The sequence below is a fragment of the Pteropus medius genome, unplaced genomic scaffold, assembly GCF_902729225.1.
Source record: "Pteropus medius unplaced genomic scaffold, Ma_sr-lr_union100, whole genome shotgun sequence".
Lineage (NCBI taxonomy): Eukaryota > Metazoa > Chordata > Mammalia > Chiroptera > Pteropodidae > Pteropus > Pteropus medius.
The window spans coordinates 10,148,269-10,289,441 of NW_024342471.1; the positions used below are offsets into that span (position 1 = coordinate 10,148,269).

Genomic DNA, 141,173 nt, shown 5'->3' on the forward strand with positions numbered 1-141,173 from the left:
GATGATCAAGTGAGTGAATGCAGGTCAAGTATCCATCACAGGGCCCTGTGCACAGTGAGAGCTCAGCCATTTCTCTCAGCTTCCTTCACTGTCATGTACTGCCCAGAAATTCTGATGGGGGAGCTGAAAAATCTTCAAAGAAGAGGTAATTTGATCTGGGCCCTGAAGCAGGAGTAAGATTCCGGCTCTCCAACTATAAAATGAAAATGATGACACCCAGTTTCTGTCTCTCTCTAGGGAGATGGTCCAGCTTAAAATCCCTCAAGAGGAAGATACCGCACAATTAAAAGACACCATTATTATTCAACTGGAAAAGTGCCTTCACAAGTGAACTAATCCTTGCCAAATATGATTCTGCTTGTGCTGTGTGTAATTGAATATTTAGTGAGGATTTAACCCAGAAGCCAACTGTGCTGTCGGTTAGTGTCAAGTTTAATGGGGCACTTAATAAACGTGGAGGTAATTAATACCATCCAGATGCTGGATGCGTGTAAAGTTTGTGCTGCTTCCATGACTGAAGGATTTCAGAGAGATGTAGTTCTGGACTCTCTCCTCAGGGGAAGTGGATGTGCGAGCCCTGGTTTGGGTCTTTGCTTTTGCTATAATCTCCTCCTGGAGTTCGAATGTCATCTACCCTGGGAAGCCTTGCATGATTGCCGAAGGCAGAGTCTGGTGCTTCTCTGGGTTCTTATGTTACTCTGCACATACTTCTTCCGTAGAATTCAAAATATCTTATTGTTTTAGTTTGTTTCTATGCCTGTCTCTACCACCAGAGCCCGAGGTCTTGTCCCCAGTGTTTACCTGACATTCAGTCGGCGCTCAGTGAATGTCTGCTGAATCAAGCTTTTCAGGTTTCAGAACTGTGGGAGATCTTGTATCTCAAGAACAGGTTAAGGTGTTTGAATTTTCCTGGGAAGGGCAGACCCTCTGTGGTGTTGACATGTAAGCTAATTTCTGATGGAGATTCTGTTTGATGACCTGTCTAATGAGCGCAGCGTTGAAATGTGAACCTCTCCTCCTTTGTAGCAGACCTGCTCCTGAAAGATCCTAGAGCACGGGAATAGGACCTGGGCACCGTGTGTCTATAGACCCGAGAGTGGAATCCAGCCCTGAGTACACAGCTTGTAGAAAGCAAGAGAACAGGTCTGGAACAATCAAAGTTAGTTATCTTCTATGAGGCTCCTGGAGGCCCAGAGAAAGAGACCTGAATGTGACGAATCTCCACTGCTATTTGGGCCCTGCTGTTTCCAGGAGGAATGTGTCCCTGGCCTTCCAGGTACATAGAAAATGTCCCCATCACCTAGAGGAAAGTGGCCCCTTGTTTTGGTCCTGCATCCTGGATTCAGCAGGATTTGCCATACTCAGCGTTCTTGGTTTCACACTGGAGCTGATGGTACACTGCAGCACTGGGCTCAGGCAGGAGCTACCCAAGGCCAGGTGTGGCCAAGGTCTTGTCGCAAGAATCACCTGTTCTGAACAAGGCCCCAGTCTCTGGACTCACCACAATCTCTGACTGCTCCTTGTAGCTGGCATTTCTGCCTCTGGATTCAGAGTCTGGAGTGGGGACTTATGATTGGTCATGGTTAGGTCCAGCATCCACGCTCCAGCAGGGACTGAGGAGATGGTGTGTCCACCTATCCACCTACCATGGAGGAAGAGGGGGCTGCTTTTTCCTGCTCCTGAGGATTCCCACAAATAGGGGCTCAGATGCTAGGTAGCCTGAGTGACAAATAACCAGCGTTTTCCCTACTCTGTGAACTCCATAGTCTCTTCCTTTACTCTTCAGAAGGGCTCCATCTCCTGGTCCCAGACACTCAACAAAGTCATTCATGCCTGCAAGTCCTAGGCAGTGTGCTAGGTGCTCGAAGACAGGAGTGAACAAAGAAAGTGGAGATTACACTCTAGTGGGAGAGACACAGATAATCGGTAAGCGAATAAGGTAATTACATATATGGTAATGCTATAAAAGAAATGTGCAGGGAGCTGTGAGAGAAGATGAGGGAGGTCTACTTAGAGAGTTTCTATAATCTATACCCCCACACTTGGTGGTTTACAATACTCATTTTTTCAGCTCATGATTTTTATGGGTCAGGGATTTGAGAAAGGCTGGGCTGGGAGTTTCATGTCTGCTCCATGTGGTGTCAGCTGAGGTGTCTGGGGCTGGAGAATCCAATTCCAAGATGGTTTCTTTTTTGCCCGAAGTTTTATAGTGAAAAATTTCGAATATACAAAAAAGAAAAAAAGTCAACAGAATTGTACAGCAAACACTAAACCTACCACCTAGATTCTACACTTAAACATCCTACCTTCTTTCCCTTATCACACATCTGTGCATCTCTCCATCTCTCCAAGATGGCTTCTTCACTCCTGGTTCTGGTGTCTGATACTTCTTGGATTCTCTTCCTCCCGTGTGGCTTGGGCTTCTCACAGCTCTGTGGTCTCAGGCTACTCGTACTTACATGCTGGCTGACTTCTACAGAGGCTAGTTAAGTGCCATGGCTGAAGGTGACACAGTGTCTCTTCCACAGTATGCTATTAGTTAAAGTAGACATGGGGCAGAAGAGCATGTCTGATGGGCAACACTTCTGGAACCATCTTTAGAAAAAACAATCAGCTAGACATGGTGATCAGGGAAGCCCTTTCTGAAAAGGTAGTATCTGGGCTGAGTGCATAGGGATGAGGACAAGTCTGTCTTGTGAAGAGCCAGGAGAGAAGAGCAAAAAGACCAATAGAGGCGAAGGCTCAGAGATTGAGCCTCTACTTTCCTTTCCTCATATCCAAATCTAACCCATCATCAGGAAGCCACATCGAGCCATATCCTTCATGAAGCCTTCCTAGATACCTCAGTTCTTGTTGATCTTTCCTTCTTCCTAGAGAGCGCTCATGCCTGGAACGCTCGTCTGGCTAGCACGGGTTGGCTGGGTGGTGCAGTGGTTACACATGCAGTCTCCGTGAGGCCTTGGGGGAAGTTGCTTAACTTCTCCAGCCCTAGGTTTCTTTACCTGTAAGTGGGAGTAATAATACCTACCATATAGGATGGCTCGGGGGGAGACTATTGACATATGTAAAGTGCTTGGCACCTAGTGAATATGCAATAGATGGCAGCTATAATTAATAATTGCAAATCAGTTCACTCTGTCACATGTTATTCCAGTTTAGGATTTTTTTCAGAGCAGAGACCACACCTTTTCAACTTCTTATCTTTCATAGTGTAAGCAGTGTGCCTTGCATAGATATGATGGATAGTAACAAGCATGCCACAGAGCTCTCTACTGTGCAGTAGTGCTAATGGAGCCAAGCCTGGCACAGAGATGAGCAAGACTCAGCTGGAGCCCTTCAGAAGCTTCCAGAGAATGAGAAAGTAGCTGTGCCTGAGCAGCCATACTGAGGATACAGAGAGCAACAGATTTCGAAGCACCTGCACATCTGTATTACTTTGCTAGGGCTGCAGTAACAAAGTACTACAAACTAGATGGCTCACAGAGTAGATATTTATTTTCTCAGTTTTGAAGGCTAGGAGTCTGAAATCAAGGTGTCTGTCAACACCTTCTGAGGCCGTGTGGAAGAATCTGTTCCATGGCTCTCCTCTAGCTTCTGGTAGTTTACTGACAATTTTTGGTGTTCTTTGGTTTGTAGAATCATCACCCTGATCTCTGCCTTGTATCTGTGTCTAAATTTCCTTCTTTGTTAAGAACACCAGTCATATTGAATTAGGGCCTGTCCTTATGACCTTATTTTAACAAGATTACTTCTGTAAAGACTCTATCTCCATATGTGATCACATTCTAAGGTACTGGGGGTTGGAACTCCAACGTATCCTTTTTGGGGACACAATTCAATACATAAAACATCTGTATCTCCTATGACTCTCCTCATCCACACCCCACTGTGAGCCCCTTCAGGGCAAATACCTAAATATCTATACTCGCTTCTCTCTGCTTCTTATGCTCCAAGCCTTTCCCACAGTCTTTCCTCCTCCCATCATGCTCTTTCTTCTCTTTTCCTGGCAAATTCCTACTAATTCTTCATTTCTTAGCTTAAATGTTACCTCCATAGAGAGGCCTTCCTGATCACCCCGTCTTGATTGTATCTCCCATGTTATTTATTCTCTCATGTTTTCTCCTTCTTTCTTCCCATCTCATGGTTCGTTAGTATACATTTCTCTGTGTGATTGATAAATCAAGCTGTCACACATTAGCCCCTAGTCTATAAGCTCAGTAAGGGAAGGGACCTACTTACTCACCATTGTCTTCCTAGTTCCATAGCACATTATTCAGAGTAGAAATTCTATAAATATTTGTTGAATGAATTTCCTCATAATTGGTCAAGAGAGAGCAAAAAGAAAGTGCAAGTCTTTTATGTCTTAATCTTAGAACTCTGCTCCACTTTCCCACAATATCTTATTGGTTATACTGTTTAGCTCTATTCATTGTGGAAGGGTACTACGCAAGGGCATGGACAGCAGGGGTCACGAATCCTCTGGGTTCAAGGTGGAGGCTGGCTACCACACTCGATCCAAACTAGATCTCCTGTCTACTTGCTCACCTATTCTCATTGGACATTGTTCTTTGTTTGCCAAATACTTATCACATTATATGATTATAATTGTTTTAGTCTGTCTCTACCAGTCTGTCAGTTCCATGAGGGCAGAGACTGCATCTGTCTGGTTCAGCACTGTAGGCCCAGTAACCAGCACAAGGCATAAAGTAGGTGCTTGGTTTCTTTTTTGCTTCTGTCTGAATTATAAGTGCTTGTTTGTCTACCCTCTGAATTGCAGGTGTCTAGCTCAGGGCCTGGCATAACATTAAGGCTTCTTCCACAAACGTCTATAAACGTTTGACGAAATGGGCTTCTCCATTGGAGAAGCAAGGTGGTCTGGATATCGCTTTCCCAGGCCTCTCCCTTTGGCTCAAACTCACAAAGTATGGACAGCCAGCAAACCAAAACCCTAGCAACACGGGCGGAGCTGAGTCTGCTGGTTGCTCCGGCACGTCACTTCCTGGATCCGGGGTTCCCGAAGAAGCACTTCCGGGAGAGCGGCGCGCGGCGGCGCGGGAGGTGAGTACGGCGGCGTCGGCCCCGGGCCGGGGCTTCGGGGCGGGGCTGCGTCGCAGAGGCGCTGGAAACCGAGAGGGGCTTGGGTTGGGGCTCCGCGGCCCTGCTGTTCCCGGCGGCGCAGTTCCGCTGGCCCCAACCTCTCTCTGCGCGCGTCCTGAATAACTTCCCAGGGGCTCGTTAGGAATAACTTAAAGAGGGCCTCGCCTGGTGCCGCCCGGCGCTTTATTTCAGAACCAGGATCGGAACTCAGCGCTTATCACGGCCACGTCCTGGCCTTTTCTCCAGCGGGTGGAGCGTTAGGAGGAGTCAGAGCTCCGTAGTTAGTCCGGTCGGGGTTCGGCGCCTGAGTGTGCTGTAGTGCTGTATATCTGTGGGCAATCTGTGGTTGCCTCTCTGGCTCTGTTTTCTCTAAAATGGGCACATAGACTTGACTTGAGGATTAAATGAAATGAATGCAAAGCACCTAGTAAGTGCACAGTGCATATTTGTTGGATGAATTCTTTTCAAGAAAAGTGGGAAATGAGTATATGAAACCTCACACTTTTAAGTGGTGGCAACAAATTCTGATTTAATAGTTATATTTTGCAGGATATCTGAGCACACTGGCTGCCAGATGTGACTCTACTCTGAGAAATGGTTTAGTTTTCCAGAGGACAAAATTTTAATCCAATTTTTGAGCAGTTTGGGGGGATTTGTTGTAATGGGACGGATCTGGGTATACACAGCCCATTGCTATAAGACAGTAACTGCTGACACTGATTCAGTTCCCTAGTCTGTTTCAGTTGAATTCTCAACAGAATTTTTAAATTGCTTCATTAGACACCAAGAATCCACTACCAACATACCTGGGATCTGGAGTTTTCAGTATTAGAGAAGACTTTGCTTCTATTTATTAAGTCTAGAGAGCTATACATGTCTCGGGTTGAAGAGGAATTTTCACTCAAAAGGCTAATCAGCTCTTTGTTCTGCTTCTGTAGATATGCTTGCTTCATAGGTTGTATTCTAAATTAAATAGACTCATCTTCCCTTTTGTTTGTTCTGTCTGAGCAACAAATGTAACTGCCTGCCATTGAACAATTCCTGACAAATTAACCAAGCAGCCCATGCCAAGTAAACACTATACAAACAAAGCTGCAGCTGAGCTCAGGGCCCAGATCTTCAGAGCACTGGCTTCCCTGGGATTGTTGCATAATAAACCTGAGTTCTCCACCTCTCTGAGTGCTGCTTTGTTTCTTGCCAGTCTGATTTTTTGTAACATTTCTGTAACAGGGTTATTTACTTACTGTCAAATGTCAACTTTTTAATCCATAAAATTTTTAGAATAATTTTAGGTTTACGAAATTATTGCAAAGATGCAGTGAGTTCCAGTATGCCCCACACCCAATTTCCCCTGTTAACATCTTACATTAATATAGTACATTGGTCACAATTAATGAATCAATATTGTTAAGTTAAACTAAAGTCTGCGCTTTATTAAGATTTGTTCAGTTTTTCCCTAATGCCCTTTTTTTCTGTTCCAGGATCCCATCCAGGATACCACAGTGCATTTAGTGGTCATGTCACTTTAGGCTCCCCTTGACGCTGATAGTTTCTCAGACTTTCCTTGTTTTAGATAAACTTGACAGTTTTGAGTATTACTGGTTAGATATTTTGCAAAATGACCCTCAATTGGGATTTGTCTGGTGGTTTTTATCGTGATTAGATTGGCATTATCAGTTCTGGGAAGGAAGACCACAGAGGTAGAGTGCCATTCTCACCACATCACAGCAAGGGCACGTACTACCAATACAAGTTATCATTATTGGTGTTTACCTGGATTACTAATTTTTGGGGTAGTCGAGTTTTTTTACTGTAAATTTACTCCCTTTCAATTGGATCCTATATCCCTTTCACATACCCAGATCAATGTGTTGTTCTGTTTTTCTGTTTTGTTTTTTTAACAGTTTCTTACTTTCTGCTCCAGGCTCATCTTGTATATTTCCTTCTTCAGTCCTAGAATTAACCATTTTTCCAAGAAGTTCTGGTTCCTTTTATTGGAAAATGGTATTAGACACCAAGATCTGGGTGCTCATTGCTACCAAGATGTCCATGTTTTTAGGCCCTTTCAGTGGACAGAGCAAGAGATATATGTGTGTATACTAACCTGTCTATATGCACGTATCTGTAAATATTTCTATATCTAGACCTCTGTATCTGTATTAAGGCAAACATGAGTTCATACTGATGTCTGCAACTCTCATCCGTTCCACATGGATTATTTGAGCCTCCTTTTTAGGCTTATCTGTAACCTCCCATCAGTAACAAACCTAGCTCCCAGCATTGCCCATTCATTTACTTAATCGTTCAATTCCGTATACATATATAATGGTTTCAGAATTGTTAACCTGTTTCCCCTATGTGAACAACTTTATCAACTAGAGGACAGTCTTACAGACTCATTTCTACAGTTACTGAAGTCAGCACCTAATTCTCCCTATCCTTCAGTGAAATTGTTTAATACATTTGTAATGCATTTAGATTCAGAATGTCACATTCTGCATCCCATCCTGGGATACCTTGACCTTCTAAATGATTTTTAAAAAACATTTGCGTACATTGTGCTATAAAGTTATATGTGCTTGACAAATGCTTAATGTCTTGAATTCACCATTACAGTATCATGCAGTGTAGTTTCACTCAGAGATTATTTTCAACTTCTGTCTTTCAGATTTCACTTCAGCAATCTTATTGGCTCTCTCTTCAAAATGTATCCATAACCTGAGAATTTACCATCTCCACTGCTACCACTCTGGTGCAAGTGTGACTTTTTTATTGTAGTAACCAACTAACTGATTTCCCTGTCCCCTGCAGCCTGTTCTCAACACGACAACTAGAGTCCATTTAAAAATGAGTCAGACCAGCCTAGAGCCATGCCACCTTGAACACACCAGATCTTGTCTGATCTCGGAAGCTAAGCAGGGTTGGGCCTGGTTAGTACTTGGATGGGAAACCTAGGAATACCAGGTGCTATAGGCGTTAAAAAAATAATAATTAATGAATTAATAAAAATGAGTCAGACCATGTCTCTCTCTCTTTTTTTCACTAAGAACCTTCCTTTTTGTTTAGAGGAAAAGCCAAAGTCCTAATATGGCCTCGTGGCCCTGCGTAGTTTGCTCACTCTACCGTTCTTGATCCTAAAATGTATTCCTGCCTCAGGACCTTACCCCTTGCTGTTCCTTCATCATGGGTACTCTACCAGATATTTTAATGACTTGTTCTTCACTTTCTTCTTGCCTCTGCTGAAGTGTCACCTTCTCGGAGAGTCCCTTCCCTGACCACCTTGTATAAAATAGCTCCCTTTTACTCCCTCTTTAAATTTTGTCATAATACTCATGCCTGACAGTATTATATGTAAATATGTGTTTGAGTGCCACTAATTGGACGAAAACTTCATGTCAGGAACTGAATAATGCCCAGTGCAAAGTAGGTGCTCAATAAGTAACGTGTCCAGTGACTGAATGTCTCAGACCACTGTTGTTTGGCATTCAGGGACGAGCCTTAAAGACTCTAGTAACTTTATGAAATTATTTGTCAAGTTTGGTAATAAATGGGTGTATACTTTTAATTTAATTCTTGTAGGGGTTTGAGATGTCCCCAATGTGTAAAAATCTTTTAAGCAAGTCTGAGCATCACAGGACTAGAGACATTGCAGGGTATTCAGCTCTGCCCTGACTCACCGGGAGAGCCTAAGCAAGCCCCATGCATCTCAGCTCCTCACTGTTAAATGTGGCAGTTGATTGAGGCATCTGCTCTTGCTTTAAAGGTGGAAAACACGCATAGGCTTCATCATTTATTAGATATTTGTCAGGCCCTGGAGCAAACTCAAGATGAACCCAGAGCCCCTGTCTTCCAGGAGCTTATAGTGGAGCAAGTAAAAAACATTAGACTCAGTGTAGTATTTCTCAAACAATAAGAAATACATTTTGAATTTTGACCCAGAACATCCATACTTGGATATAGATGGATATAACTAAAAGAAGGCTTCAGGACACAGTACTCACCTTTGCTAATGTGATATTTTCTATTGTCATTTATTTAATTAAAGTGCTGGCTAATAAAATTAAAAAGAAAAAGGGTCGGTTAAAGCCTAGGAACCGGATTCCACAGCTCACTAATGGACCACAACATGCAGTTTGAAAACCATTGACCTAGTGGGTAAGAGCTCAGGCTCTGGAGGAGCCAGCCAGTTTGAATCCTGACTTTGCCACTTCTCAGCTAAGTAATCCCTGGGTGAGCCAAGCCCGGGTTTCTTCATCCTCATTAGTAATACCTGCCTCCCAGAGTGGTTGTGAAGTGAATGAGATGCTGACCCGTAAAGTGTGTGCAGTCTGGCAAATGATTTGTTCACTGCTACTACTGTTAGCAGTGACAGGAGAAGCTAAGCCTGTCACAGGGAGCCTGAGGGATAAGCACCACCTAGTTGAGAGCTGAAGCTGTGGCTTCTGCAGTCAGGAAAGGAAAACGCAGAAATATTGGAGGCAGGCTGGGAAGTAAAGCACAGGGGTGCAGGGAAAATTAGAGAGGAGTTCTAAAGCATACATAATGTGTGTGGAGCATTTTATGTTTTCCAGAACATTTTACAACTACCTTCCTGTTATACCTGCGCTGTCCAATATGGGAGTCCTCTAGCCACATGAGACTCTTTATATTTAAATTAATTAAAGTTAAATAAAATTAAGATTCAGTTCCTCTAGCTGAATTGAAGCGCTCAAAAGACACATGTTTGTTGGTGGCTACCATATCGGAGAACATAAATATAGAATATTTCCATTGCAGAAAGTTCTATTGGACATCACTTCATTAAACTCTGTAAAAGTCTTGTGAAGGAACCTCACAAGATAGGGCATAGATTTTTCTTTTAAATTGTACCCAGTTTCAATAATACTCCAAAAAATTAAAACTTATGACCCCTTCACTTTAATAGTAACTATTTACATTTTCCTATGGCCTCTTTTGATCTTTAGCTAATTAAATTACAATTTATACATGGTTGCAGTCATAGCGATTATATAATTGTTTTTTTCTTTTCAATTAATGTTATTTTGGAAAGCCTTTCCGCTGACCTGATACACAGCATTTATATTTGCATTTATATTTGCCACTAAAAAGTGAAGTAGGAATATGCCATGATGTATCATAATTGAGTTAACTGCTCTGTTGTTGGACACTTTAGTTGCTTCCTGTTTTTCAGGATTATGAATAGCACTGCCATGAACTTTTTTATACCTGAAGCCTTTTTCTTGTTTTGAATTGTTTCCTTACTATAAATTCTAGGAAGTGAGTTATTCAGTCAAAGGGTATTATCACTTTTATGGCTCTTGTTATATATTGCCTAATTGCCATAAAAAAAAAAAAAAGCCTAAATGCATTATAGCTTTGAATGGAAATTGTTATTTGGCTCTGAGAACATCCAGTCTCCAGGAGGTCAAGAGATTGGCCCAAAGCGTAGCTAATTGCTGATGGAGTGAAGGTTTTGTGCCCAGGATTCCTGAACCCTAGCCCCATGTTTTTATTGTATCACCAATATTCGTAATAGTGTTGCTGTTTGTAACACTAATATATCTAAGTATGGACAAGCCCAGTAGGCTTGTTACAGTCTTAAGCAGAAAGCTTGAGACCAAGAGTGTTTTTTTTTTTTAAATGTATATTTATGAGGGGGCAGCTATGAAGAAATGAAGACGCTTTCTCACACCTTGATATTCACATGGCATAGGATATAGAGCCCTGTCAGGACTGTATGTTTCTTTTAGTGAAGCTGTTCCCACAGCGGCCTTGGAATTCACTTCGGGGCCAGTTTATGAGCCACCCTAAACAGTCTGCCTGGTGTCTGAGCGTTGTTACACCTTGTATTTGACCAAAAATGGTATTCCTGGGCTTTGTAGCCCCACCTGATTCACCACACTTGGATCCAGATGATGTTGGGTTCTTTCCAGACACCAGAGGATGAAGATCTGCCAGCTCTGAGGATTTTTTGGGCGGGGGTTGGGGGATGAGGGAAGGAAGGAAGGGCCTCAGGCTTTGAAGGCCATACCCAGAGGAGACAGAAATCGTGTGAAAAAGTGGCCACCTTGTTGGCACAGGCGTGCGTCCTTCCTACGTGACCAGATTAAAAGAAACAATACTAAGTTGCCTAAGTCCCAATCTATTTGCTTAGAAGGTCATTTTTGTTATCCTTCAGTCACTCCTTCATGTTAGAAAAATGTTGCAAAGCAGCGAAGCAGCAGAACCGAAGTGGAAGAAGGTCTTAGGGTAGTCGCTTTAGCCCAGGGCTATACCATAGGAGTTTAATTCAGGCCACGGGTGTACTTTAAAACTTTTCTAGTAGCCACAGTTTAAAAAGCAAAAAGAAGCGGGTAAAACGTTTCTATTTATTGTGGTAAAATATACATAACATTTACCATTTTAACCATTTTTTAGTGTGCAGTTCAGTGGCATTCAATGTTATAACCATCACCACCATCTATTTCCAGAACTTTTTCATCATGCTAAACTGAAACTCTGTATCCCTTGAACAATAACTCCTTATTCCACCCTCCCCCAGGTCCTGGAAGCCTATATTCTACTTTTCGTTTCTATGAATTTGCCTATTCTCCATACTTCATATAAGTGGAATCATATTTGTCCTTTTGTATCTGGCTTATTTCACTTGGCATGTTTCAAGGTTCATCAATGTTGTAGCATGTGTCATAATTTCATTCTTTTTAATAGCTGAATACTATTCCTTTGACTGTACTTACCACATTTAGTTTATCCATTTATCTGTTGATAGACTCCTGGTTGTTTCCATTATGTGGATATTGCAAATTATGGAGCTGTGAATGTTGGTGTACAAGTGTCTGTTTGAGTTCCTCCCCTCCCTGTTTTCTGTTCTTTTGGGTGCATAGTAGGAGTGGAATTGCTGGATCATATGGTGTTTAACTTTTTGAAACACCATCAAACTTCCAGTTTGTCCTTTTACTCTCTTGATAGTGTCCTTTGATGCACAAAAGTTTTTAATCCTGATAAAGTCCATCTTATTTTTTTCTGTGCTTTCGGTGTCCAAGAAATCATTACAAAATCCTGTGTCATGAAGTTTCTCCTATGTTTTCTTCCATAAGTTTTATAATTTTAGCTCTTAAGTTTAGATCTTTGATCCATTTTGAGTTAATATTCGTATATGGTATAAGATAAGGGTCCAGCTCCATTCTTTTGCATGTGGATATCCAGTTTTTCCAGCACTATGTGTTGAAAAGACTATCCTTTCGCCTTGAATGGTCTTGTAACCTTTGTTTGGAAATCAGTTGACTGTATATGTGAGGATTTATTTCTGAACTCTCTATGCTATTCCATTGGCCTAGATTCCTTATGCCAGTGCCACACTGATTATTATAGCTTTGTAGTATGTTTTGAAATAAGAAAGTGAACCTTCTAACTTTGTTCTCTTTTCAAGATCAGGTGAAATTAATAAGGTAATTTAATTAACCCAGTATGTCATTTCAACATGTAATCAATGTAAAATATTATTGAGATATTTTACATTCTGATGTCCATACTATCTTCTAAATTGAGTGTGTATTTAACTTAACAGCCATTTTCAGTTTGAACTTGGTATATTTCAACTCTCAATAGCTACATGTGGCTCATGGCCACCATATTGGACAGCTCAGATTTAGCAGAAAATTGCATTGTGGCATAGATCTCTGAAAATACAAAGATCTTTGGAGTCAGGTGGGCTTGTTTGCACAGTAAGTTTGCCCCTTTTTTGTTGAGGTGGGCAGAAGGAAGCCGTTTGTGGGTGCTGTGGTAGAGGTGAAGAAGTTCAGTCATACCAGGGTAGGAGAGGGCAATATGGAAAGCATGCTGGGAAGGTGACACTTGAGCTCAGCCTTTGAGGTAGACTGGGGAGTTTGCCAAGCTGTCAAAGTTGGAAAGGGCATTCTTGGCAGAGTGTGCAGCTTTGGTAGAGGCTCAGGATTGTGAAAGAGCTCAGTGCTCTTGGAGCTTCAGCAGCTCAATCAGGGTATTAGGACCCTGGTGAAAGCAGATGTGGGCTGAGCCTGGGCCTTCCACCTCTGGTCACCACTGCCGCTGTCATCCATGTCCCCAGAATCTCTTATTTGAGTTACTGGCAATAGCCTCCTCACTGGTCTCCCTGTGTCCACTCTGTACTCCTCTTCCACCCATTTAATGTTAGTCAGATAATATCACTTCTCTGCTCAGAACCTTTCTGTGGCTTTATATCTTAGTCATATTGGAGCCATCAGCATCATACAAGGTCAGCCCCCCGTTCCTCTATGACCTTACCTCCTTCCACTGTCCCTCATGAGCCTCGCCTCTCTGGCCATTTTGGATTTATATCCCTGCCCCAGGGCTTCTACTTGCTTTTTTCTCTGCCTGGGATATGTTTCCAATGGCTCAACTCTTACATGTCATATCTCTGCCACTTTATTCCCATCTCTTCTTCAGAGAGCACTTCCTGTCACCCTATACAAAATAAAATGATTCCTCTAAGTTTTTTTCAAAACAGTTATAACTAACTGGCATATCGCATCTGGATGTGTTCTTTGTCCGCCTCTACCCTGAGATGTAGGCCCCAGGAGAACAGGGATATGTCTGTTTTGCTCACTCTTCATTGCTTGGTGTTCGATAAGTATTTGTTGAATGAATGGCTGGATGACCAAATGAACAAATAAGCAAAACCTGAAGCATAGCAGGCCTTCAGTAAATGTATGTTGATTTGAGATTTTTTTATTGAAGTGTTTGTACATACTTATTTATTTTCCTGAACTTTATATTTGGAAATATTTCAAACATACAAAAAGTTGAAAAAATGGTCCAGTGACTATCCATATATCCTCCACTTAGATTCAAGAATTGTTAACATTTTACACAATTGCTTTATATATTTGTAAATGTCATTAGTATTGTGTGTATTGTATGTGTGTGTGTGTGACCAATGTGTGGCTGTGTGTGTGTGTGTGTTTGTATGTAGGACCATTTAAAAATCAGTTGTAGAAACATGACACTTACCTTTTGCATTTAGAAGTTGATACTGAAGAGCGGTGAGTCAGAGGAGACCTCAGACAACAGGCAGCTGAGGTCATGGCCTCTGACCTTGACTTCTCACCTCCCGAGGTGCCTGAGCCCACCTTCCTAGAGAACTTGCTACGGTATGGACTCTTCCTGGGGGCCATCTTCCAGCTCATCTGTGTGCTAGCCATCATTGTGCCTGTTTCCAAGTCCCACGAGACGGTGAGTCCTTCCCTGTGAGCCTCAGCAGCTCAGGCTGGGTTCTGGGTACTCTAAAAGTAGATATCACAGCAGTGAAGACCAGTAGGGCCTATGCTGGACTTTACTGATGTCGTGTGTCCCCAAGTTCCCACCTGGTGGCATTGAGCCACAGAATTAATACTTTATATTTTACATATGCATTATCAGATTATATTTAGTGTCTATTACATGTCTATTACATGTCAGACTCTGCCGAAAGATGTGGCGTCTGCCCTCAAGGAGCTTCTAGTTTTGGGGGAAAGGACAGATATCACACATGTTTCCTGAGAATTATAGGGTACTGTGAGTTGTATGACAAGGGGAAGGACCAGATCTTACCCTGGGGCAGGGGATGGGCTATTTCCCCTTACCCCAGGAAGAGGGAACTGCATGTGCAAGGACCCGAGCGATAAAGGAATGGGCTAGTTCATGGAACTGAATGAAGGTGACTGTGGCCAGAGCATAGAGAGGACATGATGAGAGGTGCAGCCAGGGGAGTGGGCAGGGCCCAGAGGGTTTTAAGTAAGAGAGTGACATGATCAGATTGGCTTTGTTGTTGTTTTGACTTTTATTTTATAGCTATACACTCTTCTGCCATCACCACTCCCATTTTTCTGGTGACATTGATTTGTTGGAAAAAGCAGGTCATTGTCATCTACGATATCCACATCCAGAATTTGGCTGATTGCTTTTCTGTTGTGTCATTTACCATATTTCCCTATTCCCCATATTTCCTGTCAGCAGAAAATTCAATCTAGAGGCTTGATTCAATTCAGATCAGGTTATTTGGTGAGAATACCTCATAGCCAGTGCCGTGTACTTTCTGTTGTATGTCATCAACAGGCACATGGTGTCTGGTTGCACACATTTAGAGATTATAGGATTGATCAGTGGGTTTAGGTGGTGTTAGCTGATCCATCTGTTATAAAATCCCCATCAGTCTTTCACCTAAATGGTTTTAGCATCCACATTGATGATCATTGTTTAGATCCATTGTTTCTGTCTACATTTATTAACTGGAATTCTTCAATGAAGAAGATCTTTTCTCATTGCCTGTATGATTACTCTGAAATGCTCTTTATAAAGGCAGGATAAATGCTTGGTTCTTTCCCTTTACTTATTTTCAGAGTAGAGAGTTTAGACTCTAGTCACCTCTAGTCTGAATCAATGAAGCTTTATATTTCATATCATTTTGAACATATATTTTTATATATTTGATGTATTTTAATTTTAGGGTTTTTTTTTTTTTAATGCTTAAATGGTCTCAGTGGGAGCCCCATCACATTATATGAAATATTGTCTACATGGGAAGCCTAGGGTTTTATTGGAGACAGGTCATATAAGCATCCTCTGCCTAGCATGGACCAAAATTTCAGACTTCCAGAAGGAAAGCAGGTGTTCCGCATAAACTTTATTGTTTGCACAAGCAGTTCAGGCACAGTGAGCCACTCTTATCAGTTATGGGAATGTGGGAACTACCCAGAATCCAGTTTCCCAGATGCCAGTCATGGGCCAACCTTGTAAGCTGGCTTTTCTAAGGATAGTTTTTTTAAATGTTAACTCTGTTCTGCACACTTATAATATAATTACCATAGTTTTAAAATAACTATATGTTTTTTCACTACTGAGAGTAAGAGAATTTAAGATTTCTTTGTGGTTCATTTTGGCCCACAAATATGTCCCAGTAGGGGTGTCTGGTCAGAGTATTGTGTTTAATAATTCTTTTCTTCTTATAGGGATATTTCTATCATGACATACTGTTAGGTTAACTTGCTTTAATTTGTTTTTAATTTTTAGGGATCTTTTTCTTTTTGATATAATTAAAAAACTATATAAAACATTCATATACAACATTTTCCAAAGTCAAAACTGTATAACAAGATACAGTCACAGAAGTTTCCTTTAATCTCAGTATCCTCCACCCACTTTTCTTCTTCTCTCCATATTGGTAAACATTTTTAAATTTTGATTTATCTTTTCTTTATTTCTTTTTGAAACATACACAGATTCCCCCTTTGATATACAAAAGATAGCATACTATAAAATACAGTTTCACCTCTTTCTTTTTTTCACTTAACAATATACAATGTATTTTGGAAATCCTTGTATCTTGGAGATGACTGTGTCCCAGAGGTCCTCCTGGTGTAGCTGGGAGGATGACGGGGCTTTGCTAATGCACTGGGAGCCATCCTGAAGAAGCAGGCTCGGCGTAGGGATGCAGAAGGAGCATGATGAGCTCAGCTTTAAACAGGTGCCTTTAAGATGTCCAGGTGGTTCTGTCAAGTAAGCTGTCGAATCTGCAGATCTGTATTAGAAGAAAGGTCCAGGCTGAGTGTTGATCAACTTTTGGGAGTTGATGAAATGTAATTGAAGCCGTGGGAGAGGATGAGGTCTCCAAAGGAGAGAATATGGAGTGAGATGAATGGAGATGAGAAGAGGATCTAGGTCGGATCCCTGAGGAGCTCCAGCACTTAGGGAACATGCAGGGAGGAGGAGCAGCCACCTAGGGTGGGGAACACCTTGGTGAACATAGGTTTGTGGCTCTGGGTGTTCTGTTCATCTTCATTTCTCATTCGGGTATTTTGAGAAGGAGGTCATGATTGGAGTTTTTCCACCCACAATTGTATCATACTCTAAAAATGAAATCTCTGTGCTCTGGGGCTCTGTCCTCACAGACAGGACATGCTATTGGGCATTATAAATAACAAACTTTTTTTTGTCATTGGCCACTGATGAATCCTGCTAACAGTCCCGAGGGAGGGAGGTGATGAGTGTTCTTGTTTTATAGGCAGAGATACAGTCAGAGGTGTGTGGCCTTTCGGAGAGCTGCTGCTCACCTCTTGTGTTCGTAACCCTTCCAGGCTAGCCACAGAGGCGGGGCCCGTTTAGCGAACTTTCAAAAAAAGGGGTGCCCTTTACTGTTTCTATGAGGTTTATACTGGCATGGTGGGTTGAGATCCTTTAAGGCAGGGAGTTGACAAAGGGTCCACAGTACGCCTTTGTTTCCCCTCCCCCCACCTCCTCTGTCATTTAGAGGTTAATTTGGGACAAGAACCTCATCTTTTAAAATATAAATATAGTACATAAGCTCTCTTTTTAATTTATCTTAAAGTTTAGAGGAATACGACTCACACAAGTGAATTGTCTTTATAACTGAGGCTTACTGTTTTAGGTTTTAGTTTTTGTTTAGTTTTTCAATGGCTCAATAGCAAAAAATACAGTACCATGATTTAACTTTTTATTGGTGTATCACACCAGCAAATGGACCCCAATTATACAGGGATGCTACCGCCAGCTTTCCTCTGTGTGCCCCCATAAGGCAGCCTTCTCTCACTCCCCAAACTCTAAAGAAATAGAGAGGAAACACTATTCTGTGTATAAATAATCTTGCAAAGAGAGGGTGAGTGCCAAGGCTTTGCTCAGAGGCTGTGCCTAGTAACTCGCTGGGATTTGGAATTTGGATGGGGAGGGGAAAAGAAGGGTGTTTTAACTTGGGGATAGGGAGCTCTTTGGAAGGAAAGGAGCCTGTGGGAATGGGGACAGTTTGTGGGACTCCAGTCAGCCCAAGGGCAGGAGGGAGGTACCTGGAAGTGGAGGGTGGCAGGAGGTGGGAGAAGGTGGAAATGGCAGTGGGAGGACCGGAGAACAATCTTGCTCTTTTTGCTTTGTTTAGGGCAAAATTATCCCTCTTGCGTGGCCTATAGAAACAAGGTTTATTAGTGGCTTTTTGGGTCAGAAGATAATATTTTTGGCTCTAGATGATGGGAAAGCCTTTTGAAAAGCAAAAGAATGTCTTTCCTGTTGTTCCAGTAAGCTGATTTTTTGCAACTAGTGTATGACTTCAGTACTTTCAATACTTAGCAGATTATTTGAAAGCTCTTTTGGGGGTAATCAGGGAAGAAAAAAGGAACATATACAAATGCTTCCCACCCCACCCCCTTTCTTTTCAGAGTAGGAGAACCAGTTGGTAAAATCAAAACCAAAGTTCCTAGAATTCTAAGCCAAATGAGAATGTTTTCTCATTGACACCGCTAAACTAAGACCCTAGAAAACAAACATTTGTTTGAGGCTGATTGAAGAAGCCTGGGCCATACTTAATCCAAGCATTTTCTTGTAGGCTGGATTCTAAAATATAAAGTAGGTCCTTATACTATTTTGTCCAGTCCAGGGTGCAGATATGTTTCATCTTTCATGCTGAGTCTGATTGTTTGGTGGCCATGGCGAGAAGAATTCTGGGGCTGCTTCTAGGCTCTAGAGTAATGAAATTGATCGGTGACGTGAGCAAGGCCCTAGGGCATGGTAGTATGAATTGCTCATCCCTGGGCTGGTCCATGATTCTCCATATGGTTGCACCGTCTGGGGAATTTTCAAAGGCCTGGGCTGCACCTACAGAGATTCTGATTCAATTGTTCTCTGAAGCCTTGGATTAGTATTTTCTTAAGGTGCCCAGGTGATTCTGTTATGCAGCCAATAGTCTAAATCTCTGGACCATTTCCTTGAAGCACAGACCAATTTTGGGAAGTATACAGTTCTACATGTGTTAAGTGTGAAATAATAGCAAGACAACTCAGTGGTAAAGGGAGAGCCAGTGAGATGTTGGGAATAGAGATCTGGGAATTATTTTATTAATATAGCGTTACTTCTTGAAACCCTAAGAATGAATTGCTAAGCTTTTCAAGGGAAATTAAAATTCAAGAGAGGCCTGAACTTAAGGCATTCCTTGAATTACTTGAAGTAGCTTCCGTGCAGTTTAAATATACTGAAAAGATGGGGGTGCTATCCCAGGGCAGGGATGCAGTGGGGTCTCTGGAAGGGGTGGGAACCAGGGAACCCATCATTCACCATCTGCATCCACTCTGCCTCTCCTCCCTGTCTGTCTCCTGTCTTTCACATCTCTTACTGGGGCCCTGCTTCCTCTGCTTGCTGTCCCTGGTGGTAAAATGAAACATGGCCACTAACAGCTCCCGAAGTTGATGTCTTTCAGCTGCAGCATCTGGAGGCTGCCTTCCTGTTTGGTCCCAGTTCCCAGTTCTAAAATCCCCAGGGAAGGAACTGTAGCTGACCCAGTTTGGGACAGCTCTGGCCAGTGTTAGGGGGAGGCAAGGGTCCTGTGGAGTGACCTCTAGGGGCAGAGGGGAAGGTCAGTTCCCAAAGGAGGAGTGCCGTGCAGACAAAGCTGGGGTCTCCATTCCTCTCTCTCTTTCAGGAGATGGGGCAGAGCAGTGGGCAGAGGACCAGGAGGCGGCAGTCTCCCTGAAAACTGCTGAGTGGTTCAAGGAGAGCACATGGAAAACGCAGTCCCCACAGAGGCTGGGCAATGAGAACAATCGAGTGGTTGTGGAAAACTCGCTCAGTGTGATGACGATTCCGCGTTCAGGCTGCTGTCCTTCAGAGTTTGGTTTCCGTAGAACTAAGTTCTTAATAGGGAGTTCCTGAGTCCCTGGGGGGTCCCTGGCTAGGCTTCAGAAGTCTGTAAGCTCCCCGAAATCATTTACAAAAATGTGATATTTTCATGCTCAGGCACATTTTCGGGGAAGGTAGTCTATAGCTTTTCTCAAAGTGGAGCGCAGTTGGTTAATGAGGGAGAGCCCAGTTCCAGGAGCTTAAGGGGTAGGTAATAAGGCAGTGAAGGTAAGGAGCCCATCTCCCCTGCCTTATCAAAAGCCTGCCTGATCTGACTCCCAAGCCTGTGTTGGACCAGTTTCTACACAGAATGTTGAGTCACTCAACCCTGAGCAAGTGGGTGTTGACTTTTAGTTCAGCAACTTATACAGCCGATAGTAATAGCTCATCTGGCAATTAATCATAAACTCTCCTAGTAGTTTAAATGCTGCCTGTTCTAATCTCTTCATATGTGTAGGTCACATCTCCCCAGCCTGCTGCCATCCCGTAGGCAGGGAAGTCTTTGTATATTGCCACAGTCTCTTCTCATATTAACGGGGACTCTTTCTGTTGAAAATTCGGGAACTTTAGCAGTTTCCCCAGAAGGAAACTATTGGCTCTTAGAATTGGGAGTTTCAAGGCACAGCTGGGTTCAGAAGCTCAGATGGTCTTCAGGGTTCTGTTTGTCTCTCCGTCTCCTGGAGATTTTCCCACGAATGTTGACTTCATCCTTAGGCCTCTGCCATGTGTCAGGAAGATGGCCGTAGCAGCTCCAGGCTACATCTTTATTGCTCATGATTTAAAAGCAAGAGAAGCCATTTCTCTGCCTTCACTTGCTTTCGAGATTCATGGAAGGCTTCTGCTTGGCCACATGCTCAAACCCTGCCCCATAGGTGAGAAAGGGACATGGGTACCATTTCTGCCAGACCACATATAACTGGCCACTCTTGTGGCCACAGGATTGAGACTCACATGGCTAGGGAAGGGGCAGGGCCCCAATGAAAGGGAGTGGTGGGCAGATGGAGACAACTGATGCCCACCATTGTGATCCAGTGGAGAACTCAACCAGAATTGATAGCAAGAGTAATGGCTTTCAATGTGATGCTCACATAGATTTCGCTGTCAGCCAAAAATCTTTTCAGTGTTTGGAGCCCCGACAAGGATGGAGCCTTCCTGGGGACAGAGGGGCAGTAGCCTAGACTTTCAGGACCCTGCTAGAAAATTCTGCATGGGGGTCTCGATTTTAAACTAGGCCCCCCGAATGCCAGGGAAGGCTGCCCTAGTAAATAATTTACTCAAGCAAGTGTATACCTATTCTCAACACCTCAGGAGACAGGTTCACAGAACCAACTTTGCAATTCTGCCCTGTATTTTTTTAACCTTGGGAGGAGCCTGCAGTTAAGTTGGGTGGCAGGGTGTTTTTTACTTAACGACCTGTTCTGAGAGATTGCTGTGTGGTGGGTAGGGTGAAGGTATAAACATGGTCTCGAGATGTGAGCTGGCTCGTGAGTGAGACGACTGGACACACAAGGAGCCACAGACTAGCCAGTGGGAAGGGCCTGTGTCGTGCTGCATTGTGTCTGGAATGAGCTCCCAAGGCTGTTCTCTCTAATCACAGTTCTCCTCGCCTGCCAAGCGCGTCCTGGACTCTGTGTTTCTGTTCGCCTTGTTGAGCCCACATGGCCGGCCTCCCCCGCTCCCTGTCTCAGCTCGTCCTATCTTCCTCTCAAGGCCAGCGCTAGTTCCGTCTCCGCCAGATCTCCTCAGCCCCCACCCTGCCCAGGGCCTTAGGCAAGAGTACACAGCGGGGCAGCAGGAGCTTCAGCACTGGGCACACTTGGTCTGGGTGCTGGCCCACCCTCACTCATCTCCCTGAGCCTGTGTCCTGAGCTATAAAAGGAGGGCATTCATGCCTGACCCACAGAGTTCTTGAGGATCAAGTGAGATAAGGTGTGTGGGGCTACCTGAGCCAAGCACAGTGCTTTTCTTTCCCTGGACCATTTAAGAGGAAAGAATGGCTTCGGTCTGTTGAAGAATGACGTTTTGTCCTGATGTATAGGACTGAATCCACATTCAACTGTATAGTGGTGATCATAAAATTCTGTGTGCTTTCCCTGATGGAAGAGATTTGATGCATTGTGGCACAGATTCGATTATTTGTATCTGATGAATAGTAGCAATTTTCTGGTCTGTAAGCGGTTGTGGAGCTGCTTCATTATTGATGAGGCCTCTGTCCACAGACGACGTCTCTGCAGACTCAGGAACCTCCTTGCAGGCGAAGTCTTCTTTTACTCCTGACAGTGTGATTGCTGAGGAAACTTAAAACGTGCTTCAGAGGAGGCGAGGTGTTCCCAGATTTAAGAGTGGGGCTGTAGCGTTCGGAGCCTGCCATCTGCCTGGCTTGGACAAGCAATGTGCATTTGAGAGAAATTAAAAGTCAGCTGTTCATTCAGAGTCATTCTTGCTATCCAAGAATTTGGAGCTCCAGCTCTGTGTGGTTAGGACCCCAGGATCCAGATCCTTTATGACAGCTGCCTCTGCTTCCCCGCAGGTTGTGGGAAGATGACTGTGCCCTATCAAGCTAGTCACTGAGTCTTGGTGAACCTTAGTTTCCTTGCCTATAAAATGGGGCTCACCGTGACTGGCTTGCCAGGGTGATGAGAGGCTCAGTGAGCTGATGTTTGTGAAGCACCTACATGGTGTACATCACTAAGTGTACATTCTCTTCGTCATTACCCATTTGTGCCTGACACAGAACCTGCATACACTGGGCACAGATAGATAGGTGATGAATGCTGAGCACCTATACATGAAAGGGAGCAGAGTACCCAGGAAATGCTGACTTGACCAGTAGCCCAGAGTGACAGAGTAGGCTGCATGAGGGAGCGTGCCCAGAGACAGGGCCAAGGCTGGAGCGGAATGGCCCTGGAGGCCGTGCTGAGGCTTTTGGAATTTGTCCTATATGAAGAGGGAACCAGCAACAGTTTCAAAGCAGAAAACAGAGCTGGTCTCCTAAAACGGTTGTTTTAGGAAAACAGACTCTGAAAGCAGCATGGCAGGTGGTGAGGAAAAATTATAGGAGACCGATACAGTGAAAGAGGCAGGCAGGAGACCGCGGGGTCTGAGCTGGTGCAGTGTGTGTCCAGAGGGGACTGGGTGGAGTCAAGAGCCCATTAGAAAAGTAGAGTGGACAGGACCTGGGGACAGATTGGATGTGGGGCACGAGGGAATGGCAGGAACTCGTAAATGACTCGGAGCTTTCTAGCTTGGGTAGCTGGGTAGGTGATGATGTCAAAAACTGAGATGGGGAAGAGAGGAGGAGGTCTGGGTGAGGAGGAGACATAATACATTCAGATGACTCGGTGACCGTAATGTGAACACACACCCACAGAGAGCTGCTTTCCACTGTGAAAAATAAAGCATGACTTGAGGAGCACTGAACCACTGTCCTGATCTGGTAGGAGCTTTACTCTCAAACAAGAGGCTTCTGAATGACTTATTGACAGAATTTAGAACGATCTAGAAGATCATTCCATGGTTACCTGTGGTTCTAAGGGTGGCTGCACAGAGAGGAAGTACATGCCACTGTTTACTCAGATTCTCCATCACCATTAACCTTCAGGTCCCTTGGAGACCTGGGAGAGGCCGTACTGTATAACCATTAAAAGCTTGGTTTCAAATCCTGGCTCTGCCACTCACCAGCTGAGACTTTAGGCAAGTCACATAACTTCTCTGAGAGTCTCTTCTTCCATCTATAAAATGGAACATTAGGGCACTTCATGAGGTTAAAATAAGGTATGTCCAGACCACATGACACAGGGCCTGGCATATAGTAAATGTTAGCAGCTACTGTGGCTGCCGTGGTTGTCATTATTATTGGTTGCTATGTCTAGCCATTTTTAGGGTATATATATTGGGTTTAAAATCTGCTTGTGTCCTCTGTGCTCATGGAAAAAGTGAGATTTAGTCTTAAGTTATATTTTCATGAAAATGAACAAGAGTGAAGTTCCCGTAATTATGGAAGATCTTGCTTGTTCTTTCATTTCATTCATTCATTCGTTCGTTCATTCATTTACTCAGCAACAATTGAAGCTGTCCCAAGGAGCTCACAGGCTAGTAGGGGAGACCAACATGAGAACATGTAACTATGGTAGAATAATAGTGTTATAAGGTTCCTGGGGACCCGACTGGGTAGGGGTGGAGGAGGGGATGTACCCTGTTGGAGGTAGGGGAGCAGAGAAAGAAGGCTGGATAGTGACTGGAGTGTGTTTTGGGGCTGGGCATAACCATGGGGAGGGGTTGACTGGAAGGCCAAGGAAAGGAGGGTGCTCCTCTCGTTAGGTGTGACCAGTGGAAGCCCTGTGGCCAGTGTGGGGGTGGAGAAGAGCACAGATGAGGCTGGAGAGGCGGCCTCTTTAGATGCCATCCCAGGTGTGGGACAAGAGGCTGTGGGTGATGGAAAGCCACTGGAAGATTAAGGTGGGGGGATCTGCACTTTAGAAAAATCTCTTTGGCAGGTACACAGGAATGGCATAGAGCAGGAAGATCAGTCAGCCCTGGGGGAACTGAAGCAGGGACTTTGATGCTAAAGAGAGTGGCTCAGTCCAGAGGTAGAAGAGTTCGAATCAACAGAACTTGGTGACTGGAAAGTGGGGAGGACAGAGAAGGTGGGGTCACTGGGACTCTGGTTGCTCCGCCTACGGATGGGAAGGAGGGCTCGGCCTGCTAGCGAAGGGACCATGCTTGGTCTGGGACAGCTGAGTTGGAGGTGGCTGGGAGACTCGAGTCTCAGTTGTCTGACAGACAGCCGGATCCGCGGAGAGGTCCGGGAGGTGCCAGAAAGGATGAGGCACTTGAGAGAGGATCTGTGGAGTGAGGGCAGCAAAGGGGATGGCAGCTGGGTCACCATCTCTGTGGATTCTGAACCGGGCCCCATGGAAACTGGAGGAGGCACCCAGCGTTGAGCTCAGAGTGGAACTCCATCCCTGGGGATCCTGGCAGGCCTGCACAAGCTCCCTGTGCATAAACCATTCATATAATCGGGGCCAGTTTGCCCAGGGTGCTCAGGGACCCACTGGTTTCCAGTCCAGTTCCCAAGGTCTCCAAGGGCATTGTGCCCTGCAGGGTTTGCCTTTAACAGTAGCCTTCCCACTGAGCTCTGCAGCCTGCAGCCTGTGCACTTGACACACTGGTTCCTCTGAGGTTTTGTTTTGTTTGCTTTTCTAATGGGCTAACTTTTTTTTTTTCCTTTCTTTTTTGCCAAGTTACATAAACAGTGTCAGCACGAGGGACAGGCTGGGAGAGTCCAGAGCTGCAGTCAGAGACCTGGCCGGAGGAGGGGCTGACTCCCTCATTATCTTGGGAAGATCACCCATGGTGCCTGGGACTGGGCTGGGCCTTTACATCTGGTGTCTCAGGGTGGAGAGGAGACAATGCTGGCCAATAAGAGGTTGCTGAAAGACCTCTGGACTGGGCTTTCGGGTGGGGACCACCCCTCCCCAGCTGAGGTCCTGCCTCTTCTGTAGGGTGGAGGCTTGGACCAGGGGCTGATGGGTGAGCCGGGAAAAATAGAGCTTAAACTTAAAGCAAGCTGGAAGCGAGGAGTTGGCCAGTTAAACAGGAAGAAATATTTTTCTCTTCCAGCAAAAGTGTGTTTTCTCCTAATATTCTTCATCTGCTTTTTGTTGTCTCATTTTTAATAAAAGAACACAGGTTCTAAGAAACATTTTCTTACCATAGTGTCCAGGGCACCAGGGCTATGAGGGGTGTGGGCACTTGACTAAAGAGGAGCTGCTGCTCACCCCATTTCCTTCATGAGGGGATTCAGGGCTAGTGTCACTGAATGTTTAAAGTTTTCAGGAAAGCTAGGAATCCAGATTGAATGGGAAATCTCCCAATTGGCTCAAATTCTTAAAAATAAACTCTGCAGCCCAAGTGAAGTTCTCCTGTGGCCTGGACAAGGCCAGAGAGCTGTAGTTAGCGTTCTCTGAGTTAGATGGCCCACACTGACATCCTGCCTGGCTGTGGCACACTGTAATTTATCACCCAGGGGGAGGAGGGGACTTCAACAGGGCTGAGTCTTCTCTAGATTCTTCTGGCATGAGCCTGAGTGGCTGGGTGGGCCCTTCCCCAGAGTCCACTTTCTTTATCAGCACAGCGAAGGCCAGGGCTGGATCTGAGAGTTTGAACCTTTTGTAAGCAGCAGCAGAACCTTCGTTTAAACCAAATCTTACAGGGAAGAAATCACAATGTATACGACAGATGAAAACCAGAACTCCAGTCCTAGGGAGAGTCTGGAGTTCTGCCCTCCCCCACAGGGCACCTCCACCAGTCCCCACAGAACAGTGCCGTGGCTGCCCACCTGCCAGCCGGCTCTCTCCACTCCTCCCTGCCCTGGCATTCTGTGTGTCGAATGGGAGAACAGCAGGGCCGCGAGAGCAAGTCGCAATGGATGCCCCTCACCCAGATTCTGACCAGACTCCACCCAGGTGGCCAGCCAGACACGGTGTGCAGCCACGCATTTACTGGGTGCTTTCCGAGCATCCTTGCCTCCTCACAGCGACCCTCCACGGTGCGCATCGCTATTTCCATTTCACAAAGGGTTAAACCAAGGCACAGAAAGGGGAAGTGACTTGTCCACAGGGTTTCTTGGCTGGAACACGTAGGAACCTAGATTCCACCCAGGCCTGTGAGACTCCAAAAGCTGCCTCCTCCCCCTTGGGGCCTCCCTTATTGTTCACTGAGAACTGCCTGCTCCCAGGGGTGGTCCCGCCTACACGTTCAGCCTGGGTCCCAGCCATGATGGCGTCCATCCCTTGTGTTTCTGTGGCATGCTTCATTCAGTTTGCAAAGTCCCTTCAGACATGATCTGATTTTCCTGGTGTCAAGCTTGAGTCATCTAAACAAGATTCTTCATTTTATCCCCACACAGGAGGCAGAGCCATCTGAGCCCAGAAGTGGGGAGGTGATGAGGAAGCCCAAGGCTGCTGCTCCTTCCATGAACAAGAGGCCCAAGAAGGAGACCAAGAAGAAGCGGTAGAAGATAAGGCCTGTGGAGCTGGGCAGAAGGGGCAAGGGCAGCATCCTGTCCTCCTGCTCTGTCTCACAGGCCCAGGGTCTGAGGTGGCTGAGATTCCTTCTCATCATAGAGAACTGGACGATCATGACAATGCCAGTCCCCAGCTGGGCAGACCACCACTTCCTCTTCCTTCTGCTTCCATAATAGTTAAGAGCCAAGGGGACTGAAACACCCTATGAGCAGACTGTCTTAGAAGTCTGTTCAGAAATCGGGTCAGCTCACAGAGTTGTTTTCTGACTTAATCATAGAGTCCAGCCTTTAGTCACTCCCCTTACGGATTTACACTACATTTTAGTCATTATCGAATGCTGACGAGCACTGCCCTCTCCCATTATTTGTGCACTGCAGATCTTCTGCTGATCAGTCACCTTTGTCTCTGCTTGTACAGATGAAGCTAAGCCAGGCCAGGCCTCACCTGTTTGTTTAGGTCAAGATGGTATGGCCACTGCGATGTTTATGGTCCCATAAGTGAAATAGCCGGGTCTGAAAGGTGCCTGGTGTGAGAGCCAGTGGAAGAACCTGGGCCCCAGCAATGCCTGGTTTTCCTTTGGCAGTTGGAAGGGATTCGGTTGAATGAGTGCGTGTTTCTTGGGTCCAACTTTCTGAGCCTTTGAAATGGGGGGCTTGTCACTCTCAGACCAACTGCTTTTCAACCCATCGTAGCACATTGAGAGTGAGCCTTTTGGCTTTCATCTCTGCAGCATCCCACAAATATCCCACGTCCCCCATCTCCCTCCTCCTCACCCCCATTCTTTCATCCCCTGACCAGCGAGGAAAGGTGGCAATAAACTGCTCTGCATACGAAGCTTCTGTGTTGTCTGCTGCTGAGGAAAATAGATGCCTGGTCCCTGCCCTGAGGGTGAAGGAAAGGCTCACCCCCAGAGAAGTGGGGCATTGTGACTGAGGATGGCCAGAACTGTGGGGTGGCTCTGGTCAGCAGCTCTCCAGCCATTCTGAGACAAGCTTTTTTCAGGAAGGGTCCAGCCAGCTGCTTCTTGTGGCCCTTAGTCACTGGAAATACTTGAGAATGTCCATGCGTGTGTTAGAGTTTCCACTGGGACCAGGCCCCGCGCCTTCCCCAGTTCCTGTTGCCTGAAGAAGAAGTGGCTTGTCCTCAAAGTGGCTTGAAAAAACCAAGTCAAAGGCCTCACATGGCATGGGATGGGTCACACAGGTCCAGCCACGTGCACTAAGTCAGCTGCCAAGGAGAAGTCTCGACCTACAGTCCCTCTGATTTGCCCAGCTGGTTTATAGTTTGCCAAACACTTTCCCAACTGTCATGACTGAGGAGGAACTTAAGGGATGAGCGTGTATTATCTCCATTTTAGAGAGGTCTGACTACCTTGATTGTCTCCCATAGAGGCTGTTTGCCAGAGAACAGGCCTGGGCAAGCAAGGGTGGTCATCCTCCGCTCCACCTAGCGCTCCCATTCCATACTTACTGTGGACAGAGTTTGTAGCATTTGGCTCTCTCGGCTTCCAGGTGTTAGGAGAAGGCGGCCTGCACCAACAGCACAGCTTAGTGAATGAGCACGACATGTGCCCAGACACTTCACTCGCACGATTCCATTCCATCCTCACCGCAACCCCATGAGACTCGTAACATTGTCATCCCGTTTTACAGATGAGGACATGGAGGCACCTGGAATTGAACTCAGGCAGCCTGACTCCAGTGCCCAGTCTCTGAGTCGCGCTATCGTTTCCTCACGTTCTGCCCTGGAATTCTCAAGAGGGGTTGTGTGGGAGAGAAAAGGTTGGGCCTAGGTGCTGGAGGCTTCACCACCCAGAGAACTAAATCACTAATGGTAAAATTGTGCTCATCGATGAGGAAGAGACTCTAGGGTGGAGTTTTTAATCATACTGAGGAGAAATTCACATAACATCAAATTAACTTTTAAAGTGTACAATTCAGTGACATTTAATTCATTCACGATGTCATATAACCACCATCCCCATCTAATTTCAAATCATTTTTGTTACCCCAAAAGAAAACTGCACCGTTAAGCAGTTTCTCCCCATTCCTCTCTCCCTCTAGCTCCTGGCAACCACCAGTCTTCTGTCTGTCTAGGTTTATGTCTGTGGATATTTTGCGTAAATGGACTCACAATATGTGACCTTACATCTGGTTTCTGTCACTTTGCCTGATGTTTCTGAGGTTCATCCACATTGTACCACGTATCATATCAGCACTTCATTCCTTTTTTTATGGATGAGTAATATTTGTGTGTGTGTGTGTGTGTGTGTGTGTGTGTGTGTGTGTGTGCATGTGTTTGAAGGCAACCTGGTGAATGAGATTTTGGAGCCAGACAGTCACATTTTGAACGTGGATCTTGTGAAGATGTAGCTGTGTGGCGTTAGGCAAAGGAATTCACGTCTCTGATTTTCAGAGTCCACCAAATAGAGATCATACACCAACCTTGCAGGGCTATGGTAAAATCACACATACTGTATGTAAGGTGCCTGGAGCATAGTAGGTAGTTTAGAAATGGTAGCAGAGAAAACAATTATTCAATCTGGGACAAATTTATTGTGAAAACATTCTGATCAAGTCAGCCATGATCGTGGCGTTCTCAGAAGACAAGCACATCCTTAGCCCCCCAGTCCTGGCAAACCAAAGTTAAGGGAAGGGTTCCAAGGCTGAGTTCATGTTGGCTTTTGTATTTGCAGAGCTCATCAGATTTTTCCATCAGTTTTTCTCTTTCTCATTTATTCAACAGTCCTTCAAATCATAGAGGTTGAAAGCTACATGGCAGCAAAGAGGAGAGAGAGGAACTGCCTTTAAAAAAATCTAAAGAAGCTCATGAAAAGAGTTCACTAGTCATCAGAGAAATGCAAATTAAAACCAGAATGACAGAAGTCAAAAAGACTGACCACAGCAACTTTTGGGGAGTGTATGGACTGACTGGAACTGTCAAAGTTTGCTGGTGGAAGTGTATTATGGTACAACCACTTTAGAAGACCATTTGGGAGTTTCTTTACAAAATTTAACATACCCTATGACCCAGCATTCCACTCCTAGGTATTTACCCAAGAGAAACGGAAATATCCATGAAAGTCTTGTACTAAATTTTAGCTAGGATGTTCATAGCAGCTTTCATCATAATAGGCAAAAACTGGAAATAGCTCAGATGCTGATCAACAGTAGAATGGGGAAACTACTGTATTCATATAAAGAAATATCATACACCGTAAAGCAATGATCTTCTACACCAATAATATGAGTGAATCCCAAAACTATTCTGATGAGGAAAAGAAGCCAAACATACCCCCAAACACACAAATACAATGTATACTGTCTGGTTCTATTCATGTGGAATCCTAAAACAGACAAAACTAACCCAGGGTGATAGAAATCATTTCAGGGGTTATTCATGGGAGGATCGACTAGGAAGGAAGGGGTATGGAAAACTTTCTGGGGTAATCGAAATATCCTGTATCTTGATATGCAATCATCAAAATTGAATGTTTAAGATCTGAGCATTTCATTATGTGTAAATTACATCTTTAAAAAAATTATTCTTGTGGGCCAGGCACTAAGCTACGTGCTTTGTACACATTATGTCATTTTAACTAATCAGCAAATCTCATGAGGTAGGTATTATGGTCTCTCTTTTACAGATGAGAAAACTCAAAAAGGTTAAGCAACTTGCCCCAGCATACAGCTAGAAAAATGAAATTAGAACCCATGGGGTATGACTCCAAAATCTCAAGGGTTCCTCTTCTTCCTCAATCCATTTTCTTCTCTAAGATTTTTTATAGATGGAGAAACTGAGTCCCAGAAAGGACTGGAGACATGCTCAATGTCATTTAGCTTTTTAGAATCAGAATCAAACTAGAACCCAGATCTCTGGAGCTTTCTTATTATGTCGCACATCCTCACTCGGGCAAAGAAGTCGAGCTTACTCTCACTTCTGCCAGGCTGGGGATTGGGAGCTAAAAGTATAATTTTTAAAGAGTTGAGTATAACCTTCATTTTACAGGAAGCCCAAACTCAGGGCATAGATATCCTGTGACTTCAAAATGAGAGACTGAGCTTTTCATCTGTCTTTGTACTACTAGAGTCGTTTTGGGTTAGTTTTCTGGGAATCATGGAAGTTTACCATTCACTTCCCCTGTAATTAAATCATGTTACCTGCAAGACCCCACAGACTCTCACCTGTTACCTCTCTCCATGCCTTCTTAGGTTGTAGGATGTCCAAACATCCAACACAATCAGCAAGCTTCCCTTTGCTTAATTTAAGAGACTCAAGCATGAGTTTCTCACCCTCCCCTTGATAGTAGAAGTTCTGACATGGATCAGCATCAAAAACAAAAAAACAGCCAATCTAATTTGGTTTTAACTCACAACGTATCAGTCAACATTCAAAGTGGTGGTTGTCAGGGTCAGCCCATCAAATTGTTTAAAAAACAGTGTTGTCTTTTGGTGTTTTCTGGCTGGGAGAATTCGGCTCAAACCATGATAGTTTGTTTAGTGTCTGATGCAGAATGTTCAACCCGAAACGCTTGGTTTTCTGGAAGGAAAAATATGTATGTCCCAGCTCCCTCAGCCCCTGTCCACTAAAGGGAAACTTCATCTTGAAATTTCTTTGTCTCCGCTTTAAAAGTCACAGAATGTGTTTCATGGTCTGCCTTTTCTCTGGAACTGGCAAACAGTGCTGTGAATGAATCACCCTGCTTCTGGGAATGTTTTGCTCCAAGAGCTCAAGCGGGGGTACAACAAGATGATAAACAGCCTCTTGAGTGATAGCTTCCCCCCCACCACCCCCCGCCCCGTCCCCACCATCCCCACCATGGCGCCTGGGGGCCTGTGAATTCATAGAAATGGACTGTGGCTGAGCTTTCTGAGACTCCTGGGTCCAACTCAGTTTTGCAGGTGAGGAAACCTAGGCTTTAGCATTTACAGAAGGAGAGCCATGGAACAGGGTCAAGGCCATGTGAGGGTGATGCATTCTCACTGATCAGGTGCCCGTGGATTGTGCCTTTATCAGTCTGAACTTCACCTTCCTCCTCTGGAGAATGAGGGTGAGAAGCCTGATGTCCCTGTTGGTTTTCAGTCATTTATGGGCTCCATATAGCTATACAGTTGCCTGGTAGAAATGATGAATCTGAACCGTGGTTCTCTGCCTCCCAAGCCAGAGAAGGACCTAGGTTTATGGCCCTTCACAAGGTGCCAAGCGGTTCAGTTCAGTTGAGGTTGGTTCAACAAACACATCCAAGCCCTTGCTTACTCCAGGCACTGGGGACACCAAGGTAGATCAGATGCGATCCCTGCCTTTGCCCTGTGGGGCCACAGAGACACAGGCAATTTACAAGAGACAGTAGGAAGCCTGGTGGTATTATGCCTGAAGGGCTTTGAGAATGCAGAGAGGGCCTTCACTCAGCCTGGAGAAGAGTCAGGGAAGGCTTCCTGGGGGAAGCGACAGTGCCAGAGGGTTAGCATCCCATGGCACTGATCAAAGGAGGTGATGACCAAGTGGAATGAGACCTTGGGCAACTCCTTTCCCTGCTCTGGGCTCAGAATACGCTTGTTGGGAATGGCTGATTCACATGATGGCTGTGGTCTCCCCACTCTGGACCTCTGAGGTAGGGAAAACATTGAGTTTTTGAGCTCAGAGGGTGCCTGGTCCAGTGTCCAGGAAAGACTCTCCTTGTTCTGGCATTTGAGGCTGGGACCTTCCTCATTTCTTTCGGCCCACGGTCCTCAAGGAACATCAGGGCGCCCCACAGCCTTTCGGCTCTGACCAAGTCTCAGATCATGTGAGAACACCCTGAGCTAGAGAGGTGAGTGAGTCACCCTTCCCTCTCTTGACCCCGTGCCCTGTCCTCAGTCCATTGGAGAATTGCTGCAGGCAAGAGAGAGCTCTCAATGCTAACAAATGACTCAGGCACACTGCCAGCTGGACGATATCAAAAGGGAAATGATTCCGAAGTGTGCATCTCTCTGGCAAATTGCTGGAGTCCCTAACCCCAGATGGGCAGGCAGTGTCCCGAGATCCTCATTTCCTCTTAGCTGCCCCTGTCTCTCTTTGTCCTTATGAGCCAGGCTTAGCTCCTGGAAAGTGTGAGGCCTCCTTGCTCTCTCTACCTCCTCTCCTCCCATTCCCTCTGGGATCTCCTATGATCCAACTCACGCCTCCCACTTCCCTGCAAATGCACTGCCCGGGGTTGGCTCTAGCTGCTCCGTGGCTCAATCCCCTGGACGCTTTGTTATTCCTGTCTTCTCTTATGTGGCCTGCCTGACTCAGGAGAAACCCTTCTGGGAAGCTCGGAACCTCCTTTGGAGGCCTCTTCCTGTAGCCTTTTAGATATGAGGGCTCTTTGGGGGCTCTGCATAGCTTCCTTCTCATCCTATATACAGTATTCTACTCTGAGCCTCAGTTTCTCATGAATGAAATGGACATTAATATAATAGTACGTTTTCTAAGGGATTGATGAAGAGATTAAGTGAGTTAACACACATAAGGCATTTAGTGTCTGATGCAGAGTATTCAACAAGTGTTGGCTTAGTATTATTAGTTTTTCAACATCTCCGTGGATACATAATGGGTTTCTCCAACATAATTTGGCCAAAACTGAACTCTTGACTTTTTGCCCTCAGCAAGCTTCTACCCAGGCTTCCCCATCTCAGTAAATGACAACTCCATCCACTCAAACCAAAAGCCTGGGAATCAATCCTGATTCCGCCCCCTCGGCATACCCACACTCCTGATCCAAGCAAGGGCTGTGGGCGCTTCCTCCAAATGCACTTGAATCATGTACTCCTCACCACCTTCCCTGCCTGGGCTGAGCCTCTTTCCCTTGGAGGACTTCCCATCCTCCTTGTTGGCCTCCCTGCCTCCACCTGCCCCGCTTTAATCCTCCTCCATGCCTTTGCCAGTGGGAATGTTCCAAAACCATACATTGAATCCTGTCACTCCTCTCCCTTAACATCCTCGGAGGCCTCCCAGTGTATTTAAATAAAGCTTACTGCCCAGGAGGCTCCAGGCCCTGCTATGGGCTCCAGCTTCGCCTCCTACTGATCTACCTAGACCAGTGCAAGCCAGTTCTCACCTCAGGGCCCTGCCTGAATGCTTCCTCCCCCAGACCTTCCCATGGCCTCTCTATCATCCTTCAAGCTTCAGCTAAATTTCATCTTCTCCGAGAAGCCCTCCCTGACCGCCTGTCCTCCGTGCTCCCCCACTCCCCATCCTGTCCCCCACTTCTATCCTACCATGTAGCACGATCTGTATTTCTGCATCGATATCTTCGTTCTCTGGTTTATTGACCACCTCTCACACTAACCTGTGAACTTCACCAAGGCAGGAGCCATGTGTATTTTCTCAACCAGTGTGCACCTACCAAATAGAAAATGTTTCTCATCCACTCCTGAGGCCTCAAGTAGACCTCCAGACCTGCGCTCTGTGACCTTGGGGGAGTCTCTCACCCTCTCTGGGCATGAGTTTCCAGTGCCTGGCAGGTGGAGGGATCTGGCTGGCGATGGACTCCTCTTCTTTTCCTTGGCCCGAGGTGCAATGGGAGGGGAAGCTGCCGAGACTGGCCCTTCTGCTGCTGTATACTCCAGGTACACAGCAAGTTGCCTTTTGTTGACACAAAGTGCTCTGCAAGTGTTTGCTGAGTTGAATCAAGTCCAACAGCCCTGCCCCAAGGCTCTGAAAGCACAGATGCCAGCACCTCCAGGGATGAGAAGGCTACAGGGGGACCAGCACAAGGCCCCGGGGAGCGAATTTTATGATTGCACGATTAAATATGTTTAATTATTGGGAGGTAGCTGTGGTGGGAAGTTGAACACAGACCACAAGCAGCAAAAGGCCTGGTTCAAATTTGGGTTGTGGGGAGGAACCTCCCTGCCAACTCTGGGCCCGCCCCAAATCCAACCATCTGGATGGGAGAAGTCTCCGCCAGGGACTGTGGCCCCAGGAGACTGAGGCCTGGGGCCAGGCTTCTTCCTTGCTCCTCCTGGGATCTCCACCCCTGCTGAGTGCCCCTCCCCCCCATCCTCCCTGAGCTGGCAGGAGTATGGGGAGAAGGCCAGACTCAGGGCATGACCTGGGGCAGAGTAGCTGGCTTAGTTCCTGGTCTGGAAGCCTGAGCTCGTGTGGTAGCTTCAGGCAGAGGCTGGGACAGGCCTGGCACTGCTCTTGGGGACCTGGGAAATTCAGGCCTGAGATTCCTGTTCGAACATGCATGAGGCCTGGTCAGTGTCAAGCCCTGGTCCGGGCAGTGCTGGGTCACAAAGACGACCCAGGCCCAAACCTGGTGGAGCACTTGGCCTTTGGTGAGAATGGGTGGGTTACAATGAGCATTCCTTCTGAGAAGTGCCAATGGGGCCCTTGAGGCTTTGACCCAGGCTAGATGATCAAGGGAGGGGCCAGAGAATGAATAGAATTAATCAGGGAGGAGAGGCCCGGAAAAGGATGGAAAAGAATATCTCAAGTAGAGGGGAAGCAGGAGCAAAGGCCCAGAGGTAAGACTGTGGCTCAGGTGGGGAGTGAGCAGCAATTCAGCCCCGGAGGAAGATGCAAATGGAACTGAAGAGGCTGGCAGGGCCCTGGGTGGCCTCCTAAGTATGAGCTTTGGCCGGAGGCCACAGGGTAACAACGGAAGGACCAGAGAGGTGTTTTGGAAAGAGAAGCTTGAGGGCTGTTACAGGATGAATCAGGGATGGAAAACCAGGAGATTGTGAGGGGGCCAGGATGGGGTTCCAATGAACCAGCCCCCATCTGCCTGTGGGGGAGGGGACAGCAGGTAGGGATGCTTGAGCTGGTAGAGACAGTAGGTCTTGGGTTAGGGGTAGTAGGGGGAGGCTGGGATGCAGATGTTTCTGGCTGAAGTGTCTGAGAGGATGGAGCAGTTATTTCTAAGGCAGGGACTTAGGAGGAGGGCTAGTTTCAGGGAACAGAGGATATGTTCTGCTTAGGATAAATAAAATATCTTGGAGAGCACAGTGGAGTTTGGGGGCTGCCCTAGGGAAAGTTCTGGAGGATGAGGGACAGATGGGTCCAGTTCTGGAGAGAAGCCAGGGCTGGCCATGGGGAGTATGATGAAGCTGGGTGGGTGGTCCCTTCTCAGGTCTTCTCCCTCAGGCTCTCTGGAGTCAGGCAGCAGGTTTGGTTAGGAAGGGTGAGGGAGTTAACGGCTCTGGGGGCATCCTGAAGCCCACGGGAGATGGGAGTGGGGGATACGGACTCCCTCCTTAGGATGGATGTTTTCTGGAAGGCATGTTGAGACTTATTTGAAGTCTTGAGGAATGGAGACTTATTTGAAGTCTCAGAGGAGGTCCCGTTGCCTACAGCAGTGACCTGGACCACACTCCTTATATTGGCTTCTCTCCTTCCCTGTTCCTTCCTGTTCCCTCCCTGGGGTCTGGGATCACTTCCTAAATGAGTACTTGTCGTGGGCTCTGCTTCAGAAGAACCCCACTTAGATAAAGTTCAGTCGAAGCCATGAGACTGTGGGCTCCTCCTGGAGGAGCACTGGCTATGTCCTTAGCCCCAAAACCCAGCCTAGGGCTGAGGAACACCCCCTCCTCATTACCTGCTTCTTCCCCGCTAGGAGGGTTTGTGGATGTAAATAGGGTAAGCCAAGGCCAGGGGAAGGGAAGAGTAGAGTCCCAGGATGTCACGGGAGAGTACTGGGTACTTGCCCTTGAAAATCTCTCTCTTCCTCATCAGGTGAAGCCAGGGGCCAAAAGAGCAACAGGATCCCAGACGTACCTCAAGGGGCCAACCCAGAGTAGGTGGGAAAAGGTCAAGCTCATGATCAGTTCATCCTTGTGGACTTTGGCCCCCAGGAGCACTGAGCTGTGGAGCTCTGTGACCAGGCCTTGGACTAGGCATACAGAGCATTTGGGAAACAAAGACCTACTGTGACCAGAGCCACTAATAATCAATATTACTTTCTTTTGCCCCAGCAACATGAGCTTACTGTAGAAAACTTAAAAAATAAAGACAAGCACAAACGAAAAAAATGATCAAGCTCATTTGTGATCTCCCCGCTTTCCAAAAATTATCAAGCTCATTTGTGATCTCCCCCCTTTGCCTCATTCTTGGGACAAGTGCTAAAAACATGGTAGTGTTTATCCCTTTTATTTTTCCTATGCTCACTTTTTTTTTTTTTTTTAAGAGAACTCTTTCCATGGCAAAATGTATATAGATCTATATTGTTAATTTTAAGGCTGCCAAAGTTTTCCACTTTATTAAGGCAATATTAGGTCTGCTGTACCAGAAATAATAATAACGATAATATCTATTTACTGAACACCTAGCACGTGTGTATCATGCTAATCACTAAACAGTCATATGAGGTGTGTGCAGTCTTTCCCAGTTTACAGGTGAGAGAAGTTAGGATGAGAGGGGTCAAATTACTTGCCTAAGGTCACAGAGCTACTGAGGCAGGATTCAAAGCCAGATCTCTGTAGCAGCCCTTAACCATGATATCGGGCCACCTGGTGGGTCCCCCTGCCTGGGCCCATATATTAGTTTCCACCTAGAAAGTCTGATGATTGGGGTTGGCAGGGTGGGGTGGGGACAATCCTCACCAGCCCTTCTGCCCATTCTTTGGACACGTCGTTGAACCTCTTTCCTCAGCAGCTATGGAAGCAATTCTAGCCAGAGAGGGGAACAGACTTGCCCAAGGCCACACTGCACAGAGGCTGCACTGGACTGGGGTCCCGGCTTCTGATCCAAAGAACATGGGCCGTGCCAGTCTTGGTCACTGTTGCATCTGTCCCCACTCCTGAAGTAGGTGTGAGTGGATAAAGGGGATACAGGGACCAGGACAGGAAGGGATGTCTGCTGAAGGCTTCTAAGAGGGGCCTGGGATGGGCTGAGAAGGGCAGCTGGGTTTGAACAAGCAAAGAGAGGAGATGGCAGGCGATACCGCATGGGCGGATGTGTGGAGGCAGGAAGGAGAAAGGGCATGTTGGAGGATGGGAATAGGATCATGAGAAGACTGAGCAGACTAAGGGTCTGGAAGTCTCCGAGTGGCCAGAGTAGACCCATGGAGGCTCCAGGCCCAGGCTTTGGGGCAGTACCTTAGCTACCGCAGAGCCCTGCTCGGGTAATTCCTGAACGAGAACAGAAGGAGGAAGTTGTCTAAGTGACACTCAGCTGGTGAGTGGGCGGCAGGGCTAGGTTTCATTTCCAGATGAGTCCTGGAGTTGTTTGGCTCTGTTGCCCACCCCCACCCTTGCCCATCTCTGCCTCGGCCCTTGGCTTAGGCAATGGTGAACCCCAAAGCCCAGGGCAGCCAGGAAGGAGGCATCGAGGTCAGGAAATGGGAAAGTCCTGTTGCATGGGAAAGCCCAGGGAGAGTGGCCTGATGTGTCTCTTTCTCCACTAGACTAGACCGTGAACTCTGGAGGCTGGGACTGTAGCTTCTACATCTTCCCTGCTTGGCAAACTCCTTCCCAGCCTTTAAGACCCAACCTAAATGTCCCTTGTCTGGGAAGCTCCCCAAGAAACCCCCTACCAGGGCAGACTGACAAATGGCTCTCTCTCTGAGCTCCTCCAGCACTCAGACTGCATTTACGAATAAATATGAATTACGTTATTGAGTGCTCACAGTACACCAGGCTCTGTGCTAGGTGTCCCACAGCCTCGATACCTTACTGGATCATCTCGGTGTCTCCGAGAGTCGGTACCATCACCAGCTCCATTTCGCAGTGAGGCTGAGCACGGTCTCATGGGTAGCAGGTGGTGGGGCTGTATCTTCTGGACATGGAAGCTTGTGTCTCTCTGTCCCTCCTGCTCAGGACGTTTCAGAATCTGTTTCCCCTTCTGGCGTAGGAGCCTCCGATGGGCAGGGTCTATGTCCCTGGACATCTGGCAGTGCTGACTCATGGACAAATCTTTGAATCTCTCCATTCGCCTTTGCCTTGATGAGGACCTAGGCTGGTGCCTTACATACAATAAAAGTTTAATAAATTCTTGTGACATTCTTCAAGAATCTTGACCTTAATCCAGGCTTTCATAAACTTGCAGTGTGACCTTGGGCAAGTCGCTTCCCCTCTTCGGTTCTCAGTTTCCCCAGCTTTAGAAGGAAATGTTCAGAGACAGCTCTCTTGGCTTTCTGCCTGTCCTAAAATTCTTTTGTTCTAGAACGTAGCATGGCATATACCCCACAACCAGTTTTCCTTATTATTAGCATCTTACATCACTACAGTACATTTGCTACAACTAAGGAACCAATATTGATATATTATTATTAGCTAAAGTCCATACTTTATTCAGAGTTCCTTAATTTCCCCCTAAAGTCCTTTTTTCTGTTCCAGGATGCCACATTAAACTAATCATCATATCTCCTTAGGCTCCTCTTGGCTGTGACAATTTCTGAGACTTGTCTTGTTTCTGATGACCTTGACCGTTTTGAGAACAGGTCAGCTATTTTGTAAAAAGCCTCTCTATTGGCATTTGTCAGATTTTCTCGTGATTACACTGGGATAATGGGTTCTGGGGAGCAAGATCCCACAGGCGAAGTGCTATTCTCATCACATCATATCGAGGGGACATATTATCTCCATGACTTATCCCTGTCGATGCTGATCTTGATCACCTGGCTGAGGCAGTGTTTGTCAGGTTGCTCCACTTTGTAAAGTTATTCCTCACCCCAACCCCCGCTTTTCTGCACCTTCTTCTTTGGAAGGAAGTCACTCTGAGCATGCCTAACTTGTGTGGCGTTAAACTCCTCTCCTGAGAGCAGAATGTAACATTAGCATTTTTTCTTCTTTAGTATCCACTTTTCAAAGTACTCCCACAAAACATTGCTACATTCATTCCATCTTCTCAACAGGCCTGGGAAATGTGAGAGTTGGAGACATTCCTTGAGGTAAAAGCCAAAGCTCAGGGTGGTGGTGGGGGGAATCAGTGATGGGGTGGGGCTCTGTGGGTCCTGCCTCTCTCTCAGACATGAACTACGCAAGTGCTGAAGCTCATGGAAGGCCTGAGCAGGACAGAACCACGGAGCCTGAGTTTCAGATTCAGGAGGGCTGGAATTCTGCCTGGGTTTGAATCCGAGGTCCTGCCTCCCTCACCTTAGCATGTCACTTTGCCTGACTTCAGTTTCCTCATCTGTACAATGGGGATAACAACAGCTCCGATCTCATAGTGCTATAAAGAACAAGAGATACTACACATAGCGCTCCCACATCAGGGCATCGAACTCTGCACACAGTGGCTGTGACCTGTTGCTGTGATGGTTATTCTTACAGTTATTCTTTGAAGCCCTCCTGTTGCAGGCTGTCTCCTCTCTGCTCGGGAGGGTTCTAACTCCCTCTGATCTGTGGGGGTCACAGCTCCGGCTGCAGATTTCCGCCCTGCCCTCTGCCCTCCTGCCAGGCCAGACAGATCAAGGGCCCTGGTTCTTTTTATCTTTTCTCACAGACATTCGGGAAGGAGGCCTGGGCTAAAGGGGGGCTGGCTCTGTCTGCCAGTGACTCTCTGTGTGACCTTGGGAAACTGTCCCTCTCTGGGCCTCTCCGATGGCCTGAGGAGAGTGATGGGATGAGTCTCCCTGCACTTGGCCTTCATGTGAGCCTGGCGAAGACATCAAGTGCAGATGTCTCCCCTATTTTCACATGGGCAGGTTTTTTTTCTGCCTGTGACATCCCCCGTTTTGTCTCCAGAATCTGGGATAGGCAGAGAAGTGTTTGAGCCTTAGGCTTCCCATCTGTGAGTTGACCGTACAGCCCCAGAAGTGGAGGCCGTGAGGATTTTGATTGTGTGTGGCAGCACTCGTGGTCAACACTGTCATTTGTATGTCATCGGTCGGGCTCCACCCGCTCAGGTGCCCACTGTCTCTATCCTTTCCCTGGAAGGTGGGTGGGCACTGGAGGAACCCGCTGGCAGCTGGCCACTCCTCCTGGCGGCTGGCCTCTGAGGGAGAACATGCTTAGCTGCCCTGGGCTTCTGATTCTTACGGTGCTCAGGCCGCTTCTCTACTGTCCTACGTTTTAAGCCTTTGGGCCAGTCTGGCCTCATTCCTTGGAAGCTAGGTGTGTGCCCACGTACACACGCACGGGTATAAGCCAGGGGCTCGCCTCACCTGAGCCTCAGCTGTGGCTGCCATCAGTGTGGAGGCCTCCTGACTGCTCTTCTCTGACCCTGTGTCTGCTTCCCACTCAGTGACAACACATCTCCCCAGGTCCTTCTCTGCTCACAACCCTCCATGGCTCCCCACTGCCTCCAGGACAGAAGCCGAGCCTGGCATTTAAGGATCTTCAGGGCTCGCCCCAGCCACCCTTCCCACCTCAGTTCCCCCACTCCAGCCACCCATCAGGTTGTGCTCTGTTAAACACTGCTCTGGTCGTAGTTCCAAACACAGTGGTGTTTTTGACCTCTGTGTCTTTGCTCATGCTGTTCCCTCTGCCTGGAACACCTCTGTCTCATTGTCACCTGAAATCACCTCTTCAGGCTTCTTTACTCTCCATAGTCAGCCTCCTTTCCTCACCAGCCCTCACTCCAGCACACACGTTGGGTTAGGGGCTCCTCCTCTGGGCCCTGCAAGCCCCCTGCGCTCGCCCCATTGCTGTGCCTAACACACTGTCCATGCTTTCCTGCTTCTCCAGACTGTGAGCAACTCCAGGCAGAGACCACACCTGGTTTGTTCACTGCCATATCCTTAGCACCTAGCGCAGACCCTAGCAACATAGTAAATGCTCAGTAAATATTGACTGACCAGAGGAAGAAAGAGTGAGGCTTAGTCAGAGGCTGGGGAGTGGGGAGAATTCCAGGCAGAGGGACCTGCAAGTGCTGAGCTGATGTGATGGAGCTGACAGCACAGAGGCAGGTTTGGAGGAAGAGAGAAGGGGACCGGGCCCCCTAAGGGAAGCCTAACCGAGGTCCATATTGGTTGATGCACTTGAAGTGGACATCGCTGTATAAACTGTAAAGTGCAGTGCTATGGAAGATGGCAAGCCCGTTTTACTGCCTCAAGCTAGAGCCTGCACATTTTTTCACCCCATCCTTTAGTCCTGAGATGGGGAATAGACAACTCACAGCAAACCATCTGGGGAATGACAGGGCTGGTCTGGAATTTCCCACTGAGTGCCTGTGATAGGTTCAGCTTTCTGGTCACTGCTCCAAGGGTGAGTGGGGGGCTTGGGGTGAGTGCTACAAATAGTCCACCATGAAGCCAGAGCAACCGGGGCCCTGGGGTAAGTGCAGGCAGTGCCACTGATCTCATGTCATGGGCAAGCTCTTGCTGAAGGGTCCGCTGCCAGTTGTGTGGGGTCAGGCCTCACTCTCTACCAGGGGTCCCCAATCTCTGAGCTGCAGACCAGTACCAGTCTGTGGTCTGTTAGGAAGCAGGCTGCGTAGCAGGAGGTGAGCGGTGTGCAAGGGAGCGAAGCTTCATCTGTATTTGCAGCCACTCTCCAGTGCTAGATCACCACCTCAACTCCATTTCAGATCATCAGGCATTATTACAGTCTCATAGGAGCACCAGTCCCTGGTGCCAAAAAGGTTGAGGACTGCTGCTTTACACTCTCCATCCTGCCCTTATGTGTGGCTTTGACCCATGTGATGGGAAGGAGGGAAGAGTTTTTAAAGACAGACGACTGTGTACAACAGATGCTCATCATCTCAACGAGGTTGACATTGACATCTGTCATCTGCTGGGTGCTTTGGTTTGGGAAATTGACTTTCTTGGTGTTCTAGGCCTGGCCCAGGGCTGTGTATACTGTCCTGTGTTTGCTGTCTATTAATGATGATGAATGTTTTGTAGGTATTAAGCAATGAGTTGCTGTTTTACTAACGATGTTTGAAGTAAAATAATGTGTATCTATCCACCAGGCCAGACCAGAAACTATCTTGGGAGTTGGCAGGGTTGTTGCCCCACTTTATTGATGAGTAAACTGAGGCTCAGAGAGGGCAGAGTCATACAGTCAATGAAAGGAAGAGTTGGAACTTGAACTCTTGTACGTGGATCCCTAGTCAGCGTGTTCTCCCCAGCCAACTGTGCAGCCTCTGCTCTGTGTTGGGCGTGGGCCAGGCCACAGTCCCTGCCCTCAGGGTGGGGACAGACACACCCTGAATAGATGGGGCGTGCCTCCATCAGGGGTTTGTCAGGCAGCATGGCCTAGAGGAGGTGGCATTTGCTCAGGAACTTGACGGACAGGGAGGTTTGGGAAGCTAGAGATGTGGGGCGAGTATTCCTGGCAGGGGTTACGGTCTGAGTAAAGGCCCAGAGGGATGGTTCAAAAGAATAGTTATTTCCAAGGCTCAATAATGAAACCAGTGTGCTGGCCACATCCTCCTGAAGTGCCTCCTGAGAACCTCAGCCACTGAGCCAAACCCTTGGAGCCAGTGGTGGCTCCAGGTGGAAAGCTGTGTCTGTGCTCGTAGAGCCAAGACTTGTCCAGATGTTTCCCACTGTTCCGAGAGAGTGTGTAGGGAGTGAATGATAATGAGGGCTCACATGTCCTGAGCTTACAGCACCTCATTTTATCCTTGTGTGAGTCTTCTGAGGAAAGCGCCATCAGGAGCTCATTTTGCAGGCTGGCATACTGAAGCTCAGAGAAACGGCATGCTCGAGGTCACAAATCCGAGAAGTGGCAGAGTTTGGACTTGAAGCCAGATCTGTAGGTCCAAAGTGCGCTTTTAAGGCCTCTGTCATCCCAGCTCTAGGAGCCTGGGACTTTCAGTTGAACTCCTGGGGATGAATCTAGTGATGTGCTGGTAAATAGTTAACAACCAGCTCTCTGGAAAGAGAAAAAAGAAGCCTTGATTTGCAGCATTTGCCGATTTCCAAGGTGTAAATACTCTCACAGTGGCCGATATCAAGCTACCAACCTGACATCATTGAACCTAGAGTGGTAAGAGACAGCTCTGGTACACCACAGGATGAATATTCTACCCCTAGCCCAGTGTGGCCAGTAAAAACCTTCAGACACGTCTGAGGAGTAAAGGAGGGCTGAGAAACCTGCTCCTCCAGGCCGGAGCCCGCCCAGAATCCTGGGAAGCTGTGGTTAATCTTTAAGCCAGTCTTGCAAACAATTGCAGCCATTTCACCAGGGACTTCAAGCAGCCCCTTCCCCCTCAAGCTTCAGTTTACTAAGCATGAGAGCTACCATTTGTTCAGCACAATCTTAGCCACAGTCACACTTGCCAGTTTTAACCTTCCCAGGAGTTCTCCGTGACCACGTTCATTCCTGTGACTTAATACAAGGTGCGGCAGGTGGGCAACTAGTCTAGATTTGAACCCAGATTAGTCTGGCTCAAGGCCTTGCTCATTCCTGATCTCCTGGATGCTATTTTGTACCCGGAGGTCTTTGCCTCCCATAGCCTAGGGTTCCCTTCCCAGCTCCTCCCAGAAGAAATCCAGGCCTGGTGCCATTTGACCTGGCTGGGCCTCGGTTTCCCATCGGTGAAATTGCAGAGAAGGAAAGTGGAGGCAGGTGGCGGTGGTATTTAGAGCTGGGTTCAGGCCCACCTTCCCTGGTGCCGTGATTCCAAGGGGACAGGTGAAGAGCCAAGGGTGGGCTGCCCGCCCCTAGTAAGGCAGCCCTGAAGCCTGGCCCAGGTGATGCTGGGAGTACGATAGGGTCACATAGTGGGGGCTGTGGTGGCTAAAGCGGCACTTCTTCAATGTCCACTTTCTCTGCTCTACTCCCTGTCCCCTGCATCCAGATGCACGTCACCTCTTTATTTACTTAGAAGTGTATTGTCACTAAATACCTTCTTCGCCCCCTCCTCAGCGTGAATGTTCAGATCTCGATGACTTTGATGGGCCGCCTTGGTTATTTTTTATTAAAGCCCATTAAAATGAACCTATAGCTATTAAAATCAATATTTCTCCTCCCTACACTGTCCCTCAGGCCCCAGTCCCCATTTTGAGAAACTAAGGTCAAGGCCAGAGTCCAAGGTTCTCGTAGGCGAGGCCTTCTCTGTGCCTCAGTCTCCTCATCTGTAAAATGGTGATAATCATCCCCAGATGGTTGTTAGGAAAAGGTTCTAAAGTCTACCCAGCCACCGGCAAGAAGCGAGCTCTCCATTAGTGCTGGTGTCACTATTATTACTAATAATTGCAGGAGAGGTGGATTTGAGATAGATTGGGGGGGAGGGTTGGGGGAAATTAGAAAGGGCATTTTGGCAGGAGGGCAGATGGGGGGGTCCCCCTGTGTGGGCCCCTCTCACGGGGCGGGGTGGGGGGCGGGGCTCTTGTGCCCCATGCCTCCGCCCCCCAATCCCCTGCGGCGTCTGGACCCCTGGCTCGAATGTGGCGGGGCCGCGCATGGGTCTTTTCCGAGTCACCGGCGGGGAATCTGTCCCCGCGCGCTTCCTCCTTCCTCCTCCTCCCGGCGGCTTGCCCGGCCCCTCCTCCCTGCTCTCGCGCTCCCTCCCTCCTCTTTCCCTCCCCGGGCCGCCGCCTCCTCCTCCTCCTTCCTTTCTCTCTCGATCTGTCTCTCCCGGCCCGGAATCCATTCCGGCCTGGGAGCCGGAGCGGCCTGGCAGCCGTCTGCCCGACCCTCTGGCGGTCCGGCGGTCGGTCCTCCCGTGCGTCTGTCTGCGGGTGCGCTCGCCTAGCCGCCGGCCCAGGTGAGCGTCCCTCCGCCGCTCCGCGAGCCCCCTGTCCCGGCCGGCGTGGGGAAGCCCCCGCCCGGGGCCACCCTGGCGTCCGATCGCCGGGCCGCTGGGGGGTCTTGTCCACCCCTTCAACCTCCACCCCCCGGGCTGAGCCGCGATCCCCGAGCGCTGGGCGGGCGCACGGGGATTTGCCCAGCGCGGCCTTTTGTTATGATGCTGCTGGGTGCGGGGGCTGGGCGGGGGTCGCGGGGGTCCTGCCGGCCCGAGGTTCTCCTCCGGTTCGTCCTCCCCTACGAGCCCCCTTAGAGGAGAGAGCCCTGCTGGAGCCCCCAGGCCGGGTCTAGGCCAAATCTGAAATCTGAGCCAGTAGGCGCCACCTCTGGCTGCGGCTGCCCGGCCTGGCGCCCCTGGCCTGGGAGGGGAGGCGGATCGGGGGTCCGGCAGGGTGGGCCTGGGGGCGCTGGGCTAGGGACGCCTGGCCGGGCACAGGGATCTCTCAGTCCTCGTGGGGCTTTGGGTAGGGCCTGGTGCCACCGGCCTTGAAGAGACTGGGTTAGATTATGTTGGTACCCCTTATCCACAGCCCCCGGGATCGCCCCTGGGCAGGCCCAGCCCTCTGCCTGCTCAGAAGTTGCCAAAAGTTTTGGGTTTTCACCACTAGGCTGGGTCCATCTGCCTGCCTGGGCTAGGGGTTGGGGGTGGATTTGAGCCTCAACAGGGCGACCACTTGCCCTGCTGTGTGTCCTCAGACAACTAACTGCTTGCCCTCTCTGAGCTGGGGGTCTTCATCGGTGGCAGGTGGGCCTGGCTGGGATTACTGAGCTGATGGAAAGATGGAGGTGAACAAAAGGGGTGAGCCTGTGGGGTATCAGTTCAGCCTCTGGGGCCTTCACACCGACTGGAGTGTGACAGAACATGTATGGCCCTGGGCGAGGCTTTCTGAGCTTCCGGAACTCTATAGTTGGGGTGGTGGTCCTTGGGTGACCTGGGGTGAGTCCAGGCTCAGCTACAGTGAGCCGAGATCACACTTGGTTTCAAGAATGGGCCAGGCTTGTCTTGTTGCCGATCCTTTTCTCAGCTTCTGGCTGGGGAAGCAAGACACCTAGGTTTCTCATCTCACTGGTTGACCTGGGCCAAGGGACTGCCCTCTGAGTTCCCATATGTGGAATGGGAATCCCCAGGGGAAGAAGCTGTGTGTTTCTGCAGTAGTGGCTTGGCATTTAGTAGTAGGTGCTTAATCAGTGCTTTACTGGATGAATTGCCTAAACTGGGTGGGAGGTGAGTTGCTGGCCCTAGTGGGGCTCATCTCCAGAAGAGGATGGATTGGTGCCCGAAAAGCCGCCTCATAATCCCTTGAGAAAGAAACAGCTCCAGCAGAGTCCTACCACTCAACAGCTGTGTGACCTTAGGCAACTCACTGTTCCCTCTGGCCTTGGCTTTGAATATAAAATGGGCCATTGAGAATGATAGCTGCTAACATCTACTGAGAACCTCCCGTGAGGTGGGGAGTCTTTGTTATGTCCTCATTTTGCTAATGGAGAAACTGAGGTGCAGAGAGGGGAAGTGACTTAACCCAGGCTACACAGAAGCTGGAATTAAAACCTAGACTTCAAAGACTCCATTTCGGCTGCCCTTGAACCCTCCAGTGTTGTGGGAGCAGAATTTTCCCAGTATTGGACCAGGCACGTGGAAGTGTCGGAAAAGACTATACTGGTGAGTGTGATTGCATGGAAGCCACGAGGCCTTTTTGGTGATGTGGTGATGTGTGCCTTGGTGATGTGGTCTTTCCACTGAAGGAAATGATTTATAGTGTGTCACTTCTCTCAGCTGACTGTCTGCCCAGGCTCTCCTGTGTGGTCCTTGGACCTTTGCTCCTGAAGGTGTCTCTGCCCGGAGTGCCCTCTCTTCTATGAGCTGCTTATCTGCTCTTGCTCTTTAGGGCTTAGCTTAAGGCTTACTTTTCCCAGGAAAGCCCCCCAGCTCTCTCCTCTCCCCTAGCCTCTTCCTGGAGCATGAATTATCCCTAGCTTACAGCCAATTCCTGCTTTTGCTTCTTCCCTGATCGTGACCTGGAGGTGGGGGGTTGTTTAGCTCTCTTAAGCCCCAGGAGCCAGGGAGGAGATGGCTCAGTGACCTGCTGACAGGACCCCCCCCACCAATACCCCTGGTCCTCACTTGACCCTGTTTTCCCAAACCTGCCTAGATACAAGCATCCATGACTCTGTATTGAATACTTACTGTGTGCTAGGAGCTTTGAACTCAGGCTGAACGGTGTGGTGATGGGGTTGGCAGCGGGAGCTGTAGGGAGGCATTGGGAGGCTTCCAGGAGATGGTGCTGGGAGGAGCAGCAGTTCACTTATCAGAGAAGGGGACAGGGTATTCTTTTTTTCCCTCTTGCTCAGATACTTCCCAGGGCCCCTGGGGTTGTGGACGTGGTCAGCCTGGGTGAGTCCTTATTGGGGACTTGTGAATAGATCTCTGGCCTCCCAGAAATTTGAGTATAGCGGGTGAGACAAATAGCAAACAAGATGCCAAACAAATGAATATATAGTCACAGATATGATAGGGGCCCAGAGAAAGGTGTGGGGTACAGAGAGATCCTAAAGGAAGTGTGTAGGAGTTGGCCAGGCATGGAGCTAGGGAAAGGGCTTGCCAGGCGGAGGAAACTGTATGTGCAAAGGCCCTGTGGTGGTGGTGGGGGGGTGGAGTATGTGCTGTTACAGAGAAACAATGGGAAAACCTGTGATCTTGGAGCACAGAGAATTTAGGAGGATTGGGTGAGAGGCGAAATGAGCAGATGTTAGCAAAGCTGAACCATGTGGAGACATGTGGGCCTTGAGGAGGAGTTCTGCCTTCACAAGGGGGCTGATTGCTCTCCCCTTTATGAACAGCCCCAATCTGAAGGCCAGGGGTACAGAGCTGGCCAAGGCACCTGGTAGAACTAACTCTGTGGGCAAGTATTCTGTGGGGGCCTAGATCAGGTGTTAAGAGGAGGAGGCATTTGAGGCTGGGCTTTAAAAGTGGAGGAGGAGTTCACTAGCAGGAGGGCAGGAGAGGGTGAGAGCCAGGGGTTGGGAAAGTGCAGTGCAGGGTGGCTGGAGGCTGGGAGTGAGGTGCGGAGCAGGGAGAGGTCAGCTGGAGACCAAAGGTGTGGTAAGGGCTCAGGAGTCACACAGGCCTGGGTTCCGGTTCTGACTCCCTCTACTTGTGTGTCTTTGGGTCATACACTATAGCCATCTGAGACTTAATTTCCTTGTCTTGAAAATGGGGACAATAAATATCTCCCTATCAGGCGAGGGTTAAAGGAGGGCTGTATGCCCACTGCCTGGCACCAGTAGGTCCTGTGTGGTGTTACATTGGGCGGGTTGAGTGGCTCAGTGGATCTGGTCTTGATAGCTGTGTGGTAGAGGCTTTGAGAGAATGATCTCGCTGAGTCTGAAGGTGCTGGTCTAGGCAGGTCTGGCCTAGGAAAGGATGTCGGCAGCCAAAACCACCCATGCGCCGGGCGACTTGAGTCCCTCCATGCCCTCTCTGTGTGAGGAGGCCAAACTGGGGAGGTGGGCCTCGCTAATCCCAGCACTGGCGCATTTTCCAGATGTAAATACTAAGACCAGAGAGAAGAAGCCACTTGACTAGAGTCTCCCAGTTGCTAAGTGACAGGGCTGAACCTAAGCTGTAGGGCTCTGTATGCCTAGTCCGGTGCGGGGCACTACCAAGGACTTCTCATGTCCCTGAAGGCCTTTGAGCCATATCAAAGGCCCTCCATCCCCCTTGCTCTGGGCTTTTTGACTCCAGCCTCATTTCCTGCCTCTGTGGTGTGGCCATCTTACACCTCTATCTCCCTTTGGGTTCCCATAGCCCTTTACTTCCCTTCTACTGCCCCCTTCCCCTTATCTCCATGGTAAACTGTTCTGGTTTCTATTCGAGCCCCTGGGGGAGGTACTTCCTCTGGGTTACCTCAGTTTCCTCATCTCTGAAGTGGGATAATATGAGTCATGGCTCCCAGAATGCCCAAGAGGACTGAAATAAAGCATTTCGCGCCTGTTAACTTGATAAATAGCAGTGGGGAAGAACTAGATATGGACTCAAGTCCTTCCTCCTCTGGCAGCTGGCATACCCTTCCTGTGACTCAAGTTTTTGAACCTGTAAAATGGGCACGGGGCTTGCACCTAGTAGGGCCACAGGGTGGTTGGGGTGAGGCTATACCTTAGTGGCTTACTTAGTGGCTGGCTTTGCATCACTGTTCGGGGGGAGGGTGGCCCAGTAGATACCTCCCCTGTGTTCAAGGCCCCATTCCCAGCTGTATGTCCAAAGCGAATCACTTAGTCTCTCTGAACCTCAGAGTTTGCATCCCTACCTTGTAAAGATGAAATCAACTAATGTCTCCCAGCAGCTCGATTCTTGTGGATGCTCAGTAAATGTTATATTTTTCTTCTCCCTTCTTTCCCTGTGAGGGCTCAGGTATTATCTAGTCTTGTGTTGGCCTGGGGCTCAAATTCCCCAGATCTGGATTGCTATGTTGAAAAGCATTCTGATGCCAGTCTTGGCTTTCATGGGAGAGAGTGCTGTGATAAATTAGTAATGTCTGCCCTGGACAGAGGATTAGAGAGCATCCTATGTGTGCCATCGGTTTGTTATTTCTGGTTTATTCTGACCTTTTCTTCACAGATGGGGGAAATGAGGCCAGAAAGACCCAGGATACATTATCTGAACTGGGAGAAAAAGAAACATCTCTTGTCTTTTGATCCAGGGCTCTCTCTGCCTAGCAGACCACCCCTCTTCACAGCCTGGGTGGGCCGAGTCAAGGGGTCAGTTATTGGGGAGCATCCTAGAACTGGAAGCCAGACCCCCCATTTCCCCACTCCTTGCTGTGGCAAGCAAGCGACTTCCCTCCAAACTGAGCCCTAGTCCCTCCCCTCCCCCTGGAACTATCCAGAGAAGTTCCAGAATAAAATGAGAAGCCTGAGGGGAGGAGAACCGGATGATCTTGGCCAAGTCTCTTCCTGTTCTGGTTTTTGGTTTCCTCTCCTGTATGGTGAGGGCCCCTCTCTCATTCGGTGATGGGGATCCCAGCTGGGGAGTTCTCCAGGGGCAGGTCTGGCCGAGTCTTCCTTGATGCCGGTGTGTGGCTGAGGATGTCAGAGGGGCTGTGGAGATGTCGAGAAACTATGGGAAGGGCCCTTTGAACCCTCAAGCTCCAGGTGCTGGGGATTGGAAGTCGGGGTTGAGGTGGTGCTGGGAATCTTGGCCTCCCCCATCAATTATCTTCTGGTCTACTTTGTCCGGATTTGTGGCCTTGACTTTTACTCTGTCTGATGTCAGTGTCTTTGCATTGTGTCCTCCCTAGCCAGGTCATACATAGTAAGGTGACTTATTCCATCCCTTGACCCATTATGGAGTGGGCAGAACTTTTGCCCTATTCATAGAAGAGGAAACTGAGGCTCAAAGAGGCCAAGGTCCAGGGCTATGGTCACTTAGCACGGTGAAGTGTGAGCCCAGACTTCTGGCTTCTGGGTGATTTGTGGCATCCAATTCCCACTAAGTCTGCATCAGATTGGCTGAAATCTTCCCCTAGGTAGGAGCAGGTATCCTGACTCTCTGGGCTTCCAGCTCTGGGTGATGGATCTCCACTTGGATCTGGAGTACTACGATCTTGCCGGGAACCCTCAGCTCCTAGGAGTGGCATGTCAGGGTGCTCAATGGATGGTCATGGCATAAGGGGAGCAAAGCCTTTGGAGCCAGATGGATCTGGGTTAGAATCCTGACTCTACCACTTGTTTGTTGTGTCTGATTGTGGGAAAATGATTGTTCTGAGCCTTGGTCTCCCCATTTGTGAAATGGGAATGACAGCTTTGTCAAGGTGATGTGAGGATCAGATGAGCTAACGTGTGTCTGCTCTGGTGTAGGGCCTGCTTAATGTTTCTGAGTGCCTTTGATCATGAAGGTAATTCCCTCATGAGATGGGAATTCTGGGCCTCTGCAGGCCAGCTGATCTGAAAATCCCAAGGGCTGAGCTTGGAACCTGTGTCCATAGTGGGCTTGTCTTATGAGGGGGGCGCTGGGTGAAGGTTAACTAGAGACAGATAAGTTCCATGGCTGGATTGATTGGAAGCTGCTGTCTCCATCCAGCCTCCCTGAGCCTAGCTCCCGCCTCAGCCTGTGCCTGCCTGTGACTTGTCAAAGCCTCCTGATGCCCTCATTCCTGACATTCAAGGCCCTCTCACTGAATGTGTCCATCTCTCTGAAGGTGGCCACTGATCGAGCATTGGGTACTTTATGTCTTTGCCTGCTTGGCCTGAAAGGCAGCTGAAGCTCAGAGAGAGGCAAATGGGCCCAGGATCCACAGCAAGGGCTCCTGGAGGTGCTGTTGGTCTGGGCTAGAGCTCTGTTCACACCCCGCATCGTCTCCCATATTTCCCTTTTGCTCAGGTGACCCGTAAGCCTTTCCGAACCACTGGCTGTCTTCTTGCTTGCCCTGGGATGTCCAGCCTTCAGGCCTTTGCCTCTGGGGTTCCCATGGCCTGCTGCTCTCCCTGTCAATACCCTTTGAGAGGCTAAGTGGCCTCTGCCTCCAGAAGGCTTTTGCTGACCACTCTCTCTGCCCCAACCTGAGTCCATACTTCCCTCCTCAGCACCCGCATTGCTCTTTCTCTGCCCTCTGTCATGGCTCTGACATGTTCTGCCTTAGATGGCAAGTCATGGGACTCTCTTTGCTACTGTGGGAGTGCAGTAATAATCATCACTCTGAAGGGTGCCACACTTTATAGTTTATGAAGCAATTTTTACAATCATCTCTGAGCATCCTCAAGCAGGGCTGGGAAGGAGACAGATCATAATACTCTTTATTTGGCAGGTGCAGAAACTGAGGCCTCAAGTTAGGGTCATGCCAGGTGCTCTCTATGCTTGGACAGAAGGAGCCTCCCTCCCACCCCCACGAGCCCCATGTCTCCCCAGGCAGGAACCCTCTCTCTCAGAGTCCCATGAAAGCCTTGACTTATTGTCCAGAGGAGAGTCTGGAGTTTCAGAGAGATGAAATGACTTGTCTGAGGTCACATAGCCTGGAAGGCTGACAGAGCTGGGAGGGTTCCTTGTAGGAATTAGAGAAGGGACAGGTTGTGTCCACCTCCTTACCCCTTCTGAGTACAGAATCAGATACAACCATGATCCTGAAAGAACAGTGAGCTGCAAGGACCAGCCTTGGATTCTTTCAATAGTCATTAATTTCCTTCAGCACATAGTTGAGCCTTTGCTGAGTGCCAGGTGAACGGTTGTGCCTGATCTTCGCCGCATCCCTGTGAGGCAGCCCTTCTGGCTCTGTTTCACCAAAGAGGAAACTGAGGCTCAGAGAAGCAAAGGGGCTTGCCTGAGGTCACCCAGTGCATGGATTTGGACCCAAGGCCTTCTGAACACCGCAGGCCAGGCTGAGCCCTTCTCTGCCTCCTGCCTGACCCCTGACTGCTCCTCTGGCCTCTTGTAGCATCCCTGTCAGGGCAGTGTGAAGGCCAGGAGGCTCCTCTGGGAAGCCACCGCGGGCTTCCAACCCCAGGGGCTTCTCCTCTGCCTCCAACTGTTGTCACCCAATAGCTGTGCGATAGAAAGGGAAGTCAGTTCACCTTTCTGTGCCTCAGTTCCCCCATCTGAAAAGCAGGCAGCATCCGCAGCATGGTCTTGTCCTAGGGAACAAGTGAGGTATTGTGCATGATGCTGTCAGTGATGCCAGCGCATAGTTAAGCACTCAGTAAATGGCAGCTGCTCTTTTATTATGATTTGTATTAACCCGAAGAGGAAAGGAATGACAACCCCGTTCTCCAGACAGGAAGGCTGTAGTGGGTTGTCACAGTCAGAGTTTCCTGGGGCTTATCCCACTTTCCAATGGGGGAACTGTCCCCTTCCGGGACTCAGGTTTCTCATCTGTGCAGTGGGTCTCTGCATGTTGTGAGGGGAACAGTTCCATCACGTTGTCCCAATGTGGCTCCTCAGTCAGCAGCCACCTGAAGGTGAGGGTGGGGGGTAGGTAGGGGTTCCTGTTCTGCCTGGGCTGGTAGGACCATGCCCTATGTACTTTGTTCCTGAGTTATGCCAAGTTCCCAGGGCTGGCCCTGGTTAGGACACTGAAGCAGGCCCTACCAGGCCTTCTGGGCGCCCTGTGGCTGCTGGCACCCAGGACCTATCACACCCCCTGTTCCACTTGCCTCCTCTGCTGTGTGTCCTGGGCAAATGGCTTCTCAGTTTCCTCATCTATGAGATAGGGGCAGGGGGCTTTTCCTCATAGGGCTGTTGGGAAGACTTGATAAGCTCATTCTGCCCAAATGCTTGCCCATGCCAGGCTTGTAGGATGTACCCAAGGATGGTAGGATTTTGACTCTCAGAAGGGAACAGCATTCCAGGCAGAGGACCCACATGAGCAAAGCCTCAGAGATGGGACAGTTTAGGGAGCACCCTGAGCTAGGTGGGGGTAAGTGGGAGAGGACCTTCCACCTTCCAGGATTTGGACCGACCCTGAAGGAAGTGGGCTGGGTATCAGTGCTGATTGTGGCCATGTTGTCCTCTCTGCCCACCCTCCAAACTTTAGACTTCCTTTCAATCCTTGGGAGGGGCCACCTGCCTGCCCCACCCCCACCCCTGCCAGGTGTTCCCAAAGGCCCAGGAACCAGATGAGCCACAGTTCTATTTGGGGACAATTCTGCTGTTCCCGTTTCTATCCTGTGCCCTAGTTTTAGAAACGACGTGGGTTTGGTTACCAGTTGGCCATTTGCAGAAAGGCCCCCCCCATTCCACCCATATCTTAGGTCTGTGGGTAGCGTGGGCAAAACAGGACTCAGTACTGCCATTGGCAGTTGCTCCTGGCTTCTGCCCCTGGGTTCTCTGGGCAGGGAGCTGGCAGCTGGACTCTTGATTACCTGCTGGTGGTGTCTGGGCCTTGTGCTGGGTGCTGGGGACTCCAAAGATGCACTCTGGGAGCAGCCGGCACCCTAGGGGAACCAGACCCAGGCCCTGATCATTGCCCTGCCACGGAGTAAGTGCCATGTGAACTGTGGCAGCCCATTACAATACCAGGAGGGCTTCCCAGAGGAGGTGGTATCTGGCCTGAGGCTTAATGGGTGAGCAGGAACTCAGGAGGAAAAATGAATGGTGAGGGCTTGCTAGGGAGAAGGGACAGCACAGGCAAAGATCTGGATGTGGGAAATAGTTTGAGGAGGTGTAGCCTGGGGAGGTGGGGAGCAGCAGGTCACATACAGAGTAGTTGGTAGTTAGATGGTGACTAGGTTGATCAAGCAAGGCCTCAAGCCCTTGCTAGGATGCTCTGCCTTTGGCCTGGGGCTGCTGAGAACAGGGCAGGCCTCCTGCTGCTGAGGCCTTCTCCTGAAGGTTTGAGGGAGGACAAAGAAAAGGATCTGACCCAGCTCGGGTGCTCAGTTACTATCGCCAAGTGAAGGCAGTCCACAGAGACTGAGATTCCAGAGAGTAATCAAGAATCCCCACCTTGGTCTGGGGCTTTGGAGGGGGTGGATCATGGAAGACTTCCTGGAGAAAGTGGTACATGTGACATACCTGGAAGGATGGGTTGGTTCTCTGAGGGGAGGTGGAGGCTTGAGCAAGGGCCTGAAGGTGTGGCCTGAGCAGCAACTCCTGTTGGAGCTCAGAGGAGCAGTAGAGTTTTGACCTGAGAGGTGGCCGGTGCCAGTGAGTGGAGGGCCTCGGGTGCCTGCTCGGGGAGTCTATATGCTGTCCCTGGGCAGTGAGGAGAGACTGCAGGGCAGGACTGCTCTATCCGGCACCGTAGGTAGTGCCCGACTCAGGGTAGGTGCCCCATTGGCAGTGAGGTGGCCCTGGTGGCTGCACCAAGAACAGATGGGCCTGGAAAGAAGGTAGGTGCTGGCCAGGCATATGACAGGTCTGGGATTGAAAGGGGAACATCGGGGTGAGGGTGGGGGGCCTCTTCTCCCTGGTCTGCCCACCTGTACATCCTTTCCCTGTAGATGCCCGCCTGGCAGGAAGTGGTGGTGACTTGTTGGGGCCTGGCTGGCAGATTCCGAAGGAGCCTGGGGCATGGGCTGGGTGTGGGGCAAGGGCTCTGGGTTCAGGGCCCAGCCTGCCTCCCTCGTTGGGGAGCCTCACCAGGGCAGATGTCTCTTTTCAGGTGCAGGGCCGGGCACAGCTGCTCACTCATGTCTCCAGAAAGGCCCCTCTCCCCTTTTGAACCCAGACAGTCAATTCTCCAGGCACAGTGAGTTGAGAGCCGTAGCTGAAGGCTCTAGTGCCAGATGGGCCTGGATTTGAACCCTAGCTTTGTTCTTTGGCTGGGAGATCTTGGCTAAGTAACTTCGCCCTTCTGAACCTCGGTTTCCCCATCTATAGAAACGAAGGGGTTATGCCAGAGCCTCTCTCCTAGGGCTCCTAGGGAGAGTTAGTGAGATTTGAGAGAACTGTGCCCAGCACCATGCCAGCCCCTGGACGTGGCTTTGGAGCTGTTGGCCCAGCTGACGGGGGGTGCTGGAACCTGCTGTGCGGCTGAGGGTGGCTTCCGGTCTGCCTCAGGCTCTCAGTACTGAGGACAAAGCCCCTTTGTGGTGGGACAGATGGATCCTGGGAGTCTCCCCTTCTTTGGGGACCAGAGGGCCGCCTGCCCCTCCTCTTCACCCAGTTCCCCTGAGGGAAGGAGCGTCCTCAGACTGAGAGCATGGGAAATGAAAGTCGGGTTGTGCAGGAGGAGTAGCCAGACTGGCTGCAGCTGTTTAGGCCAGAGCCTGGCTGGTGAACTTGGGAAGGCCATTCCCTTCTCTGTGCCACCTTCTCAGAGCCCTGGGCATCCCTGGCAGGTGTCAAGCCCGCTTTGTGTGCCCTGTTCATCCATCCATCCATCCATCCATTTGTTCGCTCATTCATTCATTACCAAGTCCTCACTCCATGCTAGGCCCTGTGCTTTTGGCCAATGTCCCTTCTGACTGCATGGTATCCAGCTGTTAACTATTTTGAATATTATACCCGCTGCAGAGTATTCAGCTCTGAGACAGAAGTGGCCCCTGTCCTCATCAGACATGTACTCATACAGTGAGTTATGTTATCAGAGCTGTGGTCTATGCTAGGAAGGAGAAGTTGAAGGTCCTCACTTGAGCTGGGGGAAGTCAACTTTTGAAATGAGACTCAAAGAGAGAACAGAGTTGGCCGGGTGTGTTGCCATTTAAACAGGTAGTCAGGAAGGGCCTCTCGGAGGAAGTGACATTTTAGTAAAGCACCTAAAGGAAATGAGGGAGTGAGGCATATAGGTGTCTAGGGGAAGTATGCTCTGGGTGGCGGGAACAGCAAGAGCAAAGGCCCTGAGGCAGAGGCGTACTGCAGTCTCGGGGGAAGGGAGAAGCAGCTAGTATGGAAGCCGAATGAATGAAGAGAGTCCATTGTAGGGCCTTGGAGGCCCCTGTGAGGACTTTGTCCTTAGTCTTGGAGTATAGGGGCTATGAGGGGTGTTAAGCAGGATCGAAGGATTCAGACTGACATTTCAGAAAGGTTCTCTGCCTCCAATCAGCCAGATTGGAGGAGGAGGCTGGGCTTAGACTAGAAGGTGGCTATGTGGGAGGGAAGGAAGTGGATTCAGGATGTGTTTAGAGGTGGGACTGACAGGGCTCGGAACTGGGTTACATGGGGGCCAGGAGGAATTATCCTTCCTCTTTGGGCTGCTAGTGATGAGGCTCTGCCGTAGACTACTATGCGGTTCGGGTTCATGTTTGCTCCTCCTTTCCCTAATCCTTCTGGAGGCACATAGGTCCAGCAGCTTCTCCACCTTGTCCCGAGGGCTGGACTGAGTCCTCTAGTTCCTGTGGCTTTAAACAATGGCATACTTTAGGTAAAACTGGCAAGATCCGACCCTTTTCACAGATGAGAAAATCGAGGCTCAGAGTGTTACACCCACAGCCTGGTAACACAGTGGGACAGTGTTGAGTCTCAGCTGCTCAGGACTTAGGGAATCTATGGATTTGGGGGATACAGATCCTGCTCCCCAAATTCTAGCCAAAGTTTTGAGGTATATATGAGATTTCTTTCTTGCCCTGAACTGTCTTGGGGAGATGGAGGCTACCCAGTGTGACCTCAGGATGGAGTTGAGGGCCTGGACTCCGGCTTGCCATGGGACCTGGGCCTCTGCTGGAAAATGGGCACAGGATGGTCCCTACCATACAGTGCTGTCGGGAGGATCAGATGAAACGGTGCACGTAAAGCACTGATGCCAGGCATAGAGTAAGCGTTTAGTAATCAGCACGTATCTTGATTACTGTTGTTTTCGTGGGGAGCAAGGACACGTGTGCAAGTGTGGGCTCTGGCCATGTCCACCCTCAGAGCTGAGCAGCAGGGCTGGAGTTGCCAAATGATAACTCAGCCCCTTGAGATTGAAGGTCCCTGGAACCCATGTGGGGAAACTGAGTCCAAAAAGGGCACAGGATTGGCTATGCAGCAACTTAGGACAGAGAAGGCTTTTACACCAGGTCACCTGCTGCTTTGACCTGCTTTAGCGCCACCCACTTCTAGGCCTAGCCCTTCCCTCTGGGGCTTCCAGGCAGTGGCCAGGTCCTGGCAGGAAGGGATCTTTCCCTCTACAGGGCAGGTCAGAGTCTGAAGGCTGGAAAGGGGTCCCCTTCCTGCCCATGAAGAAACCCAAGAGCCACAGGGGCTGGAACAGTCTCGTCTCTGCAGGGCTGAGATTGGTAGGAGCTTCACAGTCCACTTGCTTAGCCTCTGCCCTCCCCGGGCTACGGGTCCTGTCCCCAGCAGCACCCCTCCATCTCTCTGCCGGTGCCAGCCCAAGCCTGCAGTGCCCCACCCCACCGCAGCCACACTGGCAGAGCCGGTTTGAGGACTGTCAGTTCCTAGCATGTTTGCAACATGAACACGGGACCAGACATGTTCTGGCTGCCCTGGCCCACAGGTGGCCCCTGGCTCACTCATCACTCACTCCTTGCTCACTCAGCAAACATCCAGCAAACATCCCCTGGTACCTTGTCCATGTCTAAGCCCCTGCCAGGCGAGATTGGGGCCTGGAGTTGTCTCAGACTTGCACGTGGCCCTGTATATATCAGGGTGGTCAGAGGCTCTGCCACCCCAACATGCCAGGCAGTGAGTGGTAGGAGAGTGCAGTGGTCGGGGCAGAGGCTATGGAGCCAGACAGACCTAGGGCTAAGGCCTATACCCCTTCATTTTGTGGGGCCCTGGGTAGGACCCATTCATCCATCCTTCCATCCCTCCCTCCCTCCTTTCCACAAATATTTACTGAGCGCTACGACTCTATACCAGGCTATATTCTAGAGGCTGGAGATACAGCAAAGAACCAACCAGACAAAAATCTCTGCTCTCACAGAGCTCATTTTCTAGGTAGGGAAACAAAATCCCAGCAAATAAGGAAAATATACACGTGGTCTGTAAGAGAGTGACAAGTGCCACGGAGCAAATGGATAGCGGGGGAGGGGTGGAAATGTAATTAGAGAGGTTGCCTGGGGAAGAAAGACCTCTCCCAGAAGCTCACCTCTGAGGAGGGGAGGGAGGAGTTTTGTTGTTCCCTGGGGGAAGAGAATGCAGGTAGAGGGAACAGCCAGTGCTAAGACCTTAAGGTAGGGGGTGATGGAGTGTAGGAGGAACAGCCGGGAGGCCAGGGGAACTGTGTGAGCTGTGGGGAGAACGGAGAGAGAAAAGGGCAGAAAGATGGAGGGCTGATAAGGGAGGGCCTCTGGGCCATTCTAATATTGGCTTTTAACTCTGAGTGAGATGGGCGCCTCGGGAGGGTTCTGAGTGCATCTGGCTGCTGTGTGGAGAACAGACCGTGGGGGTGAGGGGGGAGGCAGGTGGGTTACTGCATTAGTCTTGAGGGGGCAGGGATGATAATGGTACCCAGGCGAGAGAGGCAGTGGTCTTGAGGGAAGGGGGCCATACATTGTTTTTGCATTATTTCATTTAATCTTCCTTTCTAAACTCTGTTACAGAGGCATATTAGTATAATCAATCTCCACAAACCCGTCACGGAACCCCAAGCACCACCAACTCAAGGCCTGTTCTGCCCGCTCCATACCTGTTCCATCTCCCCCCCTCCCCCTAATCCTGTGTCATTTTAAAGCACATGCAGCCTGTGTACATCTTTTAGTATGTATCTCTGAAAGATAAGGACTCTCGTGTTAAGAAAGTAGCCACAAAACCATAATCCATCTAAAAGAAATGAGCAATAATTCCTCATATCAGCAAAAGTCCCCTCCTCCCTAACATATTTTGAAGGGAAGCTGATCCCTCTGGGCCTCCCTCTCTTTGTCATAAAGTGAGGTTTATGGCAAAAACAGCTCCTCCTCCCAGGCTGTTGTGAGAGAATCCGGATAAGATGCTGAGCACAGGGCCTGGCACACAGTAGGTGTTCAACGGATAACAGCTGCTACTATCGTGGATTGATGGCAAACACCTATGGCACATTTGCTAGGGTCTGGGCTCTGTGCTAAGCGCTTCACAAATATGAATTCAATGTAACACAACAATCCTCGGAGGAAGGTTACTGTTTTTATCCCTATTTTATTGGTGAGGAAGCAGAGACACGGAGATGTGGAGTAACTTTCCCGAGGTCGCACAGCTAGGAACGGTCAGAGCTGGGTTTTAAACCTAGGCAGTTCAGCCTTTAATCCCCGTGTGGTGGAGGCTTTGTGAGCCCAGAAAAAGAGGGATGTGCATCTCGGCACAGGGGGCAGGCAAGGTCAGGTATTGCCTGTGGTCAGGCCCAAAGGGTACCCTGGAGTTCATGAGGGGCGCAGGAGTCAGGGAGGCTGGTGGCGAAGCTTTAGGGGAGAGAACAGCACGTGCCAAGGTCTAGAGGCCAGAGGGTAATTATGAGTTGAAGAGAGGATCATGGGGTATGGAGGAGGGAGCATGCAGCAGGCTGGAGCTTTAAGGGTTTTGGCCATCTTGCTGACCACTGTCCCCAACCTCAGAATAACATGTCCTTTCTCTCAGAGATCTGCCAGAGGCCCCATTGCATGGATGAGTAAAGGGAGGGCTGGACCTTCCCAAGGTCACACAGCCAGGGTAGGCCACCTGTGGGCTTTGAGTGTGGGGGCTTGAGCTCAAGCTGACTGTGTGGAGGGGCCTAGCCACCAGGTGCTCCTGCCCACCAGTGTCCCCACTGTATGCACGTGGGTGGGGAGGAGGGGGCACTGTGTGTTCTCAGAGCAGAGAAGCAGCCAGAGCTGCTGGCAAGAAACGGGCGCCGTGGGCAGGGGCCGGCTGGTGACTATTCCCCCAAGGCCCATCAGCCATCAGCCAGTGGGGGTGGGGCAGCCAGGGGAGCCTGGGAGAGATGACCTTGGAGAGATGGGAGAGAGCGAAACTTGTCACCTTATTGTTCCCTGTAGTCATGCCCTGATCCTGGGGGTTCTGCTAAGGAGTCCTTGGCATGCCAGGGCCTCTGTCCAGGTACAGATGCTGAGGCGCGAGAGGAGGCATGACTTATCCAAGGTCGCACAATGATTCCGATGGAGGCCTTCCACTCAGCCATGTGGTGGCCAGCCCTCATCAGGCCAGGCCAGGTGGTACCTGGCAGGGTGAGACCTGCCTGATCTATGGGTCGTTTGTGGCCAGCATCTCCTCTTCCTGCTCCATTTCAGCCCAGCACTCTTGGTCCTGGTGCTCTAAGAATCTTATCTTTAGTCCCGGTGCCTACACTCTCATTTGAGGGCTGGCCTCCGCCTTGCTATGTGACCCGGGGCTAGACACCCCGCTCTCAGACCTCATGCCTGCGCCATAGGCCAGCAGTGACCCAGTTAGGCTGGGCCCACTCAGTCCAGACCTCTCACTCGATAAATTCCTATATAGCTGACCTTCCTGCCTTACGGCCTTTGCATGTATCATGCCCACTTCCTGGGCTGTGCTTTTTAAGCCTTCTTGCAGATACAGTGGAGAGAGGATAGGTTTTGGTACCACTGGGATCTGGATTGGCATCCTGGCTCTCCACTTTCTGGCTGGGGCAGCTTTCTGGAGCCCCCATATCCTCATGTATAAAATGAATGTGGCCACAGCTTGCTCCAGGGCTGTTGGGAGCACTGAAGGGGTGACATGAACCCCAGGTAGGATGATGTGAGGGAGAAAAGTGTGGGTCTCCACATCCTCATCAGTATACCCCATTCCATCCACCAGCCTGCACTAGAGCAGCCCACAGCGTTGAGTTCTGGGGAGGGGACCACCAAGAAGAGCCCAGCCACAGGCTTCTTCCTTGGGCCCTTCCCTGTGGCCCTGGCTGGCAACTCTCTTTAGGGAGAAGCTCAGAGTGGGAGGGACTTGTCACTCAGCTGCCGAGAAGTGGGATTTTAATCACCTCATTTAACCTGTCTGTATTTCAGTTTCCCTATCTGTGAAATGGGGTGATAGGAATGGCACACAGTAGGTGCTCAAGAAATAATTAGCTATTACTACCGTCATTATTCATATTCCTTCACTCTGAGGCAGGAATCCTTTCTATATTCAGAAACCATTGAAGAAAAACTCCTTAGTTGAGCAGGCAATTCTTTTGAGATTCTGAAGGAAGAAAAGGCAATCAGGTCAAGATCCCTGTCCATGGAGAACTCACGTTCTAGTGTGGGAGGTCGCAGGGAGGCAGGAAGAGGACGCAGCCCCACCTGTGCGATGGGTGTATTGGACCAGCACCATCTCCCACGCTGCTCCAGGCTCAGCTTCATCCTCTGTGGACAGGGCCAGTGCTGGTGGTACCTGCCCCACAGAGCTGTAGTGAGGAGGAAGGGAACATCGGTAGGGGACCCAGCCTTGGAGGTTCAGAGTGTTTACGTGTTCACTCTATCAGTGGTCCTTCTTGGGCTGTGTGGCCTTGGGCCAGCCACTCGCCCTGTCCTGGCCTTTATTTCTCCTTGTGGAAAATGGACTGGCCAAGGGAACCTGCATAGTTCCTGGTGTGAGGACTCTCAGCGAGAGCCCAGCTGGGACCAGTGGCCTTGGGGAGAGGGCCTGACAATAGCTTGGGCCTGGGAGAGCCAGGATCCCCAGCTGGCCCTCTGCCGTCTTGTTGGTGGTCTGGGCACCGGACTTGGCTTCTTTGAGCCTCCCTCTGTCTCCTCCTCTGGAAGATGGGGCTGATCGTCCCTGTGTAGCAGGGTCCTGGTGAGAACTGGAGGGCTGAACAGTGACAATGGAAATAATAATGTTAGTAGCAATAGTAAAGGCCCATTTACCAAGCGTGGCCCGTGTGCCCAGGGCTTGGCCTTTGCAACTGCCTGGGGATGACTATGGACGTCTCCATGGTACTGAAGGAGGCTTTAATCGACTTGCCCAGAGTCTTTCTCTGGGCCACAGCGGGGTACCCCTAACCACGATGCTATACCCTACGTGGCTCAGGCAGGTGCCTGATGGGGCCTTTCTGCTCCCCTCTCTCCAGAGGTAGGATGGTTGGCTGCCAGTGGGCTGTGCCCTCTCCACTGCTTCCTCCCTCCTTTACCTCCACACATTCCTGCCACAGTCTCCACCACCTTCTCTTCCAGGTTGGGCGACTTATCAGGACACATCCCTTCACTGGCTGAGAGCAACTTCTACTTCGGGCTCTTCTGAGAAAGGGTACAATTGCTGATCTAGGCCCTGCAGGTGGCTCCCTTGGGGGATGGGCCCTGGGGCACGAGATTGCAGAGCCCAGACAATCTGAGTCTGCCTGCTGAATTTGTCTCTTATGAGCTGCGTGACCTTAGGCAATCAACTTGACCTCTGTGCCTCAGTTTCCTCATCAGCAAAAAGGGGCTGAATATAGAGGGCTGCAGTGGGTTCACCAGGGCTCGTGCATGTAGTGCACTTCTTAGCATGGTACCTGGCACACAGGAGTCTCTGTACCAATCAACTAGCTACTGTTGTCATCTGAAAACCATTTGTTCTTCCTCTTTGTCTCCCGTTTAGATAGCATCTGTATCCACCTTCTGCTAAATGCACACCAGAGGGGCCCCTGTGGGCTTTCTCTTCTCCAGGCTTGTGGGAGGAGCGGGCAGAGCTGAGAGAGGCTGTTTTCAGAAGTCGAGAACCTGATGTGTGACCTTAGGCAGCTCCTTGCCCTCTCTGAGCTTCCTTTTCCTGGTTTGCTTTATGAGCACTTGGACCTGGGTGAGGCCGTGCCCCCCAGCCCCTCGTTGTCCTTATCACTGAACTGTCTGTAATTTCTCCCTTGGCTGGTCCAGCCACTTTGGCTTTCGTCTACCTTTCCTACTACAGTGCCTGGCACATAGCAGGTACTCAGCTAAGCTTTGTCAAAGGAGCCAACAAATGCACAGTGATTGAGCGACTACTCAGGGCTTTCCTACTCCCAGGCCTTTGCTTGCATAGCTCCTTTTACCAGGAACACCATCCCTAGTCATCTCTCTGTGGAACTCCTTGTCCTTGAAGCCCTTTACAAATGCTGCCTCTCCCAGGAAGCCTTTCTCAGGAGGTGCTCTGAACACCTGGTCTGGGGCTCTCTGGTGACACCTGTTCCAGTCCACCTTGTGCATAGTAACATATTAATAACCAGCAAAGACCATGCATTTACTAGGAGCCAGGCGTGGTGGGGAGTCCTATGCATGCCTTTTCTCACTGAATCCTTCACAACAACCTTGTACAGTAGATGTTATTATTATCTCTCCCTTTACAGAACTCAAAGTCTTCAGAGAAACGAAGTGACTTGCCCAGCTATGAGAGAGCGAGCCAGGATTTGAAATCAGGTAAGCCTGTGTTCTTTCTTAAAAAGGAAAGAAAAAACATTAGCACACACACACACAGTAAAAAATAATTCTAACCTGTACCCAGATTTCTTTGACAGAGACAACCACTGAGGGGTGTTTCTGATGTGTCCCAGGGAGATGCAGGCATATAAACATATGTCAGAAAAATTAAAAAAAAAAAAAAATGGTGGCACATGGTATACTCTGTGCTACACCTGACTATTTTCTCTGACACCGTACTTGGAGATCATTTTGTGCTGCTGCTTTCTTTTTCGGGGTTGCATAGTGTTCACAGTATGGACGGAGACCATGCTTTGTTTAATTAGCGAAGAATACTCTGGTTGTTTCCAGTCTTTGCTTATTATAGACAATTCCACAAGGACTATCCTCTAACCTATGCTTAGAGTTCATGTATGAGGATATTTGTAGGATTAATCCCAGATTGCAGGGTTGGAGGGTGTGTGCTGTTGTCAGTTTGATAGACATTGCCAGATTGTCGTTCAGGAGGTTGCGTTGAGATGTCCTCATACCACACCCTCTGGTTCACCAACACAGGTTGCTATAGAGTTTTGGGATCTTCGCCAATCTAATTGGCATAGTTATTACTTATTTTTTTAAAGATCAGTTTTATTGAGATATAATTTACATATCATATAATTCACTCATTTAAAGTATACAATTTAACAGCTTTTAGTATATTCATAGTTTTGCAACCCTTACCACTCAGTTTTAGAGTATTTGCATTTCCCCCCCGAAACCTTCTTCCCTCAGCCTCAGGCAACAACTAATCTACTTTCGTTTCTATAGATTTGCCTCTTCTAGACATTTCATACCAGTGGAATCTGACAATACGTGGTTTGTGTTCGGCTTCTTTCACTTAGCATAATGTTGTCAAGGTTCATCCATGCGTCGCATGTATCAGTACTTCATTCCTTTTTCTTGCCAAATAATATTCTAGTATATTGATGTATCACATTTTATTTACCCATTCATCAGTTGATGGACATATGGTTGTTTCCACTTTTTGGCTAGTATAAGTAATGCTGCCATGAACATTCATTCGTGTACAAGTTTTTATGTGGATATCTTCTTCTTTTGTCTTTTGGGTATATACCTAAGAGCGGAATGTCTGGGTCATATGGTAATTCCATGTTTAAATTTTTGAGGAACTGCCAGACCATTTTCCAAAACAGCTGCACCATTTTACATTTCCACCAGCAACGTATAAAGTTTTCAGTTTCTCCGCATCCTTGCCAACAACTTCTTGTTTTCTGTCTTAATTGTAGCTGTCCTAGTGGGTGTAAAGTGGCATCTCATTGTGGTTTTGATTGGCATTTCCCTGATGACTAATGCAGCTATTGGCCATTGGTGTATCTTCTCTGGAGAAGTATCTATTCAGACCCTTTGCCCATTTTTTATTATTTATTTATTTACCTATTTTTTAACTTTGCCTATTTTTTAATTGGGTGATTTGTCTTTTTGTCGTTGAGCTATAAGAGTTTCTTGTATATTCTGGATACAAGTCCCTTATCAGATATACGGTATACAAATGTTTTCTCCCATACTGTGCATTCTTCTTATTCTTGTTGGTGTTCTCGGGGACATAAAAGTTTTAAATGTCGGTGAAGTCCAGTTTATCTTTTCTTTCCTTGCTTGTGCTCTAGGTGTCATACCTAAGAAACCGTTGTGATCCAAGGTTATGAAATTTATGCCTCTGTTTTCTTATAAAAATTTAAAAAGTTTTACCTTGTATATTTAGGTGTGTGATCCATTTTATGTTAAGGTGTGAGGAAGGTATCCAACTTCCTTGTTTTGTATGTGTACATCCAGTCGTTCCTGTACCATTTGCTGAAAAGACTGTTTGTTCTTTCTCCACCGAATCGTTTTGGCATCCTTGTTGAAAATAAACTGACCATGAGGGTTTGTTTCTGGACTCTCGGTTCTGTCCCACTGATTTATAAGTCTGTCCTCATCCCAGTACCACGCAGTATTGATTACTGGAGCTTTGCAGCAAGTTTTGAAATTGAGAAGTATGAGCCTTCAAAGTTTGTTTTTCTAATTTAAGATTGCTTTGGCTATTCTGGGTCTTTTGACATGCCATATGAATTTTAGGAGCATTTTGTCAATTTTTGCAAAGAGCCTAGCTGGGATTTTGATAGGGATTGTGTTGAATCTGTAGATCAATTTGGAGAGTATTGCCATCTTAACAATGTTTAGTCTTCCAATCCATGAGCATGTATTTAGATCTTTAATTTCCATGTATTTAGATCTTTAATTTCTTTCAACAATTTTTTTCCATGTATTTAGATCTTTAATTTCTTTCAACAATTTTTGTTGAATGTCTTTCCATGTATTTAGATCTTTAATTTCTTTCAACAATTTTTGTAGTTTCCAGAGTTTAAGTTTTGCATTTCTTTGTTAATCTTATTCGTAAGTATTCTTTTGATATTGTAAGTTGTTTTCTTAATTTTATTTTTGGATTGTTTATTGCTAGTGTATAGAAAAACAATTTATTTACATATACTTTTATATATTGATCTTGTAATTTGCAACCTTGCTGAATTTGTTATTAGTTTCTAATAATTTTTTAGTGGAATCCCTAGGAACTTCTATATACAAAATCATGTCATCTGCAAATAGGGATAGTTTTACTTCTTCCTTTCTAATCTAGGTGCTTTTTATTTCGTCTTCTTCCCTTTTACCCTGGCTGGAACCTTCAGTACAGTATTGAATAGAAGTGGTGAGAGGAGACATCATTGTCTTGTTCCTGATCGTAGGGTAAAGCTTTCAGTCTTTCATCACTGAGTTAGATGCCTGTTATCAGGTTGAGGAAATTCTCTCCTGCTTCTAGTTCATTGAGTGTTTTGTCATGAAAGGGTGTTGAATTTTGTCAGATACTTTTTTTTGTATCTATTGAGATTATTATGTGGTTTTTGTCCTTCATTCTATTGATATGGTCTGTTACAGGAATTGATTTTCAGAAGTTAAACCAACCTTGTATTTTGGGGTAAATCTCACTTGGTCATGATGTATAATTCTTTTTATATGTTACTGGATCCAGTCTGCTAGTATTTTGTTGAAGGTTTTTACATCTTATATTCCTAAGACATATAGTTTTGTAGTTTTCTTTTCTTATGATATCTTTGTCTGGTTTGGGTCTTAGGTTAATACTGGCTTCATGGAACGAGTTGAGAAGTGTTCCCTAGTCAAGAATTGGTATTAATTCTTTAAATGTTCAGTAGAATTCACCGGTGTAGCCATCTGGGCCTGGATTTTCTTTGTGAGAACTTTAAAATTACTAATTCAATCTCTTGTTTTAATTTTACTCAGATTTTCTGTTATTAGTTTCAGTAGTTTGTGTTTTTCGAGGAATTTATTTGTTTCATCCAAGTTATCTGATTTGTGGGTGTAACATTGTTCATAGCGTTCTCCTATAGTCTTTATTTCTGTAAGGTTAGTATTATTATCCTCTCTTTAATTTCTGATTTTAGTAATTTGAGTCTTCTCTTGGTCAGTCTTTCTAAGGGTTTGTCAATTTTGTTGATTTTTTTCAAAGAACTAACTTTTAGTTTTGTTTATTTTCTCTATCGTTCTTTATTTTCTATTTAATTGATTTCTGCTCTAATCTTTATTTCTTTTCCTTTTATTGCTTTAGGGTTAGTTTGCTCTTCTGTTGCCAGTGTCTTAAGATGGAAGGTTAGAATTTGAGATCTTTCTTTTTTAATATAGGCATTTAATGGCTGTAGATTTTCCTTTAAGCTCTCCTCTACTGCATTTTTTTTATAAGCATTTCTTTTTTTAAATTTCTTTTTTATTTTTATTAAGTTTATTGGGGTAACATTGGTTAATACAGTCATATAATTTTCATTCAGACATTTTGATATATTGTCTTCATTTTTGTTCATCTTAAAGTATTTTCTACTTTTTTTTGGTGATTGCTTCTTTGACTCATTGGTTATTGAGAAGTGTATCAATTTTTGCACATTTGTAATTTTCCACATTTCTTTCTGTTATTGATTTTTTAATTCTTTCTGTGATGGTCTGAAACATACTTTGATTTCACTCCTTTTAAGTTTATTGAGGCTTGTTTTATGGGTTAGCATGGTCTATCCTGGAGAATGTTCCATGTGCACTTGTGAAGAATGTAGTCTGCTGTGGTTGGGTAGCTTGTGTAATTTTAAATTGCATTAATCTTATAAGTATGATTGAGCATCTTGTTACATGTTTAAGAGCCATTTGGTTTGCTGTAAACTATCTGGTTATTTTTCTTATTTCGTGGTAGCTCATTATGTAGTAAAAGAAAGAAAACCCTTGTCTATCATATGGGTTACGAATTTTTTTTTTTAGTTTATTGTTTGTCTTTTGAATTTGTTTATGATGTTTATTGAGCTATGCAGACATTTTAGATTTTTATGTAGATTGTTTATCATTTTAAGAACGATTCTTAAGTTTTGTGACATGTTTAAAAATGCTTTTCCCATTCTGAGATTAGAACATTTATTCTCCCCTCCCCTTTTTAGAGCTTATGGTTTTATTTTTGTGTGATTTAAATCTGATTGATCTGAAATTTATAGGCACATGGAGTGGGATTGAGATCCAACTTTATTTGTTTCTTGTTGGTAGATCATTTGTCCCAACTCTGTCTTAAAGATAGTCTACCTTTTCCTTACTAGTATGAAATGCTTTCTTCATTATATATCAAATTCCTGTATGTTTGGGGACAATTTTTGGACCCTCTGTTCTGTTCTGTTGATTCGTCTGTTTTTGTGCTGATGTCATACAGTTTTAATTACTGTGATTTTATAGTAATTTTTACTATCTGGTTGGGCTATTTCCCTCTCATTACTCTTATTAAGATTTCCCTGGCTACTCATATACATTTACTTATAAACGTTAAAATTGACTTGATTTGTTTTTTTAAAAAAAATCCTTTTAGGGTTTTTATTGGGATCATATTCAGTTTTTGGAATTATTTAGGAAGAATTGATATTTTTCCAATGCTAAGGCTTTCTTTGATTTTATTTTGCTGCTATAGCTACATTGTTGATTTGGGAGTATTACCTGTTAACTTCCCTTTTTGCCGTTGGAGGGTCCAGAGATATGGATTATGATGTCAGGGTTAGTGGAGTGGTGGAAGTGCCTGGGGCAGTGGGGGCTGTCAGCACAATGAGCGGGTTGCGCCAGAGGTGTGTTCTGATGCCACTCTCCTGAACCTCGAGCATTCCAGCTCTGCTGCCCTCACTAGCTATGTGGCCTCAGACAAGGTTCTGGCTTCTCTGAACCTCGGTCCCATCTATAAAGTGGGCACAGCTATAGTCCCTACTTCGTTATACTGGCAGGACAATGGAGTATCAACTGCATGCGAAGGTCTCAGCTCTGTGCTTAGCATTCAAAGCCCTGCCACCTGACTCCTGCTGCCTCTCGCATGGCTCCTCTTATTGCCTGTCATGATAATAACAATCGCAAATAACAGCGTGTGCTGTTTATTGAGCGCTTACTCTGTGCCTGGCACATGACTCTCTCACTTAATTCTCAGATGTTAGGTTTACTATAATCCCCATTTTAAAGATAAGGACACTGTGAGGTGAAGTAACTTGCCCAAGGAGATTTAACTAGTAAGTACTGGAGCCAGGATTTGAACCCTGTCTGGAGTCTTCACTCTCGACTCCTGAGCTCCTGGCCTCCCCTCCACCCTTAGAAGAGGTGGAAGTGACATTTGTCAGAGTCTGGAAGGAAGGAATGGATGTGTCATGACTGAACAACAGCCTTTTCTGGACTCTTCTGGATGTCGTGAGCATCTGTGTGCCTGGAGGAGGGGCACAGCCTGTGCAAAGGCCAGGAGGCGAGAGCGAGCGTGGAGCGAGTGTGGTGCCCTCCGTGGGGAAGCCGTGGGGGATGGTGGTGGCACCAGCTCTGCAGGGCTGGGTGGACCCAGGTGAGGGGCTTCAGCCTCATCCAGAGGGAGATCATGGGAAGCTCTTGAAAATTTTAAAAAAATTCTCATTAAAAAAAAGTTATGACAAGTAATTTTCAAATGTCAAGTGATAGAGCATGTAAAAAAAAGGGAATTTCCTCTCCCTATTCCACACCTTTTGGGTGTAACATTGTGAAGAATTTAGAATTTTTCCAGAACTTTCTCTAAACCTCTACAGCACATGAGTGCACATGGGTGCATATACACATACTCATATACATGCTAATTTTCTTTACAGAAATAATTGTAGTTCATGTGTACTACGTGCCAGGTACCACACTAAGCCCCTTGCATGCGCGATCTCATTTAGTCCTTCCGCTGACCCTGTGACGAAAGCAGCATTATTGCTCCCATTTTCCAGATGAGGAAACGGAAGCCCTGAGAGGCTCAGAGGACATTCTATGCTGCCATCTTCCTCCTTTCACTTACCAGCGTGTCATGAGCATCTCGGGCCGCACGGGGCTCTCGTTCTGTTTGATCAGCTGCACAACTGTCCGCTTGGTGAATGGACCATCATTTCTAGGTCCTGCACCCCTCTGATGAGCACTGCTGGGTTTCCAGGGGGAGGGTTGAGCAGAGGAGGACCCCATTTATAGAGATGGTTCATAGAGATACCTCTGCTGGGAGGAGAGTGCACTGGAGGGGTCACCCATGCTACCCCCGGACCGGGATGGCGGGGGCCTGGCCTGAGGGAATGGAAGTGGGGTGCGGGGAGGATGTATTTGAGGAAGATTGGTGGGAGAGGAAGGGAGAACCAGATCCGAGACAGTGACAAGGGGTGGGGGCGGCCTCAAGGGGAGATGCCAGATCAGGTTGAGACCTGCTGAGACTGACGTGTTGGGGGAGGACTGGGAGGGAGCACTGTAGAGGAAGTGCCGTTGGGCTGCATCCTGTACCTCTCAAGGGTAGCGATAGTGCAGGCCCTCTCTCTGGAGCCTGTGGTGGGGGTGGTTTCCCAGGAGTGAAAGGGGCCACCTTCCTTTGGGAACCTCTGGCACCCCAGTACAGAGCCCCCACCACTTCCCCACGGGCCCCTAGGATCTATCTCTGCCTCGGAGTGTGCATATGGTGGAAGAGATGTGGGAGGTCTGCCGCTTTCAAGTGGGCAACTCATGGTGACTTGGTGTTTGGGCTCTGAGACAGGGTCCTACCAGGAGGGCCGGCTCTCCCAAGGTCACACAGCAGGATAGCAGCAGCACGGAGACTAGACCCCACCCTAAATGTGCCTGTCCTTCCTCAGACACACTCTGCTTTGTCAAAGCCTGAAACTTTCAGCTTTCTCTAGGAATAGGGCTGGGCTGCGTTATCCACTCAGGCCCTGTCCACCAAGGGCATCTGGCTGTTCCATGAGAGAGAGGTCCTGAGGGCAGGAGGTGGACCCCAAGAGCAGCCTCTAATTCCTGCCTGCCAGTGTGGTTCCCTGACCCCAGTTCTTCTCATTGTCACCCTGGTAGTGTGACTCAGGCAAGTTCCTTAAGCTCTCTGTGTCTCAGTTTCCTCATCAGTAAAATAGGACCCTATTAGTATCGACCTCCTAGATTATCATGGGGGTTTGATGAGTCAATATCTGCCAGGTGCTTAGAGCAGGGTCCAGTACAAGGTCCAGCCTCCGGGAGTGTTTGAATATCGCCGAATGGTACTTGGTCTCTATGATGTGGCATCGCAGGAACAAAGCCCGATGCAAATCATATGCCTGTGCTCATTTAGTCTTTTGTCTCTTCTGCAAGTATTTCCATAGTACCTGTAGGCGTCAGGCGTGTTCTGCTTACTGGGATATGGAGATGGATCCAATCCAGTCCTACATTCATATGGTGCATGAAGGAAATGCACCACGGCCAGGTGCTTGTCCCCTACAGGCGGGACTGACAGTGTGCCTCATTGTGCTAAGCACGTTCTGTGCTCTCTCCTTGCCGATTCTCCCAGCAGCACTATGGCCTGGTACTGTTGCTATCAAGAACTGACAGAGGAGGAAACCGAGGCAGAGTCCCATGCCATGGTGGGAGGGCTGGGATCCGGACACAGGTCGTCTGCTCCTGGACTCTGGCTCTCAAATGCGACCCGCCTGCCTCTCCACAGACACTGTTACTTGTGTAATTAGAATCAACCGCAAGGACCAAAAAATCCCCACAAAAAAATCGAACCCCCTTCAACTGGCAAGCATTGCAATCAGAGGCCCTGGGCCACGCTGGCCTGGTCTTGAAGGCCCTCTTATGCTTTTTCTGAGTGCTCCAGTGGGGAGTGGTCTTCTCGGTCAGTGGAAAAACTTAGGAGTCCAGGAGCTGTCTTTTTTCCTTTGCCCCATTCCAAAGAGAGCACGTGCATCTTTTTGGTGCTGGAAGGGCCTTCAAGGTTCAGCCCTGGCTCTCCCTCTCACTCCATGGCACATCAGCCAAGTACCATTTCTCCTGTTCTTGGTTACCTCCAGTGACAGGGAGCTCACTCTTCATCATTGAGTTGTTCGAAAGAAAGTTCAGGCCTTAGGAAACATTTTTAAAAAATTAAAAAATTTTATAATTGTTATTTCCTCTCAAAGTTCCACAAGCAAGTCCCCTATTAAAGCATGTGCCCTCTGAGGAAGGACCTGGTCAGTTCATCTCTGTGTCCCCTTGTAGTAACTAGCAGAGGGCTTGCTGCTATGAATGCTGTACTAGGGAGCAAGTGGGTGGGGGGTATAGTTCTAGGGGCTCAGCCTGCATCAAGCCTGAGGCTGTGGGTAACCAGGTCATTAGGTCCCATGGGACACCAATTATATGGGTGCTGATGTGCACTGTGACCTCAGTGATTGAGTTGCCATAGGACATGGCCTTCCTTGTCCCTAGGCCTGTTGGCCTGTCCCTCGGGAGGCCCCAGTGATCCTTTGGGCTACTGAGCAGGTCTCCCCAGGGCCTCCCCAGCCCTATATTCTCTGAGCTGGATTTTTCCTAGGGAGCATGCAGGCCACACCCCCATGTGGCTGCCAGTAGCCTGAGGCCCACAGGGTACAGGGACTGGCTCAGGTTCACATAGGGAGTGGGGTCACAGAGCTGGACTTGGTGCTCAGGGCTAATAATCTTGCCTGAGGCTCCAACCAGTCAAGGGGACTTTTCCCCATCCGCAGGTTCCCAGGGAAAATTCTGGACTGATTCCAGGGCCTACAGCCTACCCTGGAGAATAGTCGGAACCCACCTCCCCAGTGTGTCCAGAGTCACACAAGCTCAGTGAAAGCTCATGTGGCAGAGTGACCTGCTATGTTCTTGGCACTCTACCTTGACCCATTTAGTTATTACAATGACCCCATCATTTCCAGATGAAGAAACAGGGTGCAGAGAGAAGTTAAGTCACTTTCCTGAGGTCACAGCTGATGAGGAACAGAGCCAGGATCTGAGCTGGGGAGTCTGGCTTCAGAGCCTACCCTTAACAGCTGTGCCCTGCCCGGCCTTGCTCTCTTTTATAAAATGCTTTGCGAAGGTTGAAGATCTGGGAAGCTCTGAGCATTGGGCCTGTTTGAGTCAGAGTCTGATAAATTGTGATCTAAGAGTCAGAGCCATTATGAGTTCTCTTTCTAATCATATCCTCACAACAGCCCTGAGAAGTCTGTTTTATCCCTCTTTTGCAGATGAGGATGCTGAGGACCAGAGAGGGGAAGTGATTTGCCTAGGGTCATACAGTGGGAAGAAGTGGAGCAGGGCCTCTAGTCCACGACCCCCGATTCCACACCTCGTGTTCGTGCTGAGACCCCAGGCTGCTTCCCAGGTCCTCTGGGACAGCTCCTTCCACAGGTGAGGTGGTGACTCATTAGGGAAGCCAAAATGAGGGAGTGGGGAGAAACAGCCAGGATGGCTGGGGAGACCTTGGCCAGCCAGGACCTGAGTATGGGGAAGTAGGAGGCAAAAAGGGAGTGGCCGGGCCTTAGATGTCACTGGGGAGTTTTCAGCTTGGTTTTCTCTGTGTTTTCCAGTCTCTAGACCTCACACATTTCTGGTTCAGAATTCTCAACTCTTGAATAGTTACTCATTCATTCAGCTGTTTATTGACTACCTACTGTGTGCCACCCTTTGCTGGGTACTGGGAGCACAGCAGTGAACTAGACAGATAAAAGCCCATGGCAATAATCATATAATCACACAAATAAAAAAATAAAAATAAAAACTAGGTCACATATTATCAAGGAGAGGCACAAAAGTCAAGGAGACTTAAACCAGTGAAAGGATTTGGAGAACACTTCCAAAGGAGGTGACTTTTGAGCTGAGAACTCAAGGAGGCATGATTTACCCTGGTGAAGTGGTTAGGGAAGAACATTCTGGCAGAGGGAATAGCATGTGCAAAGGCCCTGTGACAATGTTGAGCTCCCAGCAACCACTTCTTCCAACCTCTTGCTGTATCCCTGCCTTGGTTGCAACTTTTAGCACCTATTCTCTGGTGTTAGACAATTTCAGTCAGTCATATATTCACTCAACAAACCCTCAGTGAGCCCTCTCCTACGTGCTAAGTGCTTGGAATATAGACATGACTCAGATACTGCCCCTGCTCATGAGGGACAGAAACAGTGACTCGGGTGGGAGAGGTTAGGGCTTTTAAATGAGCTCTTCTGTGCTTGGCCATGGATGCCATCATTATTCCCATTTTGCAGATGAAACTGAGGCTCCGAAAGGCTATCTTACGGAAAGAGGCTAGTATCCCTCCTTGGACCTCAGTTTACCCATCTGTACAGTGGGTGGGGGTGGGGGTTGTCTAAGGGGCCCAGGCAGCCCTGCTTGCTCCCAGAGTCCCTCCTTCACCCCAGGGTCCTTTCTCATCTCCAGCCAGGACCATGGGCAGCAACAAGAGCAAGCCCAAGGACGCCAGCCAGCGGCGCCGCAGCTTGGAGCCTGCCGAGAACGCCCACGGTGGTGGCGGGGGCGCCTTCCCCACCTCACAGACCCCCAGCAAGCCGGCTTCCGCTGATGGCCACCGCGGCCCCAACACGGCCTTCAGCCCCGCGGCCTCCGAGCCCAAGCTCTTCGGGGGCTTCAACTCCTCGGATACCGTCACCTCCCCGCAGAGGGCGGGGCCGCTGGCTGGTCAGTGGGCCAGGGGGTGCTGGAATGCCTTTGTCCTTCCCTGCTGAGTCCAGGCTGCTCTGCCTGAGAGCTGTGTGCCCTGGGGCAGCGATGCGGCCCTTCTGGGCTGCTGTTTCTTTTGCTCACTAAAGGGGAAGAGTCTATGAGTTACATCATCTTGGGGACTGTTGGCAGTTTCCTGGAGGCTCTGGGTGGGGAAAGGCTTTGTACACTGGAAAGTGTGGCGCACACTCAGTCAGACGCAGAGTATAAAGGGGTCTAGAGATATAGGACTGTAGGGGGAAACTGAGGCCCAGAGAACCAGGGAGCTGTTCAGGGCAGCACTGGGACCATGTCTGAGGCTTTACTCTTTCCTCTGGTCAGTCCAGAGATGGGTCAGGGACAAGGGCTGGTGTGTGGCAGAGGGGGCGGGGCAGATTAGGAGGAAGAGCCTGAGCTGGTCTAGAGGCCAGTCCAACGCCGAGATGCGCCCCTCCGCCCTCTGCTGGCGATTTGAGGTACTGCACCCCCCGACAAGGGACGCTGAAAGAGATGCAGACATGGTCTGGGAGATGGACATACATGAGACACACAAACACGTGTACTCTCACCCGACACACCCACACAGAGCCACACACTCATGGTTACACACATAGAGTCAGCAACTCATTCAAAGACATTCATACAGCACATATACACGTGTTGAGCCATCATAGATACTCAGACACATTTCACACGTAGAAACACTCAAGAGACACGTGAATGTTCACTTTCTAGGCACAGACACACATCCAGTGCAGGTGTACACAAATACAAACACATATACACAAGTAACCTCATGCTCCCAGATGAAGACACAGCCACATATAGTCAGAACCCCTTCAAAGACATGCAGGATACAGACAGGTACTCAGGAAATGCCATCACAGACTCACAGAGGCACAAATGCACATACACACAATGAGAACACACAGACACACAGACACAAATGCTCACAGACCCCTCAGACACGGACACATACTCAGGTGAGACAAGCAGATCCACAAACTACCATTCATTTGTTCAAGAAATATTTGTGGCACCTCTACTGTGTGCCAAGACTCTTCTGGTGCTGGGGACACAAGATGTGTAAAACAAACAAAAACCCTGTGGGGGGAGAGAAAGCAAGCAAGGCGTATAAACCATAGGGTGTTAGAAGGTGGTAACTGGTGAGTAGGAACAGAGAGGGCAGGGGTTGGTAGTAGGGGCTGTAATTGAAATGGACAGGGAGGGCCTCTTTGAGGGGACAGTTACCTGCCATCTGGATCTCCCCAGACACATAGAAGCACCCAGAGAGAGAAATGGAGTGACCTATTCTGGTGCAGTTTCCTTCATTCACCCCACAGTTGTTTCTTGAGCACCTACTATGTGCCAGACTCTGGGAACAAAGATGCCTGTTAGCGGGGGCTTCTGGTTCTATGGGGATGACAGATACCAAACAGATAAGCCCACACCCAGCTTCACCCAAAGCCCAGTGGAACACTCACATATGAAGAGAAGCACATGCCTCCTACACACCCTTGCAGGGCTGCCCACCCCTGAATGTGCCACGCCTCTGGGCTGGGCTCTGAAGGTGTGTGCAGGGCCCTCCTGTCCACCCCTCGCCCCAGCCATGGCCCTGGCTGTTCTGACACACAGCACCCCTCTCTGCAGGGGGAGTGACCACCTTTGTGGCCCTCTATGACTATGAGTCGCGGACAGAGACCGACCTATCCTTCAAGAAAGGGGAGCGGCTCCAGATTGTCAACAACACGTGAGTGCCGTCCTTCTTTGTCATCCCTTGGGACCCTATCCCCTGATCTGGTCTTGGGCCAGAGCTGCTTCTGAGTTTCCCAGAGCCAGGGGGCAACACGATGGGCAGCAGGCAGAGCTGAGTGTCAAGGCTGGCTGATGGCCCGGGAACCATCCTGGGGCTTGTGGGGGTGGTGATGAGGCAGGCGGAGGTGGTTATGGCCCCTGGGATGTGGATTCAGTAAGTAGTCCACAGAGCACAGTGCCTCAGACCCCAGACCCTGTTGAGGGGCATGTAGTCAGGGCCGTACTGGGCCCAGGATCCAGGACGACAAAAAGCAGGGACTACAGCCAGAAGCTATGCCCACAGAGGTGCCCTCTTTAATGACCTGGGGCTGGAGGGGCTGGGGTAGCTGGTTAAGCCAGAGTCTCCAGCTGTATGGGGAGGAGCCCACACTGGAAGGGTTGGGGGACCCATGTTGGGCACCCATTGTGAGAGGGTGTGGGTTAGGGTATGGAGGGCAGGGTGCCCTAGAGGATACGTGGTTCACCTCCAGGGCCTCCAGCCTTGGGGGCCTTTCCTTCCTTTTCCTTCCTCTTTCCTTGCCTAGAGTATAGTGGTGACGGGGTACAATGCTGGTCATGGGGGTCCAGTGCAGGCCATGGCCATATGTCCAGGATTGGGGGCAGTGGGGGCTTCGCGGTGAGGGCGGAGTGGGGTGCACTCCTGCGGGAGCTGCTGACAGGGCAGGGCAGAGCTCTGCACCTGCCGCGTGCTGCCCTTGGCAGCGCTTGCCGACCCCCAACCCGCTTGCAGCCTCGGGATCCCCATTCCTGGCCCGCGCTTGCTCCCTCCAGCCTTCTCTCAGCTTCTCCCTCTCTCTGCTTCTCTCTCGCTGGCCCTTAGGAGGAAGGTGGATGTCAGGTGTGTACACACTTTGTGGGCGAGCCGGGTTGGGGCGCTTTGCTGGTGGGGGTGGGGCTGCAGTCTGCATGTGGCCTTGTTTCCTGCCTGTGGTTTTGGGCTCCCTTGGCTGCCCCCCTCCAGCTTCCCAAGCTTATGCCCCCACTCCCAGGCAGTTTGACCATGTCCCTTAACCCCAGGTTGAGAATGGGGAGGGTCCTCCCATCACCCCCCATCACTCCCCATCACTTCTCCTCACTATCCACCTTCTTAACTCACTCATTCCCCATTTCGACCCACACTGAGTGCCAGCTGCATGCAGGGTCCAGTGCTGGGCCTGCCTGGGGCCTGGGTGGAGAAGGCCTTGTCCATGCCTTCCTGGAGCCAGAGTGTGGCCAGGAGCCAGCCCTAGTTAAGGCCATGTGGCAGGCAGTGGGCGGGGCCAGGGTCAGCCCAGGCATTAGAGCTCTACTGTGTGCCCCGCTCTGGTGGTGGCCACAGGGACTGGGAGGTTCAGACAGGTCTTCGAAGGAAGAGCAGTGAAGTCATGTGGCATGGGAGGTGATGGAAGTCAGTCTCTTGCAGAGGGACAGCTTGTGGAAGGCTGCAGCGCTGGAGTGGGCAGAATGCCTCAGGGCTGTGCAAGGGCAAGAGTTTCTAGAGGATAGAGTAGAATTGATCCCTGAGCATCCTCGAAGGCCTGGCTAAGGAGGTTGGACATTGCCACCATCTCTGAGCGTGTCTTGCTTGTTCCTGCCTCCCTGCCCTGTGCATGCTGTTTCCTCGGCCTGAAACACCCTTTGTCCCATCTGCCTGGCAAACTCCTATTCAGCCCTCAAGATCTAGCTCAGGACTGCCTTCCCTGTGAGGCACAAGGGAAAAGAGGTGCCAGGCGCTGTGCCAGGCATTTTTACCTGCATCCTTGTCTTTACTCTGCTACATTCCCACCAGGGTTGTAGTGACAGGGGGAAGGGCTGTCTTCATTTCACAAATGAGGAAACTGAGGCTCAGAGATATGAAGGCCCTTGCCCAAGGTCACACAGCTACCAAATAGCAAAGCCAGGATTGGGAGTTGGGCAGCAGCCCTCTCCTCTTTTCAAGCTGCTCTCCCTGGGGGAGGGGGTTTCCCCAACTTTCCACCCCCTCACATGTCCTAGTCCCAATGCCACCTGGTCTCTCATGGTTCCAGCCTTTGGCATCTGCCTCCCTGAGACTGGGAGCTCCTTGAGGGCTGCTCTCAGGTCTGCCACATTTCTGGGTTCCCCCATCACCTGTCGCTCAGCACACCGGGGTGGGGGTGGGGGTGCCCCACTGGTGCTGGTGAACAAGGTGAACGAATGGTAATAAAATAGTGCTGTTCGTTGCGCTTCGTGGGTGGCCGGGTTTCGTGCTTTCCGTTGCACTATTTGATTTATACATCACCACGGACCTTGGAAAGGGCAAACTCATATTTGCTCCATTTTACAGATGAAGAGACTGAGGCCCAAAGAGGTAAAATGACTTGCTTGAGGTCACACAGCTCATGGTGGCAGAGCAGGGAAGAGTAGGCCTGACCCATGGCCCTTGTAGGGGGACTCAGTGGAGGCCAGGAGGAGCCAGGAGGAGGGAAAGGCCCGTGCAGGGAGGATGCATCAGGTTGGAGCCTTCGAAGTGCTGGGGAGTCTCAGCCAGCAGTGATGGGGAGGGCCTCTCAGCTGGGGTCACGGCTTGAGCAGAGGTGTGGTGGGGGAAGAGGCTCCGGAAATTTTGATTCTGCCTCTTTCACCCAGAGTTCAAGGGCAGCCCTCACTCTTTCCTTTGTCCAGTCCCTTCCCTTCCTTTTTCCGGCCTTCTGGGATGGGCTGCCAGGAGGGCTGGCAGTGCTGCAGCCCCGTCCATGGGAAGCCCTCGGTGGCAGTGAGGCACCTGATTAGAAGGTGGGGGTGAATTGGGAGCCTGTCCTCACATCATAAGGCTCAGCTGCTCCTTTACCTGAGAAGTCAGGTGGCAGTAGAGTTGGGGGCTGGCATTAGAGGAACAGGAGGGATACAGGAATGGGGGAGCGCTTAGTGGAAGATGGGCCACCCAAATTTGAGGTGTTCAGATCTCACACCTCAGGGGCCATCCTGCCTGTCCTTCCACCATTATTGCTTAATCCCCGAGTCAGTCCCCCACCCCAACACCCCTCTCCTGTAAGTGGGAATTTCTGAGTCTAACCTCTGGCTAAACTGGGTGGCAGGGGAGGTGAGAGCTTAAGGATGAGCCTCTGTCGCTGGGGTTTGGCCGGGGCTGGCTGGGTCAGGGTCCTCACGGTAGCAGGTCTGGAGACCCCACTCCCCAGATCTTCATGCCACATAGCCTGGAGTCCTAGAATCCTGGGTGCTGTGCGGGCCTGGGTCTGAGGAAGCCCACTGGGGTCTGAGGTCTCATTGCTCCAAGCCCCTGGCCCTGGTGTCTGAGTCTCCAGGAACGGGGGCTCCTCTGGGTCTGACTCTGGATCGCTCCCTGAACTACCCCTTCCTCCCATCCAGATTCCAGCAGCTTTGGGTGGCGGGGGAGCCCTCCATCAGGCACTGACCTCTGCCACCTTGTCCTGGGCACTTCAGTTCTACCCTCCACCATGGGGCAGGGGACACCTTCCTGCCCTCCTTACATGACCTGCCTTGGCCTCACCCTGCTCTCTCTCCACTAACCATGTGCCCAGGCCTCAGGGCTTGGAAACTTGCCTGCCTGGGCCATGCCCAGCTGCCCTGGCTTGCCTGCAATCCCCAGAATGCTTCTCTGACGGTCCCAGCAGCCCAAGTGAGTTAAATATAAGTGCTCAAACTGGCATTACTTCCCAGGTTCCAAAGTTGCCACACCACATATCAGTCTGGCTGGCACAAAGATTAGGGTCCAAAAAGAGGATCCTGAGGCTCGGAGAGGTGAGGTCAGTAGCCCGAGGTCACACAGCTAGTGGACAGCAGGTGGGATGTGATATCGTAGCTAGGGACTCCTGGTCCAGTGCTTTCTCCTTTGGCCACTGGTGGGAAAGTGGCAGGTCAGACAGGAAATGTGTGATTCCCTTTCTTTTTCCTGCCCACCTGATAAGGACCAGGCCCTAGGGAAGATGCAAAAAAATCCGCTCAACCTGCTAGGATAACGCTGCTGTTACTTCTGCAGCTGGGTTTGGGTTGGTGTTCCTGGCTGGACTGGTCTGGAGAGCTATGGGCCCCCTCCTGTGGGAGCAGCCCCAGGCCTTTGGCAGCCACCTATGGCAGGTTTGAGCCTCCCAGACCATAGACTTGGGAAGATGGGGCTTGATAGCTCCATTTCACAGGTGGGCAAACTGAGGCTCAGATAATAATCACAGTAATTCTTACCCAGAGTTAGCTTGATGCTGATTTACACACTGTGCCTGCAAGGGAGATTCTGTGACTATTATTTCCTTTTTATAGATGAGGACGCTAAGACTCAGAGGGGGTAGGATACTTGCCCAAGGTCACACAGCAAACCCTTACTGGAGACTGGCACTGAGCTGCTTTGGAGAGTGGGAAAGGGCACCACTGAGATACAGATTCAATTGTTTTTCTTTTGTAGCCAAATCATAACACTAACAGTTCATGCACATTGAGCACCTACTATGTGCCAGACCCTGTGCTGGTACTGTACATTCCTCAGAGGGAGGCGTGAGCATCCCCATCCTACAGATGGGGAAACTGAGGCAGTACCATGGTCACACAGCCTGCAAGTGGTGAGCTGAGATGGGGTCTGGGGCGACTGACTCTGCTCTCGGACACCTCTCAAGCTGGGCCCAGGCCACAGTTGGACGTTGGGTCCTTTAGTGAGATTGCAGTGCACCACCATCCCTGCCCTAGGGAACGAAGACCTCCAAACCGGCCTGGGAGCCCAGACTCACGTGGGCTGATGTTGCGGGGCTGGAGGCTCTACTGGCTGAAGTCTGGGTAACATCAGTAGTGCTGAACCCCCTTGCTTCTGGCTGGCTTTTGGGCACATGCTCCCGCTGGCCTTCCACTCTGCGGGCTCCCCGGAGGCTGGCCAGCTTGCAGACTCTGGCCTTGTCAATCTGCTTTGTTTGTAACCTCTGATGGAGATCTCAGGCCTGTCCACCACCCCTAGGCCTGCTGCTTCCTCCCCAAGGGAATCCTAGCCCCTGAAGGCCTGGGGAGGCTGCAGGGGTCCTGGAGGCTTGTTGTGTCTGGCTGAGGGCACCCGAGGGCCCTGGTTCTCACCCTTGCTCTGCCCTTGATTTGCTGTATAGCTTTGGGCAAATCCTTGCCTTTCTCTTTGCCTTAGTTTCCCCCTTGGTGAAATGAAGGCTTTGGACTCAGTTGTTACCTGTGACTTGAGTCCTTGCTTTATAGCTTCCGGCAAGTCTCTGTTCCTCTCCGCGCCTCAGTTTCCCCAGTTCTACAAAGGAAGTGCTGGGTTACATTAGCCGGGGTCCCATGTGTCCTCGGGCTGGTCCCTCAACATCTGTGAGCCCTGGTTCCCTAATCTGGGGTGAGGCTGCCTTCCTTCCTCGCAGGTGGCCTTGAAGGTCAATGGGACAGACAGCGTGGACAGCCGCCAGTGGGCGCACAACAGGAGGTAGATGGAGGTCCTGGGCATCCAAGGGCTTCTTTCCTTGAGGTGGACCTTGCCCCCTTATTTCTGGGCCCTTCCTTTCCTGCAGACTCCCACATGAGCTGCGTCCCTGCCCGAGTGTGTGTCAGTGTGGCACAGCCGAGGCGGCCCGCACAGCCCTCATCGCGCTGCCTTTGCCTCAGTCCAGAAGGGACGCCCTCCCCTCTGGTTCAGCCTCGCCGCCCACCGCCCCCTGCTCCCCAGCTGAGCCCTGGGTCTGGGTGTACTCTGACAGGTCCTTGGAGAGCTCCCCGAGCCACACTCTCTCCTGGCTTCAACGTCTCTATAGTCAAAACGGGCTGAAGAATGTGGGTCAAAGGAAAGCTCAGAAGAACCAGGAGACAGGGTTCAGGTTCAAGTCCAGACTGTGTGACTGTGGGCAAGGGCCTTTCTCCCTCTGGGCCCCAGCAATGGTGAGGGGAGCACATCCTGCTTGCTGTGTATCTTCTCAGGGTCATGGTGAGGTCCAAAGGCAGCCTTGGACTGAGAAGCTCAGCACGCTTTCAAGCCTCGTGGCCCCTGTGGGGGACGGTTCCTTCTCATCTGGCGGTGGGGAACCTGGGCAGACGTTGAGCAGAGGACGTTGCTTTTCTGGCCCTAGTCTTCCCCTCTACACAAGAGGAATGGGAGGGGGTTGGACCCTACTTCCCAGGCAGCCCTTCCCATTGCCACACTCCCCCCAAGTCCCCATGGACCCTCTCCCTGTCCCCTTTGGTTGCTTTGGATGTCAGGCCTTGTGGCTGCCCCGCCTTGTCCCCTGTCCCCAGCACCGCCTGGCTCTCCCCGTCTTCCTCGCTCTTTCTGCCTCTCTCTCTCACCACCCCCATCTCTGCCTCTTCTTTCCTGTTGGGCTCTCGCTTTCTCCTCTCTCCTCTGTGTCTCTGGACCCCCGCTCCAGCCAGACCTGGTTCACATTCAGATGGCTACAAAGGTACTTTGCCCCCTCCCCACTCCCACACAGGCCCAGGGGACCCGGCAGTGTGGGGGGCTCCTTCTGCCCCGGTCCCCATCTCCTTCTCCTTGTGGGACAGTTAGTATAGAAGTGACCCTGGGCATTGGGGCTCTGCCAGCTCAGCCCCTCTGACATGACTCGCTGTGTGATTTTGGGCAAGTCACAGCCCCCTCTGGCCTCAGTTTCCCCTGTAGATGGGAAGGCTGCAAGAGAAGTCCTGTAATTTTAGCTGAAGAGCCCTTTAGGTGTGACCTGTGATTTGTAACAAAGACTAGTACTGCTCTAGTTTGCAGGGTTGGCACCTGGATTGTCACCAAGCCCCCAAAAAGGCCACCCCCTGTCTCCACTCAGGTCTCACCAGGTCCCAGGATTGGGCTTCCAAATCTCAGGGCTTGGGGAGGCTTCAAAGATCTGATTTGACATCCATCTTGGGCAGGAATCATGTCTCTTGTTGTAACTTGCTTGTTCCCCAGAGACAAGGAGCTCCCTCCTTTATCCCTGAGGCAGCTCTTGGCATCTCGAGATGACTTGGTTCTCTCTGAAGGGCAGCAGATCACTTCCTGTCCTAGGACTCTGCCCCTATGGATTTGAGCCTCAGGCTGACCAAGGTCCGTCCTTCCACAATCCTGGATCAAGCCTATCTGAGTCAGCTTTGGCTAAGAGGCATCTAGTCCAGGGAGAGGAAAAGTTCCAGGCCAGCTTGACCTGGCAGGCTGCAAGTGGCCTGGTCCCACTGCTCCCTGTGCTCCACTTGGCCTCAGGAGCCCCCAGCACAGCACCCCTGAAGATTGCAGGAACCAGGGCCCACTGCTGATGGCTTCCCTTGTTTTTGCTCCCTCCTCCTCCCCCTGCTCAGAGAGGGAGACTGGTGGCTTGCCCACTCGCTCAGCACCGGACAGACGGGCTACATCCCCAGCAACTACGTGGCGCCCTCTGATTCCATCCAAGCCGAGGAGTGAGTATCAACTCTGGCCTTTTGCTTGCTCACCATTGCTGCCGATTCAGAGCCTCTACCTTGGGCAGAGTGGGAGGTCTGGCTACCCAGGGCCGGAGCCGCATCCCAGGAAGAGGCACTGTGGATAGTTCCTGGACCACCAACAGCATCCTCTTCCCTCCTGCCCCAGGTGGTACTTTGGCAAGATCACCAGACGGGAGTCAGAGCGGTTACTGCTCAACGCGGAGAACCCGAGAGGGACCTTCCTAGTGCGAGAAAGCGAGACCACGAAAGGTAGGAGCACTCCTGCTGGCCAGTGGGAACAGTCTTTTTGTGGGTTGCTTCAGCTGAGGGTTGCAGAATGAATAGGAGTTTGGTATATGGAATGAAGTGGTAAGAGCGGTAGAGAAAATGATAGGATAAAGGCAGGGAGGTGCTTTTGAGGAACACTGGGTTATCTGGGCTTGGCCAGAGGTGCAGCAGAAAATGACACTTAGTCTCCCTGGCCTCAGTTTCTTCAGATGAGGAATGGACATAGGTCGTCAGGATGACTGAGGGTCACACAGCAAAAGGCTTGTTCCCAGGGTGGGTGCTGATACAATGGGCCCCTATTCTTCTCCTTCTTCAGGGGGCTTTGGGGCTGGACAGGGTTCTGGGACTTGCCTCTGCCCTTCCCCGACAGCCCGGGCCCCTGTTCCTCTCCTGTCCCTTCCCCCAACCAGAGAATGCGTATCACCCGCTTACTTTCCCTTCAGCCCCTCTGCAAGTGGGCTGCAGGTGGCCCCATCACCATGGCAACAAAGCTGGGCCACTTCCTGTGGGCCTGGGGCTCAGCGGGAGATGGGAAAGCAGATCATCTATGTCACGCATGTACATTTATGAGCGGTCGTGTGGCCGTGCACGCTATGTGTGGGTCTGGGCATGTGTGTGCATGTGGGGGTGGAATCGTCTGTGTGTTGCTGCGTGAGAGTGAGTTGTGGTGGGTTTGTCTTCATGCCTGGGGCCTGGGAAGTATGTGCCTGTGTTAGCATGAGTCCACTGAGCACAGGCATGCCTGCGTGTGTGCACATGTGGTCAGAGGTTGGCTTTGGGCTCAGGCCTGTGGCTTCTAAGTGCAGAGGGCCTGGATCATCTGCAGCAAGTCAAAGATGCCCCACGTAGGCTTTAGAGACCCGGCTACTGGTTCAAGTCCCAGCTCTGTGCCTGACTTACTGGGTTCCCTGAGGCTAGCTGCTTTCCCTCTCTGGGCCTCCTTTTCTTTACACAGGATCTTAATCCCTACCAGAGGACTGGTCCGAATGTCAGTAGGCTTCTAGCACGTATACTAGATGCCTGTATGCTACTTCCCAAGAAGGGCTTTCTCTGGCCGCTGGAGCCTTTGCTCCCACTGCCCCTGCCTCTGGGCTTTGTTCCCTGATGCTGCTCCAGGCATCTCTTGAGCTCAGGTTAACAGGGGCTCCTAGCCAGGCCTGGTGGGAAGAAGGAAGCTTTTCCAGCCCAAAGCTTTTCCAGGCTTGAGGAAAACAGGGAGGGGCCCATTAAGGCTGGCACAGCTGAGCCTTGGCAGTCTTCAGGCCACGCCCAGCACATGATCTCCTGCCCACAACTGCCACAGCCTCAGCCAACCACCAGCTCCTGCCCGAGCCTGGAGTCTTTAGGAAGTGGCGGGGCACAGATAGTGCTCTCATGGGCAGATCCAGAGAGGGAAAGCTGTTAGTCCGGGGACACACAGCCACTTGAGGCCATTCCTACGCTCCCAGCAAACATTTATTAAGCACCTCCTGTGTGCTAGGCTCTCTTATATGTGGTCTCATTGAATCTTCCCAGCCGCCCTGGGAGTAGCCCCATTGTACAGAGGAGGAAACTGAAGCCTAGAGAAGGCAAGCAACTTGTCCAGGTTGCACAAGTGGGATGTACACCCAGGCTTCAGGGGTCTTGCCAGAGCCAAGGATGCATGGCGAGGCTTTCTGTTCAGGTGTCGCTTTGCTCACTTGGCCCTGTCTCGGTGGTTGCCCCAGAGCTGAGTGCTCAGAGACAGGTTGGACCAGACCCGGCTCTGCCCTGGGCCAGGGGTTTGCTGACCTGGCCTCACTCTTCCATTCTGTGTGGGATAGGCACAGAACTGCACTTAGTGCCATGGCCTGTGGGGGCGACAGGCATGGTGGTCATGGCTCCTCTCTGGCCCTGCCCTGCAGGTGCCTACTGCCTCTCAGTGTCTGACTTCGACAATGCCAAGGGCCTCAACGTGAAGCACTACAAGATCCGCAAGCTGGACAGTGGCGGCTTCTACATCACCTCTCGCACCCAGTTCAACAGTCTGCAGCAGCTCGTAGCCTACTACTCCAGTGAGTGCCCCTTCTCTGCCCCGGTGCAGGCCTCCAGGGGCTGGGCAGCTGGGGCCAGGGAAGAGCAGGTTGCCTGGGCCTGGGGCTAGGCCCTATGAGGGCGTGTGGCGGGGAGTTATCTCAGCCCAGCTGCGGACCCCGAGGAGGGGGCTTTGGGGGCGGCGAGGGCTGGGGCTTCTGTTATATCCTGAGGGCGTGCTGCTCCCGCTCTTCTCCCCCTTTACTTCCCCTGCTTTCCCTCCTCCTTTTCCACTCCTCCCTCCCCATCTCTTCCTTCTTCCCTTCCTGTGCTCTCTTCCCTGTTTCCCCTCATTCCTCTTCCCTCGCTGGCTCCCTCCTCTTTCTCCTCCTCTGCAGCTGGCTGGTGGGGGGTGGGGCTGCCTGGAGGAGTGAGCAGGGAAGGGAGGGGGCACAGTCTGGTGTCGGTTATCTCTGCAGCCCTAGGACCGGTCTGAACCGGTTACTGGGAGAGGAGGAGGGGGTGGCCAGATCGATGCCTGCAAAGAGGGAAAGAGGGAGAGAAAGAGCAGCCAGAGCAGGCAGTGAGCTCACATGTGCAGGCCATGTGTGCAATAATGTGGCTGCTCCTTCTGGATGTCCAGGGCTACCTGGTGGACTGAAGTGTCATGGGCCTGTGTGAACCCCTGTGGGTGGGTCTCTGTGGATGCCGTGTGGCTGTGGCTTGTAGTCGTGGCCTCTGTGTGCAGGTGTGGCCTATCCTGAGAGTGCCAGCTGTTCCCCACTCCACACCTCCTCTTCCTCTGTCAGGCGGGCCTCCTGACTCGCTCCAGGATGTGCCACTTCTCTCTGTCCCCTTGGCCACCACAGCTGTTCCTTCAGAACCCTGTTTCCCCAAATCAAAGCCCTCCAGGGACTATCTTGGAATCTTAGGATAAAGACCCCAGTGTGGTCTCTTGGGTAGTCTAAATCCATTCTTAGGTAGTCTAAGTAAGCATGGCCGTGGGTAGTCGAAACCTGGGTCTACCTTTTCCCTATTCATTTCCCTGAAGCCCCGCTGGCCTCCTTTCAACTCCTCTAACTCAGCAGCTGTTCCTCCCTAACTAAGGGCCTTTGCACAGGCCTGAGCCACTGTGCCCTCTGTGTGGAGTGCTGTTCCCTAGTTAACCACACCTATGCCTGCAGATCTAAGCCCAAGTACTACTTCCTCTGGGAAGCCTTCCAAGAGTCCACCAGCCTCCCTGCTGTTACATGCACAGCTCCCCTCTATCACACACAGGGTCCTGGGAGTTGATTAAGGGAAGTTGGGCTCCCCTTGGACTGTGAGCTCCCTGAAGCCAGAGTTCCACTGGACTTGTCCCCCACTGGGTCCCTGGCACCCATCTAACTGGTCGCCCCTTAAAGTCTGATGATTGAATGGATGAATGAGCGGATGCATGAGGCAGTGAGGACCTGTGTGGGGTGAAAGTGTGTACACGCAGGTGTGGACGCCTGGCCTCAAGGGCATCCTGTGTGTCCCTGAAGCCTGTGTGCATGCATCGTGTAGGTCTGTACACACACTGTGTGGGAGAGGGAGGTCCCAGGGCGGAACGCCGGCCTGAACTCCACCTCCCTGCTTCCATCTTTAGAACATGCTGATGGCCTGTGCCACCGCCTCACCACTGTGTGCCCCACATCCAAGCCACAGACTCAGGGCCTGGCCAAGGATGCCTGGGAGATCCCCCGGGAGTCACTGCGGCTGGAGGTCAAGCTGGGCCAGGGCTGCTTTGGAGAGGTGTGGATGGGTAAGGCCTCTCCCCTGCCCCCTCAGAGGAGACCACGGTCCACTTGGGGGCACTTCAGTGTCCCCACCTGAGAACCAGATAGATGTCCATCCTGTCTGGCAGCTCAAGGTCCCCTATGTGTCCCTTCCCTTTACCCCCCTGAGACTTCGTTGCCTCTGCTGAACAGTGGGCCTTTCTAAATACGAAGCTTCCCTAGTGGTGGCTGGCACAAAGATGGGGTGCGGCTCCCCCCGCCCCCGCCTCTGCAGACCATGGCACCTGTTTACCAAGGACTGCTCAGGGCTGGGCATTGCAATTCCTCGTGACTTGCCCCGGTGGTCTTGGCTAGGAGGCTTCACTCTGAGCCTCGATTTTGCCAACTGTAAAATGGGGCCGGTGATAACAGGACCCATTGTGGGGTTGTGAGAACACTGGGCCAGTGTGCATCCACATATTACCTCTTAGCCCTGGGAAGAGCAGCCCCAGCTCGTGGAGGGAGCGCTGGGAAGTGCAGGTCTGGCATGTTCTGGGCCTGTTAACAGTCTCCTGTGTAACCCCGGAGAAACAGCAAAACCTTCCTTGAAAACAAATACACGCAGCCCTGATGAAACTCAGGCCCCCGTCCGCTGACTGGTTTCTGCTGACACAGGAATCATGGACGTTGGGGTGAGGTAGGCATGACGGTTTTAAGCTTGTGGCTTCAGCGGAAGGATCATGGTGTGCTGTCTTCAAGGTTTTCATCGGAGCCACGATATGCACTTGGCATCACTGTTTCCACTTTCCTCCCTTCAGAGGAAGAGATGATGGAGCTGTGCAGAGAGGGTTCCTGGGTGGAAGGCACTGCAGGGGCAAAGGCCTGGAGGCCGGAGGTCAGGCCAAGTCAGGAAAGGGGCGGTGTTGGCTTTGAGCTAGGGAGAGGGGGAGAGGGTCGAGAAACTGGCTTCTAGGCACAGACACAAAATGAGGATGTGAGCAAAACCTGAATAAGTCCACGGCGTCAGGCATTCTGGTGGCTCTAAGACTCATACCTGCTTAGGCGTGCGATGGTGTTAGTGGGGGAGGTTCTCACTTCTTCCACAGTGCTCCAGGTAGACTTGTGAGGTGCCAGGTACAGATCCTCAGGTGGGCTGTTCCAGAAGGGCCACAGAAGCAGGCCTGAGCCCCAACCCTTAGATGGAGGCCCAGAGACTGGGAGGAGTGGGCCCCAGGCCACTTATCAGAGAAGCTTCAGCCCAGCAGTGACAAGAACTCAGATTAAACACACTGGTCTAGAACACAGCTTCTCCCAAGGCTCCACAAAAAACCAGAGAATCATAAAGTGATAGCTGCGACTCTTATTTATTGTGCTTTCACAGAGGGTCTGGCCCAGCGGCTAAAATCTCATTTAATGCTCCGATAGCCCCACAGGGAGACACTATCGCATTGCCATTTTTCAGACAAAAAGACGGAGGCTCGGAGAGGGGAATTGACCCACTCACGGTCTCACTGCCGGCAGGAGGCAGAGGTTGGAGTCAAACCAGCCAATTTGGCCTCCAAGCCATTGTACTTAGTGTGATGCCTTACTTTTTGGGGAGTGTGGTTCGAGACAGCCTCTTATTTGGGTGGCCTGTTCTGAGACCGCTTCACCTTGCCCTGGGTCCCATTCATTTGCCAGCGCCTGAGGCACCAGAAGGAATATGAGTTGTAACCATGGTCTCCCATCCCAGGCGAATGTGCTGCTTCTGGGGATATTTCTAATAATCATAGTCCTAACAATAGCTACTATTTCTTGAGCATGTACCAGAGACTCATTTAATCCTTGTAACAGCCCTGTAAGGAGCATCCTGTTATTGTCCCCATTTTACAGGTGGGAACTCTGAGGCTCAGAAAAGGCCTGGGCCTTGGCTGGGCTTATCACATGGCCAGGGAGGCCAGAGCTGAAATTGGTACCCAGGCGGATCCTGGGTCCCTGTGGGATGGGAATGGGGGGCCTCCACTGAGGCAGCTGGCATCCCTCCCCACACAGGGACCTGGAATGGCACCACCAGGGTGGCCATCAAAACCCTGAAGCCAGGCACGATGTCTCCAGAGGCCTTCCTGCAGGAGGCCCAGGTGATGAAGAAACTCAGGCACGAGAAGCTGGTGCAGCTGTATGCGGTGGTGTCTGAGGAGCCCATCTACATCGTCACGGAATACATGAGCAAGGGTGAGGTCCCTCTGAGTCAGGGTGCTCGCCGCGGGGCACAGGGAGTGTGCCTCACGGCCCTTCAATCTGGAACATACCTCTTTAAAGGTGGAATGAGATAGAGGCAACTTTTCATGTCGATGGAAAGTTAAACCAGAGGGTGCCTTTCTTGTTTCATTTTGTTTTTAACAGTTTCCCAGAATGCATCTTGTCTCCCCCAGTTTGCTGGTTTTCTAAAGCCATTTGCCATTTTGGGGCTGAAAGAAAATCCCCCCAACCCTCTAGGCTGGGCAACATCAAGTCCCTGGCTTGACCTTTATTTAATTTTAAAATTAATTTTTCAGAATTCTACTTTTTGGAGGCATAATTTATATATGATAGAATACACCCATTTTAAGTGTCCAGTTCAATGAATTTTAACAAATGTCTGTGTGCCCCTTACTACAATCAAAATATTAAAGATCTGCATCACCCCAGAAAGCTGCCTTGTCCCCTTTTGATGACTCTCCAGTCCCAAACCTAGGCAGCCACCGATGTGCAATCCTAGATTGGTCTATTCTACAACTTCATTCATGTCATCTTTTATATCTGAGGTTCTTTCTTGTCACGTGTGTCAGTACTTTGTTCCCTTTTTATTGCTGAATAGTATTCCACTACATGGATGGGTCATAGTTTCTGTTTACCCGGAAGTGGGCATTCATTTATTTCCCATCCTACTTCCTTTTTGAGTGACAAATGCTGAGTGAGACTTTATTCAGAGATGGGTTTACATAAAATCTGCAGAGCCGGTTAAAGTGAGGCCAGCCCGCCCAGGTGGACAGGATGTGGTAATCACTGCTTCCTGGCTCAGGAGGACAGAGTGGGGGCTAGAGCTGCTTTCTCTTTGCCCAGGGAGTTTGCTGGACTTTCTCAAGGGGGAGACAGGCAAGTACCTGCGGCTGCCTCAGCTGGTGGACATGGCTGCTCAGGTGAGTCAGTCCCTTCTAAGCCCTTAGCTTTGAGCATTCAGAAGCACTCAGACCCACCTACCTCAGCTGGTTCTGTCTTGAGTGCTCCCTCCAGGAAGCTTGCCTTGGTTGCCCCCGCTTTCACTGATCTTGCCACTTATATTACTGGGACCACTTATAGGTGCTGTGAGTGGTGGTTTTAGGCAGAGGAAGGAACCCTTACCTGGTCATCATTGACTTGCTGTGGGACCTCAGGCCTCAGTTTTCTTCTCTGTGAAGGTCATTCGGTCATTCAACAAACATGTATTAGTACTTGCTGTAGACAGTACACGACAACCATTTTTTCACCTAATACATATTACGATCTGAGGAGGTAAGGACGGCTATTATTCCACTTGATGGATAAGAAAACTGAGGCTCAGAGAGGGGACTTGGGACAGCAGGCCGGACCTGGCACTCATATATGTCTGGGGCATCTGGGGCCTCTTTTTCAGGGTCACCCCACTTCCCTGGCTGCATCTTGTCTTGTGCTTTCCCTTTGCCCTTTGCTCTTTGTCTTGTGTTCCCTCCTTCTGAGCGCTGGTCCTGCTTTTTGTTGCAGTAGTGTTTATTGTAAACTGACTTCACTTGCTTGAAGAACTGGGAAGGGCAGGGTGTTTGGCTCTCCATCCTGGGGATGACCCCAGCCCTGGGCATGTGCCCTGTGACCTAGGAAGGGCATGGGGTGGCCCCTGAGCCAGGATCTGGGTTTCGCCTGCAGATTGCCTCAGGCATGGCATATGTGGAGCGGATGAACTACGTCCACCGGGACCTCCGAGCTGCCAATATCCTGGTTGGAGAGAACCTCGTGTGCAAAGTAGCTGACTTCGGGCTGGCTCGGCTCATCGAAGACAATGAGTACACAGCCCGGCAAGGTGGGCAGGGACCGGGCAGGTGCCGTATGACCTTGGGAAGTCATACCCCTTCTCTGAGCCTCAGTATCCTTATCTATCAAGTGGGGATGAGAATGGTGCCTATCTGGCAGAGAGGTCATGACATTCCACTGAGTGTCCGCTGACCTTTCTCATGCCTGCAGGTGCCAAATTCCCCATCAAGTGGACAGCTCCAGAAGCTGCCCTCTATGGCCGGTTCACCATCAAGTCGGATGTGTGGTCCTTTGGGATCCTGCTGACAGAGCTTACAACAAAGGGACGGGTGCCCTACCCTGGTAAGAAGGTTCTTACTACCTATCTTTGGTCCCTGAACCTCTCTGCCCTGGTGACCTTGGACAAGCTACACCCTCTCTTGGGCCTCGGTTTCCCCATCTCTATAACAAACAGGTGTAATGTCTGATCTTAGGTTCTCTCTCCGGGCGGGGCTTCCACCTTTGGGGAGGGGTTTTATCCGTGGTCACACCCACCCTATCCTAGGTGGGAAGCCCTCTTTGTTGTCCACATCCACTTTCCCCCACCCCACTTTCTTCCCCAGAGTCAGCCTCACTCCTCTCTCTGCCCACAGGGATGGTAAACCGAGAGGTGCTGGATCAGGTGGAGCGGGGCTACCGGATGCCCTGCCCGCCTGAGTGTCCTGAGTCCCTGCACGACCTCATGTGCCAGTGCTGGCGGAAGGAGCCAGAGGAACGGCCCACCTTTGAGTACCTACAGGCCTTTCTGGAGGACTATTTCACATCCACCGAGCCCCAGTATCAGCCTGGAGAGAACCTATAGGGAGCAGGCTACAGGGCCAGACTGGCTTCTCGGCTTGGATCTGGGGCTGGGTGGCCCCGGAAGTGGGGTCTTGCCTCCCTCTGCCTGCCTGCCGTTGATCCTCTCTGTGGGGCTGAATTGCCCATGATGAGGCCCCTCTCTCTTTCGAGGCGTGGAAAGGCTTGGGGCCTGGGACAGCCTTGAGGAGGCGGGGTCTAAGGCTGGCACGGTGACTGCGTCCCAGCTCCCACTCCAGCCACATGCCTCCTCCCTGTACCCCTCTTGAAGCTCTGTGTGTCTTGGCAGGAAGAACTGGGAAGAAGGGCTGGGGCTGAAGGCTGGCTCTTTTTACCCAGACTCAAACTACTCCATGCATTGGCTCCTTCCTACTTCCACGCCACCCAGGTCTGTCTCCAGAGCTGGCCAAAGAACCTTTCCAAAGAGGAGTGATGGGCCCTCGGCCTGCCTGCCACCCTGCCCCTTGCCGTCCATTTCTGAAACACCTGTTGATGGAAGCCACTGGGTCCAGAACTCTCTGTCATGGCTCCCAGGCTTGGCAGTCCAAGGCCTCGATTGACTTGATCGTGGTGGGTGGGGTGGGCACCCCCCTCAAACCCTGCCCTTCTTAGACCCGAAGGACCCTTAGAGAGCATCAATTCCTTGCCCCCATATTACCCATGGAGAAACTGACTTGCCCAAGGCCACAGAGCAATTCGGGGTTGAGGTGGGAAAAGAACACGGTGCTCCCTGTCTTCCTCAGGAACCAACGAGATTGTCCTCGGAGCCATCATGGACAGACTGTGGCAGCCCAGGGGACAAGGGCCTGAGGATGGGTTAGAGTTAGCAGAGAGCTCTGCTGCTACTTCGTGCTCAGTGGGGCTGCTGGGAGGGGAGAGAGTGGAGGTGGATGTGAGGCTGAGCTAGGAATGAGAGGTGAAGCTGTAGGTATAGGGAGGCAGACTTCAGTCAGAATGTGGTAGGTGTCGACCTTCAAGGCTAGGCAGCCGTGAAGAAGAGTGAGCTCCCAGGCTCTGGAGGCAATCAAGGAGAAATAGAAGATCCAAGCAGTTGGGAGGCCCTGGCCTCAGGAGAGAACCCCAGGTCCTCCTCTTCCCTCTTTGTCCTGTGTCATTTCAACACCTGGCCCCTGTTCTCTCCAAGTTGGTACCCCTTATATAGAGAGAAAAGAGTGCCTAGCCTGGGGTGAGAGAGGATGAGGGTGTCCCCTGCCATGCATCAAGACTGGCTGTGTGACCTTGGGTGGCCCTTGCTTCCTTTCTGGGCTGCAGTGTCTGCCTCCATATGTGGCTGTGGCCTCTGTAATTACACCACTCCTGTCCAGACCCTGTGGCCTGATATCACATAGTGAGCCCAGCCCAGGGCATCAGGAGACTGTGTTTTGGCCCTAAGTCTGCTGTTCAGCCTTAGGGTATGTGGTGGCATCTCCCTGGGCCTCAGTGTGCCCCTCTTAAAAGAGGTGGCTGACAGTTTGTGGGCATCTTTCCAAGGGCCCCTGTTTGTATGTATGCGTGTGTGCATGTGTGTTTTTCCATGTGTGTCCATATTTAACATGTAAAAATGCCCCTTGCTCTGTTCCCCAGACACATTGTACATTTCACTCACAGCCCCCCATCATAGCAATAACATTCCTGCTGCCAGGGATTCTCGAGCCAGCCAGGCCCTGCCAGCGGGGAAGGAGGCCAAGTGGTGCCTGCCTATGAAATTTCAACTTCTCCTTCCATACATGTCTATTACCCAAGTCTTCTCCTGTCTGTCCCAGTCAAATCTGGGCTCGCTCACAACAGTGTGCTCTCAAATCCCCTTCCAACTGCCCAAGGTCCTTTGTATAAGGTGTCCTAATACTGTCTTTTTTTTTTTTTTAACAGTGTTTTGTAGATTTCAGATGACTATGCAGAGGCCTAGGGGACCCCCAGCTCTGGGCAGGGCCTGGGGTCCCACATTCCATGGCCCTGGCTTGGGGGGTGGGGGGATCCAGAATTGGTTGTAAATACTTTGCATATTGTCTGATTAAACACAAACAGACCTCAGTGGTTTCGCCAGTGGTTTATTGAGCATCTACTGTGTGCTAGAGAGTGACAGGGTGGGGGGTTGAGGACCAGACTGCTTTCAGATGGGCCTTTGTTCAGGCAGCACTGGCCAGAGGGCTTCAGGCCCTCGAGCATGACATGATCAGATTGAAGACAGCCACTTGGAAAAGTGACTGTGTATGCACATTTGCACCTGCATTTGGGGAGCGAGTACGTCTGGTGGAAGCCTTGCTTGTGTCTGAGATACACCAGGTGAAGCCCAGAACTCCCAAAGTGTGAGCATTGAAGGACTCAGATGCTCTGGGTGGATGGTGGTGGTTGACACTCGGTGCTGAGCGGGGCTGTCAGGCCTGTGTAGAGTTGTGGACGTGCTCACGTGTTTCCCAGGAGTGCTGGGCTGGGTGGGAGGTGGGGCTGGAGCAATAAGTCCTGGGCACTTTGGAGAAAAATCCAAAGACCCGTCCTCTTCTCCTTTCCCCCCCCTCCCCCCAACCACAATGAACACAACCTGGGAAGTTAGTTCATTGGCAACAGTCGATATGAAGAAATTTATTTTACATCAGATCACACACCAATCCGTGAATCACCTCTGGCCATGACAACACTAATTAAAAAATTTCAAAATTGGTATATTACTCTGTTCAGCATTATTTTCATAAGCCTGAGACCCATGGGTGTGTGCATGTGTTGGGAGCATGAACAGGATCTCTCAAGGAGCATGGATGTGAGTTTGTGGTTCGGGTCTTCTGTTTGTTTTTGGGAGTGTGTGCCTAGGGATGTGTGTGCCTTTGTGTTCATGTGGGTGTGTGTGGGCCTGTTTGCCCGTGGGCCTGTTTGCCCATGGCTCTGTGTGTCTGTATACACACTATCCAGGTAATACGCTAGCCTGTGGGCTCCTGCGTTGTATGTGTACCTGGGTATTAACAGAGTATGAAGTGAGTGGGTCTTTTTTTTTTTTCCTGGTCGCATTGCATGGATTTGTGTGTATTGCACGGACACAATCCAGGTCGTTCGAGCCTGAACCTACCGTCTCCTGGGCCATGGGCACCGATGTGTGTAACTGGTTTCCGTAGACGAGCGTGGGGCAGCGTGTGTCCGTGCGGATCCGTATGGGCTCGGAGCGCACACACAGCACCAGGGGCGCAGGGACGTGCGCGAGCCGGCGAGGGGTGCGCCCCAGCCCGGGCGGGGACAAAGCGCTCGCCCGCGCTGCTGCGGCGCGTCGGAGGGAGCCTGAGCCTGAGCCTGAGCCTGCGCGGCGGTGGTCGGCGGGGTCGCACTCCGGTCCGTTCCAGGCGCCCTGAGAGGCCCCCCCCCCCCGCACCCTCTTTCTCTCCGCTGACTCGCCACGTATTTCTCTGCATGTCTCCCTCCGTTCCTGTTCTTTCTTTGTGCCTCTCTAGTTCTCTCCTGCCCTCTCTTTGTCTATCTGGCTCCGGCTCTGTCTTGACAGGCTTTTTAGTGTGTTTCTTTCTATTCCTTGCCCCAACCCTGCCTTCTCCCCAATTTTTGGTCTTTCAGTGTCTCTGTGTGCTTCTATTTTTCTGTCTCTTCCTGTATGTGTCTGTTTCTCACTGTTGTTAATTTCTCTTTTTCTCTGTGCCTTGCTGCTGCCTCTATTTCTCCATTCTCTGTCTCCCTGTCTCTCTCTCTCTCTGTCTCTCTCAGATTTTCTTCTTTATCAATGAATGTCTCCATGCCTCTGAGTCTTCCCCAGGCCCTCTCACACCTCCATGCCATTGCCCAGTATTAATGCCCTTTGGGGATGCGATGCCCTTTCTTTCCTCTGCAATCTGGCAAACTCCTATTCATCCTTCAAAACACATCTCAAAGGCCACGGAGCTTTCCCCGACCCCCTGGAACTTATAGGGTTGTGACAGTGGTTCATGCAGTTCGTCCTCCAGAATAAGAGCTGGAAGGACTGGGGAAATTCTCTCTGATGCACCCGGATCTGGCCCACGTGGGCGATGTCTGGTTAGGAGAGGAAGACGAGAAAGCTTGCCTTGTCTCACCCGCCTCTCGTCTCCGGCTCCTTCTGTGGTTTTGACTCTCACTCTGGGCCTCTGTTCAGTTTGCTTTTGCTCAATTCTTCACGAGAGACAGCGTGGAAAGGCGAGAGACATCCACTCTGCAGAGACCACCACTTCACGGCCCCTCTGCCCGCCCCTCTCTGTGCAGTCCTGTCCGATTATCAGCCTGCTCCAGGGCATTGGAGACCCTAGAAGTCCCACATACCCTCCTCCTGCTTTTCCTGCTTTCAGTCGTTTTTCTCTTGTTCTGCATGCATTTTTTTTCTTTTTTTGAGAAAAACAAGATTTTCCCCCATGAAAAAAATATATGTTTCTTACAGCGGAGCAAGAAAGGTACAGAAAAGCACAAAAAAAGACCATCGTTTGTGCTTCCTACCTCGTCCCTCTAGCCTAGAGAGGGTGGGGCATGTTTCTGGGCGTGTGTCCGTCCAGGCCTGTCGCCTGTTCTCTGCACATCGGCCTCTGTGTCTCCTTGTCTTTCCGTCTGTCCATCCTCTGGCCCACATTTATTGGCTCTCGCTTTCGGCTGCTGGCCCGTTTATTCTTATATACATTCATATGTAAAATTTGCAGTGAGGATGTATCCTGGGCCCAGTCCTGCCGGGGGCCTGTGTGGATGTGTGAGTACACACGCTCGCCTTCGGCTCTGTGTCAGGCCCTCTCGCCCGGTCTGTCTGTCTTTCTCAGGCCCCTCCCAGCCTCCCTTTCTCTACAGTTGCATTGAGCTCCCTTCCACCATCGCGCTTCCAAGGCGTGCGGTGTGTACAGTATGTGTTGAATGTGTGTGAACCGTGTGGGGGGGGGCAGTGTTGGGGTATGTAGTGTGTGTGAGGTGTGCAGTTGTGTGTGAGGTGCAGCGTGCTGTGTGTGCGGTGTGCAGTGTGCGTGCGTGGGGCATGTGCATGTCCCCGCTCCCCTCTGCCTTCCGGGCTGCAGCCCCTGTTACCGTCTGTCTCTTTCTCCATCCTCTGGTCCTTTCATCTGCTTCCTTTCTCCCTCATAAAATTCTGCCCCATACCTTGTGCTGAGGGGCGTTCAGCGCGGACACACACACACACACACACACGCACGCACACAGTCTGTTGCCTGCATTTTCTTTCATGTCTGTCTTTTTTCCCCCCATTTTTCACTTGGGGGCTCCAAAAAGCTGTGGTTTGCAGAGAGAAAAACTGAGACAGACAGAAACATAGAGGTAAAGTTGGAATAGCTAGGGAAAGGGGCACAGACTCAGGGTGGTGGTGCAGGGGTACCAAGGGCCTGGAGATGGAAGCTCTGTGCATCTGTCATCCAACCTGCTCTTGCTCTCCCCAGCCCTCCCCTCCCTGGGGTCTTCCTACCCAGTTCCTAGACCTGTGCTTCCCTCATGTGGCTCATGGGACTCTGGGCCTATGTCCCTTGCCACGCTCTGCCTGTGCATCCACCTGTCCATCTATCTGCCTCTGTCCAGCCCTCTCCCCGCCTTGCTGTGGTCTCATTAAATGTCCATCTCTTTCTTTGATTGCCCCGCCCCCAGGGTGGAGCGTGTGAGTGTCCATGTGTCTGTGTGTCTTTGGCTGGATCTCAGTGCCAGTGGGTCGGTCTTTACCTCCCACATCCACCTCCGTGCAGCTTTATTTCCCTCTCGGTGTGCATGCATCTGTGCGCGTGTGTGTCTGTGCATGAACTTGTTGCCAATCCCTATCCCCTTCCCCGGGGCTTTTGGAACTTGGCCTCTGGGGTGATTTTTTGCTCATTAACCACCCTGGCCCCTATGCTCCCCCCAGCCTTGGCTCCAGGGCCTCCCTCCTGGGCCATTTCCTAGTGACCATCCCGTGGACACTTCATCCTCAGCCCCCCAAAACTCAATTCACCTCCTGTACCTCCCACTCACCATTCAGTCCCTAACACTGGACCACACGCCTTGGGAGGCTCAGCCATCGCTCACCCACACTGTGTCACGGCATTTCATCTTCTCTCCCACCTCTGGCCCTGCTCACAATCCTTTTTCTCCGGTGGAGGAAGCCCCATCTCCTTCATCCACCATTCCAGGCCTTTCCTGGCTGGCTCCAGCTACCCCATGGCACCCTGACTCCCTGACTGCAGGCTTTGCCCACATTGCTTCTTCTGCCTCAGCCTGGAAATCTCACCTCCTCTGGGAAGGCTTCCTGATTGCCTCTTCCTGGGTTCCTTTGGCTTTGGCACTCTCTGCATTAGGGTCTGTCCTAAACTTGGCCTTGAGTTACCCAGTCCCAGGCTGGGCACCCAACCAGGGCCCAGTTATGACTTTTGTGGGCCCTAGTTAGCTTGGCCTTCTTCCATAAACAATATTGAAAATTATATTTTATGACAATATTGGTATAAAGCCAAATATATTAGTATCATATATTAAAACATTTCCTTTGAGCTAAAAATTTATTTTTCTTCTGATTTTAAAATAAATTAAAACATTGTCATGGGCTTCTGAAAACACCGTGGGCTGTAGATTTACTGAGCACTTCCGTGCCAGGCCTGGGTAAATGCTTTCCCTAGTAGACTGCGTGTCCTCTGAGCCTTCTACCTCTCTGTACCTTTCTTCTCTTTCCTGCCCCCTGCAGTTTGCCCTCGACTTCTGTGAGTGCATCAACGCCATGATGTGTGTGCCACCCCTTTTCCCCACCATCGGTGTCTCTCTGTCCATCTTTCTCACCTTGGCAGGTTTGTCTCTTTCTCTGGGGTCCCCGTTCATTCATTCACTCTCCTAAGAAACACGTGTAGCCCTGGTGTCTGTGTGTCTGCCAGGGAGCAAGGGTCTGGCTCCCCATCCATCCCCTAAACCTTCTGCACTCCCAAATCTGCAGGCTTGATGAATTTCCAGTGTGAGCCATGCTCCCTGAAGCCCCCTCCCCTAGCCATGGGCTGGGGGTGGTTTATGTTTCTTTTCAGTCCTTATGCTTTTTGTAAAACACTCATCGTGGAGCAGCCACTCCTAATGGGCTGTGTGAATGTGTGTGAGTGTGTGTGTGTGTGTGTGTGTGCGCCACATGCAGTACGCACTCACCGAGGGCTGTACTCATCACTCACCCTCTGCCCACCAGCTTCCAGTGCTCTTCCTCGCCCCCTGGCCTCCATCTTGATTATTCCAGATGTGTCTGCTTTGTCTTCCGGTCCCCCTCCAAGTCTCTCCCTCCCTCCCTCAGCCTTCCTCTTTTATCCTCTGCTTTTTCGTTCCGTGTTCATCCTTGATGCTCTCCAACTTTGCTTTCGCTCACTGTGTAACCAGTCATCCACTCACTGATTCATTCATTCCTTCTTTTAACAGGTTTCCATTGAGCACCACTGTATGCCTGACCCGGGTTGGGGGTAGAGGTTCAGGGGTGAGGAAAACCTGCTGGGGAGCAGTCCTGGACAAGGCACTTCCTGTCTAGGACAGGTGAGCAGAACAGAGGCGGAGAGGCCCACTGGCCCAGGCGCATGGAGATGGGGTCCTGAGCTTGAACAGAGGGTCAGGAAGAGCTCCCCTTGTGAGGTGGAGCTGAGGGAGACCCATGGGTGCGTAGGAGCAACAGGTGAAGAAAGGGGGAGGAGGAGGAGGCACCCCAGGCAGCAGAACAGTCCCGGGCAAAGGCCAGGAAGTGGGAACGAGGCAGAGCCGGGGCGGGACGGCCATCGAGTCATCACATCCTCTCTTTCTCTGCCTCTTCGTTCTCCCCTTTCCTGGGAGGTGTGATTGTGTGTGAGTGCAAGAGAGAGGGAGACAGACAGACAGACAGACACCGAGCGAGGGCGAGAGAGACGCATGGAAGGCTCCTGCCTTTCCTGGGTTTGCCTTCCATCTCTCGCCTTCCCTCCTCTCTCTGGGACGGATCTAACTTTGTCTTTCGGGTGAGCGTTTATGTGCGCATGTGCGTGTGTGGTACGTGTGTGGTGTGCATGCAGCGTGCACGTGGTGTGCGTGCAGGCTGTGGCTCGTGTGTAGTGTGATGCGTGGTGTGTCTGTGGCATGTGGTCCCTTGCTGCCTCCCCTCACTGTTGCCTGAGTCCGGCATGGGCTGTGCTGAGGGTCCCTCCCACCCATTTGTGTATCTGCTTTTCCTTCATTTGCTTGTTCTGTCTTAAAATCTCAACTGAGCCGTTCTTCAGAGGCGGCCCAGGGTGACATATGGGCACATCTGTCTTCTTCATCCTCTATTTGGTCTCCATCTCTGTTTCCCCTTTCCAAACCCCTCTCTCAGAGTAGCTCTTGAGACTTCCCTATGCCTCGTGCATTTGTGTCTGTCTGTCACCTTCTCGCTGGGCCCCCCATTGTCTTTCCCCTTTTTTCTCTTTCTTTGTCTCTGTTTCTGTGTTTCTGTCTTTCTCTTTTTGTTTTGTTCTGTCTCTGCCTCTCGCTCTTAGCCTAACTCTGTGTGTTACCCGACATGAATTAGCGTTTTTTTCCATCAAGACGTGACTGCACAGTCATATGTGTGCTCGTGTGTGTGCGCATGTGTATCTCTGTCCTACAGCATGTCCCCCTGTTTGTTTACTCACCCCGCAACACTTGTATAGGGCTTGTCAGGCGTGTGCATGTGCGTGTGATCAAGCCGGGGTCTAGCCCCTGATCTGTCCCCTGAACCTTGGCCCTCCCAGTCCCTGCTGGCTCGTTGGGTTTCCGGTAGGCAGTCACTGTCTCCTTTGCTCCACTTTGGGGGTCACTGCCATGGTCTGGAATTTTGTTTCCTTTTACTTCCTTGGCTCTTCCTAGAGCACTCATGGAGGAGCAGCTGCTCCTACTGGCCTGTGGCGTGTGTGTGTGTGTGTGTGTGACACAGAGAGCCAGAAATGGACAGAGTAGCCCCCTGCCCGGCCCTGCTCTCTGCAGGGTTCCCGGCTTTTGTTTTCATTCTGTGAGTCACTTGCATTTGTCCCTCCATTCAATCAACACCCCTCTAGTCTCTCCTAGTGTGCTGGGCTGTGAGGGTGTGTGTGACTCTGCCTTTCTCCTTCCTGCCTGTTGCTGTCCTGTCTCTAGGGCATTTCTGAAACCTGCCGTGGCTCTGTGCATGTGGTGTTCACAGAGAGAGGAGGTGTGTATGTGTGGGAATCGGTGTGTGACAAGCTGTCAGTGTGTCATCTCTGCCACTTTACCCTCATCCTCTGCTCCCAGTCTGGGGGCAATTCCTTTCGGTCAGCACACCTCCCGTGAGTGTGTATGCGTGTGTGTGTGTGTGCATGAGAGACAGATCTCCTCTCACCCCTGCGCCCTCTGTTCCCCACCTCTCTCTAGCTCCATCTTGCTTTTCCCAGACATGCTAGTCTGTGTCTCTCTCCCCACTTCCCCCAGTCTCTCTACTTCTCCTACATTCATCTCCGAGGCTCTGTCCAGCATTTGCTTTTGCTCTGCAGATAAGCATATGGCAGTCTATCTGTCTATCCATTTGTTCATCATCCATCCATCCATCCATCCAACCTTCCTTCCAGCCATGTATCCAGGCATCATCTGTCTGTCTGAGAGTTATTTCTGAGCCCGTTCCTAACCCTCCCTTCCTGGGTCCACTGTCGACCTCCCCTGCACGCTGCTGCTGGGCTGTCTCCCTACCTATGGCTGGATTCCATCTCCCCACTGCCCAGCTGTCGTGAGCCCCAGACCTGACCATGCAGCTGCTCCTGGTCATTCACCAACCCCCAACCCCTGTACCCCTCTAGACCACCCCAGACTCAGCACCTTCCCTGCCCCCTTCTCCCCTATGTGCCTGCTTCGGCCCCACCTCCAACCAGTCGCCTTGGCCAGGCCATTCTGTGGCCAAAGGACACCTGCCCTAGGAGCCCCCACTGTCCTGTACCTCCGGCTCAAGGGGCTGGTGTTGCAGATTTTCTTCCGTCCGCGTGGGCCCCCTCTCCATCAAGGTCTCTTTGGGACCTCTTTCCTTTTCCACGTGAGCATCTAGGTGTTGGTCTTTCTCTCTCGGTCATGTTACTTTTTGAATTTCCTTTTTCGTCAGGCTTTGTCAGGGATTGTTCTTACCTGGGCATCATTTGCGTGGGTGAGTCTGTCTCCTTGTCTTCACACATACATCTTTTCTTCCCTCTCTTGTTCTCTTCCTCTCATTTTTAAAAACTGAGACACAACTTACATACCATGGAATTCATGAAGCTTCAGAGAAAAATCTTGGTGAATTTTACATGTGTCTACTCTTGCGGATCCACCTCCCGGGGCACGAAGCAGACCATCCTAGCCGCCCCCTTCCCCACACAACCTCTCTCTTGCTCATGACGACCCCCAACCCCCAAGGGAACTGCTGTTCTGACACGATTCCTATTTCCTCTCATTGTTTTAAATCCAAAACTAAACAGGGTTTTTCTTTTTTTTTCACTTTGTGTACATGTGACCGTCTGTTTGTCTGTCTGGGAACTTTTTTATTCATTGCTTCCCTTCTGAGAGTTTCTTGTGTTTGTCCTGTCATTCAATCAACAATTATTGAATATCTCCTAAGACAGGGCTGGATGTGTGTCTAACCCTCTCTCTTCCTCCCCCCGGCTACTTCTCTCCCTCTCCTCTGCTCCGTCTCCAAGTCATTATTGAATTCTGCCTCTATTCTGTGTGTCACTGCATGAGAGAGAGAGAGAGAGAGAGAGAGACAGACAGAGATAGAGAGAGAGAGAGAGAGAGAGAGAGAGAGAGAGAGTAGAGAGAGTTTGTCCTGCTTGCCCACCACCTCTTCCTTATCCCTACTTCCTCCCCTTCTGCCTCCCTCTCCCCACCTCCTTCTCCTCCTCCTGGGGCTCCATCTAGATCTTTCCAGGTGAGCCTGGCTCCGGCTCTATTTCTTCCTTTCTCTCCCTGGCTCTCCTTCTCCTCCTTTCTTCTCCTGCTGTCTCTGAGGGGTGGTGAGAGCTGGCTCTTGGGGTGTGTGTGTGTGTGTGTGTGTGCGCGCGCGCGCACACACACTGGCCTGTTTACCTCCTCTTCCTGCCCTGGCATCTCCCCATCTCTCTTCTCAAACTCTTCTTGCCCTAAAAACAACCTGTTCCCGTGGCTGCCATGGGGGTCTCTAGGCTGGGATCCTGGACCTGAGCCCTAGACCCATCTACCCACCAAGGTCCATCTCTCTTACTGCAGAACCACCTCTCACTCCAGGCCCTAATCTGTCCTCTCCCTCCCCATTCCAGGGCTGTCTTCAAGTCCGAACCCCCCTCTTATGCCCTGTCTGGTTGCATTTTGTTCGCGGCCACTGAAACGGCTCTGACCATGGCCTCTCCCACCTTCCTGCAAACCTGGGGTCTGACTCTGCCGACATGCCATTCCCTGAGCCTCCGTAACACCCTCTCCCCGACTCTCCCCTTCCCTCCCCGATGGCCTTTCTCCCAGTCCTTCTCTCTCCTTCCTTCCCACTGAGCCTGGAGACCTCACCCACGCTGGGCTTCACCTCTCCCTTTGTGTGGACCACCTCCAGTCTGCGGAGTCCCCTGCAGCCCGCCCGCCCCCTGGACATTCCAGAGGCACCACTGCCCATGGGGCACCAGGGCAGGCTAAGCCCGCCCCAGGCTCCCTCTGCTCCTCCTTGCCCACTTCCTATTCATCCCAGCACCTGGCCTTGGTTTGGGCCTTGTCTTTCCTCCTGGGCCATGCTCCAGTCCCCTCACTGCTTCCCTGTCATCTGTCACCTGTTGTAGTGTCTGCACTTGGTCTTCCAGAGTGACCCTCCTACCTTAGGCAAAGTTGTTTGTGCTTTCAGTCAACAAACAGTGCCGGAGCGCCCCCTGTCGGGGAGCGCTCAGGGACACGAACATGTCTGTGGCCTGGAGCCCTGGAGTGGCGGGAGACCCCAAGCCAGGTGGGCTGGGGTACGGGCACACGGCCGCGTGTAGGCCTCACCTTCATACCGACCTCCTCTCTCCACACGTCAGTGTGTGTGTGTGTTGGGCTGTCTCAGAGTGAGGGTCGGCGCGTCAGTCCCTGTCAGGTGGTTTGAGGTCCATCCTTCTGTCCCTACGCACCAGCCTCTGGTCTTCCTGCCTCTCTGTGTATTCATGGGTGTGTTTGTGTGTGTTTTGATTGTCCAGGCATCCGGTGTCTGTATTTGTGTGCGTGTCTGTTTCTCTGTGTGTCCAGTGTGTGTATGTGTGTGTGTGTGTGTGTGTGTGTGCATGGATGGTCTGTGTGTCCTTACCTGGGTTTCTGTTCCTGCTGGTCTCATGTGTTTTGCTATGTGGCAGCTGTCTGTCTGTCTGTCTCTGTCTGCTGTCTGTGTGCAGTAATGAGTGCGTGCGGGGAGGTCTGTGCATCTCTGGAGTGAGGGTGGCCCTCCTGGTGTGCAGTAATGAGTGCGTGCGGGGAGGTCTGTGCATCTCTGGAGTGAGGGTGGCCCTCCTGGCTGGATCTCCATGTGTTGTGAGGATCGCATTGTCTCTGGCTGTGTTTCTCTGAGTGTGGGGTCTGTCTGGATGATTTCGTCTGTGTGTCCTTCTCTTTCTGGGGCTCTGGAGGTGTCACAGTTTCCCTGTCTGTCTGGCTGGTCACATATCTCCTGCCCCTTGCTCTCCAGCTTATGTCTCTCCCTCCCTTCCTCTTCCATCTCTGCACCCCCTTCTCTGGGGGCTTTGTCGGGTCTGCACGTCACTGTCTGTGCCTGGTGGCCTCGCAAGCCTGCAAGCAGGCAGCATGCGTCACACCTTGCTCAGAGCCCTGGCTGAGACCCCTCTACCCGCGCAGGCCTGCGTGCGTCATCTGGCGGTGTGGGGGTCTCGCCTCCCCGCTCCCGCTCTCCCCAGCCCCCTCCTTCTCTCCCTCTGAGCCTTTCTCAGAGCTTTCTTCTCCTTCCTACACGCGTCATGCCTGCAACTGTGTCAGAGCTCCTCACTCTCACCCCTCCTGTGGCCTTTCTGCTGCTGAGTGAATTCGTTAGGGAAACTTTCAGAGTTTACATAGTTTCAATCAACAAACCCTGCAGGGCTGGGACCTGACATGCCTCCTCTTTTTCTTCCATCTCCCTGTTCCCACTAGGGTCCATCTCTCTCCAGAGCCATCCTACCGGAGAACCGAAAAAGCACCCACCATGACCTTCACAGAAACGCCTCTGGCTCCCATGTTCTGCTGCTCCCTGCTCACCTCCAGCCCCCCTCCGGAACCCCACCCCCATGCCCCAGCCACCCTGCCCTCAGCCTTTCCTTAAATGTGACATGCTGCTGTCACCTCAGGGCCTTTGCACTCGCTGTCCCCTCTGCTCGGAGTGCTCTTTCCAAAGATCTGTGTGCTCGCTCAGCCCCTTCAGATCTCTGCTCCACAGTCCCCTCTTCAGAGAGGCCTTCCTGATCACTCAATCTAAAACAGTGTCCTCCCTCGCTCTCTTTACCCCTGCCCTGCTGTACTTGTCTTCAGAGCACTTGTTGCCCCCAGCCATCATCGCAGATATTAATTTACTGGTTTATTTCTGGTCACACCTCCCTCACTGCTGTAGGCCCCAGGAGGGCAGGGAGAGACTGTCTGTTCAGTGCTGTGTCTTTAGCTTCTAGAACACTGCCCGGCATGTCGAAGGCACCCAGTCCACGTTCGCTGACCGAGCGAACAATCTAATTTCTCAGCCCTGCCTGGCCAGGATGCAAGGAAGTGCCTCTTCTTGCCCACCCAGTTCCCTAGTTCTATCCTGCCCATTGGCCCACCCGCTTGGCTAACTGGTTCCCCTCCACCTCCCCAGACTCGAGTGGCTCAGATGCCTTCCTCCTCCTGGTTCTCTGTCTTTGCTCTTAACGCCATGGACCCATCCTCTACACAGCTCAAGGGACCGCCCTGCAACACAGTGCGGATCATAGACTCTCCCACCTCATAGCTCCTCCCTTCAAGAGGAGTTCAAGTCCACTTTCCTCTGGTCTCCCCTCCTCTTGCTTCCTAGTCCCTCTCCCTTCAGCCACACCCCCCCCGCATCGCCTGCCTTTAGACCTCTGTGCCTTTGCACGTGTTGGTCCCTCCACCTGGAAATCCCTTTCCTCACGTGCCTACTTGGTGAACTCCTAAAAACATTTTTTTTTATTCAGGTGAAATTCATATAACATGAAATTACTATTTTATTTTTAAATTATTTTTTAAAATTTATTGATTTTTATTATGGTGACATTGGTTAATGAAATCCAGTAAGTTTCAGATGTACAATTCAACAGTATAAAATTACTATTTCAAAGTGAACAACTTAGTGATATTTAGTACATTCACAATGTTGCGCAACCTCTAATTCCATAACTTCTTTATCACCCCCAAATAAAAAGCCTGATACATATTAAGCAGTTACCCCCTGTTTCTACGAGCCCTTCCCATCCATGGCAATCACTAGTTTGCTTCCTGTCTCTCTGGATTTATCTATTCCAGATATTTCACGTAAATGGAGTCACAGGATAGGTAACCAGTGTAATGTTTCTGAGGTTCATCCACATTGTAGCATTTGTCAGGACCTCATTCCTTTTTATGGCTGAAAATATTCCTTTGTATGCCTAGACCCACCTTGTTTGTCCATTGTGTCTCCTTTTGAGTCTCAAAAGTTCCTCCGCCTTGGGAAGGCTGGACTTCCCTTCACAGCCCTTCTGCTCCCGGGATGATCTGGGCCACCCTGGTCAGGCTGCATGCCCTTGACCCCCAAAGCCTTATTCCTCTCCCTCCTTCCTGAGCCACCTACCGTGGCCATCTCTTCGATCTCACTGTCTTTTCCCCTTTGCCAGGCCACCTCCTGCTGCCCCTTGGCTGACTGGCCATCTGAGATTCCCCCTGCCCCCAGATCACCCTCTCTAGACACCAGTTCCTTCTCAAAAATGCGTCTGACCCCATTTGTCCTATCTGCGGCAGTCATGCCCTTGGCTCCCTGCCACTCCCAGGCCATCAGGTCTCTCCCCCATCACCTCTCAAGCCTGCTCCCTCTTCCATCACCCCCCATGCCAACACCCACACCCCTCCCCTGGCCTTCTCGCCCCTCTGCCTGAAGTGCCCGGGGTCCAAGTCACCTTCTCTGACTTCCCCTGCGCATCCTCCCTGTCTCTTCCCCAAGCAGAGTTGGTATCTTCCCCCTGTGGCTTCTGGAAGGAAGGGGCTTCCAGAATAGCTCTTGCCCCATTGTGTGCTGATGGCGTCTGTTCGTCCACGGGGCTCTGCGTTGTGGTACCCAGGTTGGTGCCTCCCTCCAGGCAGGTGTGGAAAGGGGCTTGTGGGTGAGAGGCTGTGTGGCCTGGCCCCTTGGTCCCCTCCCCCTCCTCCTCTGAGAAGCTCCTGCCCTGATTTTCTCTCTCCATGCGTAAAGGTGGCTTTTGTCCATCTGGTGTCTGTCACACCTTCTCTCTGGAGCATTTAGTGGCTTTGTGCTCCTTGTGAGCATCAGAAGCTTTGCCCTGTGTGTGTTTGTGTCTGTCTGTCCATCTGACTGTCCCAGCACACTGTACCCTTTGCTTTCTCTCTGCTCTAGTCTTGGAGATTGTGTTCATTCTTCCAGCATGTCACACACACGCACACACATGTCATGACACAGACACACACACACACACAACATGTCACACATTAACACGACGCTTACATATCATGACATGACACACAATATTGTTAACATGTCACACACACACGACGCAGAGGAAATATGATATAATAATAATAATAAGAGACATCATTACGTATCATCAAGAGCATGACACACACACACACACACACACACACACACACACAGAGTGAGCAAGAGGCCCCAGACCAGCCCCCTCTCTGCAGGGTTCTCACTTTTGTGCTCTTTCTGAGTCACCCGCGTTCATCTCTGTTCAGTGCCCCTCGAGTCTCTCCTGTGCTGGGCTCTGTGTGCATTGTGACTCTCTCCCTCCTCCCCGTCCCTCTAGCCCATTCTCTCTCTGTCTCTAAGGGGAACTGAAATCTGCCCCGGCTCTGAGAGAGACCCGAAGGGAGAGGAGCGGGGCGTGTGACCCCCTTTGCTCACTGCTCCCCACTTCCTCTCCCTCCCATCGTCTCTGTCTCAACTTCTCACCTCTCACCTCTCTGCGTGTGATTCTCAGCTCTTCTCTGACTCTCAAGATTTCTACTCCTCTCTTCCGGTCAATGACCATCCCTCTTTCCCTCTCTCCCCATAGCTGTCTCGTCTGCATCTCTCTGCTCCCTCCACTCTCTCCATCTTCCTCCTGCTCTTGGCCTCCCTCTCTTTCCTCCTCGATTTTTCCAGATGTGCCCAGGTCTGACTCTGAATTTCATGCCACGTGTTTCCCCCGTCCCTCCTCCTCTCTCAGGCCGACTTCTCCCCCTTCCTCCCGGCCTCCAGTGTATCTGTGTGCCTCCACGTCTGGGTCTCTGTCTCTCCCGCTGCCTGTCCCTAACCGGCTGGGGTTCCCGGGGGCACTATCTGGGAGTCTTGTGTTCTCACCAGTACTCCCAGCTGTGGCCTCACACCATTCTGGGTGTTGCGCTGAGGGACTCTCACACAGCCATAGCTTCCAGACTCCACAAGCTAAACTCACGCTCTCCTCCTTAGGCTACTGAGCTAGGGATCCCCATCATTTCCCTAGTTGCCCAGGTCATCCCAGCTCTCCCCATGACCCCCATAGTGAACTTCCAAGAAGGTGCCTGGACTGTCCCCTAAACAGCTCTCAATCCACGTACCGCTCTCCCTCTCTAGTCAGGCCATCCCCATCTCTCCCTGGCAGGAAGGAAGGACATCTCATGGCTTCCTCTGTGCTCTCCCAGCTTCCGCTCCCATCAGGGATCAAGCTCCGCCCCCAAACCCTCTACCCAACAACTTCCTATTGTGCAAAAAACACAGCCGACCTGAGAATCTTCTGAGGCTCTCGCACTCAGGCCCCACCTGTCCCTGTCTGTCTCTCTGCTTCTCTCGCAGTCTCTGCCTTTATTCTGTCTCTGTCTTTCTCTTTCTCACACACGCACTTCTGCTCCTCCAGGCCTTTGTTTTTGTGCCCAGGCTTTGCCTCTGCCCGGTGAGCAGCCCCACTTCCCACCGCTACAACCCCCCTTGCCCCCCTCCCCGGCACCCCGCACCCTCTTCCTTATTTGTTTGGTAAAATTTCCCTCCTCCAGGAGCTCTTGGGCTCTGGGACGCTCCTCTGGGAGACTCCACCTCTCAGCCCAGACATGCCGTTATGATTGCAGTAGGCTTAAGGGGACCAGGTTGGAGCCCCCACCTAACCCTAGGGGCCTGTACACAGTAGGTGATCAATAAAAGCACCCCCAGCCTCCTTCGGGAGTTTGGGCTCCCTGTGTGAGTGAGGTGCGTTTGGAGGTATGGGGCCCTGCGCTTCAGTGTGCCAATTCTTCACCCTTCCCCTATCTCCCCTCAGCCCTGGGGTCTGTGGCGTGCTCGTGTGTATGTGTGCGTGTGTGCGTGTGCACGTGTGTGTAAGCAAGTGTGTCTGGCTTGCTCTCAGTGGCTTCATTTCCATTTTTCTTTTCTTTTTTCTCTGTACCATTTTTCTTTTCTTTTTCTTTCAAGGCACGTGTTTTTTGCTGATCCTGAAAATAAGGCATTCGTCTTCATGACAGAACATTTAGAAAATACAGAGAAGCAGGGAGAGAAGAATGGACACCCCCATTGGTCCTGCTCCCCAGAGGAGGGGTCGGCGGGTGGACCCTGGGCTGGATTGTGAAGTACGGGCGTGTGTGTGTGTGTGTGTGTGTATGTGTGTGTGTGCATGTGTGTGTTGTGTGTAGCCAGAGGTGTGTATGCGATATGGCTGTGTGTCGTCTGCATGTGTGTACATGTATGTGTGTATGTGCGTGTGTGTGGCTGTGTATGTATGTGTGTGCTGCATGTGGCATATGTGTGTGGTGTGACATGTGTGTATGTGTGGTGGGGCAAGGTGTACAGGTAGATGTGTTACAGGCAAGGCATGGCGTAGGCTGTGTCGCCATGTGTGGTGGTATTGTGCAGGGAATGGCCAACAGATGGGTGGGGGCATGTGGCCAGGTGGGAGGTAAAGGCAGATGGTGGCATGTGCATGTGGCAGGGACATGTGTGTGGGGAGGTGGTGTGTATGGTATAGCTGGGGTGACAGATGGTGTAGCATGTGGTGTGGTATGCTGCATGTGTGGAAGGCAGGTGTGTGGTGGCATGTGGTAGTATTGTCCCGTGGTGTGACAGTAGCAGATGATGCTGAGGTGTGACAATGTGTCAGGTAGGTATTAAGGGTGGCATGACTGCTGACGTGGCGCGGTCTCCCTCTCATCCTTCTCTGTCCCACATTCTCCGCTTCTCTCAGCCCCTGTCACCGTCTCTGGTCTGTCTCTGGACACCTGTCTCTGCATGGGTTCCGCTCTCACCCTGGGGACTCCCACCCACATTCACGTTTATTCATTCATAAAACCTGTTCTGCAGACAGGGGACCAGGAGTAGGTGTCTGTGGGAGAGTGTGCCCCCTCCTGTGGCTCAGGTCTCACTGAATTTGCCCCCACTTTGTGAGCTCCTGGGGTGCATGTCGGTGTGTGTGTGTGTCTGTGTGTCTGGCTCCCTGGACACCCATCTTCCTGTCTACCTGCCGGCCACCTCCCTCTCTGCAGCCATTTTGAATTGTCATCTCACTCTTTGCCTGTGCAGTGTGTGTGTGTGTGTGTATGTGTGTGCATGTGTGTGTGCGTGTGTGTGCGTGCGCGTGCACGTGTGTGTGTGCATGTGTGTGGCCTCGCTGACAATCTGTGGTTTCCTCATGGCTTGTTCTCCCTCTGTCTCTATGGGTCCCTCCCATTCATAAGTTTTTCTGCTCATTCAGAAAGCAGAACATTATATTTTCTAAATTGTCTGCCAGGCACGCAAAATGCATTATTACCTTTGTAATAAGGAAGACCCATTAAAGTTATAACTGCAATCACCATAAGAATAATGAGAGTTTTAAAAGCCCACGGCCGGCATCGCACAGAGTCACGCCCTGTGCTGGGGGCTGTGAGCGTGTGTCTGTCCACCTATCTCTGGTCTTCCTTGTCTGCCTCCTCTTTCTTCTCTTTTCCTTCCTTCCATCCATTTCCTTCCTTGGGAATTCCTGGAATTTCATTCCAGCTGCTCCTGCTCTGAGCCTAGGGAATGGGATTTTGCGTGTGTGTCTGTGTGCGGGAGTGAGCGTAAGCGTGTGCAGGTGTGTGCAAGCATGGGAGCATGTGCGCTCGTGTGCAGGTGCGGCGTGTGTGCGCGTGCGTGTGAGCGCGTGTGCTCGCTTGCCTCCCCCACCTCTCGCTGCTTCTCCGCGGCTGTGGCAGGCTTTGCTCCCCTCTGTGGATGTTTTCTTTCTTTCAGGAATGACATTTATTGTTTTCCTTTGGTTGCAGAAGTGATACGTGCTCACTGCAGAGAGGGTGAAAAATGCCAGAAGGAATGTGCAGAATAGAAAATAAAAATCCCCTGTAATCCCACCTCCCGGAGAGAAAGGAGCCACTGATGTTTTGGGGGGGCTTTTCACCATCTTTTCCTTGTATCCGTGAACCTTTTCTCTCCATGCGTCTTTCTCTGCAGATTCGATTTCACTTTATTCTCACGTATTCCTTCCTTCAACAGCATTTGGGGTCCCCACTTGGGACACCCTGTGTGTCTTTGTAGCCAAGTCTGAATGTTCTGAATGTCTTGGTCTGGGAGATTTGTCTGTCTGTCTGTCACCTGCCTTGCTCCCTTCCTCCCTCTTTTTCTCTGGGGCTTTATCAGATTCTGTGTGTGTGTGTGTATGTGTCGAGAAAGAGAGAGAGAGAGAGAGAAAGGAAGCTAGACAATGAAATAGAAGAAAGAAAATAGAGAAAAGAAATAGCCAGAGACCGAAAGAGACCCCGCATCTCCTCCCCTCCCCTCTTTCCTTCTCTCCCTCCCTCTCCCCTCCATCTCCCTCCCCATCAACCTCAGCATGAAGGACCTGACTCTGCCTGGTCCTTGCCTGTGTTCCTTCATCCCTTTATCTGTCCCTGTCACTTTGTTCTCAGGTTCCTTAAGAATGAAGAAGAGCTGGTCGGGGTGGGGGCGTGGATCATGCAGGCGGAGGGCACAGCTCCCACCAGCGAACAAAAGCAGGAAACCGAATGATGTTTCTGGAAGGTTTCCTTGTGCAATCGAGAGACGAGGGTGGCAGAGGACCAGGGGCCTGGGCGTGGAGGGGCCCCGCTCGTGTTTCACCCTTGCGGAGCTGTGGGCTGGGAGGGGGCACAGGGTTCACAGGCAGTGGGAGTGAGCAGGCTGACTCCCGCAGCCTCTCCCCATGGCCCAGGCCACCTCCAGCTCAGAGAACTCAGCTGTCTCCATCCAGGTCTCTCTGCGTCTTACCGTCTGTCTTTGCTTGCCTCTGGGGCTACCTCTCCATTTTGCTTGGCCTCTGCCTTGTACCACAACGCAGTTAGATAAGCTTCTGGATTTTTGTGACTGATGCCTGTTCGCATCTTATTGTGGTCTTCAGGCAAATGACACTTCTTGGAGCCTCAGTATCCTGGCCTGCAAAATGGGGAAAGGAAGAGTTTTGAGGCTCACATGTGATGGCTCCTGTAAAGAATGCTTAGCACAATGAAAGGCATGCAGTAAGTGTCACTACATGCTGATTAGCTCTCAGCCACCGGGCTGCTACTGCCCTCTTCTTTCTGACCGAATCACAGCTCTCTTCACTCTGTAGGTCCCTTTCGTCTGCACCTCCCTTTGTTCCTCTGTCCCTCTGTCCCTCCGTCCCTTCTTCTCTCCCTCTTTCCCTTCTCTACTTCCTTCCGCACACAACTCCTTTCCTGGGACCGGGCTCCGTGCTGGGTCCAGGTGTGTGCACACACGTGTGTGTACAGCCATTAAAGTTTCGGCAAGTCCCAGGAAGGGCTCCCCCCTCTATCCCTGCTTTGCTGGCCCCACACCTGCCTTCCGAGCAGCCTTCTAGGGAGTGACATGAGGCCCAGCTTGGGCTCAGTTCCTCTCTGGAGCTTTGGCCTCACGCATCCAGCACAAGACTAGGCACGAATGAGGCACTCTTGGGTGGGGTGGGGTGTAGGTAGGGGTGCTGGAGAGTGGCCGGAACAATGAATAACCTTCCTTCTTCACCTGGCTAACTTGTATGCATCCTTTAAGGCCCAGCTCAAATGACCCTTCCTCACTAATGCCTTTCCTGACCCCGCTCTTAGTAATCGGCTCCCTTCCTGGGCTCTATCACGGATATGACTTAAAACAAATCTCAGGTCACATCATTGTTTTCTATTTGAATGTCTTCCTAAAGGCCGCAGGTTCTAAAGGGCAGAGTGAGACACAATGTAACAACAATGACTAAATTTTATTTAGTGCTTACTATATGCCAGAAACTGTCCTAAGTGTCTTACATGAGCTTTTCATTTAATCCTTACACCATGATTATAGATACTATTATTCTCCCCATTTTACAGATGGGGAAGCCAAGGCTCAGAGAGGTTAAGTGACTTGTCCCAGGTCACACACCAAGTAAGTAGTGGAGGTAAGATTTAAACCAACCTGTCTGGCTCCCAATTCACCCTCTAAGTGATAAAACGTGATATGTGTTGAGCATTTTTCTCACGAAGTGTAAAAGGCCGAGAATCTTTCTCTGTTCTGCATCTCCTGTCCTGCCCTGAGTCCCTCATCTTACTCCGCACCTTCTGCCTGGGCAGCACATCCTTTGCCCGCTGCGCTGGACCTCCCCAGTCCCACCCTGCAGTCCGTGTGGATGAAGACACAACGCTGGCACCAGCTGGGCTTCTCCAAGGATGACTTAAACCCACCACCCTGTTTCCACAGCCCCCAACATGTTTTTTTCTCCTGTTCTCATTAGCGCCCACCGGGGCTGCAGCCAGGAGTCCAGAGTCATCTCTGACTCCTCAGCTCCTGCCGCCCACAGCCATCTGTCCTGCTTCCTCCTGACTCTGCTGCTGGGGGGTCCCTCAGCAGCCCCTGCTTCAGCAAAGCCCCCTCTCTGGCCCCCACCTCTGCGCTCGCCCTTCCACTTCTTGCTCAAACACATGTCACCTTCCGAAATCTCCTCTTCTGTAAACGAAGCCACTGACAGCATGTTGATCATGGGGTGTTATGATGATGAGATGAATTTTGAAAAGCTGTTATGGCAAGGCCAGGCTCACAATCTGTAGGTTGTTAAAGATTTTCTGAATGAATGAATGAATGAATGACCCAGTGGGTGTGCCATTCTTTTCTTTTTCTTCCTCCACTTAGTATCTGCTGCCTCCTTCCCACCTTCCTGTCTCTAAGGCAGTACTTTCTACCCATTTGGAAAGATGGCTACCCTTTGAAAAGCTATCCCTCCAACCAGCATGCAAGTCTCTCGCATTTCAGAAAAAGGTTCCTCCCTTGACTCCATCTCTCCTCCAACTACAGCTCCATCTCTCGCCTCCCTTCTCAGAAAAGTTTGGGGTAAGAGTTGCCCCCATACAAGTCCCTTTCCTCCGCCAGCTGCAGTTGGACCCCCAAGGTCATCAGTGAGGCCTCCAAGCTGCCAGATTTAATGGACATTTAAATGTTAGTCGTTATGTTACTCAAACTCTCAGCAGCATTTCAATGCTGTTCTCAGTTTCCGCTATACCCTCCTGTCCTTCCATGACTGGCTGCTGTAGAGAAACGGGAGAACCCCCTGTAAGTGTTGATGAAATGTTGGTATGTCTTTCTATCTGTCTGTATCTGTCTTCTTTGTCTATCTCTGTTTCTTTCCTTACTTCCTTGGGAATCTTGATTCATTCAGTCCTACGACTTGAAAACCCAGCGAGTCTTATGCTGATGGCTCCCAGCCAGGGCCTGAACTCCACACTCCTATGTCCAGCTGCCCTGTGGACATCTCCAGGTGGAAGTCTGCAGGTAACTCAACTTTAACGTGCTCCAAATGTGCCCTTGACTTCCATCCACCAAGCCTGGTTCCCACTTCATCTTTCTCACTTCAGTAACGACTCCTACCCAAACCTAAAACCAGAGCCTCAGTCCGGACACCTTGTCCTTCCTCAATCCCAGGGCTGTGTCCCCAGCCCTCCTATTTCCTTCTCCACCTGTTCCCTGACCACTGTTTCAATAACCACTCAAATACTGATGACTCTTGAGTTTTCATTTTCTGCTTACTCATGATTTTGAGCCTCAGATCTGTATGATCATCCATTTCCTAGATGCTTCACTTGGATGCCCCTCAGGCACCTGACACTCCTTGGGTCCCAAAGTGGAGTCAGCATCTTCCCTGATACATGCTCTTCCCTCTGGGGTCCTTGAGTTGGTAAATAAGACCACTAAGTGTCCTGCCATGGTGGGTGAGAGCCCCGCATCTCTCCTGATTCTGCTTTGCTCAGTCCACCGATACTTCTCATTGGAGTGGTCATTTGCCAATCTCTCATTGTGTCCCCTCAGTCACTGAGGATTGTATTTCCCGATTCTGTCTTCTCTCTCTTCCTGGTCCTGTGGCCATCTTTGATGACTTCACCACCCATATGGACAGTGTAACTAGCCAGCACCGTGGTCTTGACCTCCCAAGTGCTGACGATCTTGTCCTCCACTTGACCTCAACCATGATCACGTGGTTGACTTTGCCATGCAATAACAGCTCCAACTCTGAAATTCTAATTTCAAGCCATCCACTCCCAACCGTCATCCACCGTCATCCCATCTCATTGACTAGAGCATGTCTTTGATCTCAGTAAGACCTTGGAAGTCGGCCCCCAGTCATTTTTACTTTAAATTCCTCTAACTAGCCTTTCATGGCTACCTTGCTACTGACACTACTCTTGGCAAGATCACTGGTGACCTCCATCTTGTCAGATCCAATGGACAGTTCTCAGGCCCCATCTTCCTTGTCCCATTAGCAATGTTGCATGTGGTCAAGCACTTTCTTAACTTCAAAACATTTACTTTTCTTGGCATTCATGATATGATACGCCTCTGATTTTTCCTTCTTGGTCTCTTTTGCTGGATCCTTCCATTTCTCCCAGTCTCTAAATGTCCACCTTGTCTTCTTCATATACACACTCTCCTTAGGCGATCTCATCCAGTTCAATGGTTTGACATACTCTATTTGTTGGCCACTCCCAAACTCTACCTCTCCCTGAAGTCCAGACTCCACTGTCCATTCAACATCTCTGCTTGGATGCCTGGCAGGCATCTCAAACTTACTATGTTTAAAGCTGAAATCATTTTATCTCCCACCACTCTTTCCCATATTAGTGACACCATCTAAAATCATAGAAGTCATCCTGGAGTACCTCGTTGCCTTCATCATTCATACATACCCATACTTAATCGACTGGCTGGTCCCATTGAGTAGACTTTAAAAGGCTCCCACATCTGTTTTGTTTTCTTGACCCCAACTACTCCATCCTAACTCAAGCCCTTGACATTTCTCTGGGACAATAGCCCAGTGTCCTCCGTGAGCTCCCTGCTTCTACTACTGTGTCCAATCCATTCTCCATCCAGAACGAGAGGATCTTGTAAATCAGATCAAGCCACCACCTGCTTAAAACTCTTTAGAGGTCTCCCATTGAACTGAGCATAAAACCCAAGCTTTGTACCATCCCCCTCAAAGTCTGACATGATCTGCCCCTGACCACGTCTCCAGCTACAGCTCTTACATTCTCCCTGTCTCACTCACTCAGCCGCACCCCTCACTGGCCTCCTTACTATCCCACAAACATGCCAAGCTCATTACTGTCTTAGCCCTTGCAAGTTCTTTCGGTCTGGAAGACTCTTCTCCCAGAAATTCACAAGGCTGCCTCCTTCCTTCCTGTCACTCAGTTCTCAGCTCAGATGCCACCTTCTCAGGGAAGTCTTTTCTGATCATCCCTTCTGAAATGTCCCCTCCCCATCTCCTGGGCTCTGTCTTAACCACCCTGCTTTATCCTGCTCATAGTTATTATCAACATCAGAAATTATCTCTTTAATTTACTCAGCCTTATTTCTGTCTTCTGTACTGGGAGGTCAGCCCTGGGAAAGCAGGGACTGCTTTCCTGATGCACTTCGCTCATTTAACAGTGTCTGGCATGTAGCGGGTGCTCTATAAATACTCGTGGATTTGCGTATATGAATCCGATTGGTGGCGAAGTTCTGTCAAGTCTGTTCCTTGACAGCTCTCGCCCCTGTACCCTGTACTCCGACCCTCTGCCTTCCTGCCATGCTCTACTCTGCTCCCTTCTTCATTCTCTCCTAGCTTCTTGAGTTCTCCCTCTGAGCCCTCACAGGTTTGGTCTTCTCTTCGTGGAGTGGATCATCCTTTATGTGTGTGTGTAAATTCACACCCATGACTGGGCGTGTGTGTCTGTGTCTGTCTGTCTCACAGTGGGTCATATTTCTATCTCTCTTTCTTTCACTTATTGGTTTGATTGATTTTTGGTTTGCTTCATTTATTATTCTTTTGTTAATTATTACTTTATTCAGTTATTCCATCTTTAAATACCTTGTGGTAGGTGCTATGCAGGATAGTATAGATGTGTGATGTGTGTGTTTATGTATGTGAATCACTCATATTCTGGGCCTTTTATCAGGTTTTGTTCTCACCTCTGGATTACTTCATCCACATCCATCCATCTATCATTCATCCATCTATCATCCATCCATTCATCATCCATCCATCCATCATCCATCCATCCTTCCATCCATCCAACCATCCATCCATCCGTCCATCCATTCATCTATCATTTAACAACTGCCAGATTCTGTGCCAGTGGGAATATGAGTGTGTGCAGCGTGCCTATAACTATGTCTTTGCTGTGGGTCTCAGGGCCCCTTTCCCGCTCTCACTGCCTCTGTTTTAATCTTACTCCAAAGCCACGTTCCCTTTTTCTCTACAGAGGAGGCTTGTTGAATTTTTGCTTTGACTCTGTGAGCCATTCATGGTGTGTGTGTGTGTGTGTGTGCACGCGTGCGCGTGCATGCGCATGCGCACGCACATGCCTGCTGACCTTCCCTCTCAGCTCCCTCTCTCTCTGGGGGTTGTGGAGTTTTGCTCTTTCTTTGTGACACTCACTTGAAGGGGTGTGTGTCTGTGTGTGTGTGTGTGTGAGAGAGAGAGAGAGAGAGAGAGAGAGAGAGAGAGAGAACATCTGTTAGTCTCTCACGTCTTCCCCTCTGAGGCTTGGGTTGAGGTGGTTCCCAGTCTCTGGGTCACTGTCATTCACACTCTGTCCATCTATTTGTTGATTCATCCACAAGAGGTTTATTAAACACCTGCTTCGTGCCAAGACCTGGGCTAGCCCATTGTGTATGTGGGTGCTGTGTGAGTGCTGTCTGCTGTCCACTGCCTGTCTTTTTCTCTCCTCTCCCTCCACCTGCCTTCACACCTTGGGGCCCCCGGTGTGTACTGGACCCCATCCTTCTCCTCTGCATATGCTCATCCTGCCCTGGTGCCGATAGCCCTGCAGGCCAGACTTCCTTATTGTTCACAAGTTGAAAACTCAAAGCCAATCCCCAGCTGGCTTTGGTACTTCAGACCCAGCATATGACAAGCTTACCACATCATTTCCGCACCTCTAATGGGTTTCTCTCCCTGTTCTCATTAGCACTGAGTGTCATTGCCTGCCTGGGTCCGCAGCCAGGAGCCCCGAGTCATCTCCGAGTCCTCACTCTCCTGCCGCCCACAGTCCATCTGTTCTCCTTCCTGTAAAATCTTCCTCCAAAAGTTGCTCAGCACCCGCCCCCCACTGAAAACTGAAGCCTGGACCACTGCATCCACCATCCATCCATTCATCCACCCAACAAACTTGAACTGAGCACCCACTGGGTATCTGCTGAGGACACAGGCCCCAAAGCCTCAGCCCACGTCTTGCAGGAGCTCAGAGATCTGGGGAAGACAGGTCAGTCATCACTACTCTATAAGACACGTGATAAGGGCTTTACAGCTCTGTGGTCACTACACTGTGTGTTTTGGGGGGTAATGTCTGTCTTATTTGCTTTGGCCACTTCTCCAGATCTTCTTCCTCCTTCCAACTCTCCAAGATTGGTTCTTCCTAGGGCTGCAATCTGCTCCTCTGCCCTCCATGAACTCTCCTGTGTCATGCTGTCAATGCCTAGGGCTTCAGAGACCCCCCTCCTTGCAGAAGCTCCCTCATGTAAATCCACTGTCCCTTCCTCAGCCCCACTTGGATGCCCCAGCAACATCACAGACTTACCAAGACAGTATCAAACTCCTCATTATCACTGCCCTCATTCCTTATTCCACCCCCATCTCCAAAACGAAAAATCCAGGCATCACCTTCTCTTCTCTCTTGCCCTCCAGCTCTAACTTAACTACATTTTTTTTTGTTGATTCTTCCTCCAACATCTCTCTCCAGCCTTCCTCCCTCGCTCCTCCCCATTTTCATGGTCAACGTGATTGTCCTAGCAATGGTCATTTTCTCCCTTCTCTCCAGGCTCCTCTCAGCTGGGGAATGAGCTTGCTTCTCTCTAACTTGTGGAGAAACACTCCACCTTGCCCTGTCTTGCTCCTGTTCACTCTTTCCCTCCATCTTCAGAAGGGCCGGGGAGCTTAACCTTTGGCTTTAGCACTGCTGCCCCCACTGCCTCAGTGCCCACATGATGCTTGGGCCAAGACCTCTACCAACCTCCTATTTGCCAGATCTGCGGTCTCTCTTCCTTTGCACATCCATCTGCCGGATGGATTCCATGGGCTCTGCCTCACTGTCAGCATGGCTACAATGGACTCTTTCTCTTCTCCTTCTAAAACCATCTTTCAAGATTAGGCACCATGTCCTCTTCAATGAAGCCTTGATGGCCCCTCTCCCCACATCTCATCATATTCCTTTCCTATCCCAGGGTCTTCTCCCCAGGAACGGTCAAGCGTGCCTTGGTTTTCATTCCTTACTCCCCACCAGACTGACCCTTGCATCTGATTTCTTCTCTTGATTTCAGCACAGAGAAGGGCTAGGGAATATTGGGGACTGGGGCAAGGAGGAGGGATAGATAGACAGATGGAAGGTGTGTCCATCTGTGAGTTTCCTCTTCTTCCTTATTCTTTATCAGTAGTCTCTTTCTCCTTTTCCTGCCACCCCTCTCTCTATTTTTTTTAAAATAAAAATTACTTTTCAGTCTCACCAGTGATATGCAAATACACTGGTTTCAACTATTCTTGAAAGATTAAAACATTACCTATGAAACTAAAGTCTCTTCACTGTCCCCTCTCACCCTACATCTTGGTTTCCAATCCCTTTCTCAAGAGGAAACTGGGGTTATCAAATTAATGGGGAAAAATTCTCTCTCTCTCTCTCTCTCTCTCTCTCTCTCTCTCTCCACACACACACACACACACACACACACACCCCTAAAGAACAGCTAAAATCGTGCTCAACGGTGAAAGATTGCTTTTCCCCTAAGACTGGGAACGAGGCAAGGACATCCACTTTCATCACTCCTGTTCAACATCATATTGGAAGTCCTAGCCAGTGCAATATGGCAAGAAAAATAAGTAAAAGAACATACAGACTGGAAAAGAAGAAATAACACTGTCTCAATTAGCAGATGACATTATTGTCTATATAGAAGCTTCTGAAGCTCCTAGAACTATTAAGAAAAAAAGCTCCTAGAACTATTAAAGGAGTTTAGCAAAGTCACAAGATACAAAATCGAGATACAAAAATCAACGAACCATTGGAAATGGAAGCACATATATTCCTCTGGAAAATGCGGAGTATGGTTTGGTAAACAGTATTCAGAATACTGTTGTTGTTCTTGTTTTTAAAAGAAATTGCCTCATGCTGTGTATATTATTCTCTGGTGGGCTTTTACACTCAATAGTTCCCTGAGGGCCCTTTTCCCTATTAGAACATAGATTGAAATCAATTCTTTTCCTCTGCCGCACAGGATTCCAGGGATGGGTTGCACTAAGCGTATTCAGCCTTTCCCTCAAAGATGGGCGTTTTGGTTGTTTCTACTTTTTCACCAACATAGGCAAGGCTGTACTCAACACAAGGTTGTCTCTGAATGGCTCCTTCTTCTCTTTGGGGTCTAGGGGCACCCCAAAACTTGTCTGTGCATTCATCTGTCTCTTGGGGTCTCGGAGAACTTTATCTCCTTCCATGCCTCATCCTCTCACAGTTTCTCCCTCATCTTCCTCAGTTCTTGGACTTGGCCCTAGCTCTCGAGTGTGTGTGTTGCCTGTTTCCTGTTCTGCATGTCTCTCATGAAAGATTCCATCAGAAAATTGATGTCACAATCAGATTTGGATAATTCGAGGAGCGTTCCCCTCTCTGAGGCCTTTCAGATTTTGTTCTCATTTTCTGGGCTACCCCATCATCCTCCCCATCCACTCCCCCTCCCCACCACCATGCATCCGCCCACTAAGATACACCGAGCTTGTTCCAGGAGCAGGGCTCAGGCTCGGCGTGTGTGTTAGAGAGTGTGTGTCCATGCGGGTACCCATCTCTTCATCTTCCTGCCTGCCTGTCCCCTGAAGCCTCCACCTCCCTTACTTCTTTATTGCTTTCTGACTTTTTAATTTACACATCATCTTGCTCCTCTTCTGTCTTGACCTCGCTTGCTCAGCCATGCTCTTTCCTACTCTCTTGAGAAGCGTTATTCAATTTTGCTCTGAGTTTGTGCATCATTCCTGCTCTGTGTGTGTGTGTGTGTGTGTCCCCTGTCACACATCCTCTTTTTCTTAAGCTTGTAAAGTTTTCTTCTCTCTCCTTGTCTTACTATGGGTGTGCACCGTGCAAATGTGTATGAATGTTTGGGTCACATTTCTCTCTGAGACAGGCTCATGATTGGGTTCTACTCTTTCTGTCATTCCAGTGACTCTTAACCTGTCTGCCTGTCCATCTGTCCAAAACATATTTTTTGAGCTGCGTCCTGTGGTCTGTCTACCCTGACCCTCATTCTTCCCTGTCTCCTGCTTCACATACTTTCACATCATGGGGCTCCCGGGTCTCTGCTCTGGATTGTTCCTTCTTCTCTTTTTCACTTACTCCCTTGACGAGTTCACAGAGTCCTTCTTTGCACTGACACCTCAGTGTCCTCCTGTAGCCCAGACCCCGCTCAATCTCTCCTTGTCCTGCCACTGACTCAGCTCACACAGACTGGGACCCTGCACTTAAACCCAGCACAACATCTCCCCAGCCCCAAACATATTTCCCTCCCACTTCTCATTAACGCTTAGCGCACCACCACCTGGGGCTTTGCAGTCAGGAGCCCCAGTCATCCCTGACTCCGCTCACTCCAGCCGCTCACCCCATCTGTCCCCTTCTCCTGTCAAGTCTCCCTCTGAGGCACTGCTCAGCAGTCCCGTCCTCACCCCAATCCCTTCAACCCCTGCCACAGCTCGGTCATCAGCTTCTTGATGCCTGGACCATCCATCTACCCAACAAACGTGCACTGAACACCCACTGGGTCTCTGCTGAGGACACAGGTTCCAAAGCCTCACTCTATGTCCTGCAGGAGCTCAGAGACCAGGGAGAGACAGACTAGTCATCACTCCATTACAAGATGCCTGATAGGGGCTTCCCCAAGACAATGTCGCTCTGAGCATCGGTGTGTGCGTGTGCATGTGTCTGTCTGGGCCACTTCTTTAGACCCTCCGGCCTCCTGGTTTTTAAGCACTGATGCTCCCTGCAGCTGCACCCTGCTCCTTCTGTTTCTCTCCCTCCCAGCTTTCCACTCCTGGGGGTCCAAAGGCTCCCTCAGCAAGATGCTACCTCACCTCAGTGCCCCCCACAGGGTGGTCTTACCTACATCACAGACTCATCAAACCAGAACCAGAACCAAACTCTTCATTTTCCTACCAGGGCCACCCCCCACTTCCAGAGCCAGCGCCCCACCTCTAATCTGGCCCCAGTTCTTCATGATTCCTTCCCTAGAGTCTTCATCCCACCTCCCCCTCACCTGTCCCCATCCTCATGGCCAGTGTTGTTGCCCTGGCAACAGCTGTCCTTGCCACTCCTCCTGGGTCCTCAGCAGGTGGGTTTGCTCACCTCCCTCCTACCTGAGACAAGACGTTCTCAGCCCCCTCCTGTCTTCTTTCTTCTTCCATCCACAGACAAGCAGGAGAGGGAAATCCAGGCACGGGTCATTTCTCTCCCTCCCCTGTCTCACGTCCTCTGCAGCCGGGGACCCCTGCCTTAAGCTGCCTGTAGCGCTAGATAAGGCCTCCCCCCATCAGCCCTTGACAAACCTGGCCAGTCCATTTCACAACTCACACCGTGTGCCCCACCCCCCTTAGAGGATCTCATGCTGGGGGTCAGTGCTGTGGACATCGAGGGCTCATGATTTCCTCCCCCACCTTGGGCCATGCTCCTTCCATTTCCTTGGAAGGGTTTTCTGTTCACTGGCATCTGTAGAGTCTTGGTGCTCATCCTTGGGTCCCTGTCCTGATTCCTGCCTCTCCCACTCTCCTTCCGAGGTCTCCCGCCCCGCCCTGCTGCATGCCAGCCCTGGCTCAGGCCACTCTGCTGAACCCGCATCCTCTGCACATTGGCATGGGTAAGGCTCCCTTTGGAGTGACTGCCATGGGCCGCTCCCCTTCTTTCAACCCCCACCAGGTGCAGAGAAAAAGGCCTGGGTCCTGTGTCCTTCCAAGAGAAGCCCCTACTGACCCCTCCCTTGAGGCTCTGCTGAGCCCAAGGAGCACCAAGCACTGTGCGCGTGGCTGTTTTTCCGTCTGCCAGGCTGCCGGAAGCTGGGGCCCTGGGTCTCGCCTTCTCTTGGGGAGTGCACTGGAGACAGGACAGTAGGTGTCTGTGGACAGCTTCTCTTCCACCCTCTTGTTCTTTCTTCCCTTTTCCCTTCATGTCTCCTTTTTGAAAATAATTTTTAATTCCACAAATGATATAAGGATCTATTGTATTTGTAAAAAAAAAAAAATTAAGGCCTTAACACATATGACTGAGGTCTCCTTTGACCCCTGTTCTCATCCTCACTTCAGTAAGGTCCCAACGGGAAACTCGCATCTCCCCAAACGAAGGGGATTTGGAGAGTGTCTGTTTACAGAGGTGCTGAGGTGTGGGCATGGGGAACCAGGAAGGCTGGTGCAGGAGCGCAGGGACAGTGGCAGTGAATTGTTATTACCACTGGGAGAAGTTTCCAGAACCACATAGAGAGGACTGCCACGAGAGGAGAAGCACATAGCCGCGGGGACCAAGAACAGGGGGATGAGGAGGCGGAGATGGAGCTGCAGGGCCACAAGAGTTATCGGCCCCCCGTGTCACTCTGGGGCCTTCCTCAGTTTGCGTTCTCACCCCTTCAGTTGCCCCCTTCGTCTGTCTCCCTACAAACGCCCATGAGCATGTCCATGGAGCCAGGGACTGAGCTGGGCCATGTCTGTGGTGAACTGTGCATGCGTTGTCCCTCCCTCCCCCTGCCTGCCAGAGGGGTTTACTCCCCTTCTTCGACTTTTAAAGCTTTTCTTTGACATACCAGCTCCCCGCTCTCGCTGCCTCTGTCTTCATCTTCCTCAGCCATGCTTCTCCCCACTTTTCAGAGGAGCCTTACTGAATTTTGCGCTGCGTCATTCCTGCTGTGTGTGTGTGTGTGTGTGTGTGTTCATGATCAAAGTTGGCTTTCACATTTTTGTCTTGCTTCATCTGTCTTCCTGTCTTTCTGTCTGTCTGTCTATCTGACTATCCTATTGATCCACCCATCACTCCACTTGGGGAGCACATGGAGAGCTTTAGCCGGGGTCTGTCTTTCTGTCCTGTCTCTTTTCATGTTCTTTCCTAACTATGGTCCCTCTTCTGTCCCCCTTCACATGTGGCAGGGGCCTCAGGTCCCCTCCTGTTCCACAGTCTTGCTACTCTGTACGTGTTCTCTGGACCACCGTGCCCAGGCTCTCCACGTGTACGTCCTCAACTATGTTCCTGGAGATGGAGTCTTCTCTGAGACAACACTGATGGGGACCCTCCTCAGGTGTTTTAAATCAGAGCGTCATAGCTCCACTGCATCATCTCTGCTCCAGATGGCTATGTCTTTTTGTTCCTACTAGTATCGAATGCCACTCCCCTGCTCGGAGCCCAGAGTCATTTCTGACTCTCTCCCTTACCACCCATACCCACTTGTCCCCACTTCCTGCCAAGTGACCCTCAGAGAGACTGTTCAGAACCCCTGCCTAATTCCTCAGTCCTGCCTCAGCAAGAACCCAGAATCTTGTACCTGGAAGGCATCTATCCCCTCAACTACCCATCCATCCACCCATCTACCACCACCCATCCATCCATTCAGCCACCCACCCACCCATACATCCATTCATTCACCCATCCATCTAGCCACTCATCCATTTATTTGTCCATCCATCCACCCATCAGTCCACTCATTCACCCATCCATTGGTAGATATTCAACAAATTCAAGTGAATCATCTACTGTCTCATGTTATGTTCTGAAGAAATTCAGAGTCCAGGGAAGACAGACCAGTTATTACATTATTAAAAGATGAGGGAATGATAAAGTCTCCCTAAGTTGTGGTCTCTGAGTATCACATTAGGGTGTGTGTGTGTGTGTGTGTGTGTGTGCACGCGTGTGAGTGTGTGTGATCTTTCTGTGTCACCCACTTCTCCAGACCCTGTGTCCACTCAGGCCCTCCTATTATAGCACAGGCCCACATATCTAAACATCTTTCCTCTGCACTTACCTGTCCCACCAGCGTTGCAAATTTACTAAGTCTGGGACGAAATTCTTGAGTTTCTGTACCTCATCTCATGCTCCTCTTTCCCCATCTCGGGGGACAGAAATCCAGGCCTCCTTCTGCTCTCCTGCCTCCCACTTTTAAGTTTTGCTGATTCTTCCTCTGAAGTACCATCCCCGTTCCACCCCTATCTTCCCCTTTGCTTCTCTCCATCACCTCTGGTCAGTGTGGTTGCCCTGGCAACGCCATGTTCCCCTCTCCTTAGTTTTTCAAAGACAAACACGTTCACCTCCCTCCATTGACCTTTCGTTCCCATCTCCCTCCTGTCTGTTCTCTCTTTCAGCCCACAGAAGAGCTTAGGAGGGAGCATTAGGCTCTGACTTTCTCCTCTTCCTCTCCACCCCTCTGTGACCACCTGCAGCTGACACTGATACCACCATGATGCTTCACTGAGGCCTCCACTGACCTGTTTGCCAGACAGAATCAGGTCTTTCCTTTCCTCTCCTCCTCTTGTCCATAGGAGCCCCTGACTCTGGGGATTGGTCCTGCCATCTCTTCTGTCTGCTCTTCCCACCCCTGCTCCTCTCTTAGTTCCAGAGATGATGAAGGTCCTGGGCTTCCTCCCACCTCTCGGGCTGTCTCTCCTGTTTCCTTTGGAGGGTTCTCTTGCTCCATGATTTGCTGCATTTTAGTGCTCTCCAGCACTGTTCCTTGCCTTCCTCCGCTTGCTCTACCTGCTCATCCTGGCCAGTTTCACACCTCCGAAGGCCTGGAGACCATCCATCCCTTGGCCAAATCTGACTGTATCTGTGGCCTTGCCTCTTCCTATTGAGCTGGGACCCCCACATCTATTGGCCTGAGGGGGTGGCTCCCTTGGCATGGCCACCATGAGTCTCCTCACTCCCCTCTCATTGTCATTCCAGATGATGGCCTGTGTCCTCCTCACAGAAATGCCTGCTTACCTTTCCCTGCAGGAAGTACCCGCAGGGGCGTCTGGAGCACTCGTGCATGTGCAGGTTTGGGTCTTTCTTTGAGTTTCTCGAAATGGGGTCTGCATGTCTGGGTCTCAGCAAATAGAAGGCCAGCCATAGAGGAGCTGGCCAACAGCTGTGGCTGGAGGGGACCATGGACAGGCGGATGGAAATTGTGTCTGTCCATAGGGCTTCGTCCTTCAATTTTCTCATTCTCGTTCTCTCTTGCTGTTTCCTCTCCTTTTAAAATTAAGATTTAATTATATAACTGACACATGAACACATCGTCTTTGTATAAACAGCAAAATATCAGATAAGACAATAGGGTTTTCTTTGCCATTCCTCCCAGGCTAGTCTCCAGCCACTTCCTCTGGAGAAAATGACAGCTAGTACTTTAGCAGGAATCATTCCTACTAGGTACATAGACACACATATAGAACACATATATACCTATATAAAATAAAGTGCATGAATGTACATAGGATAAAGTGTTTCTGATAGGTCTTAGCTTAGGGTGTTTTTTTTCCCCCATAGAAATTATATTGAGCTATGTATATTATTGAGTGGGATTTTTGACTATACACATTTTTTTAAATCTCTTTCCGTCTCAGTGCAAATGATGCACATTAGTCTTTTTATCAGCTGCATAGTATTCCAGAGGGCAGAAATAGTCATAGTTTATTTAGCCTTTCTTCTGGTAATGGATATTTAGATGATTTCTACTTTTTATGCCATTAAAACAAGGTCACCACGGACATCGTGTCCTTGCTTCCTCTCTCTCTCTCTGTGTGAATTCTCCCTTCTGCCTCCGACTCACTGTCTCTTCCTTTCCTCATCCCCTCTCAGCTTCTCACCACTCCTTGTTCTTTGTAGAGGTGGTCGTCACTCTGTGTCCCAACGTGTGTGCGCGCATGTCATCTGTTCTCCTCACGTGGGTTTCTGTTAGTTAGGGTCCCAACGGGAAAGAGTTGGAACATTCGAATTGAAGAACATTTGAGGAGAGCTTGTTTGCAAAGGTACTATACTGCTACGTATGCGAACAGAAAACCCGAAGGGATTGTGTAGAAATCTGGGGCTAATAGTGGCGAGGCTGTGATGACCTCTATTACTTAGGGATGAGAGGTGGCAGTCATTACCAGAACCAGGAAGCAAATAGTCGCACAGAGAGGTTGCCTTGAGAGAAGCTGACCACCACCCAGCCTGAGGTGACTCAGGGGTATCTCTCCTTCCCTGTCTCCTGCCAGGGCATCCCATTGGCCAAGCCCAACCGGAAGCCAGAGGTCAGGAAGCCTACTGATAGTAGTCAGCGCAGTCAGCCTCCTGGAGCAGAGGAGAAGCGTGGAGAGGGCTGTCACATGAGCAAGCAGAAAACATCTAGAACTTTCTCCGTCTGGACCCTTTATCAGGTTTTGTTTCTGGTCTCTGGGTTACTTTATCCATCCATCTATGTACCTACCCTCCTCCACACATCCATCTATCCATCCAGCAAATCTCGCGAGCCCCTCGCAGGTGCCCTGTGTGGGGTTGGGCACCTGCTGGGGGGCATGCGTGCACACGTGAGCTGTGCCCGGGTCTCTGCCTGCCCCCATCTGCCACCCTCGCTTCTTTTCAACTTTCTTATTGACATATAATCCTTCTTCTCTTCCTGTATCTGACTGTGTCTTGCTCATCTCTGCTCTTTCCCTCTCTCCAGAGGAGAATTATTGAATTTCGCTCTGAGGCTGTGCGTCATTCCTGCTGTGTGTGTGTGTGTGTGTGTGTGTGTGTGTGTGTGTGCACACTTGGGCTGGATGCCCTTCCCCTGCAACTCTCTTTTCTGGAGGCTTGTGGAGTTTTGCTCTAAAGCCCTGAAATTCTCTTCGATTCCCCTGATCCTGGTTCTACCCCTTCCCCCCTTGGGAATCTATTATCGGGAAGGTGAACGGAAAAGGGGTCTCACATAAGAGTTTTTCTTTCTTTAGTTCCATTATTCGATTTTATTCTTACTCTCTAAGTTGCTCCATCTATCCATCCATCCACCCACCCATTATCCACAAACACACACTGGCTCCTGGATGCCAGGACTCAGGTCCTTTCTCTGATCCCTCTCACCATGTGTGAGCACATGTGAGTCACCTCTTTTTTCTGAGGTATGACTAGAGTTATTGCCACCCTCTCTGTTTTTCTCCTTGCCTGTTTATCCGCCTGCTTTCCTACGTGCTCATAAACTGCTTGATTAATCCAGTGTCTGTCCTCCTCTCCTTCCCCAACTCCTCCTCCCTCAGTTCTCACATCTCAGGACCCCCAAAGCCCGGTCTTAGGTTCTCTGCTCACTTCACACACATTCCCTGGATGTGCTTGTCCACTGTCCTCTGTGCTGATATCCCCCTGCCCTACATCTCCTGCAACTCAGACCCCTTTCTCTTTCCCTCCAGCCATAGACTTGAGCTTGAGGAAGCCCTTACCTAGCTCTTCAATCCCTTTGCACTGTTTCTGTACCCACTAGATGTGTTTCTGTCTCCATTGTCGTTAGCGTTGGGCATCACTGCCACTCAGGGCTAGGAGCCCCAAGTCATCTCTGACTGTTCCTATTCTTGTCTCCATGGCCCATCTGCGCCCCCCAACCCCACTTCCCACCAAATCTCCTTCCAAGGTGTAGGTCAAGACTCTCCGTCCCCTCAGCTCCTGCCTCGGCTCAGACATGGGAATCGTATACCTGATCACATTTATCCACCAACCATTCTATCCTTCTAACCTAACTGAGCATCCATTGGATTCTTTGCTGTGGACCCAGACTTCAGAGCCCGGACTTGTCGTAGAGAACCTCAGAGCCCAGGAGGGAGACAGGTAAGTGAACGCATCATGAGAAGACAGTGATACAGCAATAGCGGAGTCCCAAATCTTGTCGATCTGAGCATCGTGCTGTGTGTGGGTACGTGTGTGTACACGGAGGAAGGGGAGATGATTGGGGGTGTGGATCTGCCCAGTTTTTATCTTGATCTCTTTCTTCTCCAGAACTTCTCCTTGTCCTCCCAATACACTGACATCAGTGCTCCCCAGGGCTGTGTCCTTCTCTCTCCTCTCTTTCTAGGGCCATGTCATTCAGGCCCAGGGCTTCAGAGACCCCCGATACAGATGATGATTTCGTTTTTTGTGTCCGCTCCAGGCCCTGCTGAGGAAGCACTAGACTTATACATCCATGATGCCTTCCTCAGCCCCAGCAGTGCAAACCAGGCAGGACCAGCATCTTCATCTTTCCATCCCTCATTCGTGCTCCCCACCGCCTCATCTCTGGAGTGAGGAATCTAAAGGCCCCCTTCCTGTGCCTCGGCCTCTGACCTCCCATCTTCCTACGAGTTCTACTGATTCCTCCTCCAACTACCTCTCTCAGAGTCCTTTTTCTCCTCTCCTTCCTCAAGGCAGCATCCAGTATCCACATGAATACTCACCTCTTTCCCAGAGAAACAAAAATTTCTCCCTGGACCCTTGGTTCCCACCTAGCTCCTGCCCTCCTCCTCCCCATCCCAGAGGAGCCGGGGAGGGAATGGCACCTCTCAGCCTTTCCACTGTGGGCCCCCTGACCTCCTGTTTTCTGGATCCCACGATGTATGTGTCCAGACACGCGCACCGTGTGTCCCTGCCGCCCATTCCCTCAGTCCGCTCTTCGTGGGTCCGTGGCATTTTCTCTAACTTTATGTCGGTCTCAGTGTGTGTACTGGTGCGTGTGTGTGTCGGTGTACATGTGTGTTACCACATGTCTGAAACGTGCTTCTCTCTGCAGAGCATGGTCAAGGTCACTCTTGTGAACATTTCGTCTGTCCATCCATCTCCCTGTCTGCACTCAGAGTGCTCACCGAGCCCCAGGTATGGTTTCTGTCGTTTCCTCTTCTTCCCTACCACCCCCTCCCATTGTCCTCAGGTCAGGCCCTTGGTCCCCATCCTGGCCCTTCTCCTCCATCTGATATCTTCAACCTCAGCCTCAGATGTGGAATTAATATAGACCTGGAACATCTCAAGGGATCTTCACACCCCTTGAAGTGATCACCTCCCGGGGTCAACCAAACACTTCCTGGTCTCACTAGCACTGAATCACTGGCCCCCTGAAGCTCAGCAGCCAGGAGTCATCTCTGACTCCTCCCTCTCCTGCCACCCATCCCCTTCTCTTTCCCCTTCCTGCCGAGTCTTTCTGCAAGTGGATATTCAAGACCCCAGCCCAACTCTTCAGCTCTTTCACAGCCCAGGCCTTGGCATCTCAGGCCTGAACCACAGGCCTGGACCAACCACACCATTCATTTTTCCACCCACCCATCCATCTGGTATTTTTCTTTTCTTCCTTTTTTCCACCCACTCATCCATCCACCCATTCATCTATCCATCCAACAGCATGCACTGAACACCTACTGGGTGCTCTGCTAAGGATACAGACCCCACAGCCTAGCTACTACCTGGTGGAGCTGAGTCTATCGGGGAAGCAGTCATCTGTAATGGAATATGGAGGTAAGTGCATCCCATATTTTTATGTCACTCTGAGCATCATAGTGTTTGTGACCGGGTATGTGAAAGAGAGAGATGTCCCTATACCTCTGGTTCCACTCTAGGCCCCTCTGCTAAAGCACCATGTATCTAACCATGCACCCCACTGAGAACCCCATCAGTATCACAGACTTACCAAGTTGACGACCAGCTCTGTGTTCCCCCCATTTCCCACATCCTGGACTGAAAACAGATTAGCCCTTTTTTCCCTGTACCTGCCTCTCACTTCCAACCTATGACTGATTCTTCCTCTGAAGTCCCGTCTTCTCAAACCTCCCGGTCAATGTGGTTGCCCTGGCAACAGCTGTCCCCTTCCCTCCTCTTCCCCTGGGCTCTCTCAGCAGGTGCATACGCTCTCACCTCCTTCCCACCTGGAGTCCCTTGAACTTTTGTTTCTGTCTCCTTCTTGTCGTCTCTCTTTCTATCCACCGAACAGCTGGGGAGGGACTCTCAGCTCTGGCTGGCTGTGTCCACCCCCTCCTTCCCTACTCCATCTTTCTCTGCAACATCCCACGGCAACTGATCCGTGCCCACACAGGTGGCTGGACAAGGCTTTCAGACACCAGGGTCCATTTTCCCCTCACCTCCTTCATCCATCCAGGGCCTCTGATGCCGGGGATCTGTTCTGGTGTTTGGACCTCCCTTACTTCTTCGACTCCCATCTCTTGGGCCATACCTCTTCTGTTTCCTTCGCAGCTTCCTCCGCTTCACCCCGACCTGCGTCCATGCCCCCAGAGCCCCAACCTCCCTCTTCCCGCTGCTCTGTCTGCTACTCCGGGTGTTCTCCCTTGAGGGCTCGGGTAACGGGTCTTCTGCTGACCAAGCCCAGCACCCTTCCCTCTCCTGCCCAGAGCTCTTCTGAGCAGGGTCACAGGCAGTCTCCAGGAAGCCCACCTCCTCCTCAAAGAAGTCTTTGCCAGCCTCCCCCTGGGGGCCACATCCTGCGTCAGGACATCTCTCCCAGAATTTACAGTATGTAGGTTTTTTTCTGCCTATCAGTCTGTCTGAGCATCTACTGTCTGTCCAGAGCCCTGTGAGTCTTCCTCTCTCCTCCCCTCCTTCATTCTGCCTCATTTTCTCCCTCATTTCTCCTCCTCTCCAGATTTGGCTTTTGCCCCAAAAGTCACAATTGGTGTCTGCTTCTCTGTGGACATGTGGGGCACAGCGTGCCCCTCTCTTGTAGGCTCTTTGTCAGGTTTCGTCCTCCCCCTCCTCCATCCCTCACTCACTCATCAGCGGTGTGAGTCTGTGTGCACAAGCGTGCCCGCATCTCTGCATCTGCCTGCCTCTCTGTCTCCCTGAGGGTCCTACCTCCCGTCTTCATTTTATTTTTTAACTTTATTATTGATGTACCACCCCCAATCCTGCCTCTGTCTTCATCTCTCTCCGCCACACTTGCTCTACTCTCTGGAGGGGGCTTTATTGAATTTTGCTTCGGGTGTGTGCGTCACTCCTGCTCTGTGTGTGTGTGTGTGTATTATTGTTATTGTTATTATTATTATTAGTACATTAGCATATATGCGTAATGTACCTGCCACTTTCCTCCGGCTCTTCTCTCTCTTTCTGAGACATGGGTCTCTCTATATATATATATATATATATATATATATATATCTATATATATATATACTCTCCATGTGTGAGTCGCATCTCCCCAGGGCATGGTCAGTTCTGGTTCCCACTCTCTCCATCACTCTCATGGACTTTTCATCTGTTGATTTATCCATTCATCTGTCCACAGAGTGCTTGGTGAGTTCTGGATCAGGGTCTGTCTGTCTGTCCTGTCTGTCCTTCTTTCCTTCCTTGATGTCTGTCTTCTCACACTGCACCTGCCGCCTGCACACACTTCCTTACTGCCCTCTGCGAGGATACCTCGATCTCCTCCTGCACCCCAGAACCACCTTACCCCCATTCTCTCTTTTGAGCCACAGATCGGAGCAAATCAATGTTGACTGGGTCCCTCCACAGGTGCCTCAGACTCATCTCATTGTCTCCACATCCTCAACCATCCCTTTCCTGTTTTCATTAATGCAGAATGTCACTGCCTTCTCCGGTCCTGCAGCCAGGAGCCCTGAGTTGTCTTTGACTACTGTTTAGCTACCCACTGCCCATCTGTTTCCCCTCCCTACCAACTTTCCCTCCAAGGGGATGCTAGAACCCTCCAATCCCTCAGTCCCTGCTGCAGCATTGTGTGGATGGATGAGTGAATGACTGCACCATCTATCCATCCATCCATCTATCCATCCATCCATCCATCCATTCATCCATCCACCCACCAACAGACATCCATTGGGTACCTGCTGAGGATAGGAGCTCCAAAGCCCCAGGCTGAGTTCTAAGGAGTCCAGGGGGAACAAATACCAGTTATCTATCACCCATGAAAGATGAGGTGACAGAAACTTCTGAAGTCTCTAAGTCACTCTCAGCATCACTGTGTGTGTGCGTGCATGTAAGTGTGTGGCCTGTCTTGGCCACCTCTTCAGCCCTTCTCTCTCCTCCCAATCTTCCCTAGCCATGCTCCCCAGGGAGAAAAGGAGATGATGAGAAATTTTGGGGGAAGAAGTAGAACAAACTTGAAAGACGGAGGCAGAGAGAGTGATGCTGGGATTCCCGTCTCTGGTGCTGGAGGATGGGGAGCCTAAGATAAGGGAGGGAAAAGATAACGTTTAGTCTGGCTCGACGAGTCTGTGTGCTTGTAGAGTTTTGCTTCTTCTGTCTCACACTGTGTGCATGTCTCTGAGTGTATACAGGCGTGTACATGCAAGTGGGTCGCATCTCTCTGAGGCACGGTCAGGGTTGGTTCCCACTCTTTCCGTTGCCCTCATAGACTCTTTACCTATCTGTGTATCCATCCCTCTTTTCACAGCATGCCTTGTTAGCTCCGGTCAGAGTCTCTATCTCTCTCTGTCCTCCTTCTTTCCTTTTTCTTCTCTCACTCTCCACATGCCCCCCAGCTGAGCTCACTCTCTGCCCTCTGTGCTGACAATCCCCAAGTGCTCTTACAGCTACGACCCTCTCCTTCGTTTTCTTTCTCTCAAGCCATACACTTTGAGCCAACGTTGACTGGATCCTTTCACAGATGCGTCAAACCCACTGCATCATCTTTACCTCCCAAAATGTGCTTCCTTCTTGTTCGCACTGAGTGCCACTGCACGCCTGGGGCTGCAGCCAGAAGCCCAAGTCATCTCCGACTCCTCCTGCTCCTGTCATCCACTGCCATCTGTCCCTACTTTCTGCTGGGTCTCCCTCTTAAGGGCTGCTCTGAGACTCCTCTAAACCCAACCCCTGAAGCCCCTACCTCTGCCCAGGCCCCAGCATTCTGTGTCTGGATCACTGAAGAGGCCTCTTCCGTGGTCCTCCGGCACCCACTTTCACCCCCTCCTTTTCACCCTCCATTAACTTCTGAAGGAATTATGAAACTTCTTTGCTGAAACTCTCCCATGGCTCCAGTGTCACTCAGAGCAAAAGCTAACATTCTCACCATGGTCCACAGGCTTCTCCTTGTTACTTCTCTGCCTTCATCTACTCCCTTCTCTCCTTGCTCATGCTGCTCCAGCCACACCGGTGTCCTTGGTGCTCCTTGAACAGACCTACACCAGGACTGTCACACATGGTTGTTTAGGAGACACTCTGCATGAGAACACCTGGATGAGGGTGTGAGTGGTGGCCAAAGTCCAGCCCTTATTCTGTTCTCCAAGCCATGAGCCCTTGTTTGGGGTTGCCTCTGCTTAGACGGAAGATTGCCTTTTTCTTTTAAATATGCAGATATAAAAGCCCTTTAACATTCTCGCCTTCTAGTTCTGCAATCTGTTATTTTTGTATCGATTTATTAATTTTCCTCCTAGTTATGGGTCACATGTTTGTGTTTCTTGGCCAGTCTAGGATCAGATGCTGGATATTAGAGATATTACACTGTTGCCGGTCTGGATTTTTGTTGTCTTCCTGTAAGAAGAGGCATGCAAATTAGTTGCTAATTACTTTGATCATTTCGAGGCTCATTTTAAAACTCTCTAAGGGTTCACAATAGCCTTCACTCATGGATAGGTTATCCCTTTTACTAAAGCATTTTACTATCTAGTCATAAAGGACTCGAGCTCTGACTAGTCATACCTTGAAGGTCTCCCCATCCTGTGTGAGCTCTAGGAATTGTTCACTTTCAATTTTCCCAGTCTTTCTTTGCCTAGCATTTTGGAGTTTCACGCTACACATGCACAACCTTGCACTTAGTAATGACAAGGGTACCCCTATGTAAACTTCTAGAGCTATTTTTCTGCAAAATTTCTTCCAGTCAGATACTCTGCTCCTCATCTCACAGCCCCTTCAACCTATCTGAACTTTGATCTTTGTCTCAAAGATCACCTCAGTAATACCACTGTGCTCTATTTGGAGTTCTCCTTCCTACACCAAAGATGCCTCCAGGCAGAAAGCAAGGTCAGTTGCAGAGCTCACCTTATTTGCTTATCTTTTTCCTCAGGGATCATTCTTTTATGTTACCTGTTGTCCACTGTCTGAAAATAGTTGTTTCTAAAATTTTATATAGATTACAGAAGAAAAAATGAATCCAATCCTTATTATGCACTCATGGCTGAAAGTGGAAGTCCAGGTTGCCTTTTCCTAATTTGCATAAAGGCTCTTTATTGGTTAATGAGGCACTGATGGTCCTGATCCCACCTCAGGGCCTTTGCACTGGCTGTTCCATCTGCCTGGAAAACTGTTTTCACTAATAATCATGTGGCTAACTCACTCACTTCATGAGTGTCTGCTCAAAGGTTACCTTCTTAGCAAATTCTAAGTAGGTGGCCTCCAACTTGTAATCCCAACCACCCCAATTTGTAATCCTCATTACCCTGTGTATTTCTCTCCATGGTATATTTACTTTTTTATTTTTCTCATCACCTGTCTCTTTCCACTAACACAAAAGTTTGAGGATGGCAGAGAATTTTGTCTGCTTATTCACTGCTGCATCTGCACTGGGGATGGGCCAGCACAACTATGGGGCTCATAGGGGATTTAAGTTTAGATGGGATTCACAGGTGTCCAACACATCCTGGAGCAACTGCTGATGAACCGTGAAGTAAATATAAGGGAGGTCCATAAAGTTCTCATTTTTTTCATGATGACAGTTTTAATAATTTTTTTTAATTATTGAAATATAATTTACATACAATGAAGTACACTCATTTTAAGTGTACATTTTGATGAGTTTTGACAAATTCATACAGCAACGTAACCGCTGTTTCAACCAAGATATAGAACTTTCCATTCATTACCCCAGAAATTTTCCTCAATGCACCATTATAGTCAGTCTCCCTCCATTCTCTGCCTCGAGTAATCAGTAATCCCTTTTCAGTCTTTATAGGTGAGATTTGCATTTTCCCGAGTTTCATATAAATGGAATCATGTAGCATGTGTCATTTTGCCTCTGGCTTATTTCGTTCAGCATAATGTTTTTGAGATTTTATCCATGTCGTTGCATGAATCAATAGTTGTTTTTTTTTAAATTGTTGATCAGTATTCCATTGTGTAAATATATAAAAATTTATTTATCCCTTTGCATGTTGATGAACATTGGTTTTTTCCCCTTCAGTTTTAGGCTGTTATAAATAAAGCTGCTATGATGTTTGAAAGCTGGTCTTTGTGTGGACGTATGTTTTCATTTCTCTTGGATGATTATATAGGAGTAGAATTGCTGGATTTAATGGTTAGTGCATGTTTAACTCTATAAGAAACTGCCAAAATGTTTTCCAAAGTGGTTGTATCACTATGTACTCTCACTAACAATATATGAGAGTTTCAGTTGCTTCACATTCTTTCCAACATTTGATATTGTCAGTCTTTTAAATTTTAGCTATTCTAATGGGTATGTATCTCATGGTGGTTTTAATGAGCATCTTCTAAATAACTAATGATGTCAAGCATCTTTTCATGTGCTTTTCCGCCCTTCATATATTGCCTTTGGTGAGGGATCTGTTCAAATCATTGCCAATTAAGAAAAAGTCACTTTGAGTATCTTATTATTATTGAGTTGTAAAAGTTCTTAATATATAATAGATTTGGTGTTAGGTAAGACCTGAGGTTCACTTCTCATATGGGTTTCCAATTGTTCCAGCACCATTTGAGGAAAATCTTCCTTTCCCCATTGAATTGCCACAGCACCCTTGTCAAAAAATGACTGGCTATGTATGTGTAATACTATTTCTGGACTCCACATGATATCCCATTTATCCACAGGCCAATACCGCATTGCCTTGATTATTGTAGGTAATAATAAGTCTTGAAATTAGGCAATGCCAGTCCTCCTACTCTGTCCTTCTTTCTTAGAATTGTTTAGACTATTCTAAGTTCTTTGCATTTCTATATGTATTTCAGAACCAGTTTATCAATTTTTACAAAAAGGCTACTAGGATTTTGATTGCCGTTGTGTTGAATCTATACACTAATTTTGGGAGAATTGACATCATAACGATGCTGATTTACATGTTGTGTGACCCTGGAACAGTCATGTGCCATCTCTGAATCTCTCTTTCCTCCTGGTCCCTCCTGGAGAGGTTTTAGTGAGCAGGCCAAAGCTGAGCTGAGCCATTCTGGGCACACAAGAAAGTGAACTCGGTGAGTATTTGGGTCAGGGTTGGGGGGTAGGTAGGGGGCTGCCATAATGCTCTTCGCAGTGCATGCCAGCAAAAGATTGCAGGGCCATAGGGCTGCTCCAAGCAAAGGGTTCAGGTCCCTGGGCCCTAAGTCACTTACTTGTTGCAACACTCTGGGCACGTGGTCTCCTCTCTCCGAACCTCAGTCATCTGTAAATCGGTGATGGCTAGGGTTGCCGGGCAGATGAAATAAGAAGGTGGATGAGAAGGAGCTAAGAAAACCATCTGTTTTCTCCATTCTTCCTCTGGGCTGCCAAGTGCGGCCGCAAAAATCACATCACCACGCTGATTGGCGCCAACACAGATTAATTTTCTTTAACTTCAGCTGGGTCTTAAATGCAGCTCAGCAACTCCTCAAGTGGTCCCTAAACTCCTTCCTTTTCTTTTCCTGCAGCAGCTGTTCCTCCTGAGCCCCCCTGAGCCCCCTGTTCCAACAGACAACCTGGGCTCCTGCTCAATGGAGAAAACAGAGGCCTTTGTTGGGGCACCAGCTCCCACCGCTTCCCTCCCTCATGGCTCTGCAGTGATCTGCCAGCACCTTATGTCTAAGGCCAGCTGGTCCCTGCCTGTCTCCTCCTGGGCCTCACACCCTCTTTCTTCTCTTTTTTCCGATTTCTCCCTCTCTGCGGCTTTTTTCTCTCCACCTATAAAAATTCTCAACTGTGCCTATCCCTCGGCCTCCACCTCTACCAAATCCCTCTCCTCTCATTCCTGGGCCCCCACTTGCCCTCTTGGGGACTTTCAACATGGGCCACAGTTAAGTGGGGCTGGGGCCCCAGACTGGATGTAACCCTCCTTTCCTGGGGGCATTCAGAAGCCCATAAGGTTCACCCAGGACATGGAAATGAAGTAACCCGCTGAGGACTTAATTAATTCAGCACTTAATTAATGGCAGCTTAGCCCAACACTGAGGTATTACTTAAATCTAATCCTTCCACCTGGCCTGGATCCTGTCAACGTGAGGCCTCCCAGCCTGTTTCATTCTTCTGAAACGCCCTCCCTTTCTCCTTTATCCATCCCCTTCTTCCCATGGTCCTCCCTCCTCAGGCCTGTCTTTGGCTGCCCTTCCTGGTCTTGCTTCAGGCCGTCTGGGCAATGAAAACCTCCCTAGCCAAAGTGATTAGGGTGTTCCATGGGGTCTTAGCCGGTGGCTTTAGCTTAGCAGTGTCTGAGATCGCTGATCACCTTCTTCCTCAAATATGGGGCCGAAGTCTTTCTTGGTTTCCCTCCCCTCCCTCACCCCAGCCACTTTCTCCTCACCCTATGCGGTCCTTCTTCCCTGAGCTCTAAGCCTCTAGGGCTTCCTCCAGCCCCTCCTCTCCCCTCTCTCCACTCTCACTTCCTGGGCCCTGAGCGCCAGACCCTGAGTTTCACCTGCCCATCATCACCCATCGCCACCTCAGAGTCATCGGGCCCCAAACCAAACTCTTTATCTCTTCTCCCCAGCCCGCTCTTCTTGAATGTCCCATCTCAGTGACTTCTGTCATTCACTCAGTCAAAAAAGATTTATTGAGTATCTACTAGGTGCCAGGCACTGTTCTAGCTGCTGCGATGCAACATTTGTAGTGGGTAATGCAGATGTTCTATCTAGATCTTTCAGATCCCTTTCGACCAGTTTTTTTGCTCCCCTGACCCCCATCTTTGGTGTGTTTATAGTTTTCTACAACTAGCACTGGCAGTTGTTTTCTGCAGGACTATTCTTAGGTTCCAGAGCGTCTTTCCCCACAGTCACTGAGAGCCAGAAGAGCATGGGGATTTGTCTCCCTCCTGCAACCCCACTATGGACCTCCAAATCCCTTAGGTGATGCCTGACTGGGCGGGAGCGTGCAAGCCCGGCTTCCTTGCCTCCAGGAGGCGCGACTTGTGCCTGATTCTCCAGAGCTCTCCATGGGATCAGGCTGGAGCTATCCTCTGTGGCATCTCGTCTGCCTCCTCCCCTTCTCTTTTCTGCTTCCCTACTCCCTTACCAGTTTGTCCTGAGATCACTTCCTTAATAAACCACTTGCACCTAAATTCTTGTCCCACGGTCTGCTTCTGGGAACTCTGCAGAACCTAAGTCAGTGATGAACACCCTTGGGACCCCACTCAAATTCTCTCACTCCCTACATCCTCAGGGTCACCCCCCTGGAGTGGCCCTGTCACCCAGACAATGCACCAAGCTCCTCCCAGATCCCAGAGTACAGGCTTATTCCCTCTGTTCCTCTCTAGCCAGGCCTCGAATGCACATCCGATGGTGCCCTTTCTCTACTCAAAATCATTCCAGTTGACATGACAAAAACATGGGCCAAAGACTCAAACCACCACATACCTACTAGAATGGCTAAAATGAAAACAAAACAAAATGAAACAAAATCTGACAATATAAAGGGCTGTCAGGGATGAGGAGCAAAATGAAACAAAATCTGACAATATAAAGGGCTGTCAGGGATGAGGAGCAACTGCAGCTCTCGTACATTAGGGGTGGGAATTCAAAATGGTACA

The 141,173-nt window shown here is 50.1% G+C and overlaps 2 protein-coding genes, 1 long non-coding RNA gene and 2 pseudogenes across 6 annotated transcripts; 4 read left to right on the forward strand and 1 right to left on the reverse strand.

The window, feature by feature from the left end:
* The first annotated feature begins 4,940 nt into the window (after window positions 1-4,940).
* Window positions 4,941-27,611, forward strand: MANBAL (mannosidase beta like). 2 transcript variants are annotated; one of them, XM_039864300.1, is made up of 4 exons: window positions 5,035-5,058; window positions 11,639-11,699; window positions 14,120-14,328; window positions 26,660-27,611. In XM_039864300.1, the coding sequence occupies exons 3-4, from the start codon at window positions 14,179-14,181 to the stop codon at window positions 26,765-26,767; spliced, it is 258 nt and encodes an 85-aa protein (XP_039720234.1). In that variant the 5' UTR covers window positions 5,035-5,058; window positions 11,639-11,699; window positions 14,120-14,178; the 3' UTR covers window positions 26,768-27,611. The 2 variants fall into 2 exon arrangements, with proteins under 2 accessions (XP_039720233.1, XP_039720234.1); XM_039864299.1 differs by lacking the exon at window positions 11,639-11,699 and having other exon boundaries at window positions 4,941-5,058.
* On the forward strand, window positions 7,958-8,073 carry LOC120604100 (uncharacterized; annotated as a pseudogene).
* A 15,053-nt stretch (window positions 27,612-42,664) lies between the features above and the next one.
* On the reverse strand, window positions 42,665-45,018 carry LOC120603638 (uncharacterized). Its single transcript, XR_005653054.1, has 2 exons — window positions 43,593-45,018; window positions 42,665-43,501 (listed from the first exon to the last, which is right to left on the reverse strand). It is a non-coding gene; the product is annotated as an uncharacterized LOC120603638 (long non-coding RNA).
* A 159-nt stretch (window positions 45,019-45,177) lies between these two features.
* Window positions 45,178-95,091, forward strand: SRC (SRC proto-oncogene, non-receptor tyrosine kinase). 3 transcript variants are annotated; one of them, XM_039864302.1, is made up of 15 exons: window positions 45,183-45,338; window positions 62,828-62,900; window positions 63,955-64,024; window positions 73,594-73,756; window positions 74,780-75,037; window positions 76,709-76,808; window positions 84,104-84,202; window positions 84,372-84,475; window positions 86,377-86,526; window positions 88,113-88,268; window positions 90,253-90,432; window positions 91,303-91,379; window positions 92,119-92,272; window positions 92,434-92,565; window positions 92,856-95,091. In XM_039864302.1, exons 5-15 carry the CDS (start codon window positions 74,788-74,790, stop codon window positions 93,062-93,064), a joined length of 1,611 nt encoding a protein of 536 aa, XP_039720236.1. In that variant the 5' UTR covers window positions 45,183-45,338; window positions 62,828-62,900; window positions 63,955-64,024; window positions 73,594-73,756; window positions 74,780-74,787; the 3' UTR covers window positions 93,065-95,091. The 3 variants fall into 3 exon arrangements, with proteins under 3 accessions (XP_039720237.1, XP_039720235.1, XP_039720236.1); XM_039864301.1 differs by lacking the exon at window positions 62,828-62,900 and having other exon boundaries at window positions 45,182-45,338; XM_039864303.1 differs by lacking the exons at window positions 62,828-62,900; window positions 63,955-64,024 and having other exon boundaries at window positions 45,178-45,338.
* On the forward strand, window positions 76,817-84,095 carry LOC120603637 (uncharacterized; annotated as a pseudogene).
* Window positions 95,092-141,173: the final 46,082 nt, after the last annotated feature.

Bases quoted from the DNA above. Each gene is read 5' to 3' on its own strand.
- MANBAL (XM_039864299.1), top strand. From the start codon at position 14,179: ATGGCCTCTGACCTTGACTTCTCACCTCCCGAGGTGCCTGAGCCCACC. The intron at 14,329-26,659 runs GTGAGTCCTTCC...ATCCCCACACAG, and splicing joins TTTCCAAGTCCCACGAGACG to GAGGCAGAGCCATCTGAGCC.
- SRC (XM_039864303.1), top strand. From the start codon at position 74,788: ATGGGCAGCAACAAGAGCAAGCCCAAGGACGCCAGCCAGCGGCGCCGC. The intron at 84,476-86,376 runs GTAGGAGCACTC...CCTGCCCTGCAG, and splicing joins AGAAAGCGAGACCACGAAAG to GTGCCTACTGCCTCTCAGTG. The intron at 86,527-88,112 runs GTGAGTGCCCCT...TTCCATCTTTAG, and splicing joins GCTCGTAGCCTACTACTCCA to AACATGCTGATGGCCTGTGC.